Raw genomic sequence first — 144,179 nt, 5'->3', positions numbered from 1 at the left:
TATTTTTCTCCCATTGCTGCTGCCAGATCTGCTGAGTATTTAGAATAGTTTCTGGGCAGAATTTAGCCCTTGGATGGTGGGCGGGTCCCATTGGTTCGGCGGGTGGGCAGCTGACCCCGCCACTGAAACGGGGCCCGCCGCCATTTTAAGTGGGCGGGCCAATTAAGGCCCCGCCCAGTGGCATCCCCGACAGGAAGTGTTCTGCACTTCTTGTGAGGGGATGGGGGAGGGAATCCCCAGCTGTAAAAGTGCACTCTGAGTGCATGCACGTGAAAGAGCACACTGCTCCTGAGGCAAAGTCCCATCTCAGGGAGAACACTGACAATGTCACACGAGGTGGGACATGTTAATAAAAAACACATAAACTTTATTATTTTTGTACAAAATGGACATGAAACCTCATCCCGCCAGTGGATGAAGTTTCATGAATAATCTGCAGCTCGCCAGGGCTCCTGGTCTGCTCCCCAGCTTTAAGGTTGGCCGGGCAGGTCTTTAAGTACTTTAACTAGCCTGTCAATGGTCTCAATTGGCCATTGACAGGTCGACGGGTGGCCAGCTGATTTCGCTGTCCGCTCGCCTTCCTAAAAATTTAAATGGCCTGGGATGATGTCGGGGGTTCCTCCTGACATCATCCCACATCATTTACCCCTTGGCGACCAGGTCCCGGCCCCAAATCACCGAGGGGAAAATCCTGGCCTGTTTTTGTTTCAGATTTCCAGCATCTGCAGCATCTTGCTATTGCATTAGGGGTTTTACAATTGTCCGGGAGTTTCATGGTCACCTGTATTTTGATAGAGTCAACTGCTATACCAATGAGAGAAAGATTTCCATTTAACTAGCATTCCTTTTTACATCTTACATGATGTCTTATGACAAATTATATAAGACTAACAAAGAATCTTAACTAAGATGCTTATCTGTTATTTGTTTGCTTGATGTTGTGTCAATGATATACAGGACAACTGTTTTGTTAAACTGAATTCAAAACCTCAAATAGTGGGCTTTAACCCAAATTTTCTGGATTATTAGTTCAGAATTCTGGATTACTCATCCAGTGAAATAACCACCACAACACTGTGCCCTTATCTACAAGCTATTAAGACCCAGAGATAAAAACAAAAAACTGCGGATGCTGGAAATCCAAAACAAAAACAGAATTACCTGGAAAAACTCAGCAGGTCTGGCAGCATCGGTGGAGAAGAGAAGAGTTGACGTTTCGAGTCCTCATGACCCTTCAACAGAACTGGGTGAATCCAAGGAGAGGGGTGAAATATAAACTGGTTTAAGGTGGGTGGGGGGGTGGTTGGGTGGGGGGAGAGAAGTGGAGGTGGAGGTGTGGTTGTAGGGACAAGCAAGCAGTGATAGGAGCAGATAATCAAAAGATGTCACAGACAAGAGAATAAAAGAACACAGAGGTGTTGAAGTTGGTGATATTATCTAAACAAATGTGTTAATTAAGAATGGATGGTAGGGCACTCCCAGAGTTAATCACTCACTGGCTTGCCAAACTGTTAATTTCACCATGGCAGAGGGTGAAATTTGAATCCAGTAAAAATCTAGAATTAAAAGTCTAATGATGACCAAGAAACCATTGTCGATTGTTGTAAAAACCCATCTGGTTCACTAATGTCCTTTAGGGGAGGAAATCTGCCATTCTTATCTGGTTTGGCCCACATGTGAATCCAGACCCACAGCAATGTGATTGATTCTTAAATGCCCTCTGAGCAAGGGAAGTTAGGGATGGGCAATAAATGCTGGCCTAGCCAGCGATGCCCACATCCTAGCACAGCTTTAGGATGCCAATGGTCTGCTCGAGGATGGGTCATATCGACCTATGCGCTGCTGCGTTGTACCTTTCCTCTGAGGCACTCTGAAGAAAATGCATGGGTGTCATGAGGCACCCTTATCCCCAAGCAGCAAGCCCTGTAATCACTGAGGCCCTTTGAATATGTGAGGTACCTGGGACTGACTCAGGACGTATGAGTCATGGGAACAGCCAGGGTACCTGGCACAAATGTACATGATGTGCTGCTGATGATTGCACACCAGTTGAACATTCAGGGAGTGGAAGCCTTTCCTGTTAATGAACGTAAGCATCTCCTGCCATTGAGCTCTGAAGCAACATGTGTGCAATTAGTTGCACTCTAAACTCCACTGAAGCCTGAGATAGCTGCAAGCCCCAGAAACCTATCAGCCCGGCTAGCTTCATCTGGAAGAAATTTTCACTCGGCAGATGGGCACGCGCCCGACCCGCTCGAGCGTGAAATGACGCTCGTTGATGTTGGCCGAGAGTGCCGACATCAACGTGCAGTCGCATGATAGTTCAGTCGACGGGCGCACATCGGAGCTGGAGCGCACCCGCCGACAGTTAAAAGGCCTATTAAGGCTATTAAGTTATCAAAGAAATTAAAATTTTCACTGTCTGTCCAACCTAATGGTTGCTGGGCAGGCAAAAAGGCCAAGCGACCTTTGCGTTCTTTTGGAAACCTCATCGATGGGCAGGATGAGGTTTCCAAAAGCAAATAAAAATAAAATAAAAACTTTAATTTTTCATTAATAACATGTCTCTGCACATGAGGGGTCATGTTTTATTCATTTTTTTTTTATATATTTCTTCATCTCCCTGAGGCAGCTCTGTGCCTCAGGGTGATTATGCAGCGCTCACTCGCACGTGCGCAAAGTTCGTGCTCGGCCCGCTCATCCTCATCCCCCTCACACCGCATAGGCAGCGCTCAGCACTCAGCGCTGCCACTCGTGTTTCACACTGGGCAGGCCTTAATTGGTGCGGTGCCGATCACGGGCGGCAGTTGACTTCCCGACCGCCCCCACCCGCCCCCGCCGACCATCCCCACCAAGGGCAAAATTCTGCCTATTGAGTGTGAACTTCACATAATGATGAGCCTTACTATCGAGAGCATCTGTCACCTCCTTGATACATTTATGTGCTGAGGACTGTGAGATGCCGCAGCGGTCCCCTGTGGATCCCTGGAATGATCTGCAGGCAAAACAGTTGAGCACAGTGGTGATCTTCAGGGGCACTGGCAGGGTATGTTCTCGCAGTCCACGGGGCATTAGAACCCCCCGTAGAATGTGGTAGATATGATCCACCACATCTCTTGACAAGTGCAGACGGGTGCGGTATTGTCTTTCACTCATTTCCAGAGAGATGGTGGACCCTTGGCTCTGCGAGTCACCTCTGTGCAATGTGTCTAACCTCCTCATCCTCTGGGTCTTCCTGGGCATCCCCAGGGCCATCAGACTCCTCTCGGAGCTGGGCTAGGCGGCGCCGGGCTCTTCTCCTCCTCAATCAGATCTCTGCCATCAGAAAGGCGGCACTGAGCGCAGGCTCTATTATTCAATCCTCTTTCTCCCTGGGGACTGATCGATGCAACAGATGAATGAATACTTGGCAAAGACAGTGGACCTCCCATTCGCAAGCAGAAAGTCATTGTCATGCCCTAGGGTTTCATCTGCACCACTAGCTTTTCGCTGATATAGCCTTGTAGTTGAGGCGTAACTTCATAGATCTAGGTGACCAAGATGCCAACCCTGATACAGAGGTTGGAAGAGATTTGGGCGCATTCATGAAATGTGCCACCTTACCAAAGGCACTCCTTCAATCTCTGATCTGGTATGCTGATTCGGTCGGATTGAACTTTAGCAATGACTGGATGCCCTTTGGCCTATTATCTATGCCAATTGGCGAAAGCACATTACAGGCTTCCAGTGATGGTTTGGCAGTTATGCAGCAGCCGTTCTTCTTTAACAGATGACTGAATTTTCAATTCTCACATACCTTTTTGTTAATGCTCAAATGAAGCAACTGTATTGTGAAGCCAATGACCTTTGCAGCATCTTGTTAAAGCGCACCAAAAGGCAATGGCTCCAATTGCATCTTCTCAAGGTAGTCTTCCCCTTTTTACTCAGATCTGACTCTATTTCAATGTTGTGACTCTCTACAGGTGCCCCTGAAATCACCCCTTAGTCCAGCCATGGGCTCTTCCCACACTGCCTCCATCCCTTCCTGTGCAAATTCTTTCCAGCTTTGATTTCAAAATGTGCAACAACTTCAGGGTTTCAAGATGGTGGTGCTGAATTTTTTTATTTTGAGACCGGTTTCGACCATCTCCCCGTCAGTGTGTGGGTCCCTCTAATCTTCCTGGAACCTCATGAAGTGCACATAGACCTCCCTAAGGTTATTCTCCAGCCTCCCCCAGTAACCCTTGTTCCCATTGTAATTGTGGTGGACCTTCCTCCCGCTGAACCCATCACTGTTGATGTCCCCATGCCCCATGTGGACCTCACCCCTCCTCATCGCGAGGCTATGTGCACTGTTACGATTTCAGCTGATGTCAATACTGGACAAGTCTGAGCCCATAGTGAAAGCTGGGTTGGTAGATCCTAACTTTGTTTTGTTTTAGTAACTGTGGAGGTTAGTTATGAACACATTCCCAAGAGTCTGCCAGTGTACTTTTAACACAATGAATAAAACATTTATTAGACAAGATAAAGGAACTACATTACACCAGACAAAATGATTTAAACTCACTTTGTTCCACATATCCCAGCAATACCCTTACAGACACAAAACCAGACTGAAGATTTACCACTATCTCAACATTAAGGTTTTCTTCCAATGGATTTCTGAGCATTCACAAGATGCTTTCTCCCCAGAAGGTATATGTCCCTGAGACACCCAAAAACCAATATTACTTCAACTTTGGAGCAAACTCTTGAGTTCTTTAAACTCAGTCCCCCAGCAGCCTTGCAGGATTTCTTACTAGAGACCTTGGAACTTCTGCCTTTAGTTTTTAGTATACACATACACACTGAACTTCCCTTCTGTCTTTTCCTGTGTCCCTGTGTGTCCTTGGACTCCTGTCGCTAGGCAACAGCACAATGTTTTCTGCTTTACTTTTTTTTCTAAATTCACTAAACTACTAACCCCCTTGTAGCCCATCTCTTCACTTCAAGGGTTGTAAGACCTCATTAAAAATGCTTGTTATACAAACAGGATCTCCAACACTCCCCAGCACCAAGCTCACAAAAAAAATTCTAAATGAAACTAGAACCATGTTCCACCTTTCTCAACGCACAAATGAAAATACAAATATAAATTAAGCTTAAAGTTATACATTGTCCCTAATACCTCCCCACAGAAAAAAAATGCAAAGGTATCTTTAAGAGGCATTTTCATTTTTTGTTACAATCTCCTCTTATCACTATCTCTATTTTACTTATACATATTTTACTCTAGCAGTAACAATGTATTTACATCAAATATATAAGGGCTTTTCCAGATAAATCATATTCTACACAAGTTAATTTTGATCACGGCGTTCTTATTCCTCCATATTTGTTCTTGATTATGTCTCTTCCTGCTACATGAATGATTTACAAATTATGTGGTTGTAGCATTAAACTGCAATGAAATAGTCTCAGATTCTTGGTGTGAAACTTTGCTCAGAATGTTTGAGGATTATGGTTCATATAAATAACAGCCTTTGCAGATCCATTACAAAAACAGAATTACCTGGAAAAACTCAGCAGGTCTGGTAGCATCGGCAGAGAAAAAAAGAGTTGACGTTTCGAGTCCTCATGACCCTTCAACAGAACTGATTGAATATTAGAAGAGGGGTGAAATATAAGCTGGTTTAAGGTGGGGGGTTGGGGGGTGGGGGGAGAGAAGTCAGGGGGGGTGGTGTTGTTGTAGGGACAAGCAAGCAGTGATAGGAGCAGATAATCAAAAGATGTCACAGACAAAGGAACAAAGAGGTGTTGAAGGTGGTGATATTATCTAAACGAATGTGCTAATTAAGAATGGATGGCATGACACACAAGGTACAGTTCTAGTGGGGGTGGGGTGGAAAGGCTAGCAGGGCATACAAGATTTAAAAATGCGGTCTCCTCTACATTGGAGAGACCAAACGTAAACTGTGCGACCACTTTGCAGAACACCCGCGGTCTGTCCGCAAGAAAGACCCAAACCTCCCTGTCACTTGCCATTTTAACACTCCACCCTGCTCTCTTGCCCACATATCTGTCCTTGGCTTGCTGCATTGTTCCAGTGAAGCCCAACGCAAACTGGAGGAACAGCACCTCATCTTCCGACTAGGCACTTTACAGCCTTACAGACTGAATATTGAATTCAACAACTTTAGATATTGAACACCCTCCTCCATCCCACCCCCTTTCCGTTTCTTCCCCCTTCCTTTTGTTTTTTCCAATAATTTATATAGATTTTTCTTTTCCCACCTATTTCCATTATTTTTAAATCTATATCTATTATGCCCTGCTAGTCTTTCCACCCCACCCCCACTAGAGCTATACCTTGAGTGCCCTGCCATCCATTGTTAATTAGCACATTCGTTTAGATAATATCACCACCTTCAACACTTCTTTGTTCCTTTGTCTGTGATATCTTTTGATTATCTGCTCCTATCACTGCTTGCTTGTCCCTACAACCAAACCACCCCTCCCCACACCCCAACCTCCCACCTTAAACCAGCTTATATTTCACCCCTCTTCTAATATTCAATCAGTTCTGTTGAAGGATCATGAGGACTCAAAACGTCAACTCTTTTCTTCTCCGCCGATGCTGCCACACCTGCTGAGTTTTTCCAGGTAGTTCTGTTTTTGTTTTGGATTTCCAGCATCCGCAGTTTTTTGTTTTTTTTTCTGCAGATCCATTGTAGACTTTGAAATGTTGTAGAGGCAACAACAAACTCAAACTTTTTCCACACACGAGTATTTCTGCTGGCAAGAATTTAACTTTTGTGAAAAGTAACTCATTGGCCACTCAATCCCCATCTCACCCTCCTGTAATAAAATTGTATCAATAGCTACACCACTGAATCAACCGTCAGTTTAAATGGCTTACCATAATTTGATGCTGCTAAAACCGGTGTGGTAGTCAGTACAACTTTCAAGCTGTCAAAGGCATTGAAACTCCATGCCTTTCTTGAACAAGCTTGTCAGAGGAACCACTACAGTGCTGAAATTCAGAACACACTTTTGATAGAATCCGCTCATGCCACAAAATCTCTCTTTTTGTCTTCGGCATTGGAAAATCCATTTTGCTTCTCTAGGTGCTTGGCCTTGTCCCACAGTGTGGCCCAAATAAGGTACTTTCACTTTGGAAAATTCACTTTTTGCCAAGTTTATGACCAAATTGGCTCTTTTTAACTGATCAAATAATTCATTCAAGTGTTGTAAATGCTCCTGCCAGGTTTGAGCACAACCAAATCATCAACCTGTACAACACAGTTGCATAACCCTTCAATGAACTTGTTGACTAATCTTTGAAAAGTTGTTGATGCATTCTTCATTACAAAAGGCATGACTTTATGTTGATAAAGTCCTTAGGGGGTTACGAAAGCTGATATTTCTTTGGCAGTGTTGGTCAATGGAACTTGCCAATATCCCTTTAATAAATCAATTTTGTAATGAACCTTGTTTGTCCAATCTTCTCAATACAGTCTTCTAATCGCAGAATCTCTTATGAATCAGCCATTGTTACTGCATTGATTTTACGATAATCTATACATGGGGCAGCTCTTTCTGGTTGGCGAGGGGGGGCAGGGCCCACTTGCCGACACGTAAGATGACACGGGGTGACGTCGGGCGTGCATCCCAACATCTCCCCGCGCCATTTAGATTTTCAATTTGGCAGGCGCGCAGCCGAGCTGGCTGTGCTCCCGCCGACCCGTCAATGGCCCATTAAAAAAGTAATGGAGATGGTTAATGGACCTGCCCGTCCAACCTTAAGGTTGGCGGGCAGGCAATGAGCCCAGGCAGCCTTCCAAAAAAGCATGAAACCTCATCCACTGGCAGGATGAGATCTCATGAGAGATTTAAAAATTTCAGAATATTTTAAAATAAAAGTAATGGATATGCCCTAGCTCATGTAACAGTGTCACATGAGGGGACATATCAGGAAAATTTTGAATCAGAGCCTATGATAAAGAGAAACATTGTTCCTATAAAAAGTCCCATATAGTCAATGTGTACTCATACTCATTGCCTTCCTGGCCACTCCCAGATATGTAACGAAGCTGTTGCAGGTAATATTTGCATACAACTTCTCACTGAGTTTTCTATTTCTCCATCCACTCCCGGCCATCGGCCATCACATATAGTTACGTGCTATTGCCTTCATTTTGGAAATTCCAGGATGTGCACTGTGAAGTTCGGATGACAATGGCTTTCGTCTTTTGGAGGAACAATCACTTGAGCTCCCCACAATAAAATTCCTTCTTGGCTGGTTTTCTCATATCTTCTCTGGAAATAAGGCTTCATTTCATCGGATTCTTGTGTTTCTGACTAACCATCAAGAACTTGATTTCTCACTTTGGATAAGACTGGGTCTTGGTTCATCCAATCTTTGATTTGTTTAGCACATTTCGGTGATGAGTCCAGGAAGTTCAATAACAACACGTATTCCTGAGGAATTGGAACATCCTCATCTTTTACTTGCAAGGGTAAACGACTGAGTGCATCTGCATTTGCAACTTGACTTCCAGGAATCCTACGTTGCTAAGATCAATGCTCATCTTTGCACTCTAGCTGAGGCTATAGCGGGGATAGCCTTGTCTTCACCGAGTAGTCCTACTGGCTTGTGGTCCATCATGATAGTAAAATGTCGACCATGTATATATTGATGAAACTTCTCAACAACGAAAATGATTGACAGGCCTTCTTTTTCAATTTGTAAGTACTTTTTCTCTGCTGTACTGAGTGTCCTCAACACATATCCTATAGATCATTCTGATCCATCATCTATTCGATGGGAAAGCACTGCTCCCAATCCATAGAGTGATGTGCCACACATTAATGTCAACTCTTTCTTTGGGTCAAAATGTACGAGCAGTGTAAAAGATTGTAGCAACTTTTTAACTTTTGTGAAAGCTCCTTCTTGTGGTGTTTTCCATGATCATCTCAGGTTTTTCTTGAGCAAGTAGTACAGGGGTGCCAGTCCTGTTGACAAATTAGGCAAGAAGCGTCCATGGTAATTGATCATTTCCCAAGAATTATTTCAGTTCGGATGTATTCTTTGGTGCTGGGGCTTCTTTAATGGCTTTCATTTTTCCTCAACTGGATGTAGGCCTTGTGAATCTACATTGTGACCGAGTAAGTTACCTCTTTTGCCTGGAATGTGCACTTTTCCTTTTTCAATTGTACTCTAACCCACGGGAAATGTTTCAGAACATCTTCCAAGTTCATCAAATGTTCCTTCTCTGTGAGTCCAGTCATGAGAACATCATCCAAATAAACTACAACATGGGGCAATCCCTGCAGTAAACTTTCCATGGTTCTTTGGAATATGGCACAAGCAGAGGATACACCAAATGGTAAATGGGTGTATTGGTGCAATTCCTTATGTGTATTTATGGTGACAAGCTGCTGGGATGCCTGCTCTAATTCCAATTGCTGGTAGGCATGACACATATCTAGGCTTTACTACCTGCCAGTTTGGCATATAGGCCTTCTATTTTATATATGAGGTGTCTTCAGCTGCTTCATCAATGACCTTCTTTCCATCATAAGGTCAGAAGTGGGGATGTTCGCTGATGATTGAACAATATTCAGCACAATTCGTGACGCCACAGATACTGAAGCAGTCCATGTCCAAATGCAGCAAGACCTGGACAATATCCAGGCTTGGGCTGACAAGTAGCAAGTAACATTCACGCCATACAAGTGCCAGGCAATGACCATCTCCAACAGAAGAGATTCTATCCATCGTCCCTTGATGTTCAATGGCATTGCCATCACTTAGTTCCCCACTGTCAACATCCTACGGTTTACCATTGATCAGAAACTGAACTGGACTAGTCATATAAATACTGTGGCTACAAGAGCAGGTCAGAAGCTAGGAATCCTGTGACGAGTTACCCACCTCCTGACTCCCAAAAGCCTGTCCACCATCTACAAGACACAAGTCAGGAGTGTGATGGAATACTCCCCACTTGCCTGGATGATTGCAGGTCCCACAACACTGAAGGAGCTTGACACTGTCCAGGACAAAGCAGCCGCTTGATTGGCACCACATCCACAAACATTCACTCCCTCCACCACCAACACACAGTAGCAGCAGTTTGTACCATCCATAAGATGCACTGCAGGAATTCACCAAGCCTCCTTAGACAGCACCTTCCAAATCCACAACCACTACCATCTAGAAGGACAAGGGCAGCAGATAGATAGGAACACCTGGAAGTTCCCCTTCAAGTCACTCACCATCCTGACTTGGAAATATATCGCCGTTCCTTTACTGTCGCTGGGTCAAAGTCCTGAAACTCCCTTCCTAACAGCACTGTGGGTATACCTACACCACATGGACTGCAGCGGTTCAAGAAGGCAGCTCACCACCACCTTCTCAAGGGCAACTAGGGATGGGCAATAAATGCTGGTCCAGCCAGCAAAACCCACATGCCATGAATTAATTTTTTAAAAATTACCCTGGAAGTGCAAGGTATCTTAAAAATTTGGGCAACAGGGTGAAGCTAGTTGTTTCATGCTGCTACTGTGCAGCAGCAACATGAGTGGTATTCATCACTAACAGGAAGCTGCCGTCAAGCCAAAAAGACGTTCTGCCTATCACACAAATGAGTAATGTGGCATACGAATTTCAGTGCCAGTGTGATGCTAGGTATGTAGGCCGTACATCCCAAAGATTAGCGGATCATATCAAACAGCATGCCCCAGCTCCTGTTCGCAATGGACAAGGTCCAATTATACCCAACCAGCCTGTGCTTGCAAAACTCAAAATACAGTGTCCAGCGTTAGGTGTGATTCCGCGATTGGACAACATTTGTGAAACAATCCTCACTGTGCTAAAAATATACTAATACAAAGAGGAATCCTAAACACATTGTACAAGCCCTTTTACTTGTCACTTATGTTACTCTTACTCAAGTCCATTTGGATAATTACAGTCATCCATTATTATTGGCCTTGCTTCTATTTTTCCCTTTGGCAACGATAATGTACTCCCAATAGACTAACAGTTCCTTTTTGAATAGTACCACAGGATCTTTACATCCACTTCAGAGGATGGAGAGTCTTTGGTTTAACATGTTATCTGAAATACAGCAACGGCAACAATGCAACACTCCCTCAATACTGCACTAAAGTGGCAGCATGGATTATGTGGTCAAATCTTTAGAGTGGGGCTTCAAGTCCATAATGTTCTAATTTAGAGGTGAGTGTTCCCACTGACTTTCTGTATCAAATGCCAATAGCTCAAGCCTCGCGTTGTTTGGCTGTCTTATTCATTTTATTCCTGCCTTTTCTGATCTCTGTTATTTTTCTTCCCAGGTTATATAAGGTGCAATCTGGTATAACAAAAAGCTCTCTCTGCTCTGTGCCAACAATTAGTGTGAAGCAGCTCTGTACTGGACCACAGGGATAATTTCCCACTTTTCAAACCAGCAGTTCTGTATTTTATTTGAATGACTTTGCCAGCTCAGTACTAATTACTTCCAAAGAATTGTTTGGACATGGTCTCAAAATCTGAACAGAGACTATCAAAACAAATTTGTAGCCAGAGAAAACATTCCTTTTGTCAGCCCATGCAGAATTCAAACACAGGTCCCATAGATAAAATTGTGGTGTACTGATCCACTCGATCACTTAGTCCTTTGTGACACAGCAGATTAGAGCTTTGATGTTTGTGAAACAGTTACCCTCACTCTAAACTGGCATTTTAAATCCATGGTGTTTGATAGCTATAATGAAGGCAGTGTGTTCAACTTTAAAACTACATTTTATTTGATGCATTTATTAATTAGAATTACTCTTATGCTTTTTTTTTCATTTTTAAAGGTGTTGTTGGTCATACAGTTGCAGCAACATGGGAGTTGAAAAATATTGAGATGTCCTGCAGTACCAAACCTGCTGAGGACTATCAGAATTGTCAGGTATGAAAATATAATGTCTGTCATTGCTCTGTTTAGTAGTTGTAAAGGTACACTCATTATTCGGATGGCAGTATGGTGACCTATCCACGCAAAGGCTGCAGTAGCAGTGCCCCTGTGTGTCTGCAAGATGACAGGGAGGTAGAGCAAATTCTGCAGAGAGAGGTCGATCTGCCCACTGCCCTCTGCCCATTTAAATCTAATTCCTCCATGCACCCTGACAGTGATGGGATGCTGTCCAGCAGGCCAGCCAATGCATTCAATAGTCTGGTGAGCATTCTCATCAGTGCTCTCCTGCATGCTGACCCATTGAAATCATCATCTGAGTTCCCTGTGGTAAAATTCATCTGTGACCTTACACTCCAGTGAACTGGCACACAAACTATCAGTTTCCCCTGGCCTGGCAGTAGCCTACTCATGTGTGGTGACTGACAATGTGCAATCCCAACTTTGTATGAGCCTCCAAGATATGTCTAGTTCCAGTATCTGAGCTGGTACCAAGTGTCAGATCAAGTGAGCGGGCCTCTTTATCAATGTTGTGGTATTACTCACACTCCTCCTCCTGGGACTGCTGTGGCTGGGAAGGTGACAGATCTTGGATGTCTGAAAGCAGCAAATCAGAAAGGATCAGGTTAACATGAGGAAAGCGCCCCTTGATCATTATGCCCGGTAAGTTCAACTGGGAGTTGAGAAGAAGCATAACGCAGGAACTTACACGCATCCTCAATGTTCTCTACAATGCAAGATGCCATGGGCTCTGTTGCAGCCGGCTCCATGATATAGGGGCCTATCTACTTCATAGGGCACAGGAGATGCAGGCATCCTTGCCTTCCACGGTTCTGCTCTGCTCCTGATGGTTAGAGGTGACTTTGTCCTAGAATAGGGAAGGCAGAATGTCAGTGATAAGATTGCACTTTGGGTGATGTACCTTCCTCAGCTGAATAGCTAGAAGAATGTGGAAACATCAGGATAGGAGGCTAGGGTGGTATCACTGGAATGTGTATAAGGGTCAGTTGGATTGTTATATTGTAATATTATTTGCTTGTACAAGGGACACAGAAAGTTAAAATGCAGATACAGCAAGTAATTAGGATGGGAAATGACATGTCGGCCTTTATTGAAAGGGGCTCAGAGTACAGGAATAAAGAAGTCTTGCTACAATTCAACAGGTCTTTAGTGAGATCACATATGGAATACTGTGAATCAAGGAATTGTTACAGTGCAGAGGGAGGCTATTTAGCCCATCGCATCACATCTGAACGAGCAACAAGCAACTCGAGCAACACCGAGTAGCATTCCCCATCTTCTCCCTGTAACCCTGCACATTCTTCCTTAACACAAAAATAGGTGGGAAGGCAAGCAGTGAGGGTGACACAAAGAGTCCATAGAAGGATATAGACAGTTTGAGTGAGTGGGAAGAAACTTGGCAGACGCAATATAATGTAGGAAAATGTGAGGTTATGCACTTTGGCAGGATGAATAGAGGAGCTGAATATTATTTAAATGGAGAAAGACTGCAGAAAGTTGCAGCACAGAGGGATTTGGGAGTCCTTGTGCATGAATCCCAAAAAGCTAACATACAAGTTCAATAGGTAATAGGGAAATGGAATGTTGGCCTTTATTTCAAAGGGAATGGAGTATAAAAATAGGGATGTTTTGCTAAAACTATACAAGGCACGAGTTAGACCACACCTAGAATACTGTGAACAGTTTTGGTTCCCTTATCTAAGGAAGGATATACTGTCATTGGAGGCAGTCCAGAGAAGGGTCATTAGGTTGATCCTGGGGATGGAGGGATTTTCTTATGAGGAGAAGTTGAGTAGGTTGGGCCTGTACTCATTGGAGTTTAGAATAATGAGCGGTGACCTTATTGAAACATATAAGATTCTTAGGGGGCTTGATAGGTTAGATGCTGAGAGGTTGTTTCCCCTTGTGGGAGAGTCTAAGGCCAGAGGGTATAATCCCAGAGAAAGGGGGTCACCCATTTAAAACAGAGATGAGGAGGAATTTCTTCTCTCAGAGGGCAGTGAATGTGTGGAATTCTTTACCGCAGAGGGCTGTAGAGGCTGGGTCATTAAATATATTCAAGGCTGAGATAGATAGATTTTTAATCAGTTTCTTTTAGTAATTACTTTAAATCTATGCCCTCTTATTCTCAATCAACTGATCGTCCTCAACATCAACGCCAGACCCCATGAAGTCTCATGACATCAGGTCAAACATGAGCTGGGTAACTTCTTGCTGATTACCCCATCCCCACCCAACCCCTCAGCTGATGAATCAGTGCTCCTCCACTGATTGAACACCACTTGAACGAAGCACTGAGGGTGGCAAGAGCATGGAATGGGTACTCTAGGTGGGTACATCTCAATGTCCATCATCAAGAGTGGCTCGGTAGCACCACTACAGACTGAGCTGGCTGAGTCCTAAAGGTCATAGCTGCTAGGCTGGGTCTGCAGCAGGTGGTGAGGGAACCAACAAGAGGGAAAAACATACTTGACCCCATCCTCAAAACCTGCCTGCCGCAGATGCATCTGTCCATGACAGTGTCGGTAGGAGTGACCACTGCACAGTCATTGTGGAGACAAATTCCCACCTTCACATTGAGAATACCCTTCATCGTGTTGTATGGCACTACCACCGTGCTAATTGGGATAGATTTCGAACAGATCTAGCAACTCAAAACTGAGCATTAATGAGGCATTGGGCCATCAGCAGCAGCAGAATTGTACTCAAACACAATCTGTAACCTCATGGCCTGGCATCTCCCCCGCTCTACTATTACCTTGCAATGGAGGCAGTCCAGAGAAGGTTCACTAGGTTGATCCCAGGTATGGAGGGATTTTCTTAAGAGGTGAGGTTGAGTAGGTTGGGTCTATACTCACTGGAATTTAGAAGAATGAGAGGCAATTGTATTGAAACATATAAGATTCTTTGGGGGCTTGACAGGGTAGATGCTGAGAGGTTGTTTCCCCTTGTGGGAGAGTCTAGGACCAGAGGGCATAACCTCAGAGTAAGGGGGCATCCATTTAAAACAGAGACGAGGAGGAATTTCTTCTCTCAGAGGCTCGTCAATCTGTGGAATTGTTTACTGCAGCGGGCTGTAGAGGCTGAGTCGTTAAGTATATTCAAGGCTGAGATAGAAAGATTTTTAATCAGTAAGGGAATCAAAGCTTATAGGGAACAGGTAGGAAAGTGGATTTGAAGATTATCAGATCGGCCATGATCTCATTGAATGGTGGAGCAGACTCGATGGGCCAAATGGCCTACTTCTGCTTCTATGTCTTATGGTCTTCAAAGGGAAATCTCTTATTCTTAAACTGTGCCCCCTAATTCTGGTCTCCCCCACAAGTGGAGACATCCTCCTAGTACCCACCTTATGAAGTGCCCTTAGGATCGTATATGTTTTAATTAGTTCACCTCTCAGCCTTCTAATTGCCAATGATATTGGGCCCTACCTGTTCAACCTTTCTTCATAAGATAAGCCCTTCATCTCAGGAATGAGTTGAATGAACCTTCTCTGACCTGCTTCTCATGCAATTATATATTTGTTCTAATGAGATCAAAACTGTACATTGTATTCCAGATGTGGTCTCACCAAGGCTGTGTACACTGCAGTAAAACTTCCCTACCTTTATAATCAATTCCCTTTGCAATATATGCCAACATTCCATTTGCCTTCCTACTCACTTGCTGTACATACTGTTATGGTCCTGGACCAGATCGCTTGGGTTTCGGTATGACCCGATTATGGTCAAATAACTTTTTGTTTAAAGTAGACAAAGTTTGATATTCAAGACACCTGCTAAGAGGCTAAGAGAGTAAAGCCACAAGATTCCATGGCTTTTGAACAAACAAAAATAAACTTTACAATTCAGGGTCAGAAAGATAAAACAATTTACAATTTCTAGCTTATACTCTAACATCTGGGATTAATATGAGGTACAATCAAAATACTATGGATGTTGGAAATCTGAAACAAAAACAGAAAATACTGGAAAAACTCAGCAGGTCTGACAGCATCGCTGGAGAAGAAAAGCGTTGATGTTTCGAGTCCTCATGACCCTTCAACAGAACTGATTTTTCTTTACAATGAGAGGGGTGAAATATAAGCTGGTTTAAGGTGTTGGGGAGAGAAGTGGAGGGGGTTGTTGTTGTAGGGACAAGCAAGCAGATCATCAAAAGATGGCACAGACAAAGGAACAAAAGAACACAGAGGTGTTGAAGTTGATGATATTATCTAAACGAATGTGCTAATTAAGAATGGATGGTAGGGCACTCAAGGTGTAGCTCTAGTGGGGGTGGGGGGGGCATAAAAGATTTAAAAATAATGGAAATAGGTGGGAAAAGAAAAATCTATATAAATTATTGGAAAAAAAACAAAAGGAAGGGGGAAGAAACAGAAAGGGGGTGGGGATGGAGGAGGGAGCTCAAGACCTAAAGTTGTTGAATTCAATATTCAGTCCTGAAGGCTGTAAAGTACCTAGTCGGAAGATGAGGTGCTGTTCCTCCACTTTGCATTGGGCTTCACTGGAACAATGCAGCAAGCCAAGAACAGACATGTGGGCAAGAGAGCAGGGTGGAGTGTTAAAATGGCAAGCGACAGGGAGGTTTGGGTCATTCTTGCGGACAGACCGCAGGTGTTCTGCAAAGCGGTCGCCCAGTTTACGTTTGGTCTCTCCAATGTAGAGGAGACCACATTGGGAGCAACGAATACAGTAAACTAAGTTGGGGGAAATGCAAGTGAAATGTTGCTTCACTTGAAAGGAGTGTTTGGGCCCTTGGACGGTGAGGAGAGAGGAAGTGAAGGGGCAGGTGTTACATCTTTTGCGTGGGCATGGGGAGGTGCCATAGGTAGGGGTTGAGGAGTAGGGGGTGATGGAGGAGTGGACCAGGGTGTTCTGGAGGGAATAATCCCTATGGAATGCTGACAGAGGGGGAGAAGGGAAGATGTGTTTGGTGGGGGCATCATGCTGGAGTTGGCGGAAATGGCGGGAGGCTGGTGGGGTGATAAGTGAGGACAAGGGGGACCCTATCATGTTTCTGGGAGGGAAGAGAAGGTGTGAGAAAGGATGCACGAGAGATGGGCCGGACATGGTTGAGGGACCTGTCAACGACTATGGGTGGAAAACCTCGGTTAAGGAAGAATGAGGACATGTCAGAGGAACTGTTTATGAAGGTAGCATCATCGGAACAGATGCAACGGAGGTGAAGGAACTAAGAGAATGGGATGGAGTCCTTACAGGAAACGGGGTGTGAGGAGCTGTAGTCGAGGTAGCTGTGGGAGTCGGTAGGCTTGTAATGGATATTGGTGGACAGTCTATCACCAGAGATTGAGACAGAGAGGTCAAGGAAGGGAAGGGAAGTGTCAGAGATGGACCACGTGAAAATGATGGAGGGGTGGAGATTGGAAGCAAAATTAATAAATTTTTCCAAGTCCCGACGAGAGCATGAAGCAGCACCGAAGTAATCATCGATGTACCGGAGAAAGAGTTGTGGAAGGGGGCCGGAGTAGGTCTGGAACAAGGAATGTTCCACATACCCCATAAAGAGATAGGCATAGCTGGGGCCCATGTGGGTACCCATAGCCACACCTTTTATTTGGAGGAAGTGAGAGGAGTTGAAGGAGAAATTGTTCAGTGTGAGAACAAGTTCAGCCAGACAGAGGAGAGTAGTGGTGGATGGGGATTGTTCGGTTTTTTGTCCAATAATTTATATAGATTTTTCTTTTCCCACCTATTTCCATTATTTTTAAATCTTTTATGCCCCCCACCCCCACTAGAGCTGTACCTTGAGTGCCCTACCATCCATTTTTAATTAGCACATTTGTTTAGATAATATCATCAACTTCAACACCCCTGTGTTCTTTTGTTCCTTTGTCTGTGACTTCTTTTGATGATCTGCTCCTACCACTGCTTGCTTGTCCCTACAACAACACCCCCCCCCACTTCTCCCCCTCCGCCTACACACCTTAAACCAGCTTATATTTCACCCCTCTAATTGTAAAGAAAAATCAGTTCTGTTGAAGGGTCATGACGACTCGAAACGTCAACTCTTTCCTTCTCCGCCGATGCTGCCAGACCTGCTGAGTTTTTCCAGGTAATTCTGTTTTTGTTTTGGATTTCCAGCATCCGCAGTTTTTTGTTTTTATCTATGGGTAGTAACACGTCTAGTCTGGAATGTGTCCTTGCTTCCTTCCAAGTTTTTGCATCAATAAATCAAGTCAGATAACTCTTGGTAGCCCATCTTGAGCAGCCCATCAGTGTCCATTTTAAAAAGAAAAGTCAGTTCCAGCAGATTCCACATTGGTTACAGTTTGTTTTAAAAGTTGTGAACATGACATGCCTTTACTGGGCATGACACTACGAAAATGTATCACTTCAGGCTTCTTTACATTAAATTTAACCTGCCACCTGGCTGTCCACATCTTCTTGATGTTTTTCACTATCATCCATACAGTTCACAATACTTTTAAGTTTTGTGTCTTCTGCACAATTTTGAAATTGTGCTTTTAAGATGGAAGTGAATAAATACTTGAAGGACAAGAAGTTGCAGGGAGGGGGAGAGGATGAGGGTGAACAGCCAGAGGTTGTGGTCCATATCGATACCAATGGCATTGACAAAAAGAGGGACAAGATCCTGAAAGCAGGATATAGGGAACTAGGAAATAAATTAAAAAGCAGGACCTCAAAGGTAGTAATCTCAGGATTACTCCCAGTGCCACGTGCTAACAAGATCAGGAATAGGAGAACAGACTAGATGAATGTGTGGCTGGAGAGATGGTGTAGGGAGGAGGGATTTAGATTGCTGAGGCATTGGGAATTATTCCGGGGAAGATGGGACCTGTACAAGCTGAATGGGTTGCACCCCAGCAGGTCCAGGACCAATAACCCACAGGGGTATTTGCTAGTACTGTGGGGGAGTGTTTAAACTAGACTGGCAGGGGGATTGGAACGTGAATGGGGAGACACAAGAGAGGGAAACAAAGACACGAGTAAAGAAGGCTGAGAGGAGACTTCATAGAGGTTTACAAGATCCTGAGCAGTAAGGACAGGGTAAATAATGAGAAACTGTTCCCACTCAAGAGAACATCAAGAATTAGAGAGCACAGATTCAAAATAACTGGCAAACGGAGTAAATGCGATGCGAGGAAAGATTTTTTCACCTAGAGGGTGGTTGGAATCTGGAACGAACTTCCTGAGAGGGTGGTGGAGGCAAGTTTGATTGAGGTATTCAAAAGGGAATTGGATTGCTACCGGAAAAGAGAGAATGTACAAGGTTATGGGGATAAGGCAGGGAGGTGGGATTAGTTGAAATGGTCTTTCAGGGAGCCAGTGCAGACTGGCTGAATGGGCTGAATGGCCTCCTTCAGCACTGTAAAGATACTGTGATAGGAATGAAAGGCAAAAAAGTAGAAAGCTGTTGTGAGTGGTGGCCGAGTTGGTACTATTGATAGGGCTAATCCGCAGACATTTCTTGGGTGGAACCAGCAGCTTGAGTACTCAGTGACTACTAAATGTGTGCTTTTAACTCCAACTCTATCTCTATACTATAAATTACTGAGGTAATTCATACTACTCTCCTATTGGTTACTATAGATCATGTGATCTTCCTTAACACATTATTCTTAAAGATACATTACATACTAAATAAAACCATAATTACTACAAAAGCAAAAGTGGAAGGCAGAAGAAACAAGGGCTAGCAGCAAATAGGGCAATAGTACAAAAAACACATGTAAAAATGTTAAAAAGACAAGCCTAAAGGCACCGTATCTGAATGCACAGAGCATTCGCAATAAGGTAGATGAATTAGCAGCGCAAATAGATGTAAATGGGTACGATATGATTGCAATTACGAAGACATGGCTGTAGGTGACCAAGGCTGGGAGCTAAATATCCAAGGGTACTCAATATTTAGGAAGGACAGGCAAAAAGGAAAAGGAGATGGCATGGCATTGTTAGTGAAGGATGAAATCATTGTGATAGTGAGAGATGATATTGGCTCAGGAAATCTAGATGTAAAATCAGTCTAGGTGGAGCTAAGAAGCAACAAAGGGAATAAAATGTTAGTGGGAGTTGCCCATAGGTCTCCAAACAGTAGTGAAAAAGTAAGGGACAGCATTAAACAGGAAATTAGACATGCATGTAACAAGGGTGCTACAGTAATTATGGGTGACTTTAATTGACAAATGGACTGGGAAAATCAAATTAGCAATAATACTGTGGCGGATGAATTCTTGGAGTGTGTACGAGATGGTTTTGTACCTGGAATCTCTTTGTGGACGGCCCACCCCAGCCAGAGTGGGACATTGCAGGGCTCCAATGCCTCCTCATCCTGCTGCTGTCGAACAATCACATAAAGATGCTAGGCCTGTTTCCCCCCACCGCAACCTTGGCTAAATGCTGCCTACATCACACAATCTAATCTTTCATAGCAAGGAGGTGCAAGCACGTGGAGCGCAGAGGAGAGCAGATCGATCGGTGACAAATGCCACCTTGAAGCTCCCCTCCTAGCATCTCATCACCCTGACTTTGACATGTCATGGAGTTCCAGCACTGCGCCCAGGTGCAGCTCCTCCAGGTTGCCCCCAAAACAGTAACATGGGTCTCAGTGTTCCACATGCTGCAGGGGCAGAACCCATCTCTTCACCACCCTCTCAGGGTGACCTTGGCATGAGCATTATCTGCTGACCCACCCAGCAAAGGACACATGCTGTCAATGATTCAATGCAGTCACTACACTCAGACTTAGCGGGCGGGGCATCAGGGGGGAAAGCCGACCTGCTGGGTTAAGTGACCAATGCCAACATGATGCTCACCCTTCCTGAGCGCAACAGGTTGTTGAAGCACTTGCGGCACTGGATCCAGGTGCGCCGCACTAAGTCGCGGGAGCTCACCACCTCCACCACCTCCTCCAAGGCACATTTGGTCATGTGGGGGGACGTCCTCTTCCTGTCCTGGGGAACCAGGACCTCCTGCCGTGCTCCCGCCTCCTTGAGGAGGGCGGCAAGGCAATCGTCAGAAAAACGAGGGGCACAGTGCCCTCCTATCCTATCCTCCTGCCTGGCCTGCTCACCAGCAACGCTCTGGGCAGCCCTTCCACTGGCCATGATTTGCGGCCTTTGAAAGGCTGCAGCAGCTTTTTAAAACAGGCTATCGGACCCGGTGGTCATTGCAGTCCTGCTGCCCACCTGCCCACTCCCGCTGTTCTCAGGAGCCACGTTTCACCAGGCCCGCCCGCGTAAAATAGCTGCGCGGACCCGATCGCGGGCGGTGATCGGGTTCGCTCCCGCCTGTGCTTGCTTCTGCTCCACCCGCCCACCAGGCAGAGAATTCTGTCCTTTCTGTCGTTCCCCAATCTGCCTGACTTACAAATGGCCTCCTCTCTGTTTGACCTCTACTATACTGCCACTTTGTTTGGTTTCCCCGCTACCCTCTCTGACCTCTGCACTTCTTTAAAACTGACCTCTTGTGCATCTCCAATTTTAATGGCTCCACTATTGTATAGCACTTTTAACATAATAAAACATCCCAAGAGACTTCTGAGGAGCATTATCAAACCGAATCTGGCACTGAAACACATAAAGTGATAGAAAGGCACTAACCAAAAGCTTGGTCAAAGAGGTTTTAAGAAGTGTATTAAAGGAGAGAAGTAAAGATATTGAGAGGGTTAGGGAGGAAATTTCAGAGCTTAGGTAGCTGAAGGCATGGATATCCATGGTGGCACAGGATATATTTGGAGGAACGTAAGGTTTTAGCGATGGAGAAGGCTGCAGAGATGCCAGGAGGCATTTGAAAACAAGTATAAGAATTTTAAAATCAAGGCTGTGCCAGACAGGAGCTAAAGTGAGCACATGGGTGATGGATGAATGGGGCCTCGTGCCAATTAGAATACAAGTTACAGGGTTTTGTATGAGCTCAAATTTACAGAGGCTCAGAGTTAAGAACAATGGTTAGTAGACCAGTAATCCACAGGAAAACAAAAACAGAATTACCTGGAAAAACTTAGCAGGTCTGGCAGCATCGGCGGAGAAGAAAAGAGTTGACATTTCGAGTCGTCATGACCCTTCGACAGAGTCATGAGGACTTGAAATGTCAACTCTTTTCTTCTCCGCCGATGCTGCCAGACCTGCTGAGTTTTTCGAGGTAATTCTGTTTTTGTTTTGGATTTCCAGCATCCGCAGTTTTTTGTTTCTATCTCAGTAATCCAGAGGCCCAGCCTAATGATTAGGAGAAGTGAACTTACATCTTACCACAGCTGGAAAGCTGGGAAATTTGAATTCAGCTAATTAAGTAAATTTGGAATAAAAGCTAGTATCAGTAATGGTGAGCTTGAAATTACAGAATTGTCATTAAAAACCCATCTGGTTAACTGAAGTCTTTTACGGAAGGAAATCTACTGTCCTTAAAAACAAAAAAACTGCGGATGCTGGAAATCCAAAACAAAAACAGAATTACCTGGAAAAACTCAGCAGGTCTGGCAGCATCGGCGGAGAAGAAAAGAGTTGACATTTCGAGTCCTCATGACCCTTCGACAATCTACTGTCCTTACCTGATCTGGCATATAAGTGTTTCCACTGCAATGTGGTTGACTCTTAACTGCCCTCTGAAATGGCCAAGCAAATGACTCAATTGTATAGGGATGGCAGAAAGAGCTGGCCATGCCAGTAATACCTACATCAATCCTGTGGATGAATAAAGAAAAGGCTGCAAGGTGGGGTAGGTCAACCAGGAAAGCACTGGAATAGTCATGTCTAGAGGGAACAAAGGCATGGATAACAAAGACTAACATTTTAGTGGCTCATTCAAGATCATTTAGCTGAACCACTGATGAAATGCTCGGTGGCCAAATGACTCAATGAGCCTTTTTGGTTACAGCAATGCGAAATTAGGCAGCCAAAATAGGAAATTCTTAAAACTTATATCAATATATCTTTCTATAAGGCGGGCTGTCTTCTTTAAGCAACAAACAGATTCTTCTGAATATTTGGTTCATTAATATGACACTGTTAACATTTTTGAATATTTTAGGAAATTAGACAGGAGGTTCTGTTTAGATCAAAGGCAATTAGCGATGGGCAATAAATGCTGGCCCAGCCAGCGACGCCCACATCCCATGAAGGAATTTTTAAAAAATCAGGTCTGCCATTTGAACTAGGTCTCCTAGTTTAGTGTTGTAAAATTACAAGGTTTAACTCCAGACATAGAAGATTATTTTTTTAAAAATCTGTAACATTTTCATCTCAGCTTGCAAAGGATTGCGTAGACAAGGGGACATATCTCGGCTGTTCTTTGAAAACATTGAATATTCTTCAACGAGCCTGCAGGAATGATGTTTGCTGGTGAGTTTGCAAATTTCAATCAGGAGTGGCAAATGAACTGTATATACCTAATATCATAAATTTTAAAGATCCAATGGAAAAGAAGAAAGAACTTAATTTAGAATTGTTCCCTTCACAACCTCAGGACAAGCCCAAAATGCTACACAACAAATTAATTACTTTTGAAATGTAGCCACTGTCACAATGTAAGGAAACACATTATCCAAATTTGCACACAGTAAAGTTCCACAAACAGAATTGAGATGATTAACCAGATAATCTGGTGCAGTGATGTTAGTGAGGAGGAAATGTCGGCTAAGACACCAGACAGAGCTCCCTTACTTTTCTTCGAACAATGCCATGGGATCTTTTACTTCCACCTGAGAGGATAGATGGGTCTCAATTTAATGTCTTGGCTGAAAGAAAGCACTTTCTCCATACTGCTCAGGAGTCTCAGCCTCTATTTTGTGCTCAAGTCTCTGGAGTGGGCCTAAGAACCCACAACCCTCTGGTTTAGGGGCGAAAGTGCTTCGGCTTATCTAAGGGTAATGACACATAGTTGTATCACTAGTATCCTGGTCCAAAATGCTAATGACAATGTGTTCATATTAACAACTACAGACAATGTTGATATTAAGATATCTCATCATGAGCATATTGTACTTATTATTTAGAAACATGGTAAAGGGCCAAAACCCATAATGCAGAATACCTTCAAAGTTGAAATGAGTAAGGTTGAAACTAAGGTAAATCAAGGAATAATTATTTAGGGGATGCAAAGCTTGGATTTTAATAGAAGAAAAAATTAATAATGGAAGGAAATGCGTTGGAATACGAAGAGTTTCTGTTTGAGATCCTGTTTAACGAGTCACATTTTAAAATCAGTTGGGAACTTGTATGTCAGTTACAATTATTGTATAGCTCGTTTTGATACAGCAATTAATGCTGTAGTAATATAATTGTACAAAATTCAGCAGATTTCAAAATTCAGCAGGTTTCATTTCATCCGTAACATATTGATTAATTGATTCATGTAATATCAATGGGTTAATAAATAGATCAGGTTACGTAGAGGAATTTTAAACAACTGGGTAAACAAAATCCAGAGTCAGAATTCAATGAATAAATCTAAAGTAGTGAATTAATACGATCAGCTGTGGATAAATGCTACGATACTCTCTGTACACAGCACTTTTAGGAATGGGCAATAAATGTTGGCCATTCCAGCAAAGCCCAGCTCTCATGAATGAATTTTTAAAAATCATAGGACTTATGCTTTAATACTTTTGATTTGTTGTAGGGGTAATGACATTTGTCCAATGCATTTACTGTTGCTGAGACATTGTGCGGATGATGAAGCTGATGGACATTTAACTCCAATTTTGAAGAACTGTGTGCCAGGTAACTGCAAAACATAAGTAATAACTAGGAGAAGACCATTCTTCCAAACAAGCTCTTCCTGTGAAATACAATCTTGACTATGTAAATGGTATTCTCTCAATCAGGAGTCTCTCTCCTAGAGAAGTACTTGAAAAAAAAGCTACTCCCACTGACTATTGAGCCAGCAACTAAACCAAAAGGTGGAAAGAAGAGTTTAGATGAACTCATTTTACACAATTGGGTTGTTAGGATATGGAATACCTGAAAATAAACAGTGGTTCAGAATAGTTCAACAGTGAAAACAGAATTAATAATATCTTTTGAGATTGAGGTGGGTAAGTATTTGCAAAGGGAAAATAGAAGAGTATGGGTAAAAGGCAAGGAATTGTGACTAATGAATATCTCCTTCAAAGATGGCTCAAACTTCTGTGCTGTGAAATTATGGGTGGAATTTTCCCATTCCCGGGTTCCGTGGTGGGCGGGAGTGGAGAATCTAGCAGGAGGCAAAAAGTCGGAAACCTGCCAGCATAAAATTAGTTTGCAATTCTCCCAATGGCGGGTCAGGTGGCGAGAACGTTATTTGAGTTCATTACCATCTCACGAATGCTCATTAAAACAGCTGCTCGCCGGAATCACATGCTGCCTTCCAATCTTGCGTCACCAAGCAAGAAATCACGTTGGTCTGAATCTCATTTGAAAACGAGTGGCGTACACAGGTCAGTCCTCACTTCGCCCGTGACTTCAACGTGAGTGCAACACACATATCCTACCTGACACAGCGCCGTGCCAGTCTTCTTGTTTTGCCAGTGGAACACCACACTGCTGGGAGTGTAGAGTTGGTCTGCTCCTGGAGGCTGCCTCTGTAGTCACAAGGACACCACTGTGCAGTGATACTCAGGCAGGGCTCAACTTTCTGATACTGACCAGTATTGCGAGCAGGGGTGGGTGGTGGGGGTCAGCTCCCAGTGGGTGTCACCATTGTCCAGAAGGACACCACTGTGCAGCAATACTCATACAGGCCTGAACATTCATAAACCAACCTTTCGACCAGGGTGGGGGTGAAGGGGGAACACACAAGGGGCAATGGGGAAGGATGGTGTACTGCAGCTCCACGGAGGGTCAAGGGCTGTGTGCTCAATAGGAATAATGCACCTTGGTGTACAGGGCTGTCTCACAGTCATTTATCATGGGTTTGTCTGTCTCTGTACTGGGTGTTGATGGAATGGTGATGAGTATAGGAGGCATCTGCAGCCTGTATTTGGGAAATATGTGATAAAGACGAGGAGTATGTGAAGCTTTCTTTGTGGAGGAGGGGGGTCACCTCGATAGGTGACTGTGCACACGGCCTCTAGATGGAGAGGGCAGAGGTCCACATGGGGCATGTCAGTAGTGATGGGCTTCTGGGGGAGGGTAAGAATGTCGAGCGCAACAACTAGGGGATGCAGTATTATTGGGGGAGGCTGGAGAATAACAGGAGGGAGCTCTACCTTCATATCATGTGATTCCAGGTTGATTTCTGGGACATGGACATTGAGGGGGGGGAGTGTCGACCTTCATTTTGAAATGGTAGTGCAGAGCCACCACCTTGCTCTTTCGGAGTTATTGAGCAGTCATAAATCAAAAGTAGAGGTGATTCTGAGAGGGAGGGCTCTGAGGCTGTGTGGAAGGAGCGTACTGCTGGAGTAAGGGGCCCTTTCTGTGCACCCTCTAACCTTTTGATGCCACAGAGTAAACTGGAGTCTGATTAGAGAGAAAGGAGGAAGATCTCCTTGTGAAGAAAGCCACTGGAAGCCAATGCCTTTATCAGCACTGTAACAGGGATAATCACAAATCAACTGGTTAACATCCAGTAGCTGCACCTCAACATTAACACATAGGAATGTAAAATTTGGGAATGCAGGCAATTGTTAAGGAGGCACAGATGCAGAATATATGGCTTCCATCAATGGAGGCCAGTAATGAACTCTCCAGAATTGGCATTCAAAACAGGCCAAAGGGCACCCAGTCATTAATCATCAGCAACTTATTGGTGAGGCCAACTTTGGAGAATTGTGTGCAGTTCTGGTCGCCTAACTACAGGAAGGATATCAGTAAGATTGAGAGAGTGCAGAGAAGATTTACTAGGATGTTGCCGGGTCTTAAGGAGTTGAGTTACAGGGAAAGATTAAACAGGTTAGGACTTTATTCCTTGGAGCGTAGAAGAATGAGGGGAGATATGATAGAAGTTTACAAAATTATGAGGGGTATAGACAGAGTAAATGCGAGTAGGCTCTTTCCACTTAGATTAGGAGAAGTAAACACGAGAGGACATGGCTTTAGGGTGAAAGGGGAAAGATTTAGGGGGAACATTAGGGGGAACTTCTTCACTCAGACAGTGGTGAGAGTGTGGAACGAGCTACCATCTGACATGATAAATGTGGGCTCACTCTTAAGGTTTAAGAATAGTTTAGATAGATACATGGATGGGAGAGGTCTGGAGGGTTATGGACTAGGTGCAGGTCAATGGGACTAGCGGAATAATATTTTGGCACGGACTAGAAGGGCCGAATGGCCTGTTTTCTGTACTGTAGTGTTCTATGGTTCTATGGTTCTAATCAGTATGTCAGCACTGAACTAGGTTAGGGACTACATTTCATTGAAACCTTCTCATACCACTGTGGGATTCAGATGTTCTGTATCTGGGATGGCATCTTGGTCCCCTCAATGTGTGTGCTAGCGCCTCAGAGACAAAACTACATCAGTGACAAAGCAAGTAGGGCAGAAGCCACTGTAGGCATCTACCCGGCCATGTGGAAAATTGCCCAGGTATGTCCTGTACGCAAAAAGCAGAACAAATCCAACCCAGCCAATTACCATCCCATCAATCTATTCTTGATCATCAGTAAAGTAATGGAAGGAGTCATCAACAGTGCTATTAAGCATCACTTGCTTAGCAATAACCTGCTCACTGATGCCCAAACTCTGGGTTCCGGCAGGGCCACTCAGCTCCTGACCTCATTACAGCCTTGATTCAAACATGGACAAAAGAGCTGAACTCCCGAGGTGAGGTGAGAGTGACTGCCCTTGACATCAAGGCAGCATTTGACTGAGTGTGGCATCAAGGAGCCCTAGCAAAACTAGAGTAAATTGGAATCGGGGAAAACTCTCCACTGGTTGGTGTCATACCTAGCACAAAGGAAGATGGTTGTGATTGTTGAAGGTCTGTCATCTCAGCTCCATGACATCACTGCATCACTACCTTAGGGTAGTGTCCTCAGCCCAATCATTTTCAGCTGCTTCATCAATACTTCTTCTACTTCTGAGTATTCTACTATATAATGTGTATTTTCTTGTCTTGTTAGCCTTCCCCCAATGTATTACCTTGTTTTTAATTCACTCACAGGATGTAGGCTTTGCTGTCAAGGCCAGCATTTATTGTCCATCCCTAGTTGCCCTTGAGAGGGTGGTGGTGAGCTGCCTTCTTGAAGGAACTGTGTTATATTTCCAAGTCAGGATGGTGAGTGACTTGGAGAGGAACTTCCAGCGGTGGTGTTCCCATCTATCTGTGCCCTTGTCCTTCTAGATGGTAGAAGTTGTGGGTTTGGAAGGTGCTGTCTAAGGAGTCTTGGTGAATTCCTTCCAGTGCATCTTGTAAATGGTACACACTACTGCTACTGTGCATTGGTGGTGGAGGGAGTGAATGTTTGTAGATGTGTTGCCAATCAAGCAGGCTGCTTTGTCCTGGATGGTATCAAGCTTCCTGAGTGTTGTTGCAGCTGCACTCATGCAGGCAAGCGGGGAGTATTCCATCACACTCCTGACTTGTGTCTTGTAGATGGTGGACAGGCTTTGGGGAGTCAGGAGGTGAGTTACACATGACAGGATTACTAGCCTCTGACCTGCTCTTGTAGCCACAGTATTTATATGGCTAGTCCAGTTCAGTTTCTGGTCAATGGTAACCCTCAGGATGTTGATAGTGGGGGATTCAGTGATGGTAATCCTATTGCATGTCAAGAGGCGAAGGTTAGATTCTCTCTTGTGGGAGATGATCATTGCCTGACACTTGTGTGGTGCGAGTGTTACTTGCCACTTGTCAGCCCAAACCTGGATATCGTCCAAGTCCTGTTACCTTTGAACATGGACTGCTTCAGTATCTGAGGAGTCTTGAATGATGCTGAACATTGAACAATCATCAGTGAATATCCCCACTTCTGACCTTATGATGGAAAGAAGGTCATTGATGAAGCAACTGAAGATGGTTGGGTCGAGAACACTACCCTGAGGAACTCCTGCAGTGATGTCCTGGAGCCGTGACTTTTAACCTCCAACAATCACAACCATCTTTCTTTGTGCTGGTTATGACTCCAACCAATGGAGAGTTTTCCCCTTGACTCCCATCGACTCCAGGTTTGCTAAGGCTCCTTGATGCCACACTCGGTCAAATGCTGCCTTGATGTCAAGGGCAGTCACTCTCACCTAACCTCGGGAGTTCAGCTCTTTTGTCCATGTTTGCACCAAGGCTGTAATGAGGTCAAGAGCTGAGTGGCCCTGGAGGAACCAAAGCTGGGCATCAGTGAGCAGGTTATTGCTAAGCAAGTGATGCTTAATAGCACTGTTGATTGCCCCTTCCTTTATTTTACTGATGATCGAGAGTAGATTGATAGGGCGGTAATTGGCTGGGTTGGATTTGTCCTACTTTTTGTACACATGACATACCTGGGCAATTTTTTTTATTTGCACTTTTTTTTGACACTTTTCCAGGTTGAACTGCACTTGCTACTGTCCGCGCACCTGACTAGACCATTGATATCTTCCTGTAGTCTAGAGCTTTCTTCTTCATTATCAATCATATGGCCAATTTTAGTAACATCTCCAATTAAATGACTGAAACAATTGTTTTCAATCCCTCCCCTAAACTTTGCTCCTTAGCCACCAACTCCATCTGCCTCCCTGGTAACAGCCTGAGATTAAGCCACTCTGTTCACAACCTTGGTGTCACATATGATCCCGAGATGAGCTTCCGACCTCTATCTCTAAGACTGCCTATTTTCATCTCCATATCATCATTTGACTTCACCCCTTTTTCAGATCATCCGCTGCTGAAACTCTCATCCATGCATTCATAATCTCTAGACTCAACAATTCAAATGCACTCCGGGCTGATCTCTCACATTCTACCTTCCGTAAACTTGAGATCATCCAAAACTCTTTTGTCTGTGTCTTAACTTGCTTAACATGCAGCAAGTTCCATTCCCCGATCACCCTTGGCTCTCTGACCTTGGCTCCGGGTCAATTCTTAAGTTTAAAATTTTGATTTTATTTTCAAAATTCCTCCATGCCCTTTCCCCTCCCTATCACTGTAACCTCTTCCAAAAACACAACCCTCTGAGATATCGGGGCTCCTCTAATTCTGATCCCTTGTGCAATCTCAGTTATAGTTATTCTACCATTGGTAGTTGCTCCTTCAGTTTTCTAGTCTTCAGGCTCTGAGATTTCCTGTCCACGTCTTTCAGCTGCTCTTCCTACTTCTCTTCTTTAAGACACTTCATATAACCTTCCTCTTTGACCAAGCATTTGGTCATCTGACCTAAGATCTGTTTAAGTGGCTTGCTGTCACGCTTTGTTTAATAATCCTCCTGTGGGAGATTTTATTACATTAAAGGTGCTATACTAATATGAGTTGTTGTTGTCTACACACTTCTTAATCATACCAATATATTCAAGTCCAAATCATTAATATACGACACAAAAAGCAAGAGACCTAGTACTAAAAGGGAACCAGTGGATGTACTGTACTTAGATTTCCAGAAGGCATTTGATAAGCTGCCACATCAAAGGTTATTGTGGAAAATAAAAGCTCATGGTGTCGGGGGTAACACATTGACATGGATACAAGATTAGATAGCCAACAGGAAACAGAGAGTGGACATAAATGGGTCATTTTCTGAGTGACAAGTTGTAACAATGTAAACTGGTTAGTGAGCAGTTTATGTCAGTGAGCCCCTCTCAGGACTCCTGCACTACCCGCCTGTTTCTCTTGGGCTGCCTGGCGGTCACCCATTCCCTATCTGCCTGCTTGCTTCTAATTTGTGGTGTGACCACCTCTCTGAATGTGCTACCCACATAGATATCTGCCTCACGGATGCATCAGAGTGACTCCAGCTGCTGTTCAAGCTCTAAAACGTGGAACTCAAGCTTGTGCAGCCAATGATACTTCCTGCACATGGGCTCATCTGGGTCATGAGAAGTGTCCACGAATCCCCAATGTCACAGGACGGGCATTCTGCTTGGCTGAGCTGTCCTGCCATGCCTTAACCATAAACTTTTAAATCACTTTTTTACTTAAACTTTAGTTACTTTTACTTACTTTAAACTTACTCTTGTCCTATTAACTATAAACTGAAGATCAGTAGAAAGTAGAAATTCTTCGCCCTTACTCACAAATCAGCTCCCTCGCCTGTGCCTATAAATTCTTACTTTTCCTGTGCTTGTTTAGAAATTTACGTTTCTGTACTTGCCCTGTTTTAAATCTTCCGACTGTCTCTCCCCTCGCGCTGTTTTATCCCCTGAACTCTCGCTGTTTTATCCCCTGAACTCTCGCTGTTTTATCCCCTGAACTCTCTCTATTTTATATTCCGACCTCTCACCGTTTTACCTCCTGAACTCTCGCTCACCTCTCACTCGAAGTCTCGTTGTTTTAACCTCTCTCCCAAAGTCTCCCTATTTGTTTCAATCAAGTCACCTCTTACTCTTCTGAAGTCCAGTAGAGATGAACCTAGCCTGTTCAACCATTCCATGCGACCATGGCCCCATGATCTCTAGCCATTTGATACCAAGCCACATAACTAAATGTTAGAGCAGATGATCAAGAGCTTGGCCAAAGGTGTAGGTTTTAAGGAGCATCAAAAGGAAAAGGTTGTGGGAAGAATTCCAAAACTTAGGGACTTGGCAACTGTAGGTCTGACCACCAGTCATAGAGAAATTAAAATCAAGAAGCTCAAGAGGACAAGATTAGAGGAACTAAGTTATCTTGGGGGTTGTAGAGCTGGAGAAGATTGATGAGATATGGAGGCACGCAACCATGGGGAGGAATTTGAACTTGAGGCTTCCTTATGTCAGTGAGCATGAGGGTGATCTGTGAATGTAAACTAGAACATGGGCAGCAGATCTTTGGATGATCTCAGGTTTATGGAGGGTAGAATGTGAGAAGTTGCCCAGGAGTGCATTTGAATAATCAAGTCCAGAGGTAACAAAGGCATGAACAAGGGTCTTCAGATGAGAAGAAGCAGGGGTGATGTTACAGAATTGGACATAGGTGGCCTTAGTGCTGGTGCAGATAGCTCATCTCGGGGTCAAGTATGATACCAAGGCTGCGAGCAGTCTGGTTCATCCTCAGATAGTTGCTAACGAGAGGACTGGAGTCGTTGGTGGGGAGTAGAGTTTGTGGTGGGTCTTCCCAGTGTTTAGTTGGAAGAAATTTCTATTCATCCAGTAATGTATGTCAGGCAAGCAGTCTATCAATTCAGAGGTAGTGGAAAAGTTGAGCTAGGTGGTGGCACGATAGAGCTGGATGTCGTCGGCTTACAGCTGTGCTTTTGGATGAGGTATCCGAGAGGCAGCATAAGGTTGAGAAATAGGAAGGATCTGAAGCTAGATGCCAAGAGGACACCAGAGGTAACAGTGTCAGTGAGCAGAAGTTATTGCAGGCAAAATTCTGAGTACAATTAGATAGATAAGAATGAAACTAGGTGAGAGCACTGCCACCCAGCTGGACAATAATGGCGAGACGTTGGAGAAGGCTGAATGGCCCCTCCTGAAGTGAGGCACCCCCTCCTTAAGATCTGGTGGCCTCTGGACCAACCCCCTGCCCCCCACCCCCCTGACCTCTCCCCCAAGATCCCGATTGCATGCCCCCAGACCTTCCCTAACCTTCCCGCCCTGGGATCCTTTTAACTGACCTGGGCCTCCAGTGCCCAGACCTAGGCTCCACATCCTTCTGCATTTCTTCTCTTGTCGACCGCAGCACTGTCGCTGCAGGATCTGGAGAGCTGCTGGCCAGTAACTCTCTAAGGCAGGACTTCCTCCCTTAGAATGAGGGGCAGAAGTCCCATCTGCAGCCACTTATTGCTCATTCAAAAATGAAATGGCTGTGGGGCCATAAGTCAGCGGATTCAGATGGTGGGAAGTGAGATCCTGCCATCTGAAAAATTCAGGCCTCAGTGTGCAAACTGCCAGGTAAATCCTGGTGGTGAAGTCTGTGGCCTGGTGAGATGGGTCCTTCCTTCTTGGCCATCCTGTGCCCAAGAAGGGGCCTGTCGACAGCAAGAGAGAGATCCAAGAGAAGACACCCCCTCTGCCCTTTGCACTGCCCCACCCCCACCTCTATTCTCTGACTGGCACCGGCAATCCCACCCTACTCACTTGCAATCCAGGGCCCCAGCGACAACCTTCATCCTTGGGCCTCCTGTAGTGCCAACAGCGGCCACAGCTCCTGATGGTGCTGCCAGTACTGGAGAGATGCCAGCCTCCGATTGGCCAACAACTCTTGAAGGCGGGACAATTGTCCTTCAGAAGAAAGTTTGGTGGGAAATTGCTCTTGGTGGAGTTGGGAATGCTGGCTCTAGCCAACAGGTTGGCCATTAGGATTTAATTCCAACAGGGCTCCCAGAAATAACTGCAGCAGGGGTACCATTGAGTCTCCAGCCAGTGGGCAGCTCCACTGACAAAACCATTTTCGGAAATATAGTCAGATCCAATCTGGAGCACTATGTTCACTTTTGGGCACTGCACCTAAGGAAAGATATACTGGCCTTTGAAAGGCTGCGGCATAGATTTACTAATGTTTAGTGGATTAAATTATGAGGACAGATTTTATAAAATTGATTTGCATTGCTAGAAGTTAGAAAGTTGAAAGGGAAGTTATTTGAGCTTTTAAAACAGGTAGCAAAATCCAATAGGGTACGTGTAGGCCAGAATTTTCACGCTGGTGTGCGGGGACGGGCCCGACATGCCAACACGTAAAATCACACCTGGTGATGTCAGGCGTGCATCTCAACGTCACCACACATCATTCAGATTTTTCATTCGGCAGGCGTGTGGTGGAAGCGGCTGCACAATCGCCAAACTGTCGAAGGCCTGTTAAGGCCATTAAAAAAACCAATTAAACTAATTATCAACACTGCCCGTCCAACCTTAAGGTTAGCTGGCAGGTGAAAAGGGAGGGATGAGGTTTCCAGAAGGTTTCATTAAATAAATAATTTTTTTTTCGCAATTCATAAACATGTCCCAGCTCATGTGACACTGTCACATGAGAGAACATGTCTAAATAATTTTTATTATTCTTTATTTGAAACCTTCAATCTAAACTTAATCTCCCTGAGGCAGCTCCGTGCCTCAGGGAGATTGCTGCGTTCCTTTGCGCATGTGTGAAAAAGTGCAGGCCCCGAGTCTCCACCCTCCCACCCCCCCACCTGCACAGGTAGTCCTGAGTGCTACCGGCTGTGCGTTACGCTGGGCGGGCCTTAATTGGCTTACTTACTACTTATTACTTCAACTACTACTACTTATTAACCACTTACTACTTTAGTACCAATGCCAGCCTGTGCCCCAGCACCTGTCAAAATTACATAAATCCTCTCCTGTCCACAACACAGAGAAACCTTTTTTTTTGGGTGGGGGCATCTAGTGTAAGGCGGCTAAGTTTTAGAGTGAGAGCTAAGCCATGTTGAAGTGAAATGAGAAGTCCTTTTTCATGCAAATTTTTCTTGAAAATATGGAACTCTCTCCCCAAAAGCCTCTGAACACTGGGTGATTAAAATATTCAAGACGGAGATTGACAGATTTTTGTTAGCTGTGGTACTGATCAATTATGATCTAATTGAATGAAAGAACAGGCTCAATGGCCTAACTGAATGGCCTAATCATATTCCTATGGTTCCAACTAGATAAAGTTAATGAGGAATACAATTTCTCATTAAAGCTTGACTGCATAGACATCGGTTTGTAAAAGCCAACTTCAGTCTGATGTTAACAAACACTTTAATAAGAATAATTAATCTTGTTAGCCTTTTGGGTAGAGCTAAATGCTGCAAATTGGGCTATTGGTTTCTCAAGGAGGAGGATCTAGATTGACTGATGGGCTTCCCTCATCCTTACCTTTCTTTGTGATCTTTGAGGTTTTTGAGAAAGTGGACTTGTGTTGGGTTTGTGTTGATGGAAAGGGCTACCTGAAGTATCTCTTTGCTATTTAAATCTTCACATTCTTGTTTTTCTGTTTGCTTTTTAGAATGCCCTGACACTTACTACTTCAGTACCAACACCAGCCTGTGCCCCAGCACCTGTGAAAATCACCAGAACAAGGAGCAGTGCAAGGGGCCAAGTCTTTTGGGATGTGCTTGTCCTGACGGTAAGAATATCAAAATATAAGGGATACATTTTAAAGGCTTTTCTGCGCTTTGGAGTGTCACCAGATTGAGTGTGAGCCAGAATTAGTGAATGGGCTAATTGTTTCCACTATTTCTTCTCCAGCCAAAAGCCTACCAGTCAGGAATTAATATTGGGAAATCACAAATTTTGCAAGCCCATGGTTTTTCCAACCATTAACAATAATCAATAGAAGTGAGTGTAAATGTACAGTTCCTGATACGCACTCACAAAGGTTGGCAAGCCACAAGCACAAATATGTTTAGTGGTAGGAGCACAACAAAAGGCTTTAAAATGGTGGGGACTGGGTGCTTAATATTCAAGGATACAAAGGGTTAGGTTTTCATGAAAGAGACGGGTATCAGGAGTCTGGAAAGTTCCTGACTCTGCAAACCCGTCTCTGTTAAGGAGGCCCTACCAGCTATATTTTCATTCCAGGGAGGTGGAGGCAGGACAGACTCAGGCCCATCAGCAATGATGAGCGAATGACCAAACTGGCAGGCTGGAAGGCCCACCTCTGGTTACTGCGACATTTGCCCAGTTGTAATGATGAATGTCAGGCCCACAAGCCCTCACCCTCATTCACCCAATCGCCCCACATGGCCCTTCCATGCCCCGTCATACCTCCTCATTCCCCCTTATGCGCCCATATGTCCTCCATAGCTATTTACTCAGTATCCACTATGGACAGACCTCAGGGGCCATGTAATCACAATAGGAAGTCTTTGAAATTGATACAAAAAAAATTAAACTTCTAACAATTAAATATAGCTGACACTCTAAAATACTTCATACTGAAGGAAAATCGCTGAAAAAGACGTAAATTCCCTCAAGTGATCATTCAATTGTAAAACAAACATTTGTTAAGAATCACATTGTCAATCAAATTATGTATACAACTCCCTGCTGAGATTTGTGGTTCAAAGCTTTTGACAGTCAGCCAAGCATTCATAATGGGTTCAGCTGTAAAAACAAACCACCACAAGGGCCCTGCAAGATGGTTTGAATTGTCCACCCCCACAATGGAACATAAGAACTTATGAATCGGAGCAGGAGTAGACCACATGGCCCATCGAGCCTGCCCAGCCATTCAATGCAATCATGGCTGATCTTGGCCTTCAACACCATTTTCAACCCACTTCCCATATCCTTTAATTCCCGGAGAGACCAAAAATCTGTAACCCAGCCTTAAACATATTCAACGATGGAGAATCCACAACTCTCTGTTCCAAAGATTCACAAAGATTGAGTAAAGAAATTTCTCCTCATCTCAATCCTCAATGATTGGACTCTTATCCTGAGACTGTGCCCCCATGTTTTAGATTCCTTGACCAATGGAAACAATCTCTTATCATCTACCATATCAAGCCCCTTTATATTTTTATAGGTTTCAGTGACATTGACTCTCATTCTTCTATACTCAATGGAATGTAAGCCCAATTTATTCAGCTCCTCATCGTAGGCCAACCCTTTCATCACAGGGACCAATTTAGTGAACCCTTGCTGTATTACCTCCAATGCAAGTGTATCCTTTCTTAAATGTGGAGGCTTGGTCTTTAAATGTTTTCAAGGCTGAATTAGACAGATTTTTGATAGAGAAGGGAGTCATGAGTTATGGAGGACAGACTGGAAGATGGAGCTGAGACCACAACCAGATTAGCCATGATCATATTGAATAGTGGAGGAGGCTCAAAGGACCAAATGGCCTACTCATGTTCCTAAGTCTTATGTTCCTAAAACTCCATACGGTACTCCAGATGTGCTCTCACCAAAACCCTGTAAAACTATAGGAGGGCTTCTTTATTTTTGTACTCCAATCCCCTTACAATAAACACCAATATGCCATTTGTCTTCCTAATTGCTTGCTGCACCTGCATGCTAACTTTGTGCACTCCTTTTACCAGTGGACTCAAGTCTCTTTAAACATCAACATTTACAAGTTTCTCACCTTTTAAAAATATTCTGCTTTTTTATTCTCATGACCAAAGTAAATAACTTCACAATTTCCTATATTATTCTCTATCTGCCATCTTGTTGCCTGCTTATCTAACCTGTCTATATCACTGCAGCCTGTTATGACACAGCAGTTGGTAAAGGCTGAGTTGTTTAAATCCCAGAGGGAAACTTAAACAACTGTCATAACTTAAATTTTCAGTTGGTATGTTTGAGATGCAGCTCTGAATTCAGGAATAAAACCACTAAGCCTCGAGAGGTTTTTCATATAAAACTAAATTAAACATTTATTAATTTAACAACAATTGTAAAAACATACACATGTCTAAAAATTACCACCATAATAACGTTTAAACAAATCCCCAAATTAATCATTCCCAGGTAAATCTTCACCAAGGCAACAATAACCCATAGACTTAAACAGACACCAGATAAAGCACATTTGATGTTATGAATTCAAAATGAGGTTCCTTTCAATTTTCAGACACAGTCCTAGGCTTACAGGCTGGTTAGGTCTTAAATACCTCTGACTCAAACCTCCTTTCTGTTTATACCCAGCTTCCCAATTGAATGTAAATTTTCCGTTGTATCACTAGGTTTTTAAATTTTACCTCTCCTAACAATAATCCTTTCATTCCACCAATTTTATTAGTAATATAAACACATTACTTAGTGTCTTCCAGCTAGGTGCAAGATTTCACCCATTCTTCTGAATGGTTTGTTCAACAAATGCAAATGTACCCTTTAGCATCTATCCCTTATGTTTATCTAATTAACATCTCAAAACCACTATACATCAAAGCACCCAGACTAGCTGGCTTTAATCCAATTAAGCCACACACAAACACAGACACAGACCCCACTACAATTCCAATTTAAAAATAATTTCCAATCACATTATACACATTAATATCTCTTCATGATTAGCCTCTCTGTGTCCTCACAGCTTACCTTTCCACCTAGTTTGGTATCATCAGCAAATTTGGATACATTACTTTCTGTCTCTTCATCTAAGTCATTGATATTGATTGTAAATAGTTGAGGCCCCAGCACTGTTTTTTGCAGCACTCCACTATTCACTACCTCCCAACTTGAAAAAGCCCTGTTGTTCCCACTCTTTTCTATCCATTAACCAATCCTCTATACATGTTAATATATTACCCCCCAACTCCACATTAACCTATTAACCCTTTGTGAGGCACCTTATGAATGCTTTTTGGAAATCTTGGTATACTGCATCTATTGGTCCCCCTTTATCTTTTGTTAGTCACATCGTCAAAAAATGCTAATAAATTTGTGCAACAGGATTTCCCTTTAGTAAAACCATGTTGACTTGTTCTATTCGTACTATGCTTTTCTAAGTGAACTGTTAAGACTTCAGTGGTACAGAACTTGAGTATTGCTGGAAAAAAATACTTTTTTGTCAAAGCTTTTAGTCTTGTACTCAATGGGACAATTCACAAGAAATTACCAATGTCAGAGGAAACAACATGTTTATACTGTATGAGAGGAGAGTGTTGATTGGTTGGCAAGTAGCTTCTGATTGGTAGAGGTGTTGCCAAGAATAATGCACCAATTTATGGTTACTGACAGTTAACTGCCAAGCATTGTTTGAAATTTAAACAAGGCAGCTTGACTCTGATTGGTCAAGGCATTGCTCTGGGGATTGAACCAGTGAATGGGTGGTTCAAACAGAGATATATTTAAACAAAATAAATGTCTCTGTTTCAAGCAATAATGTTTCCTTAATAATAGATACTAGCTTTTTTTTTGCAACAACTAATGTTGAGCTAACTGGCTTGTAGTTCATTACTTACCCTCTCCCTCCCTTCTTGAAAAGTGGTATAACATTTGCCAACTTCCAATCTAGTACAACGATTCCTGAATCGAAGGAATTTTGAAAAATCATAGCTAACACACCCATTATATCTGCAGCTATCACTTTTAGAACTTTAGGGCCACCAGATCCCAGGGATTTTAGTCCCTTAGGTTTCTCCAATACTTTATCTCTACTTATTAATTGCCCTAATATTCTTGCTCTTTTTATCCCCTAAGTTCAGGTCTGTTCCTGATATGGAACTTGTATCTTCTACTGCAAAGATAAATACAAAAAATTTGTTCATGCCTCTGCATTTCCTATTTCCCATGATAATTTCTCCTGTCTCTGCTTCTAAAGGACCAACATTTATTTTAGCTACTCTCTTCCTTTTTCTGTACTTATAAAAGCTCTTACAATCTGTTTTTATATTTCTGGCTAGCTTAGTCTTGAATTTTATTTTTTCCCTTTTTTACCTACTTTTTGGTGGCCCTTTGCTGGTTTCTAAAACAGTCCCAATCCTCAGACTTGCTATTGTTTTTTTGCAAGATTATAAGCCATTTATTGTAATCTAATACAATCCTTAACACGGGTCCTTAATACGATTCAGGACAAAGTAGCCCATTGGTTGGCACCCCAAGCACTAACATCAACATTGACTTCCTGCATCACCAATGCACAGTGACAGTGTGCACCATCTACAAGATGCCCTGAAGCAACTCACCAAGGCTCCTTTGACATCACCTTTCAAACTTGCAACCACTACCACCTAGAAGGACAAGGGCAGCAGATTCACGGAAACACCACCACCTGGAAGTTTCTTTCCAAGCCACTCACCATCCTGACTTGGAAATATATCGCCGTTCCTTCATTGTCGCTGAGTCAAAATCCTGGAACTCCCTTCCTAACAGCATTGTGGGTGTACCACATGGACTGCAGCGGTTCAAGAACGTGGTTGATGAGGGGAATGCAATTGATGTTATTGACATGTATTTTAAGAGTTTGACCAAGTATCATCTAAAAAGCTGGATAAGAAAACTGAGGCTCATGAAATTGAAGGATTGGTGTCAGCTTGGAAAAAAAGTTGGCTTCAGGGTAGAAAATTGTGAGTCATGGTAAATGGTTGTTTTTCAGACAGGAGGATGTAGACAGCTGTTTTCTCCAAAGTTCAGTGCCGGGGCCACTGCAAATTTTCTTATGTGCATGAATGACTTGGATATTGGAGTAGAAAGTAAAATTTCAAAATTTGCTGATGATAACAAACTAGGAGCTGCAACAAACAGTGAGGATGATCAATGGCCAGTTGGCTGCAAGAATCCCCTTCTTGTAAGTTTGCGTTCAATATCTATTGAGCACAGATTCAAGAAGATTAGTCTCTTTTACAAATGCATAATTATCTCTGATTTGATTTAAAGTTGTCTAAATAGACTGGTTTATTGAAGATGGGATATCATCAATGGTACATAACTTAGCACAACTGAACTGTTTTTTCACACAAGATAAAGAGGTTTCAAGTGTTTGCAATTTCTGCTATTGATATTTTAAAGGGTCTGAATGATTGACACCTTTAAATTGACAATTTTTATGAATGAATGACTTCTTTTTATAGCTTTTTTAACATATTCCATTGTCACAATAGGGTTAATTGGCTCCATACAGAGTGTATAGTGCAAAGGAACTGAGCCCCTCCACCGCATCTATTCTGATGAAGCCACTTTCCAAAACAGCGCTTCTGACACATCTTCCTTCTTCCTTAGCTGGGATTGCCTACCCATGTGGTTGGCAGGGTCCTCAGCCGTGTCCAAACCATTTCCTACACCTATGCCCTCACACCTTCCCCTCCCTCCCAAAACCATGATTTGGTCCCCCTTGCCCTCACTTTTCACCCCACCAGCCTCCACATTCAAAGGATCATCCTCTGCCATTTCCGCCAACTCCAGCATGATGCCACTACCAAACACATCTTCCCCTCATCCTGCCTTCCAGCAACCTGTAGGGAACCATTCCCTCCGGGACACCCTGGTCCACTCCTCCATCATCCCCAACACCTCATCCCCCTCTCACGGCACCTTCCCATGCAATCACAGAAGGTGCAACACCTGCCCCTTTACCTCCTCCCTCCTCACCATCCAAGGGCCCAAACACTCCTTTCAGGTGAAGCAGAGCTTCACTTGCACCTCCTTCAATTTGGTCTACTGCATCCATTGCTCCAAATATACTCTCCTCTACACTGGGGAGACCAAACGCAGACTGGGTGACCATTTTGTGGAACACCTTCAGTCTGTTTGCAAGCATGACCTAGACCTTCCAGTCACTTGCCATTTCAACACTCCACCCTGCTCTCATGCCCACATGTCCATCCTTGGCCTGCTGCATTGTTCCAGTGAAGCCCAATGCAAACTGGAGGAACAGCACCTCATCTTCCGACTGAATATTGAGTTCAACTTCAGATCATGAACTTTCTCCTCCATCCTCACCCTCTTTCTCTAATCCTCTTAGTTCTACATTAATTTTTATTTTTATCCACTTATTTTTTATTTTTATTCATTTATCTGTGGTTTTATCCTCCTTTTCATCCCCCTCTTCTATCCCATTTTCTATTTGTTTTTCCCCATCACCATCCCTCCCCTGCACCCAATCCCCTACAGGGCCATCTGTTACTTGTTCCATGTTGTTCTTTCACACAATGCCAACCTTGTGCTGCTATTATCACATTCTGCTTTCTTACCTTTTTTGCCACTATCAGCAGCTTTTTTAGCCCCTTACCACTACCATTAACAATCCCTTTGCCCTTTGGTTCATGACATCTTTGTCAACCCCTCCTTTGTCCCCAACCATCGCTGGCCTCCTATCCAGCTTCATCTGCCCCTCCCCACCCCTTAAACAGTATAAATTTCATCAGATTTCCACTTCTCTTCAGCTCTGAAGAAGAGTCAAATGGACTTGAAATGGTAACTCTGTTTGTCTCTCCACAGATGCTGCTAGACCTGTTGAGTTTTTTTTCAGCACTTTCTGGTTTTGTTCCTTTCTTTATGGTGCAAGCCCAGTAGCAGACAATGTCCTTCTAAGGCAAGGGGGTGCAGGAGGCCACCCTGGACTTTGAGTCCATTATTAAAGCCTTTGATACTCATTTTAGCCCAAAGTAAAATTTAGTAATTGAGTGAGTATGTTTAACCAGCAGCTGCAAATATATGGAGAATTGATTGAATTATTTTTAACTAACCGATATTGCCCAGCTAGTTCTTGCAGATACAGGGCGTTGAAGGATGAGATAATCTGTGACCATATGATCGTGGGTGTCTGGGATGAAAAATTCTCCAATCTTCTGCAGACTAAGATGATCTCACTTTGGATCGAGCAGTCCAGTATGTGAGGCAGGCCGAGGTTAGAGCAATTAATCAGGCTACAATTTGAGGGTACTCTGAGGCTTCAGATGATTCTGTCTATTGGGTAGGCCCACAGGCAGTGACTCCACCCATAGGGAAGCCCACCAAACCAGGCAGAAGGGCAGCAAAATCAGTGCTGGCAGTGATTTTGAGATACTTACGTTGTGACATGAAAATCCCACGTAGACGCTAGGACTTCCCAGTAAGGATCACGGAATGCTTCCAATGCAGCAAAACTGGACATCTCAAGCGTTGCTGCAAATTCAATAATTTTATTGAATATTGAATTCAACAACTTTAGGTCGTGAGCTCCCTCCCCCATCCCCACCCCCTTTCTGCTTCCCCCTTCCTTTTCTTTTTTTCCAATAAATTATATAGATTTTCCTTTTCCCACCTATTTCCATTATAAAAAGAGAAAAAGAAAAAAAAAATATTTATTTTATTTTTTTTTTACATCTTTTATGCTCTCCCCACCCCCACTAGAGCTATACCTTGAGTGCCCTACCATCCATTCTTAATTAGCACATTCGTTTAGATAATATCACCAACTTTAACTTTAACACCTATGTGTTCTTTTGTATTATTGTTGTTGACATCTTTTAATGATCTGCTTCTATCACTGCTTGTTTGTCCCTACAACCACACCCCCACTCCACCTCTCTCTCTCTCTCTCTCTCCGCCCCCCACACACACACCTTAAATCAGCTTATATTTCAACTCTTTCTTGGACTCGAACTCAAGTTCTGTCGAAGGGTCATGAGGACTCGAAACGTCAACTCTTTTCTTCTCCGCCGATGCTGCCAGACCTGCTGAGTTTTTCCAGGTAATTCTGGCAATAATTTTAATCCAAGTTGAAGACAAGAAAGTATTTATGAAACACATTCTATTCAAGAAATGGAAAGTCAAGTAAAAGACAGTGTTACTTATTTCTTCGGGGAAGTTGATAATCTTAATCCAGATTATTGGTCAGTTACAGACCAAGTTTAAGGTTTCGATACTACTTTTAAAATTGGTATTGGAGCTGCTGTTAACAAATGATCTAGACTGGCTTCATCCATCAGACATTAAGTTACAAGGTCCAGGTGTCATAGATTTACCAGTCAAAAACAGGATTATTGCTCCTCTTAGCTATAAGGGGTGACAGATCATTGATTCTCTCTATGTTCTTCACAATCAGCACACATCCTTATTGAGTGGTGATGTTGACATGCTTCTAAGCATCCGAGAAAAACCAGATGATGCGCATCATGTGAACAACTCATTGTCTTTCATGCAAACATCTTCAGTCTTTTATTTAGAAACAGTGGAAATTCAGCCTTCAGAAGTTGAGGAAGTTTAACCACCAGCAGTAAATTCCTTTCTTTCACAGAGACACCATTCTTCAGTCCCAGCTGAAAGTCTTCTTCCCTTCAGAGCTGGAGATCAGCACAGAAGCTGCAGCAGAATCTTTAGCACTTCTGAAGCTGCAGAATCCTGTACAGCAATCTTATCCACAAGTTGATTGTCTACAGGATATTCCTCTCATTACAGAAGCAGGCTATCTTGTCTCCATATATTCAGCAATTCCTCCCATTGCCCAGAATGAAGCAACCTCACAGAGAGAAGTGTAGCTCTCTTACTGCTGGCTACAGAAAGTAGACAATCCTCCCAAAATATCATGGGAAATCATCTCTTCTTCTTTTCCTGACAGTCTGACAGGAAGTTTGTCATTTTTTTCCCTTCATCATCTAAGTTCATTGAAATCTCAGATTGTCAATCTTTTTTTCAGGCATCGATACAGCAGTGGATATTTTAGCTGTGACCGTCTTCCCTGGGGTTGAAGATCATTCCATTTCTGAAGCTCTCTCCCTGGGTGCTTCAAGGGAGCAAAAAGTTTCTCAGTATCCTGAGTTCTTCTCTTCTAGTCCCATAGGGTCCAAAGATCAATTCTCTTCAGTCTTCTTTATTAGCCTTTCATTGAAAAGTCTTTATTGTCCTTACAGTTCAGTCATCTTGCAACCTGCACTCTGTTTCCCAGCAATGCTGACAGCAATACTGACAAAGTGTTGTCCTATTCTGCAGATGATGATGTTCTACCAGATGCAGAAGAAAGCCTTTATGTCTCCAAGACGTCTTCCCTAAGGGCAGAGAATACTGAGGGAGATTGAATCCCTCGGGACTGTGACTTTGGGAGGGGAAGAATAGGAGTTGGAGTGGGTAGAATTAGTAGTTACATAAAGGGAGTTACAGGAATGCAATGTAAATAAAAGGCATAACTTTATGTTGTTGTTGAAAATAGGATAGTATTCTTGGGGGGAGATGTAGCCAAAAGGGTTAACAAATGAGATATGCTAATGTATGATGTAGATGCCATCAGTCATTAATGTGTTAGTCTCTCTCTTTCTCTCTAGAGAGAGAGAGAGAGAGAGAGGTTGGAATCAGACCAAGGAGCAATGTGCCTACTCTGTAACCTGTTTGGATGTAGTACGGATAAGCAAGTGTAAAGCAGATAGCAGAGTTTGTCTATAGTCTGTCTATTAACCAAGTTCCACGCCTACAGTCCAAGATGAATGATATATCTCAGACCACCAGATAGTGAGCATTACCTCTCATTTGGCTTTATGGTTACTTTCATGCGTGTTTAGTCTGCTGGCCTTCCAAGGTTTTCCTCCTCTCTTCAGCAAGATAACAGCAGGTCCCATCATACTTAGTCACACGCATTCTGCAGACAGCTCATGCCTCCTGGTTATGCTCAACGTTATTAATTGGGTACCAAGCTGGTCTCTGGCCCAATTAGGGCATTTGTATTTCAAAATACCGCTCATGACCAAATGAGTTCAAGTGCTGGTTTGGGACCCAGAAATTATCCAGATGTCCAGTTCCCAACTCCTCTTTGACACTATGACCCATTTAACTTACGTTGTGGTGTCTTTGATGAACGGACCACAGGAGACTTAGGTACAGGTTACGATTGTTTATTCAAGCAATTGCAAGGAGGGTACCATCTCAATGCAGTTTGAGATAGTACTTTGCTAAACTACAAGTATTTATCGGTCACATACAAGAACAATTTCCAGATTCCGATCTCGTCAACATGTAGGTTTACGTTAAACAGACAGGTCTCTGATGCAAAGGTACATGCATCATCTGACCCCACCTTCACCTGTCTTCCTATCTAAGCTGGGACCATCTGTCCTTCCCCTATCTGTTGAAGAGCACACTTAATGAGGATGTTATTGCCATCCTCTGACTCCAGCCTAACTCCCAGGACCTTGCTGGTGATTGCAAACCCTGAGGGTGTACAAAGTTCAGCATTCTCTCTGTCCCAGCCTGATCTTTAAATGTTAACTACCTAGCAATTGTGGTTTTGCATGCTGAGATATTTTAAGTCAAGTCCCTTGACCATTACTGTATTCCTTTATTTCCCCCTAACACTTAGATATTGTACCTGATTTTTCAGTGCTATTTAGGAGCAGATCATTGGGGATTTTCACGTATTTATCCTTCCAGATCCCTTTGCTCCTCTATAAAATTTAAATTTTTATCTTTCAAATAATGTGTAACCTCATCATTTTTCTAAACTAAATGTAATTCCTCACACTTATCTATGCTTAAATGCATTTACCACTTATATGGCCATTCGGCAAGTCTATACATATCTTGTAAAACTTGCTGCATTCCTCCTCAGTGTTGACTATCCCTCTCAATTTGGTGTCATTTGCAGATTAATAAATTGTGTTTTTCATTCTAAAGTTTAAATTATTAATTGGCTGCTAGAAATCCCACAGTAAGTTTGTTGGCAGCAGTACTCTGTTCCTTGGTTGATAACCACAAATCCAGTTTTTTTCTAAAGTAAAATGTATTTCTATAAGTCAATGAAGAAAGGCACATAGGAATTCACCAAGGCTCCTTAGACAGCACCTTCCAAACCCACAACCACTGCCATCTAGAAGGACAAGAGCAGCAGATAGATGGGAACACCCCCACCTGAAAGTTCCCCTCCAAGTCACTCACCATCCTGACTTGGAAATATATCACCGTTCCTTCATTGTCGCTGGGTCAAAATCCTGGAACTCCCTCCCTAACAGCACTGTGGGTGTACCTACAAGAAGGCAGCTCACCACCACCCTCTCAGGGGCAACTAGGGGTGGGCAATAAATGTTGACCCAGTAGCAAAGCCCACATGCCATGAAAGAATAAAAAAAAGTGAAAAGTGGTTAATAACCAAAATGAAAATTATTGTTTGCAGATATTAGCAGTAGCAATATGTTAGCCTGTCAAAGTAATTGCAAAAAATGCCCACACCTGTTAAGTTGAAAATCCTTTTGAATCCTGTCTATTGGTGAAGAGGGAACTACAAAGAGGGAAAGAAGTACAAGCATTTGAAACAGGAAGGCTGTGAGGCTAGTTTGGTCTGTTAGGTGGAGAACTATGGGTTTTCACTGAGATGAAGAGATTTGAATGCTGGAGCATAGCTAGAAGACATTGACTATGAGCAGCTCAGGGCTAAATTAAAAAGCAGAACCACAAAGGTAATAATCTCTGGATTAGTCATGTGTAAATTGGCGTAGGGTAAGGTTAGAGAGGTAAATGCATGGCTCAAAAATTGATGTGGAAGAAATGGGTTCCAATTCATGGAGCACTGGTACCAGTACCGGGGAAGGAGAGAGCTGTTCCATTGGGATGGGCTTCATTTGAACCATGCTGGGACCAATGTCCTGGCGAATCATATAACTAGGGTTGTAGACAGGACTTTAAACTAATTAGTGGGGCTGGGGGGTTGGGGGGGTATTCAATTGAAGGGAAGTTTAAAAAATCAAAAAGAAGTGAGAGAGCAGAGGTGCAGGATAGTGAAGAGGCAAACGATAATCAAAGTGTGACAGGAAGGGGCAGAAAATATAAGCAGAGGAGCACAGCACAAATTAGAATCAGAATGAGTAACAATGATAAAAAGTCAAAGCTTAAGGCTCTTTATCCGAATGTAGGCAGCATTTGTAACAAGATAGATGAGTTGACGGCATAAATAGAAATAAATGAATATGACTTGATAGCTATTACAGAGATGTGGTTGCAGGGTGACCAAGACTGGGAACTCAATATTCAAGGGTATTCGATGTTCAAGAAAAATAGGCAAAAAGGAAAAGGAAGCCTTGCCTTGTTCTTTTTCCAACTCAGGAACTCTTTCAGCTTCCTTTTGAAATCTTTCTGGCCAAGCAAGGTTAATTTCCCTCAACCAATTTTGACCTAGGAAGCTTGGTCCTCTACTTTGTAATGACATCATTGGTAGTTGTGCCAATTGGGGTCTATAATGAACAGTTAATCTGGTGATAGCTTTTACCTGGATTTCTTCACCTGTGTACATTTTCAACTTGGCAGATGTTTGTTCCAAATTTGATTATTGATCACCTTTTTAAATATCTAAAAGTGTGTTCTCCTATTACAGTAGCAGAAGCACCCATGTCTCCTTCTATTTTTAATAGTTTACCATTCATTTGGCTCTGTCTTCCTGACTTTCACATTGATTAATCAATAAATGTCAGAATTGGTTGTTTCTGGCTCTTCTACACTGTAGTCTTCACTGGACTTCGATTGTTGTCTGGAAGCCTGTTTAAATCTTGCTTTGCAATGTTTCAATATGTGTCCACTTCTGTGACAAAAGTAACACTCGACATTTTTAAATTGCCAGCCATTAGGAATACGATTGTTTCCATGTCGAAAAAAATTAATTTGCTGCTAAGCTGTTTCCTCTCAGTTTTCAGTTAGTGGGGGCTGTTTCCTGCTTCATAGCAGAGAGCCAGCTTTTTGCATCACTTTTGGCTGAGCTTCCTGCCCAGCTAGGCGAAAAGCACCATTTTGCACTCCTTAAATTGCTTGGTAAATCCCTTACTTTCCATCACAAGTGCTATTTCTAATACTTTCTTAAAATCAAGATTCACTTCAGCTAGCAATCTTCGCTAAGTAGCATCCTTCTGCACCCCACACATCAAACAATCCCTGAACATGTCTTTCAGGGTTTCACCAAAATCACAATATTCCATTAGTTGTTTTAATTTCACCACATTGGTAGCAATAGTCTCCCCCAGGGCTCTATTCCATAAATTGAACCTGAACCTCTGCATTGTGACTGAGAGCTTGGGTTGAAAACGTCCCATAATGAGGTCTCCTAATTCTCTGAAAGTCTTTGAATCTGGAGCAACTGGACACTGTCAAGTTTCGAATTAAACTGTAGGTCTTGCTCCCACAATTACTCAGGAGAATCACTCTCCTCTTCTCCTCCCCCGTGATTTTGTTGACTTGAAAGAAGAACGCAAGATGTTCTATATATTGAGACCAGTCATTTGTGGCTGGTTCAAAGGGATACATTCTGCCAAACTGAGGCATCTCAGATGAGTATATCTTCCTTTCTTTTTAATTTGATTAGATACTCACAATTACTGGGTGAGGTATGGCAATGGATTTGATATATCCTCATTGCCAGTTTGTTATAGAGTTGATTTTCCAGGCAACTTTTTTTGGTGGATACATTTAACTTTATTTGCAAGATGGCAGCAGCAACTATATGTGTTCATCAAACTCCATAACTAAAGAAGTTCTCTATCCTAGAGGTTCCCCGCGCTGCTAACCCATTGGTTTACGGAGATCATGTGATCCAACAGCACATGTTTATTCTTAAAGCTACAGTCCTACATTTATCAAAACTATAATTAATACATTGCTGCACCTTTTTTTGGTCTATTCATTTAAATGGATATAAATTTGTGGGGAACATAACCCTGATTTACTGACATTCCCTTCTGGGAAGAAATGTTATACCACTAAAATTTGTAAAATCAGCCTGACAGAATATGTAATATTCATGGCTTATGTGCCATGCACTAAGTGTTGCACACGCTCCAATAGCCATAGCAGGTTAGCTTGTTGAACAAATTGTATTATCATACTCATGTCTTCCATTTATGACTGTTTATGTTCAGGTCTTGTTTCGTACCATGGAAAGTGCATCCAACCTCAAGATTGTCCGTGTTCATACAAGGGGGAAGTATTTAAAAGCGGGCAGAGCATCCGGTTGTTTTGCCTTGATTGGTATGAATTTTGGCCATGTGATTTCAATTATTCTCCAGTTATATTGAATCGTTATTATTACAATACAGGAATAGACAATCATGTCAATATTAGGTATTTCTCTCCAAGTACAATAAGCGTCTAAACTTTTAGGTTTATTGGTTCACTAAAGTCCTTTAGGGAAGAAATCTGCCATCCTTACCTGGTCTGAACTACATGCGACTCCAGACCCACAGCAGTGTGGTTGACTCTTAAATGCCCTCTGAAATAGCAAGCCATTTGGTTGTATCAAACTGCTACGAAGCCTAAAAGGAATGAAACCAGATGGACCATCCAGCCCTATCAACCCTGAAAGGTCCTCCCTACATCTGGCGGCTTGGGTGGATGTCCCACAGACTAGGCAATTAACAGCCTGCTCATGGATTCATACATTACAAACAATGTCCCAGCCACCACCATCACCATCCCTGGGTATGTCCTGTCCCACCAACAGGACAGGCCCACCAGAATGAGAGCACAGTTGTACACTGTCATGAGGGAGTTGCCTTGGGAGCTTCCAATATCAACTCTGGAACCCATGAAGTCTCATGGCTTCAGATCAAATGTGGGCAAGGAAACCCACCTACTGTCTCCCCTTAGCTGATGAATCAGTGCTCCTCCATGTTGAACACCACTTGGAGAAAGCATTGAGGATGGCAAGGGCACAGAATGTACTCTAGGTGGGGGACTTCAATGTCCATCACCAAGAGTGGCTTGGTGGCAAAACTACTACTGACCAAGCTAGCTGAGTCCTAAAGAACATAACTGTTAGACTGTGTCTTTGGCAGGTGGTGAGGGAACCAACAACAGGGAAAAACCTACTTGACCTTGTCTTCATCAATGTACCTGTTGCAGATGCATCTGTCCTAGACAGAATTGGTAGGAATGATCATCGCACAGTCCTTTTGGGGACAAAGCCTCATCTTCACATTAAGGATACCCTCCATCATGTTGTGTGGCACCACCACTGTGCTAAATGGAATAGATTTCAAACAGATCTAGCAACACAAAATTGGGCATTCATGAGGTTCAGTGGGCCAAAAACAGCAGCAGAATTTTATACAACCACAATCTGTCACCTCATGGCCCAGCATATCCCCCACTCTACCATTACCATCAAGCCAGGGGATCAACCCTGATGCAATGAAAAGTGCAGGAGGGTATGCCAGGAGCAGCACCAGGCATACCTAAAAATGAGGTGCCAACCTGGTGAAGCCATAACACAGGGCTCCTTGCATGCCAAACAGCATTAGCAGCAAGTGATAGACAGGGCTAAGCGATCCTACACCAACGGATCAGATCTAAGCTCTGCAGAACTGACACATCCAGTCATGAATGAACAACTAACTGGAGGAGGAGGCTCAACAAATATCTCCATCCTCAATGAATGGAGAGCCCAGCATCTCAGTGCAAAAGATAAGGCTGAAGCATTTGCTACAATCTTCAGCCAGAAGTGCTGAGTGAATAAGCCATCTTGGCTTCCTCCTGAGGTCCCCAGCATCACAGATGCCAGTCTTCAGACAATTCGATTCACTGCACATGATATAAAGAAAGGTCACGACCCTGACAATATTCCAGCAACAGTACTGAGGACTCGTGCTCCAGAACTTGCTGTGCCCCTAGCCAAGCTGTCCCAGTACAGCTACAACACTGGCATCTTCCCGGTAATGTGGAAAATTGCCCAGGTATGTTCTGTACATAAACGGAAGGAAAAATCTAACCCAACTAATTACTGCCCCATCAGTCTACTCTCAATCATCAGCAATATGATGAAAGGTGTTGTCAACTATCAAGTGCTGTCAAGCAGCACTTACTCAGCAATAACCTGCTCACTGATGCTCAGGTTGGGTTCCACCACGGTCACTCAGCTTCTGACCTCATTATAACTTTGGTTTAAACATGGACAAAAGAGCTGAACTGCAGAGGTGAGGTAAGAGTGACTACCCTTGATATCAAGGCAGATTTGACTCAGTGTAGCATCAAAGAGCCCTAGCAAAACTGGAGTCAATGGGAATCAGGGGGAAAATTTACCACTAGCACAGAGGAAGATGGTTGTGGTTGTTGGAGGTCAATCATCTCAGTTCCAGGATATCACCGTAGGAGTTCCTCACGGTTGCATCCTAGGCCCACCTATCTTCAGCCGTTTCTTCAATGACTTTCCCTCCATCATAAGGTCAGAAGTGAGGAAGTTCACTGATGATTGCACAATGTTCGGCACCATTCGTGACTCCTCAGGTACTGAAGCAGTCCATGTTCAAATGCAGCAAGGTCTGGACAACATCCAGGCTTGGTCTGATAAATAGCATAACATATGTGCCATACAAATGCCAGACAATGGCCACTTCCAACAAGACAGAATCTAACCACCTCCCCTTGACATTTAATGGCATTACAATCACTGAATCTCCCATCATCAATACCCAGGGGGTTACCATTGACCAGAACCTAAACTGGACTAGCCATATGAATACTGTGGCTACAAGAGGCTGGGAATTCTGCAGAGAGGAACTCACATTCTTTCTCCCTGAAGTCTGTCCTCTGTCTACAATGCACAAGTCAGGAATGTGATGGAATATTCTCCACTTGCCCGGATGAATGCAGCTCCAACAACACTCAAGAAGCTTGACACCATCCAGGACAAAACAGCCCGTCCACTACCTTCAACAGTAACTCCATCCACCACTGATGGATAGTAGCAGCAGTGTGTGCAATCTACAAGATGCACTGCCTCAACTCACCAAGGCTCCTTTGACAATACCTTCCAAACACACAACTCCTATCAAAACAAAACAGAATTACCTGGAAAACCTCAGCAGGTCTGGCAGCATTGGCAGAGAAGAAAAGAGTTGACGTTTCGAGTCCTCATGACCCTTCAACAGAACTAGGTGAATCCAAGGAAGGGGTGAAATATAAGCTGGTTTAAGGTGTGTGGGGAGGGGGGTGTGGGTTTGGGTGGGGGGAGAGAAGTGGAGGGGGGTGGTGTGGTTGTAGGGACAAACAAGCAGTGATAGAAGCAGATCATCAAAAGATGTCACAGACAACAGAACAAAAGAACACATAGGTGTTGAAGTTGGTGATATCTAAATGAATAATTAAGAATGGATGGTAGGTGCCCTACCATCCATTCTTAATTAGCACATTTGTTTAGATAATATCACCAACTTCAACACCTATGTGTTCTTTTGTTCTTTTGTCTGTGACATCTTTTGATGATCTGCTTCTATCACTGATTGTTTGTCCCTACAACCACACCACCCCCCTCCACTTCTCTCCCCCCACCCAAACCCACCCCCCCCTCCCCACACACCTTAAACCAGCTTATATTTCACCCCTTCCTTGGATTCACCTAGTTCTGTTGAAGGGTCATGAGGACTCGAAACGTCAACTCTTTTCTTCTCTGCCGATGCTGCCAGACCTGCTGAGGTTTTCCAGGTAATTCTGTTTTGTTTTGGATTTCCAGCATTCGCAGTTCTTTTGTTTTTAACACAACTCCTACCATGTAGGACAAGGCAGATGCATGTGAACACCTCCGCTTCCAAGTTCCCCTCCAAGTCACACACCAACCTGACTTGGAAATATATCTCTGTTCCTTCACTTTTGCTGGGTCTAAATCCTGGAACTGCCTGCCTAACAGCACTGTGGGTTTACCTACACCACAGGGACTGCAGTGATTGGAGGAGGCAGCTCACCACCACCTCCACAAGGACAACAAGGAATAGGCAATAAACGTTGGCTTAGCCAGTGACGCCTACATCCTGTGAATGAATAATAAAAAAAACACAGAAAACAAAACACCAGCAAGAGAATTTAAACATCAAGACAGTGCAGTATTTAATTAGAGGCTTAGAATGAAACAATGCAGCATACTGGCATATTCCTTTTTCTGACATGGTGCTCTTGTGTTGATTTTTTTATTGCAGCAAATGCCAAGGTGGACAGATGGATTGTAATGACTTGAAATGCCCAGGTAGGATTATGCCATCTACAAACCTGTGATGCAGAAAGGAGTATATTATTTAGAACTTTTTAAAGGTGTAATTGATTGGAAAGTAGAGGGAAAGCAGAAGTGTATAAGGATTTTCAGATGATATTTGATAAGGTGGCCTAATCAAAAGAATCAAAACAAAGATGACTGCCCACATAGAGTCTAAATTCTGATGTAATTCCAATTCCTCTTTGATTTCCCTTTTTATTTCTGGTTGGTGGGGCCATGTACTGCTTCTCTCAACCCACCAACAGGATGGGGGGACCTCCCGGGCACTGCTGCCAGCAGTCCGGAACATCTCTGTGTTTTAAACATTCTGCTATAACAGTGGTGATCCAAAATTGGGATGAACATGGAAACTAAGAGCAGGAGTAGGCCATTCAGCCCTTCAAGCCTGGATTAGAACTGAAGGAATTCTGTTCTCAGGACTTTAAAGCCGGTCAAGTAGGGGGTACTGGTGGCTAGAAATGGGAGGCAGGCGAAGGGTGGAATCGGGGTAGGGTGGAGCGGAGGCTGGAAACAGGAAGCAGGCAAAGGTTGGAAGGGAGGGGTAATCGTCCAGGGAAGGCGGGGTGGGGAGAGAGTGTCAGGGAAGAGGGAGGTTGGATGGTGGGAGGGATTGTCCAGGGAAGGGAGTGGGGGGTGTGGAGACACTCTAGGGAAGGGGGCGGGGGGAGAAAAAGAGTGGCCGGATAAGTCGGGGGGAGGGTCATGTCAGGGGAAGGGGTGGAAGACTGTCCAGGAAAGGGGAGGTAGACTGTCCAGATACCTGGGCACAGGTGGAGGACTGTCTGGGAAGCGGGGAGACTGTCCCTGGGAGGAGGCCAGGGCGGAGGCAGCAATGGAATAAGCAATAGACAAAGCGGGTCCAAGAGGTCAAGGCAGGTGGTGTTGACGGTACGGTCCTGGGGATTGAACTGAGGATACTGGGCAGAGGAGGGAATAAGCACAGTCAGAGGGGGGAGTGGGTTATGGTAAGGTGGCAGGTGTAGGGTGATAGTATGATTGGTAAAGGTTTCATTGGTGTTGGGGGGCAGTTGGTGTCAGGGAGGTGGACTACACAGGTGGCTCAGGTAATGGGAAGGGTCAGGGTGGGCATGGGGACGGTAAAGGTTGTTAGCTCTGAGGGGAGGGAAGGAATGTGACCGTGGATTGTAATAAGGTAACGGGGGCGGGGGGAAGGTCAAGGGTGACAGAGGGGAGAGGAATGGTGATATTGGATGGGTGAAGGATGATGTGGGGAAGTTGGTGGGTGACAGAGGGAGGGTAGAAAGTGGTGGAGCAAGTTTGACAGGTGACGTGCACCATTTTAAAAAAATATGACCTGGATAACGCAGACATTAGTCAGTAAGTGTGATTCCTTGAAGTGGGAGGAGGCTCTTTTCAGGTGGGTACTGTTCAAGATCAGCATAATTGACCAACTAAAGGGACACCCTAATAATCAGGAGGCAACTGGATTTCAACCATGCACAGATGTGTTCTCCCTTCTATGGTTAAACCCACAAGGCATCAGGCTTGTTCCAACTTGGGTCTCATAACTTCGAGATCCCAGCAAGGTGTAGAGCTGCCATTCATTTTGTGCCATTTGCCATCGGCTGCTGTCAGAGGATGAAGGGAGGGAAGGAGGTGGATGCTGGTGGACGACAGCAAACCTGCGACTCTAAACCTTCCTTCTCCAGGTGAATAGTCATCGCTGACAAGGGCTCATTTGGTTAGTCTTTCTATGATATCAAGGTAATGGTCTCACTATACAGTCTTAAGGGTAGTGGAGGCAAGTGAAATAGTGTCAGAGGGAGACTTCTTGCACATGGCTGTCCTCACCCTGGTCAAAGAGCAATGGCTCGATGTGCAACCATGTATGAATGGGAGGAACATCATCTCTGGTCTTCAAGGATGTCCTTCACCTGAAAGGGGTGGGGTAGGGATGCCATGTCTAGACAGAGGATAGGCACAGGGCTTAACACAGGCTTGCTGCCTCTGAGATGGAGGCAAAACTTTAAAGAATATGCTCACTAATATTATGACTTGAATGAATTCACAGATCCACTAGATGGTGCAGGCTCCAGGCAACTCTGCCTTTGTATTGACTCTCAACCAAATGAGGAGATGCAGGGGCCTGTTACAGGTTGGTACAGGGTCAGGAGGAGCAATGCCCTGAGCAACAAGAGACACCGAGGCCTCAGGAAGATCAGGATGCTGACGAGTAGGGTCCACTGCACAGCGAGCATTGGCCGAACCAAGGGGCTTTATTGCAGGCAGTGCAGTTACATACAGATGAGCGAAAGGCAATGTTGGAGGTGGCTGCGGTGTCCCGGAATGTGGTTTCTTACATCTGCCAGGTTCTCCACAATAACCTGTGGCCGCAAGGACTTGGAAGGAATCCCATGCTGGTGGCATTGAATGTCACTACCACCCTAAGCTTCTTCGCCAGTGGCTCCTTCCAGGGCTCCACCGAGGACTTGTGCAGCATTTCCCAGTCAGTGTAAGGCAAGTCACATGGGAGATGACAGATGCCCTGTTCAAGAGGGCGCACAAATTTGTCCAACTCTGTCTGGATCCCAAAAGCCAGGTTGCAAGAGCATTGGGATTTGCAGAAATCTCAAGTTTTCCATAATGTAGGACGCTATTAGCTGTACACCTGTGGCCTTGAGAACTCCCTGGCAACAGCTAGTCACATTCATCAATAGAATATGGTTCCACTCTTTGAACGTGCAGCTCATATGTGATCACAGAAGACAAATCCTACCTGTTTGTGCTCAGTTCCCAGGGAGCTGTTATGGGGCCTACATTCTGACCACTCTCAGGTGCCACAGGTTTTTGAAGGACCTCAGCGATTGCAGAGCTGACTCTTCAGGGACATGGGATACCCCAGAAGACCTGGCTGACAGAGTGCTGCTGAGGAGAGCAACAATGATGCACATGACCCCACCCCATGCTTGAGCAGATGATAGATATCCTAAAGATGAGATTCAGATGTTTGGACCAGGCAGCCTGAGCTCTCCAATACTCACCACAGAAAGTGTCTTGGAACATCATTGTCTGCTGTGCCCTGCTCTTTGCGCTACAAAGGGGGCATGTCTTACCTGAAGGAGACATAGAGGACTGTGATGTCACCTGCGACAAGAAGACAGTGAAGGGGATGCAGCTGACGAGGGCCAGGCTGTTGCTGACCCACATGCAGAGGCCATAGCAGGGCTGTGACACAGCAAACAGTCCTGTGACAAGCTGATAGCTACCAGATTCCAGGCAGAGTAAGCTGCCAATACATTTCTTTAACATTTTGGTTTTCTATCCTCTGCTGGCTGGAAGGGCCCCAGCTCCTTTATGGTTACAGATAACATACTTTGCCCTAATGTACCTTGATTTATGAGAGCTGAATTAAATTGCTAGTTACAGTCTGCCCTGTTGGTGGTTTGCATGTGCCAAACTATGTGGAAATGCAGAGCCCTGCTGCTAAACAGCACTCCGTTCTCCTGTGACCGCAGGAATCTGTAAGTGGGATTGCCATTTTACACATGCCTCTACAAAGCCCTTGTCCTTGGCAACTTGGAAGCGATCTCAAATCTAACCTCAGTAGAGATGCACTCGTGTCACCCTCACACTGCTCCCAAAGAGGAAGGGGAGGCAGTGGTCGACCTGGCAGAGGGCACTTGTAGGCAGCGTCAGCTAGATGGGTTCACAAGGAGGAGCAGCATGAGAACACCATTTGGTCCCTCCATGCAGCTTGATCAGGGACGATCATGTTCCTGCCACCCACCCCTCCCCCCCCCACCCCCACCCGCCAATCGCCACTAAACCCATATCCCTTGACATTTTTATCATGTTGAGAAGTTTCCCTGTAACTTTGGAGTCCAGTCACTGAGAGTACTTCACCTGCGCTATGGGTTGTTGAGGTGCAACCACACCAGACCCTCCAATGCTGAGACCCCTAGAAGTCTCAGTCCTGGATGGCCTTAGCATTAGTACGAGACTGTGCTATGTCATTGTGGACACCCCAGTCAAGGTAAAGTTCTTTCCTGCATGGACTCTGCAGAGGCCTGTTAGAGCTGATGCTTTTTTAAGAAATTCATTCATGGGACGCCGTCATTGCTGGCTAGGCCAGCATTTGTTGCCCAAGCCTAATTGCCCTCAAGCAGGGGCATAGATTTAAGGTAAGGGGAGATTTAGAGGGGATGTGAGGGTGGTGGGAATCTGGAACTCACTGGCTGAAAGGGTGGTAGAGGCAGATACCCTCCTAACATTTAAGAAGTATTTGGATGTGCACTTGTGATGCCATGGCATACAAGTCTATGGGCCTAGTGCTGGAAAATGGGATTAGAATAGTTAGGTACTTGTTTGACCGGTGCAGACCCGATGGGCTGAAGGGCCTTTTTTCTGTGCTGTAGACATCTATGACTCTATGACTCTATTGAATGTCCAGAATTCCACCTCCAGTCTGGGAGCACTTGCACTTGTTCTGGGCTTTCTTGTCTTGCAGAAAGACAGAAGGATTGATTGTCATCCCAATAGTTGCATGAGCAGTTCAGGAGCATACTGGCAGCTGCTGAGCCCTCCCCAGTGTAATATATCTGTATCTGGCATAGCAAAGGTTAATGTGGGACTGGGAACAGTACTGCCCACAGTATGATGTAAAGAGGCACATGACCTGAGAATAGGATCAGCTGTGGGCTGGACAGAGACCTGTGTAGAAGCAAGCATGAAGTTAGCTCATTACTATGTACAAATGTACAGGGTATAGTACAAGCTATCTGTTATCAATAAATAGTCCATTATCAACCATACAAGACTCAGAATCTCTTCATGAGCCCTACTGAATGTACAACGTACAGCATGGTGACAGCGAGTGGAGAAACCCAGAACCTCAGAAGCTGGAGCAGAAATTCAAATATTGGAAAACTAAAGGTAGCAGCATTCTGAACTGATTGAAAGTACCTGAAGCAAAGGCACAGAGGGAGATCACCTGGAAGAAGCTCCATTGCAGAATTGGAAGCAGAAAAGTCAAAGAAAAGCTCTACCGTGCAGCCAAGGACTCCACAAAAATCTTGTGGAGCTCAATTGTGAATGCAGTCAAAGGACCTAGCAGGGATGAGCATTAAATTCAGTTCTCAGCCAGGACTAACTTAACAAGGTTCAGTGCTGTAAAAACGCCAGAAAAGCCAGTTTCCGAAATCTCTGCGGCTAGTTAGGTTCAGAGTCAGCACCATACCACATGGTGGCTGAGTTCATTGCAAGAAAAAGAAAAGCAGAAGATTTAAAAATCTCAATCAAAGCCAGGAATAGATTGTAAAATACCTGAAAATCCTCCAATAGCATAGCAATGGCCCAGAATAGTTGTCTGAGTAAATTGCTGCACAAAGCTAAAGACGAAAAGATGTCCAGACTGCCATCAGCGCAGGAGCCTGCCAAAACACGACAAGCATGGAAAGATCCTTCAAAAAAGCAGCTACTGCAGCGCCACATTTAAAACCTGCATGCTGTTTAAAGCTGTACTCACCTGAACTTTAAAGCAACTATGGACAACAAATCAACATTACCAGACCAATAGACGGATTTTCAGAAAAGATTTTTGATACACTAGATAAAAAGCCAGAAACTGAATATGAGCATTCAGGTCTGAAACTGTGAGGCAAGGAATCAATTGATGGTTCTGGGGCCAGTACATATTTTGATCTAAGAAGCAACACAACACATGCCTGGAGAACTGGGACTCCTTTATAAATGAATTAAACATTCTGCTGTGATTATGGTGACAGAACTTAAGAGACAGATTTAGGAGTGGCTGAATACCTTTTCAGACATACTACAAGCCAAGGAAGATCTGAAGATAACTGAACATCAACATACAACATCCAGTAAGTGATAGCTGAAACTCGAAGTGGCTGGATTCGGTGCAAGAGTGCTGGCAAAGGAAGCTGTGCAGTAGTCAGTAGAAGTGCTGGTGGAATGAGAGATCATTCAACTGGTGTGGACACTAATTTCCATGGAAGGCCCTTTTCCTGGATGAAATGGAGGAGGAGAGACATCACTGGGGCAGGGGTAGTCTGTTCTGTGACATCCTGGATGAGCAAACCAGATCCTAGCTTGCACAAGTGAGTGACTGTCTGGGATAGGGGGGACCTGACCCCATGAGGACGGTGGGAAGGGCTTCCTGGCATCAATATAAGCATGTAAACAGGTCAAGGCAAGATTGAATGAAACTTCAGGGAATTCTGGCAGGTAATAGTTGATTGAGGTTTCAGTTCTGATGGACTCAGGTTCGGTAATGGAAGGGTCACATGGGGATAAAGGTTGTTTCTGATGTGACCTAAGAAGCAAACACAATTTTGACAGGTGAGCACCATTTTAAAAAAAAAGTGAACATTAGTCTTAAATTCCAGGCTCTTTTCAGGTGGGTACTTTCAAGATCAGCATAATTGACCAACTAAAGCCTAATAATCAGGAGGCAACTGGATTTCAACCATGATGTGTTCTCCCTTCTATGGTTACCCACAAGGAGGCTTGTTGAACTTGGGTCCATAAATCCCACAAGGTGTAGAGCCACATTTTGTGCCAAGTCAGAGGATGGGGAGGGAAGGAGGGGGCTGGTGTGACCTTCCTTCTAGGTGAATAGTCATCGAACTCAGGGTAGTGGAGGAGTGAAATAGTGTCAGATTGGCTGTTGGTAGGCAAGATGTGCTGGGAGGACAAGGATCACCTGCCATTCTAGACAGCACATAACACACTGAGATGGAGGAAGAATATGCCTAAGAATGACTAGATGGTCTCCAGGCAACTGCCTTTGTATTGACTCTAACCTGCAACATAGGGTCAACAATGCCCTGATAACAAGAGACACCACCTCAGGAAGATCAGATGAAGTGTCCATGCAAGCGAGCAGAACCAGATTGCAGGCAGTGCAGACATACTGCAATGTTATGTATTGGTTTCTTACATCTGAGGACAAGGACTTGGAAGGAATCCCATGCTGGTGGCATTGAATGTACTACCACCCAGCTTCTTCGCCATTCCACCGGTGCAGCATTTCCAGTGTTTCACATGACTGGTTGCACAAAGTGTCTGGATCCAAAAGCCATGCAAGAGCATTGGGATTTGCAGAAATCTCAAGCCTAGGACGCATACACCTGTGGCCTGAGTGGCAGCTCACATTCATCTTACCTTTGAACTGCTCATATGTGATGCCCAGTTCCCATGAGCCTACATTTGACCACTCTTGCCACAGGTTTCAGAATTGCAGAGCTGTCAGGGACATGGGATACCTGGCTGACAGAGTGCTGCAGGAGAGCAATGATGCACATGACCCCACCCCACTTGAGCTGATATCCTAAAGATGAGATTCAGATGTTTGGACCAGGCAGCCTGAGCTCTCCATACTCACCACAGAAAGTGTCTTGGAACATCATTGTCTGCTGTGCCCTGCTCTTTGCGCTCATGTCTTACCCATCTGTGATGTCACCTGCGACGACAGTGAAGGGGATGCAGCTGCTGTTGCTGACCCACATCTAGCAGGGCTGTTCCTGTGACAAGCTGATAGCTACCAGATTCCAGGCAGAGTAAGCTGCCAATACATTTCTTTAACATTTTGGTTTTCTATCCTCTGCTGGCTGGAAGGGCCCCAGCTCCTTTATGGTTACAGATAACATACTTTGCCCTAATGTACCTTGATTTATGAGAGCTGAATTAAATTGCTAGTTACAGTCTGCCCTGTTGGTGGTTTGCATGTGCCAAACTATGTGGAAATGCAGAGCCCTGCTGCTAAACAGCACTCCGTTCTCCTGTGACCGCAGGAATCTGTAAGTGGGATTGCCATTTTACACATGCCTCTACAAAGCCCTTGTCCTTGGCAACTTGGAAGCGATCTCAAATCTAACCTCAGTAGAGATGCACTCGTGTCACCCTCACACTGCTCCCAAAGAGGAAGGGGAGGCAGTGGTCGACCTGGCAGAGGGCACTTGTAGGCAGCGTCAGCTAGATGGGTTCACAAGGAGGAGCAGCATGAGAACACCATTTGGTCCCTCCATGCAGCTTGATCAGGGACGATCATGTTCCTGCCACCCACCCCTCCCCCCCCCCACCCCCACCCGCCAATCGCCACTAAACCCATATCCCTTGACATTTTTATCATGTTGAGAAGTTTCCCTGTAACTTTGGAGTCCAGTCACTGAGAGTACTTCACCTGCGCTATGGGTTGTTGAGGTGCAACCACACCAGACCCTCCAATGCTGAGACCCCTAGAAGTCTCAGTCCTGGATGGCCTTAGCATTAGTACGAGACTGTGCTATGTCATTGTGGACACCCCAGTCAAGGTAAAGTTCTTTCCTGCATGGACTCTGCAGAGGCCTGTTAGAGCTGATGCTTTTTTAAGAAATTCATTCATGGGACGCCGTCATTGCTGGCTAGGCCAGCATTTGTTGCCCAAGCCTAATTGCCCTCAAGCAGGGGCATAGATTTAAGGTAAGGGGAGATTTAGAGGGGATGTGAGGGTGGTGGGAATCTGGAACTCACTGGCTGAAAGGGTGGTAGAGGCAGATACCCTCCTAACATTTAAGAAGTATTTGGATGTGCACTTGTGATGCCATGGCATACAAGTCTATGGGCCTAGTGCTGGAAAATGGGATTAGAATAGTTAGGTACTTGTTTGACCGGTGCAGACCCGATGGGCTGAAGGGCCTTTTTTCTGTGCTGTAGACATCTATGACTCTATGACTCTATTGAATGTCCAGAATTCCACCTCCAGTCTGGGAGCACTTGCACTTGTTCTGGGCTTTCTTGTCTTGCAGAAAGACAGAAGGATTGATTGTCATCCCAATAGTTGCATGAGCAGTTCAGGAGCATACTGGCAGCTGCTGAGCCCTCCCCAGTGTAATATATCTGTATCTGGCATAGCAAAGGTTAATGTGGGACTGGGAACAGTACTGCCCACAGTATGATGTAAAGAGGCACATGACCTGAGAATAGGATCAGCTGTGGGCTGGACAGAGACCTGTGTAGAAGCAAGCATGAAGTTAGCTCATTACTATGTACAAATGTACAGGGTATAGTACAAGCTATCTGTTATCAATAAATAGTCCATTATCAACCATACAAGACTCAGAATCTCTTCATGAGCCCTACTGAATGTACAACGTACAGCATGGTGACAGCGAGTGGAGAAACCCAGAACCTCAGAAGCTGGAGCAGAAATTCAAATATTGGAAAACTAAAGGTAGCAGCATTCTGAACTGATTGAAAGTACCTGAAGCAAAGGCACAGAGGGAGATCACCTGGAAGAAGCTCCATTGCAGAATTGGAAGCAGAAAAGTCAAAGAAAAGCTCTACCGTGCAGCCAAGGACTCCACAAAAATCTTGTGGAGCTCAATTGTGAATGCAGTCAAAGGACCTAGCAGGGATGAGCATTAAATTCAGTTCTCAGCCAGGACTAACTTAACAAGGTTCAGTGCTGTAAAAACGCCAGAAAAGCCAGTTTCCGAAATCTCTGCGGCTAGTTAGGTTCAGAGTCAGCACCATACCACATGGTGGCTGAGTTCATTGCAAGAAAAAGAAAAGCAGAAGATTTAAAAATCTCAATCAAAGCCAGGAATAGATTGTAAAATACCTGAAAATCCTCCAATAGCATAGCAATGGCCCAGAATAGTTGTCTGAGTAAATTGCTGCACAAAGCTAAAGACGAAAAGATGTCCAGACTGCCATCAGCGCAGGAGCCTGCCAAAACACGACAAGCATGGAAAGATCCTTCAAAAAAGCAGCTACTGCAGCGCCACATTTAAAACCTGCATGCTGTTTAAAGCTGTACTCACCTGAACTTTAAAGCAACTATGGACAACAAATCAACATTACCAGACCAATTTGGACTGATCCAAGGGCCAGACGAAACACAAGATAGGGAACTTTGGCAGAAAAGATTTTTAAGATACATGATAGCTTCAGGATTAGATAAAAAGCCAGAAACTGAATAAATGAGCATATTACTTTATTCAGTAGGTCTGATGGTCAGTGATATTATTGTGAGGCAAGGAATAAACAAATTCTCAGGTAAATTGATGAAGTTCTGATATCATTCAATACATATTTTGATCTAAGAAGCAACACAATTTTAGAGAAAGTGAAATTCAACAAATATGTCCGACAGCCTGGAGAACTGGTTGACTCCTTTATAAATGAATTAAACAGATTAGCTGAAGGCTGTGATTATGGTGACTTTACGTCAGAACTCATAAGAGACAGATTTGTTGTAGGAGTGGCTGACAATACCTTTTCAGACATACTACAAGCCAAGGAAGATCTGACTCTAGATAACTGAACATACAACATACAACATCCAGTAAGTGATCAAGAAGCAGATTCCTGAAACTGATATTAGACTGAGACAATGAAGTGGCTGGCACACATTCGGTGCAGATGTTTCATGCTGGTGAGTGCTGCAATGCAAACTCCTGCCTGACATCCCTGTGCACTCACACACTTAGACTGCCTGATGCCCTTATGAGAGTTAGTTTGTAGTCAGTAGACAGTGCAGTTAACCTGGTGGAATGCAGCAGATCATTCACCCTCTTCCCGCGCTGCTGGGCGTCTCTGCACTGGACTATGTGGACACTAATTTCCACTGAGACCCCTGCCCATGCTGCAGTGGTCAGATGGAAGGCCCTCCTGCTGCTACCCCAGGGAAACAGCACCTCCCACCTTTCCTGGATGAAATGGAGGAGACTTTCCAGAGAGACATCACTGGGCCGCAGGGCCACATGCTGTCTGTGTTTCTGTGACATCCTGGATGAGCAAACCAGAGCTCCTAGCTTGCAGTAAGTGAGTGACTGTCTGGCTGTCCTTTAAATAGGGGGCCTGGACCTTTGACCCCATGAGGTAACGGTGGGAAGGGCAACTTCCTGGCATCAGATTCACCATACTCTGCATAGAATCATAATGAGCTAAACAGGACAAGGTCACATACATTCAGCCGTCCCGCCCTCCAGAGGAAATCACTGACTTCCACTCCTGTGACCGAATTTAGACTTCACAATAGAAGATTCTGCCCAATTATTCTATTCTATAACATTTTTCTTTTAAAAGGTGGACTTGTATATTTCCAGGAACTCTTGTTTCATTTCATATTATCAGTGTTTGCTTTAGCAAAACTAGTCGGTATGATATCAGTGACCATGTATTTGTTGTCTCTCCACTCAGTGATTTGTTCGGTCAGTGGAAGTCAGTACATCACGACCTTTGATGGGACTCGTTATTATTTCAGTGGAGGATGCATTAATACCTTAGTGACAACTGACTTGTTCACTGTCTCCCTTGGCACAAACACGTGTGAAGAGGTAAGAACAGTGACTTTGCTGATAATTAAATTCTGCAAGGATAAAGCAATAGGAAAATGGTGTGTTGATCCCATTTCATAGTTCCTGATCTTAGTTCTCTCTGTAAAATGGACACAAGAATTTTTAGGAGCAGAGAAAGGCTAAACAAAGAGGCTAAAAGAGGTTAAGCAAGCCCATCCATTTAAAGAGATCAACTCTTCCTATCTATCTTCCCCTAAATCTTTGGTCTTAAGAAATACATTCAGTTGTTCCTTGAACCCACTTTTTTTTTCATGGCATATCTGTGTCACTTGGAAGGCCAGCATTTATTGCCCATCCCTAATTGCCCTTGAGAAGTATTCCTGATAGCTCTTAGGAAGACAGCACTACCTTTTCTTAAAATTTATTCATAGGATGTAAACTTCTCATCCCTAATTACCCTTTAGAAGGTGGTGGTGAGCTGCCTTCTTGAACCGCTGCAGTCCATGTGGTGTAGGTACACCCACAGCGCTGTTAGGGAGGGAGTTCCAGGATTATGACCCAGCGACAGTGAAGGAACGGTGATATATTTCCAAGTCAGGATGGTGAGTGACTTGGAGGGGAAATTCCAGGTGGTGGTGTTCCCATCTATCTGCTGCCCTTATCCTTCTAGATGATAATGGTCATTGGTTTGGAAGATGCTGCCTAAAGAGGCTTGGTGAATCCCTGCAGTGCATCTTGTTGATAGTACACACACTGCTGCTACTGTGGTTGGTGGTGGAGGGAGTAAATGTTTGTGGATGGGGTGCCAATCAAGTGGGCTGCTTTGTCCTGGATGGTGTCAAGCTTCTTGCATGTTGTTGGAGCTGCACTCATTCAGTGGAGCGAATGTTACTTGCCACTTGTCAGCCCAAGCCTGCATATTGTCCAGGCCTTGCTACATTTCGACATGGACTGCTTCAGTATCTGAGGAGTCATGAATGGTGTTGAGCATTGTGCAATCATCAGTGATTATCCCCACTTATGACCTTATGATAGGAGGAAGGTCATTGATGAAGCAACTGATGATGGTTGGGCCTAAAGCACTACGCTGTGGAACTCCTGCAGTGATGAACTGGAACTGAGATGACTGACCTCCAACAGCCACAACCATATTCCTTTGTGCTAGGTATGACTCTAACCAGCAGAGAGTTTCTACCTGATTCCCATTGATTCCAGTTTTGCTAGGGCTCCTTGATGCCACACTCGGTCAAATGCTGCCTTGATATCAAGGGCAGTCACTCTCACCTCACCTTGGGAGTTCAGCTCTTTCATCCATGTTTGAACCAAGGCTATAATGAGGTCAGGAGCTGAATGGCCCTGGCAGAACCCAAACTGAGTGTCAGAGAGCAGGTTATTGCTAAGCAAATGCCACATGATAGTACTGTTGATGACCCCTTCCATTACTTTACTGATGATCAAGAGTAGACTGATGGGGCAGTAATTGGTTGGGGTGGATTTGGCTTTTTGTGTACGGGACATTCCTGGGAATTCTGGGTAGATGCCAGTGTTGTAGCTATACTGGAACAGCTTGGCTAGGGGGGCAGCAAGGTCTGGGGCACAAGTCCTCAATACTACTGCCGGAATATAGTTGGAGCCCAAAACCTTTGCAGTATCTCCACATTGGTATTCCCATATTGTGGTATAACATACCTTCCAATTTATTAAAATGCCTAAGTTGCACCTGCAAGCACAAAACCATCTAGTGTCTGTCCTCCCCATCCCCCACCAGCCACCTTCCCCCAGCACTGAAAGGGACTATACTTTTGCATGAACATTACAACTTAAATAGACATTTCCCAGGGACAAAAGTCAGGTTAAGGCTACCCCAAATTTGAGGGAAGGGAGAAAATTGCCAAGAAATGAGTTAAACTCATCTGTATTACCTCAGGTGTCATTTATCTGTGCTTCTTCCTTAATTACACTTGCTTGTCTTGATTCATTATGCTAATTCATTGTTAGGCTAATCTACAATGCTTGAGGAGGAAACAATGTTGTTTGATAGTTTGGCCAATACTTTGCTCCTCTGTTCCAGCATTTGACTGCACTTTGCACTACATTTGCCATCCATAGTAGGGCCTGTCTGTTGTGTCTTTCAGAATGGGAGAGCTGTTACACATCTGGCCCCATGGTATTTTGGTGGAGAATTGCCTGGTTTCAATGCTCAGGCAAACCTGATTAATTGAGGGCAATGCCCTCCTGCAACCTTTCGTCCTTCTGCACAGCCAACAACTGATTCACCACTGAGGGATTTTGTTGTGATAGGACTTATTGATTGGTAATTCTTGCTCACCATGTCACAGCGTGCTGTAAAGTATGTAGACTCATCCCATCTACTTTGCCCCTCCTGACGCACCCACTGTAGTCCATGGCTGCTTCCTTGTCAGAAGAGATTCTGCCTATTTTACAATAGCCTTAATGTCTGGATGCTGTTCCTGCTATTTGCCACACACTGATGTGGTTGGTAGTAGCAGCTCACCCCAATATTTGGTGCTACCTGATGCTTGCCTCCCAGCACATGGCAAAATACTTGTTCCTGTGACATGTGGTTAGGTCTGGAATTAAAGTATATTGCACCTAGATGGAACTGGGAAGCCAAGTTGAAAGGCTAAATTGTAGGACCAAGTTTGAAAGAAATGAAGAAGAAAATGGTCAGCCAGGTAATAGTGATTAAATGTCACCATGTTTAGATTTTTAAAAACTTGAAGATTGGAGAAGAAAGTTCGAGGAAGATAATGCATTCCATGTCATTGAAAAGGATGATAGGTTCGAAATGTTGTAATGAGTCTTTAATTGGACACGTTGATAAACAGGAATAGGCATGTGTAGGATGGCATATTTGGAGAACAAGGCAGGAAACTTAAGAAAAGTTTGGCGTGGATATAGCAGTTCCAGGGAAAATGGTAGATGTATCAATGTCCGAGCAGTAGGAGGCATGGTTCTTAATGAATATTTTGCCCTTGTCTTCAAAAAAGTGAAGAACAAATCTGACCTTGTAATTGAGGAGGAATGTGAAATATTAGTTGAGGTAAACAGTAAGAGATATTAAGATGTTTAACATCGTTCAAAGTGGATAAGTCACTTGGCCCAGCTGAAATTTATCCCAGGCTTCCAAAAGAAGCAAGAGAAGAAATAGTGGAGGCACCACAATAATTTTCCCATACTCTCTGGTTACTGGCTGGAGGACTGCTAATGTTGTAACATTGTTAAAATGAGAGGAAGGGACAGCCTGAGCAATAACAGGCCAGACAGCCTAGCTCCGATAGTGGGAAAATTATTGGAAAAAGTTCTGAAAGCCAGTGTCATTTTTTTTTAGAAAGGCAGGGATTAATCAAGAAATCAGCATGGATTAGTTAAGAACAGTCAGTGTGGATTAGTTAAGGGAAGGTCATGTCTAACTAACTTGATTTAATTTTTTGGAATCACAACGAGGGGGGTCACTGAAGACAGTGCATTTGGTTTAGTCTACATGAATTTCAGGAAGGAATTTGACAAGATCCCACGAATACCATAGAGTGCAAGAAGATAATAATGGGCAGGTGGTTGGAACAGTGGCAGATAGAGTTCAGCTCAGAGAAGTGTGAGATAATGCATTTGGGGAAGGTAAGGCAATGGAATGAGCAATAAATGGTAGATACTGAGGTATGGAGAAATGCATGTTCACAGGTCCCTGAAAGTGGCTGGACAGGTAGATAAATTGGTCAAGAAGGCATATGGGATATTTGCCAAGGCATTGGGTATAAGAGCTGGGAGGTAATGCTGGAATTGTATAAAACACTGGTTAGACCACAGGTGGAGTACTGCGTGTACATAACTCTCAAAAAGACATGATTGCACTATGGAGGGTACAGAGGAGATACAGAAAGATGTTGCCTGGACTGGAGAATTTTAGTTATGAAGAAAGTTTAGATAGGCTAAGATTGCTTTACCTTTGGAAATGAAGAGGCTGAGAAGAGATCTAACTGGAATGTATAAAATTATGAGAAGTCTAGGTAGAGTGGATAGCAAGGTCCTATTCCCCTTAGTTGCAGGGCATAGATTTAGGGTAAGAGGTTGGAGGTTTAGAAGGGACTCAAGGGGAACTTTTTCATTTAGAGAATGGCGGTGATAAACTGGAACTCACGGCCTGAAAGGGCGTTAGAGACAAAAACCTTCATCACATTTTAAAAAGTATTTGAATATGTAGTTGAAATGCCAAAATCTGGAGAATAGGCTGGATGGCTACTTAACAAAAACAGAATTACCTGGAAAAACTCAGCAGGTCTGGCAGCATCGGCAGAGAACAAAAGAGTTGACGTTTTGAGTCCTCATGACCCTTCGACAGAACTTGAGTTCGAGTCCCAAGAAAGAGTTGAAATATAAGCTGGTTTAAGGTGTGTGTGTGGGGGGCGGAGAGATAGAGAGAGAGAGAGAGGTGGAGGGGGGGGGTGTGGTTGTAGGGACAAACAAGCAGTGATAGAAGCAGATCATCAAAAGATATCAACAACAATAGTACAATAGAACACATAGGTGTTAAAGTTAAAGTTGGTGATATTATCTAAACGAATGTGCTAATTAAGAATGGATGGTAGGGCACTCAAGGTATAGCTCTAGTGGGGTTTTTTTTTAATTTTTTTTTTATAATGGAAATAGGTGGGAAAAGGAAAATCTTTATAATTTATTGGAAAAAAAAAGGAAGGGGGAAACAGAAAGGGGGTGGGGATGGGGGAGGGAGCTCACGACCTAAAGTTGTTGAATTCAATATTCAGTCCGGAAGGCTGTAAAGTCCCTAGTCGGAAGATGAGGTGTTGTTCCTCCAGTTTGCGTTGGGCTTCACTGGAACAATGCAGCAAGCCAAGGACAGACATGTGGGCAAGAGAGCAGGGTGGAGTGTTAAAATGGCAAGCGACAGGGAGGTTTGGGTCATTCTTGCGGACAGACCGAAGGTGTTCTGCAAAGCGGTCGCCCAGTTTACGTTTGGGCTGTCCAATGTAGAGGAGACCACATTGGGAGCAACGAATGCAGTAGACTAAGTTGGGGGAAATGCAAGTGAAATGCTGCTTCACTTGAAAGGAGTGTTTGGGTCCTTGGACGGTGAGGAGAGAGGAAGTGAAGGGGCAGGTGTTGCATCTTTTGCGTGGGCATGGGGTGGTGCCATAGGGCGGGGTTGAGGAGTAGGGGGTGATGGAGGAGTGGACCAGGGTGTCCCGGAGGGAGCGATCCCTACGGAATGCCGATAAGGGGGGTGAAGGGAAGATGTGTTTGGTGGTGGCATCATGCTGGAGTTGGCGGAAATGGCGGAGGATGATCCTTTGAATGCGGAGGCTGGTGGGGTGATAAGTGAGGACAAGGGGGACCCTATCATGTTTCTGGGAGGGAGGAGAAGGCGTGAGGGCGGATGCGCGGGAGATGGGCCGGACACGGTTGAGGGCCCTGTCAACGACCGTGGGTGGAAAACCTCGGTTAAGGAAGAAGGAGGACATGTCAGAGGAACTGTTTTTGAATGTAGCATCATCGGAACAGATGCGACGGAGGCGAAGGAACTGAGAGAATGGGATAGAGTCCTTACAGGAAGCGGGGTGTGAGGAGCTGTAGTCGAGATAGCTGTGGGAGTCGGTGGGTTTGTAATGGATATTGGTGGACAGTCTATCACTAGAGATTGAGACAGAGAGGTCAAGGAAGGGAAGGGAAGTGTCAGAGATGGACCACGTGAAAATGATGGAGGGGTGGAGATTGGAAGCAAAATTAATAAATTTTTCCAAGTCCCGACGAGAGCATGAAGCGGCACCGAAGTAATCATCGATGTACCAGAGAAAGAGTTGTGGCTACTTGTTGGCTGGCAGAGACATAATGGGCCAATTGACCTCCTTCCATATCACAAATTTTCTCTAGTTTTGTGGCTGGATTTTATGGCCACAAATCAGGTGTGCCCTAATTTTTCTACATTTCAATGATTCTACTGCCACAGATCAGTAGCTGAACCCAGTTAACACTTTGCTAATCTGGTTTTCTGTTTTATTTAGGCTGACAATGGTAACTGTATTGAATATGTCACTCTGACAGTCAAGGCAATTGGAATATCAATAACGCTTACTAAAACTGGCCGTGCCTTTCTTGGAAAAAATGAAACTGAACTTCCCTTTGTCTATGGGTCAGGTAAGCCCCACTGCTTCAGAGTTCAGGCTGTGTGTTTTTATGTTTCTTTGTTTACCTGAACCTATTTATCTCTCTTAGTACCTCTCTTGGTCTGGCACAAGGCCCATTTGATGCAGGAATGTGCTCTTGAAGCAAGGTTGAATTCTTTCTGATTTTCTTGTTACACTGCTAGAAGGGTACAGTAATGAAAAGTAAACTTTTAATGAAGAGGTCTGAATGAATGATCTAGGAATCAGTGTTCAAATCCAACTGCAGCAACTGGTGAATTTAAATTCAGGTAAATAAATAAGATATGGGATTTTTAAAAAACTGGAATAAGTAATGGTGACCATGAAACTACAAGATGGTTGAAGGCATCTGCTTACAACATTTTCCCTTTTGAGTCAGAAAGTGGGAGGTGGGCCATTTCCTGATTTGTTCCTGAGTTATGAAGGTCAGCCCCTTTACATTAACTTTTCATCTTCCAGAGTTGGGGTTGAGCTGGAGTTGAAGCCTCCAAGGCCACAATGGAGGTGGGTGGATGCTAATGCAGGAAGGTTAGAAGGCTGCCTCTATTTACTGGAACATCTCTACATGGTTGTTAGGCTTCCCAGCCCTCACCAACCCATTTCATCTCCATGTCCCCCATGAATCCTTCAAACCCTTTATGCTTGCCATGCACCCAGGACCTGAAGGCCTATGTCCCAGGACTCTAAAAGTGATAGATGCAGAGATATTGGGTGCACTGGCAATAATTTTCCAAAATCCCCTAGATTCTAGAACAGTCCCAGCAGATTGGAAGCTAGCAAAAGTAACATTGCAATTGAAGAAAGCAGAAAGAGAGAGGAAATAGACCAGTTAGCCTGACATCAGTCATTGGGAAAGTGCTGGAGCCTATTATTAAAGAAGTTTTAACAATACACTTAGAAAATCATAGTAGGATCAGATGAAGTCAATATGATTTTAAAAAAGGGAAATAGTGTTTGACAAATTTATTACCTTGACGATAGAAATAGTAGGGTAGATAAAGGGAAAGGTGTAGTGTACCTGGATTTCAAAAAGACATTCGATAAGGTGAAGATGAAAAGTTAATAGGTAAGATAAGGTCTCATGAAGCTGGGGTAATATACTGGCATGGATACAGGGTTGTTTACTGGAGAGGATGCAAAGAGTAGGCATAAATGGTTTACGTTGTAAGGGTGGCCGAGTTGCTACTATTGTTGATAGAGTTGATCTGCAGATATTTCTTGGGTGGAAACGTTGGGGTGTGTGTCCTGACGCCACGGCATTGGGGTGTGCGCACCTGCCGAACTGTCAAAGGCCTATTAAGGCCATTTAAATATCAATTCAAACGATAAATTGAGTTGCCCGTCCAACCTTAAGGTTGACAGGCAGGCGAAAAGCCCAGGTGGCCTTCGCATTTTACATGGAACCTCATCCACGGGTGGGATGAGGTTTCATGAAGGGTTTATAAATTAAATACATTTTTTCATTAATATTCCTTGACATGTTCCAGCTCATGTGACATTGAGGGACATGTCTTAAAATATTTTCTTTTCTTTATTTAAACTTTTAAACCTTAACCGAATCTCCCTGAGGCACAGAGTTCTGTGTTCTTTTGCACACACATGCGAATGAGCGCAGGCCCCAACTCAGGGAATTCCCCCCACCCGCACAGGGAGTGCACAGTGCTCTGGGCACACATCACACTGGACGGGCTTTAATTGGCCCACCCACGTAAAATGGTGGCGCGCACCTGATTGGGTTCGCGCCCGCCACCCGCACAACCCCCCTCCCAACGGGGGGAAATTTCTGCCCATTAAGTTTATTTATAATATACTCAGCAGCAACTGCACGTGTGCTTTCAACTCCAACTCTATCTCTACACTGACTGCTGAGATAGCCCATGCTACTCTCTTATTGGTTACTACAGATCATGTGATCTTCCCTAAAAGTATTATTCCTGAAGCTACATTGCACACTAAATAATAATTACTGCAGTTTGTTTTCAGGTTGACAGGCTGTGATCAGTAGAGTGCCACAAGGATCAGTGCTGGGGCATCAGCTATATACAGTCTACATTGATGACTTAGAAAGTAATGTATTTAAGTTGTAAAATTGATGTTCAGATAGACTTGGGTGTGCTTGTACAAGGAACTGCGAATGTTACTTGCCACTTGTCAGCCCAAGCCTGGATATTGTCCAGGTCTTGCTGCATTTGGACATGGACTGCTTCACTGTCTGAGGAGTCGTGAATGGTGCTGAACATTGTGCAATTATCAGCGAACATCCCCACTTCTGGCCTTATGATGGAAGGAGGGTCATTGATGAAGCAGCTGAAGATGGTCACTACCCTGAGGAACTCCTGCAATGATGTCCTGGAACTGAAATGACTGACCTCCAACAACCACAACCATCTTCCTTTGTGCTAGGCATGACTCCAACCAATGGAGAGTTTTCCCCCTGATTCCCATTGATTCCAGTTTAGCTCGGGCTCCTTAATTCCACACTCGGTCAAATGTGACCTTGATGTCTCACTTCACCTCGGGAGTTCAGCTCTTTGTCCATGTTTGAACCAAGGCTGTAATGAGGCCAGGAGCTGAGTGGTCCTGGCAAAACCCAAACTGGGTATCAGTGAGCAGGTTATTGCAAAGCAAGTGCTGCTTGATAGCACTGTTGATGACCCCTTCCATTACTTTACTGATGATGGAGAGTAGACTGATGAGGCCAGGTTCGATTTGTCCTGCTTTTTGTGTACAGGTCATACCTGGGCAATTTTCCACATAGCTAGGTAGATGCCAGTTTTGTAGCTGAACTGGAACAGCTTGGCTAGGGGCACAGCAAGTTCTGGAGCACAAGTCATTTGTACTATTACCAGAATATTGTCAGGGCCCATAGCCTTCGCACTATCCAGTATCTTCAGCCGTTTTTTGATATCACTTGGAGTGAATTAAATTGGCTGACGACTGGCATCTGTGATGCTGGGGACCTCCAGTGGAGGCTGAGATGGATCATCCACTCGGCACTTCTGTCTGAAGATTGTAGCAAATGCTTCAGTCTTATCTTTTGCACTGATGTGCTGGGCTCCACCATCATTGAGCATGGGGATATTTGTGGAGACTCCTCCTCCTCCAGTGTGTTGTTTAGTTGTCCACCACCATTCACGACTGGTGGCAGGACTAGAGAGGACTAGAGAGCTTAGATCCATTGGTTGTGGGATCGCTTAGCTCTGTCTATCACTTCCTGCTTATTCTGTTTGGCACACAAGTAATCCAGTGTTATAGCTTCACCAGGTTGGCACCTCATTTTTAGTATACCTGATGCTGCTCCTGGCATGCCCTCCTGCACCCTTCATTAAACCAGGGTTGGTTCCCTGGCTTGATGGTAATGGTAGAGTGGGGGATATGCCGGGCCATGAGGTTACAGATTGTGTTCGAGTACAATTCTGCTGCTGCTGATGGCCCACAGCGCCTCATGGATGCCCAGCCTTGAATTGCTGGATCTGTTTGAAATCTACCCCATTTTGCACGGTGATGGTGCCACAAAACACGATAGAGGGACTTCGTCTCCACAATGACTGTGCGGTGGTCACTCCTACCGATACTGTCATGGACAGATGCATCTGCAGCAGGCAGGTTGGTGAGGATGAGGTCAAGAATGTTTTTCCCTCTTGTTGCTTCCCTCACCACCTGCTGCAGACCCAGGCTAGCAGCTATGTCCTTTAGGACTCAGCCAACTCAGTCAGTAGTGGTCTTACTGTGCCACTCTTGGTGATAGACATTGAAGTCCCCCATCCAGAGCACATTCTGTGCCCTTGCCACCCTCAGTGCTTCCTCCAAGTGGTGTTCAAAATCAAGGAGCTCTCATTCATCAGCTGAGGGAGAGCGGTACGTGGTAATGAGCAGGAGGTTTCCTTGCCCATGTTTGACCTGATGTCATGAGACTTCATGGGGTCCAGAGTCAATGTTGAGGACTCCCAGGGCAACTTCCTTATTACTGTACACCACTGTGCCCTCGGTCTGGTGGCTCTCTCCTGCCGGTGGGACAGGACATACCCAGGGATTGTGATGGTGGTCCAAAACAAAAACAGAAATACCTGGAAAAACTCAGCAGGACTGGCAGCATCGGTGGAGAAGAACAAAGTTGATGTTTCGAGTCCTCATGACCCTTCAACAAAACTAAGTAAAAATAGGAGAGGGGTGAAATATAAGCTGGTTTAAGGTGAGGGGGGAGGTTGTAGGGACAAGCAAGCAGTGATGGGAGCAGATAACCAAAAGATGTCAGACAAAAGAACAAAGAGCTGTTGAAGGTGGTGAAATTATCTAAAAGAATGTGCTAATTAAGAATGGATAGCAGGACGCGCAAGGTACAGTTAGCTCTAGTGGGAGTGGGGAGAAATAAGACTAAAAGGGCATAAAAGGTATAGATTTAAAAATAATGGAAATAGGTGGGATAAGAAAAATCTATATAAATTATTGGAAAGAACAAAAGGGAGGGGGAAGAAACAGAAAGGGGGTGGGGATGGAGGAGTGAGTTCAATATCTAAAGTTGTTGAATTCAATATTCAGTCCGGAAGGCTGTAAAGTGCCTAGTCGGAAGATGAGGTGTTGTTCCTCCAGTTTGCGTTGAACTTCACTGGAACAATGCAGCAAGCCAAGGACAGACATGTGGGCAAGAGAGCAGGGTGGAGTGTTAAAATGGCAAGCGACAGGGAGGTTTGGATCATTCTTGCGGACAGACCGAAGGTGTTCTGCAAAGCGGTCGCCTAGCCTGCGTTTGGTCTCTCCAATGTAGAAGAGACCGCATTGGGAGCAATGAATGCAATAGACTAAGTTGGGGGAAATGCAGGTGAAATGCTGCTTCACTTGAAAGGAGTGTTTGGCCCCTTGGACAGTGAGGAGAGAGGAAGTGAAGGGGCAGGTGTTGCATATTTTGCATATGCATGGGGAGGTGCCGTAGGTGGGGGGTTGAGGAGTAGGGGTTGATGGAGGAGTGGACCAGGGTGTGCCGGAGGGAACGATCCCTACGGAATGCCGCCAGGTGGGGTGAAGGGAAGATGTGTTTGGTGGTGACATCATGCTGGAGTTGGCGGAAATGGCAGAGAATGATCCTTTGAATGCGGAGGCTGGTGGGGTGATAAATGAGGACAAGGAGGACCCTATCATGTTTCTGGGAGGGAGGAGAAGGTGTGAGGGAGGATGTGCGGGATATGGGTCGGATACGATTGAGGGCCCTGTCAACGACCGTGGGTGGAAAACTTTGCTTAAGGAAGAAGGAGGACATGTCAGAGGAACTGTTTTTGAAGGTGGCATCATCAGAACAGATGCAATGGAGGTGAAGGAACTGAGAGAATGGGATAGAGTCCTTACAGGAAGCGGGGTGTGAGGAGCTGTAGTCGAGGTAGCTGTGGGAGTCGGTAGGTTTGTAATGGATATTGGTGGACAGTCTATCTCCAGAAATTGAGACAGAGAGGTCAAGGAAGGGAAGGGAAGTGTCAGAGATGGACCAAGTGAAAATGATGGAGGGGTGGAGATTGGAAGCAAAATTAATAAATTTTTCCAGGTCCCAACGAGAGCATGAAGCAGCACCGAAGTAATCATCGATGTAGCGGAGAAAGAGTTGTGGGAAGGGGCCGGAGTAGGATTGGAACAAGGAATGTTCCACATTCCCCATAAAGAGACAGGCATAGCTGGGGCCCATGCGGGTACCCATAGCCACACCTTTTATTTGGAGGAAGTGAGAGGAGTTGAAGGAGAAATTGTTCAGTGTGAGAACAAGTTCAGCCAGACGGAGGAGAGTAGTGGTGGATGGGGATTGTTCGGGCCTCTGTTCGAGGAAGAAGCTGAGAGCCCTCAGACCATCCTGGTGGGGGATGGAGGTGTAGAGGGATTGGACGTCCATGGTGAAGAGGAGGCGGTTGGGGCCAGGGAACTGGAAATTGTTGATGTGATGTAAGGTGTCAGAGGAATCACGGATGTAGTTGGGAAGGGACTGGACAAGGGGAGAGAGAAGGGAGTCAAGATAATGAGAAATGAGTTCCGTGGGGCAGGAACAGGCTGACACGATCAGTCTGCGGAGACAGTCCTGTTTGTCGATTTTTGATAGGAGGTAGAAGCGGGCCGTCCGAGGTTGGGCGACTATCGGTTGGAAGCTGTGGGAGGAAGATCTCCAGAGGAGATGAGGTCAGTGACAGCCCTGGACACAATGGCTTGATGTTCAGTGGTGGGGTCCTGGTCTAGGGGGAGGTAGGAGGAAGAGTCTGAGAGTTGACGCTCAGCCTCTGCGAGGTAGAGGTCAGTGCGCCAGACAACAACAGCACCATGGCTGGTGAATACACGGCTGGGGCTGGGATTGGAAGATGGGGTGGGGACGGAGGGACAGGCAAGGGTGGAGGGTCCTAGATGGGTGTTGGTGTCGATGAGTTGTTGGAGCTTGCGCTCCTTAGCACTTGAGAGAAAGAGAAAAAGTTTCTTGTTGAGGCGTCGGATGAGCCGAAGGATAAAATGAAACTGGGGGCACGTTCAGCTTTGAGAAAGGGTACGGCGGTGCTGCTGGAGGGAGAGGTCGAGTGTGTTCATATGGCAGCGCATGGCACTGAGTGTGGATCTCAGAATGTGACGGGAACAGCAGTCCGAGAAACGTTTTATGTCCCGGAGATACCTGTAATCCTGGGTGGGTTCAAAACATGAGGGATGGAATTTCAGTTGAAATCCACGTGGGGTAATTCGGAGATGGAGACAGTCACTGAGAAAGGAGATATGGCTGTGAAAGCGGGTTTTAGTAAACACCTTGTCAAACACCAGGAGAGAAATGGAAAGAAATGAAGGTGAACAAGGCAAGAGAGAGATTCGAAAATCCTGATGGAGAGTAGGACAGAACTTCTTCAAGGTAGGCATTTCTTAAAGAGAAGTGGCAGTCAATTAAACACAGAGATAAAAACAAAAAACCGCCGACGCTGGAAATCCAAAACAAAAACAGAATTACCTAGAAAATCTCAGTGTCTGGGACATTATCTGTAAGGTATGATTCCGTGAGGATGACTATGTCAGGTTGTTGCTTGACTAGTCTGTGAGACAGCTCTCCCAACTTTGGCATGACCCCTCCGATGTTAGTAAGGTGGGCTTTGCAGGGTCGACAGGGCTGAGCTTGCCGTTGTCGTTTCCAGTGCCTAGATTGATGCCGGGTGGTCTGTCCACTTTCATTCCTTTCTTGTGACTTTGTATTGGTTGGTTACAACCAAGTGGCTTGCTAGGCCATTTCAGAGTGCATGTAAGAGTGGAGTCACATGTAGGCCAGACCAGGTAAGGATGGCAGATTTTCTTCCCTCAGAACATTAGTGAACCAGTTGGGTTTTTTTTTATTACAGTCAGTAATGGTTTCATGGTCGTCATCATCAGGCTTTTAATTCTAGATTTTTATTGAGTTCAGATTTCACCATATCTGCTGTGGTGGGATTCAAACCCAGGTCCCCCGAGCATTACCCTGAGTTTTTGGATTACTAGTCCAGCGACAATACCACCACACCATCACCTCCCCTCTCTTGGCAGTGGATCACTCAGCTTGAAGAATGCAGTTAGCTGCAAGAATTAATATGAATTGTAGATGTCCTCTGATTCTTGAGCCTTCCACTAACCAGTGCAGTTTTTCCCTATCTATTTTGTCCAGTAGTAATCTGGATTAAGATATGGCAGAGCAGGTTTTATGTCTGGACATAGGTAAAGCTAAGGATCAAGTTCTACTGAGGGAGTTTGAGGAGCTAGATTCTAAATTAATAAACAGAGCCTGAAGGGTAATCTCTGACTTACTACCCAAGTTATGCACAAATTGGCATTAGGTCTTGCCAAATCTAATTGCGAAGGCTCACTGTTTCACCTGTTTTACTTATTCCAAACACATTCACCTCTTTCACAACAAAACAGAAAAACCTGGAAAAACTCAGCAGGTCTGGCAGCATCGGCGGAGAAGAGTACAGTTGACGTTTCGAGTCCTCATGACCCTTCAACAGACATCAACTGTACTCTTCTCCGCCGATGCTGCCAAACCTGCTGAGTTTTTCCAGGTATTTCTGTTTCTGTTTTTGTTTTGGATTTCCAGCACCTGCAGTTCTTTGTTTTTACATTCACCTCTTTCTTTGTTGGCTATACACTAAACATGAGCGGTTTTTTTGTCACATATGCAAGCATTTGCAAAACCAACATCTCCTTTCAGGATTTCTTTCTCACTTCTCGTTCTACACACTTGACTTTCCATTCCTCAGAACCTCATCCTGATTCCATTGTGTTTCTTCCCCAGTTCCTCGCATCTACACTGTATGTGACTGCGCTTAACATCTCTACTTTCTTTTTCAAGACCACCCACTTACTTTTGCTCTGTCGTTCTGAAGGACAAAACAATGAATAATGATAGGTGAAGATCACGATCAAGACAGGAATAGGAAACCTCAAGCCCTCATCCAAATGGAGTAGGATCCCTGCAGATTAATGGTTTGGCTAAAGTTATGAGCATTAGAAAAGATGAGGTTGGTGGCTTAGCTGAAGTAAACATTGTGGGTTATAAACTGGTCTGCATCCATTTTTCAGCATGGGGCTTGCAATTTATGACCTGCGTATGCCTGATCTCATTGAGGCAGGTAGCATACAAACTTGGTGATGCCTCCTCATTTACCTGATTGTAGCATTGGTCCAAGCATTGCTGAATGCTTAGGCATTTAGCATGGGGGTGTGTAGCATTTAGCATGGGGGTGTGTAGCATTTAGCATGGGGGTGTGTAGCATGTGTAGATATCTCATGGTGCAGCCAACCTGCTCCTCTTAAAGGCAGTCTCCTCTTAAAAGGGAGCTGCTGCTGGCTGCATGCAAGAGATGCACAGATGGAGTCCCAGGACAGGGCTCCTAGTTTCATGAATGCTGCGCTGGGAGCTTTTGTGGTCAAGGTGGACAGGAGGGGGGAGGTGAAATTTCCACAAGTGCCAGAAGGTTTTCAAGCCAAACCCTCAGAAGGAAATGGAAACGGGCTGCCAGGGAAGTGAACACAAGGAGTCTGGCCCAAGGACCTGGCAGCACGCTAAAAAAATGTTTAATGGTCTTACACGAGTAGTCAAGATCTGTGAATGCATCTTCAAAGGACCTCAGACTCACCACACACCAAATGACTCAGGCTGCTCAAATCACTGCATGCTCTCCATTCACCAAACAGCTATTGACAGTCAGGAGGTGAGGTACTTGCTGCAGAATTCCTAGCCTCTGATCTATTTTTGTAGCCACAGTATTTATGTTGGTTGCCCCCAGGAGGTTGCCCCCAGAATTCAGTGATGGTAATGCCATTCAATGTCACAGGGAGATGGTTAGATTCTCTCCTGCTTTCAGATGGGGTTTTCTGCTCCCTCGCACTGGCCAGATCTTCCGGTCCCACCAAAGTCTACAGACATTTGAAAGGCTGAACTCATCCGCTGCAGAGAAACCTGCCATGGCTGGGCTTGAAAGTCACTTGCCGCTTACTAGTCCAAGCCTGAACATTGTCTAGGTGTTATGACACAGCTTTTGATAAAGGCTGAGTTATTTAAAATCCCAGAGGGAAAATTTAAACAAATGTCATAACCTAAATTTTCAATTGGTATGTTTGAGATTCAACTCTGAATTCAGGAATAAAACCCACCAAGCCTCAAGAGGTTTTTTATATAAATTAAATTAAACATTTATTAATTTAACAACAAATTTAAACACATACACGTCTACAAATTACTTCCATAATAAACAAATACCCAAATTAATCTTCACCAAGGCAAAAATAACCCATAATCAGAAACCAGGCAAAGCACATTTTACCTTACAAATTCAAAATGATGTTCTTTTCAATTTGGTTCCTTCATACAGTGTGGGGGTTACAGGCTTAGATCTTACATGCCCCTGACTTACACACAAAACTCTTCTGTATATATCTAGCCTTCCCTTTGAATGTAAATTCTCATTGTATCACCAGGCCCTTTGAACTCCATCTCTCTTAACAATTAAACCCCTTTCATAGTTCCAATTGTATTAATAATATTGGTGTCTCCTCGCTAGATGCAAGGTTTCACCCCCAGTCTTTGAATGGTTTATTCAACAGAATGCAAATGTACCCTCTACCTTACTGTTTATATCTCAAAACTACTATACATCAAAGCAGCCAAACTAACTGGCTTTAATCCTATTAAGGCACACACACTTACAACTACAGACACAGGCCCTACTCCAGCTCTAATTTAAAATAATTTCCAATAACATTATATACATTAATATCTTCATGACACTAGGTCTTGCTGCATATGAACATGGACTTTTTCCAATAACTGAGGGGTTACGGATGGAACTGCAGACTGCAATCATGATCTTTTTTCCAGTAATAAAATCTAAATTGTTATAGGAAATAATTTAAAATACATCACTTTTGTTCCAGACGGTACTTGCAAATTAGCCTAGGACTTAAATGAAATTAAGAATGCTGAAAACACACAATAAGGCAGATTTTCAATTTGCCCAGGAGGTGTGAAATTGGCATTGCAGGAACCTTCTGTTTTTGTAGCGTCTGCAATGAATGGCTGACCTGCAACACTTGTTTTATACTTAGCAAGTTGATAATCCAAAATAAAAACAAAAAACTACAGATGCTGGAAATCCAAAACAAAAATAAAAATACCTGGAAAAAATCAGCAGGTCTGGCAGCATTTGCGAAGAGGAACACAGTTAATGTTTCGAGTCCATATGACTCTTCAACAGAACTAAGGAAAAATTGAAAAGAGATGAAATATAAGCTGGTTTAAGGGGTGGGCGGGTAGAGCTGGATAGAGGGTCAGTGATAGGTGGAGATAACCAAAAGATGTCATAGACAAAAGGACAAAGAGGTGTTGAAGGTGGTGATATTATCTAAGGAATGTGCTAATTAAGGGTAGAAAGGATGAGCAAGGTACAGATAGCCCTAGTGGGGCTGGGGTGGGGGGAAGGGATAGAAATAGGCTCAAAGGTAGAGATAAAATAATGGATGGAAATACATTTAAAAATAATGAAAATAGGTGGGAAAAGAAAAATCTATATAAATTATTGGAAAAAAACAGGGGGATCGGAAAGGTGGGGGGGGGGGATGGAGGGGAAAGTTCATGATCTAAAATTGTTGAACTCAATATTCAGTCCAGAAGGCTGTAAAGTGCCTAGTCAGAAGATGAGGTGCTGTTCCTCCAGTTTGTGTTGAGCTTCACTGGAACAATGCAGCAGGCCAAGGACGGACATGTGGGCATGAGAGCAGGGTGGTATGTTGAAATGGCAAGCGACAGGGAGGTCTGGGTCATGCTTGCGGACAGACCGAAGGTGTTCTGCAAAGCGGTCACCCAGTCTGTGTCTGGTCTCTCCAATGTAGAGGAAACCGCATTGGGAGCAACGAATGCAGTAGACTAAACTGAGGGAAGTGCAAGTGAAATGCTGCTTCACTTGAAAGGAGTGTTTGAGCCCTTGGACGGTGAGGAGGGGGGAAGTAAAGGAGCAGGTGTTGCACCTTCTACGGTTGCATGGGAAAGTGCTGTGGGTGGGGGTTGAGGTGTAGGGGGTGATGGAGGAATGGACCAGGAACTATCCCTGCGGAATGCCACTGGGGGGTGAAGGGAAGATGTGTTTGGTGGTGGCATCATGCTGGATTTGGCGGAAATGGCGGAGGATGATCCTTTGAATGCGGAGGCTGGTGGGGTGATAAGTGAGGACAAGGGGGACCCTATCATGGTTCTGGGAGGCAGAGGAAGGTGTGAGGGCGGATGCGTGGGAAATGGGCCGGACATGGTTGAGGGCCCTGTCAACCACTATGGGTAGAAAACCTTGGTTAAGGAAGAAGGAAGGCATGTCAGAGGAACTGTTTTTGATGCGACGGAGGCAAAGGAACTGAGAGAATGGGATGGAGTCCTTACAGGAAGCGGAGTGTGAGGAGCTGTAGTCAAGGTAGCTGTGGGAGTCGGTAAGCTTGTAATGGATATTGGTGGACAGTCTATCACCAGAAATTGAGACAGAGAGGTCAAGGAAGGGAAGGGAAGTTTCAGAGATGGACCATGTGAAAATAATGGAGGGGTGGAAATTGGAAGCAAAATTAATAAATTTTTCCAGGTCCAGACGAGAGCATGAAGCAGCGCTGAAGCAATCATCGATGTACCGGAGAAAGAGTTGTGGGAGGGGCCTGGAGTAGGACTGGAACAAGGAATGTTCCACATACCCCATAAAGAGGCAGGCATAACTGGGACCCTTGCACCAGTTGATAAACTACTTTAGTAGGCCTGAGAGTCCTCCAAACAATAAATTACAGGTCAACTACTTCCTGCCTCTTAAGCAATAATGTTGAACATCTGCAGTAATTAAGATTGCTTGGAAGATAGAACATAATGGCTTAAAAATGTAATAATAGCTTAAAGGGGAAAATTAAGAACTTCTAGGAGCAGGAAACAGTCAACAAGTCTGTCAAATGCCCCATGCTACCAAATATCTCAGTCCATTCTCCCACCAGAAAATGTTCTAATTGTCTCCTGAGCCTATTTATGCAGCCTACTGCAGGCTTTTTCCTTGATAACTCAAATGAATGAAGAAATTCCACCTGGCTCTCTTTTTTACTCATAGCTTCTCAATCTTCTTTAGCCACTACCTTGAGTGTTCATCTGGCGTCCTCGATATTCCTGGAGATAATGAGTATGACCGGTGTTCACATCCAGTATGATTTCAAGGGAGGTAGAATCTACATGATTCTCCAGCCAAATATGGTGATAGAAACCCGGGGGCTCTGTGGAACATACAATAGGAATCAATTGGATGATTTCATGTAAGTAAATATTTTTCTGCTTCTAGATGTCTTTACTGTGCAGTTTTTGGCCCAGGAGGAAGAGTATTTCCTCCAGCCCTAGCAAATAAACCTATAAACCACCACCACAACCACCCCCAGCCCTCCACACAACATCAACTGCCCTGAAATCTGTCCAATCCTTGCCTCCACGATCCCTCCTCAACCACCCTTCCGCCATGATCACCAATCCTGCCCATCACTGATCATTCACATTCACCGAACTCCCACCAAATCATACCCTACCCACTGCCTCCTGGATCTGTCCACTCCCATCTCCATGATCTTCTCCTAATTCCCCACCAACAATCATTAACCCCCTGATTTACTGACCAACCCCATGGTTATTGATCTTCCATTGTCACCAATCCGCCATCGGGTCCCGATTCCCCTGTGACAACAGATCCACCCTGTCATCACCAACCTCTCCAACCACAGATCCACCCTGTCATCACCAACCCCTCCAACCACAGATCCACCCTGTCATCACCAACCCCTCCAACCACAGTCTACCCTGTCATCACCAACCCCTCCAACCACAGATCCACCCTGTCATCACCAACCCCTCAAACCACAGATCCACCCTGTCATCACCAACCCCTCCAACCACAGATCCACCCTGTCATCAACAACCCCTCCAACCACAGATCCACCCTGTCATCACCAACCCCTCCAACCACAGTCTACCCTGTCATCACCAACCCCTCCAACCACAGATCCACCCTGTCATCACCAACCCCTCCAACCACAGATCCACCCTGTCATCAACAACCCCTCCAACCACAGATCCACCCTGTCATCACCAACCCCTCCAATCACAGTCTACCCTGTCATCACCAACCCCTCCAACCACAGATCCACCCTGTCATCACCAACCCCTCCAACCACAGTCTACCCTGTCATCACCAACCCCTCCAACCACAGATCCACCCTGTCATCACCAACCCCTCCAACCACAGATCCACCCTGTCATCACCAACCCCTCCAACCACAGAGTCCACCCTGTCATCACCAACCCCTCCAACCACAGATCCACCCTGTCATCACCAACCCCTCCAACCACAGATCCTCCCTGTCATCACCAACCCATCCAACCACAGATCCACCCTGTCATCACCAACCCCTCCAACCACAGATCCGCCCTGTCATCACCAACCCCTCCAACCACAGATCCACCCTGTCATCAACAACCCCTCCAACCAGAGATCCACCCTGTCATCACCAACCCCTCCAACCACAGATCCACCCTGTCATCACCAACCCCTCCAACCACAGATCCACCCTGTCATCACCAACCCCTCCAACCACAGATCCACCCTGTCATCACCAACCCCTCCAACCACAGATCCACCCTGTCATCAACAACCCCTCCAACCACAGATCCACCCTGTCATCAACAACCCCTCCAACCACAGTCTACCCTGTCATCAACAACCCCTCCAACCACAGATCCACCCTGTCATCACCAACCCCTCCAACCACAGGTCCACCCTGTCATCACCAACCCCTCCAACCACAGTCTACCCTGTCATCACCAACCCCTCCAACCACAGATCCACCCTGTCATCACCAACCCCTCCAACCACAGATCCACCCTGTCATCAACAACCCCTCCAACCACAGATCCACCCTGTCATCACCAACCCCTCCAACCACAGATCCACCCTGTCATCACCAACCCCTCCAACCACAGATCCACCCTGTCATCACCAACCCCTCCAACCACAGATCCACCCTGTCATCACCAACCCCTCCAACCACAGTCTACCCTGTCATCACAACCCCTCCAACCACAGATCCACCCTGTCATCACCAACCCCTCCAACCACAGATCCACCCTGTCATCACCAACCCCTCCAACCACAGTCCACCCTGTCATCACCAACCCCTCCAACCACAGATCCACCCTGTCATCACCAACCCCTCCAACCACAGATCCACCCTGTCATCACCAACCCCTCCAACCACAGATCCACCCTGTCATCACCAACCCCTCCAACCACAGATCCACCCTGTCATCACCAACCCCTCCAACCACAGATCTACCCTGTCATCACCAACCCCTCCAACCACAGATCCACCCTGTCATCACCAACCCCTCCAACCACAGATCCACCCTGTCATCACCAACCCCTCCAACCACAGATCCACCCTGTCATCACCAACCCCTCCAACCACAGATCCACCCTGTCATCACCAACCCCTCCAACCACAGATCCACCCTGTCATCACCAACCCCTCCAACCACAGATCCACCCTGTCATCACCAACCCCTCCAACCACAGATCCACCCTGTCATCACCAACCCCTCCAACCACAGATCCACCCTGTCATCACCAACCCCTCCAACCACAGATCCACCCTGTCATCACCAACCCCTCCAACCACAGATCCTACCCTGTCATCACCAACCCCTCCAACCACAGATCCACCCTGTCATCACCAACCCCTCCAACCACAGATCTACCCTGTCATCACCAACCCCTCCAACCACAGATCCACCCTGTCATCACCAACCCCTCCAACCACAGATCCACCCTGTCATCACCAACCCCTCCAACCACAGATCCACCCTGTCATCACCAACCCCTCCAACCACAGATCCACCCTGTCATCACCAACCCCTCCAACCACAGATCCACCCTGTCATCACCAACCCCTCCAACCACAGATCCTACCCTGTCATCACCAACCCCTCCAACCACAGATCCACCCTGTCATCACCAACCCCTCCAACCACAGATCCACCCTGTCATCACCAACCCCTCCAACCACAGATCCACCCTGTCATCACCAACCCCTCCAACCACAGATCCACCCTGTCATCACCAACCCCTCCAACCACAGATCCACCCTGTCATCACCAACCCCTCCAACCACAGATCCACCCTGTCATCACCAACCCCTCCAACCACAGATCCACCCTGTCATCACCAACCCCTCCAACCACAGATCCACCCTGTCATCACCAACCCCTCCAACCACAGATCCACCCTGTCATCACCAACCCCTCCAACCACAGATCCACCCTGTCATCACCAACCCCTCCAACCACAGATCCACCCTGTCATCACCAACCCCTCCAACCACAGATCCACCCTGTCATCACCAACCCCTCCAACCACAGATCCTACCCTGTCATCACCAACCCCTCCAACCACAGATCCACCCTGTCATCACCAACCCCTCCAACCACAGATCCACCCTGTCATCACCAACCCCTCCAACCACAGATCCACCCTGTCATCACCAACCCCTCCAACCACAGATCCACCCTGTCATCACCAACCCCTCCAACCACAGATCCACCCTGTCATCACCAACCCCTCCAACCACAGATCCACCCTGTCATCACCAACCCCTCCAACCACAGATCCACCCTGTCATCACCAACCCCTCCAACCACAGATCCACCCTGTCATCACCAACCCCTCCAACCACAGTCTACCCTGTCATCACCAACCCCTCCAACCACAGATCCACCCTGTCATCACCAACCCCTCCAACCACAGATCCACCCTGTCATCACCAACCCCTCCAACCACAGATCCACCCTGTCATCACCAACCCCTCCAACCACAGATCCACCCTGTCATCACCAACCCCTCCAACCACAGATCCACCCTGTCATCACCAACCCCTCCAACCACAGATCCACCCTGTCATCACCAACCCCTCCAACCACAGATCCACCCTGTCATCACCAACCCCTCCAACCACAGATCCACCCTGTCATCACCAACCCCTCCAACCACAGATCCACCCTGTCATCACCAACCCCTCCAACCACAGATCCACCCTGTCATCACCAACCCCTCCAACCACAGATCCACCCTGTCATCACCAACCCCTCCAACCACAGATCCACCCTGTCATCACCAACCCCTCCAACCACAGATCCACCCTGTCATCACCAACCCCTCCAACCACAGATCCACCCTGTCATCACCAACCCCTCCAACCACAGATCCACCCTGTCATCAACAACCCCTCCAACCACAGATCCACCCTGTCATCACCAACCCCTCCAACCACAGATCCACCCTGTCATCACCAACCCCTCCAACCACAGATCCACCCTGTCATCACCAACCCCTCCAACCACAGATCCACCCTGTCATCACCAACCCCTCCAACCACAGATCCACCCTGTCATCACCAACCCCTCCAACCACAGATCCACCCTGTCATCACCAACCCCTCCAACCACAGATCCACCCTGTCATCACCAACCCCTCCAACCACAGATCCACCCTGTCATCACCAACCCCTCCAACCACAGATCCACCCTGTCATCACCAACCCCTCCAACCACAGATCCACCCTGTCATCACCAACCCCTCCAACCACAGATCCACCCTGTCATCACCAACCCCTCCAACCACAGATCCACCCTGTCATCACCAACCCCTCCAACCACAGATCCACCCTGTCATCACCAACCCCTCCAACCACAGATCCACCCTGTCATCACCAACCCCTCCAACCACAGATCCACCCTGTCATCACCAACCCCTCCAACCACAGATCCACCCTGTCATCACCAACCCCTCCAACCACAGATCCACCCTGTCATCACCAACCCCTCCAACCACAGATCCACCCTGTCATCACCAACCCCTCCAACCACAGATCCACCCTGTCATCACCAACCCCTCCAACCACAGATCCACCCTGTCATCACCAACCCCTCCAACCACAGATCCACCCTGTCATCACCAACCCCTCCAACCACAGATCCACCCTGTCATCACCAACCCCTCCAACCACAGATCCACCCTGTCATCACCAACCCCTCCAACCACAGATCCACCCTGTCATCACCAACCCCTCCAACCACAGATCCACCCTGTCATCACCAACCCCTCCAACCACAGATCCACCCTGTCATCACCAACCCCTCCAACCACAGATCCACCCTGTCATCACCAACCCCTCCAACCACAGATCCACCCTGTCATCACCAACCCCTCCAACCACAGATCCACCCTGTCATCACCAACCCCTCCAACCACAGATCCACCCTGTCATCACCAACCCCTCCAACCACAGATCCACCCTGTCATCACCAACCCCTCCAACCACAGATCCACCCTGTCATCACCAACCCCTCCAACCACAGATCTACCCTGTCATCACCAACCCCTCCAACCACAGATCCACCCTGTCATCACCAACCCCTCCAACCACAGATCCACCCTGTCATCACCAACCCCTCCAACCACAGATCCACCCTGTCATCACCAACCCCTCCAACCACAGATCCACCCTGTCATCACCAACCCCTCCAACCACAGTCTACCCTGTCATCACCAACCCCTCCAACCACAGATCCACCCTGTCATCACCAACCCCTCCAACCACAGATCCACCCTGTCATCACCAACCCCTCCAACCACAGATCCACCCTGTCATCACCAACCCCTCCAACCACAGATCCACCCTGTCATCACCAACCCCTCCAACCACAGATCCACCCTGTCATCACCAACCCCTCCAACCACAGATCCACCCTGTCATCACCAACCCCTCCAACCACAGATCCACCCTGTCATCACCAACCCCTCCAACCACAGATCCACCCTGTCATCACCAACCCCTCCAACCACAGTCTACCCTGTCATCACCAACCCCTCCAACCACAGATCCACCCTGTCATCACCAACCCCTCCAACCACAGATCCACCCTGTCATCACCAACCCCTCCAACCACAGTCTACCCTGTCATCACCAACCCCTCCAACCACAGATCCACCCTGTCATCACCAACCCCTCCAACCACAGATCCACCCTGTCATCACCAACCCCTCCAACCACAGATCCACCCTGTCATCACCAACCCCTCCAACCACAGATCCACCCTGTCATCACCAACCCCTCCAACCACAGATCCACCCTGTCATCACCAACCCCTCCAACCACAGATCCACCCTGTCATCACCAACCCCTCCAACCACAGATCCACCCTGTCATCACCAACCCCTCCAACCACAGATCCACCCTGTCATCACCAACCCCTCCAACCACAGATCCACCCTGTCATCACCAACCCCTCCAACCACAGATCCACCCTGTCATCACCAACCCCTCCAACCACAGTCTACCCTGTCATCACCAACCCCTCCAACCACAGATCCACCCTGTCATCACCAACCCCTCCAACCACAGATCCACCCTGTCATCACCAACCCCTCCAACCACAGATCCACCCTGTCATCACCAACCCCTCCAACCACAGATCCACCCTGTCATCACCAACCCCTCCAACCACAGATCCACCCTGTCATCACCAACCCCTCCAACCACAGATCCACCCTGTCATCACCAACCCCTCCAACCACAGATCCACCCTGTCATCACCAACCCCTCCAACCACAGATCCACCCTGTCATCACCAACCCCTCCAACCACAGATCCACCCTGTCATCACCAACCCCTCCAACCACAGATCCACCCTGTCATCACCAACCCCTCCAACCACAGATCCACCCTGTCATCACCAACCCCTCCAACCACAGATCCACCCTGTCATCACCAACCCCTCCAACCACAGATCCACCCTGTCATCACCAACCCCTCCAACCACAGATCTACCCTGTCATCACCAACCCCTCCAACCACAGATCCACCCTGTCATCACCAACCCCTCCAACCACAGATCCACCCTGTCATCACCAACCCCTCCAACCACAGATCCACCCTGTCATCACCAACCCCTCCAACCACAGATCTACCCTGTCATCACCAACCCCTCCAACCACAGATCCACCCTGTCATCACCAACCCCTCCAACCACAGATCTACCCTGTCATCACCAACCCCTCCAACCACAGATCCACCCTGTCATCACCAACCCCTCCAACCACAGATCCACCCTGTCATCACCAACCCCTCCAACCACAGATCCACCCTGTCATCACCAACCCCTCCAACCACAGATCCACCCTGTCATCACCAACCCCTCCAACCACAGTCTACCCTGTCATCACCAACCCCTCCAACCACAGATCCACCCTGTCATCACCAACCCCTCCAACCACAGATCCACCCTGTCATCACCAACCCCACCAACCACAGATCTACCCTGTCATCACCAACCCCTCCAACCACAGATCCACCCTGTCATCACCAACCCCTCCAACCACAGATCCACCCTGTCATCACCAACCCCTCCAACCACAGATCCACCCTGTCATCACCAACCCCTCCAACCACAGATCCACCCTGTCATCACCAACCCCTCCAACCACAGATCCACCCTGTCATCACCAACCCCTCCAACCACAGATCCACCCTGTCATCACCAACCCCTCCAACCACAGATCCACCCTGTCATCACCAACCCCTCCAACCACAGATCCACCCTGTCATCACCAACCCCTCCAACCACAGATCCACCCTGTCATCACCAACCCCTCCAACCACAGTCTACCCTGTCATCACCAACCCCTCCAACCACAGATCCACCCTGTCATCACCAACCCCTCCAACCACAGATCCACCCTGTCATCACCAACCCCTCCAACCACAGATCCACCCTGTCATCACCAACCCCTCCAACCACAGATCCACCCTGTCATCACCAACCCCTCCAACCACAGATCCACCCTGTCATCACCAACCCCTCCAACCACAGATCCACCCTGTCATCACCAACCCCTCCAACCACAGATCCACCCTGTCATCACCAACCCCTCCAACCACAGATCCACCCTGTCATCACCAACCCCTCCAACCACAGATCCACCCTGTCATCACCAACCCCTCCAACCACAGATCCACCCTGTCATCACCAACCCCTCCAACCACAGATCCACCCTGTCATCACCAACCCCTCCAACCACAGATCCACCCTGTCATCACCAACCCCTCCAACCACAGATCCACCCTGTCATCACCAACCCCTCCAACCACAGATCCACCCTGTCATCACCAACCCCTCCAACCACAGATCCACCCTGTCATCACCAACCCCTCCAACCACAGATCCACCCTGTCATCACCAACCCCTCCAACCACAGATCCACCCTGTCATCACCAACCCCTCCAACCACAGATCCACCCTGTCATCACCAACCCCTCCAACCACAGATCCACCCTGTCATCACCAACCCCTCCAACCACAGATCCACCCTGTCATCACCAACCCCTCCAACCACAGATCCACCCTGTCATCACCAACCCCTCCAACCACAGATCCACCCTGTCATCACCAACCCCTCCAACCACAGATCCACCCTGTCATCACCAACCCCTCCAACCACAGATCCACCCTGTCATCACCAACCCCTCCAACCACAGATCCACCCTGTCATCACCAACCCCTCCAACCACAGATCCACCCTGTCATCACCAACCCCTCCAACCACAGATCCACCCTGTCATCACCAACCCCTCCAACCACAGATCCACCCTGTCATCACCAACCCCTCCAACCACAGATCCACCCTGTCATCACCAACCCCTCCAACCACAGATCCACCCTGTCATCACCAACCCCTCCAACCACAGATCCACCCTGTCATCACCAACCCCTCCAACCACAGATCCACCCTGTCATCACCAACCCCTCCAACCACAGATCCACCCTGTCATCACCAACCCCTCCAACCACAGATCCACCCTGTCATCACCAACCCCTCCAACCACAGATCCACCCTGTCATCACCAACCCCTCCAACCACAGATCCACCCTGTCATCACCAACCCCTCCAACCACAGATCCACCCTGTCATCACCAACCCCTCCAACCACAGATCCACCCTGTCATCACCAACCCCTCCAACCACAGATCCACCCTGTCATCACCAACCCCTCCAACCACAGATCCACCCTGTCATCACCAACCCCTCCAACCACAGATCCACCCTGTCATCACCAACCCCTCCAACCACAGATCCACCCTGTCATCACCAACCCCTCCAACCACAGATCCACCCTGTCATCACCAACCCCTCCAACCACAGATCCACCCTGTCATCACCAACCCCTCCAACCACAGATCCACCCTGTCATCACCAACCCCTCCAACCACAGATCCACCCTGTCATCACCAACCCCTCCAACCACAGATCCACCCTGTCATCACCAACCCCTCCAACCACAGATCCACCCTGTCATCACCAACCCCTCCAACCACAGATCCACCCTGTCATCACCAACCCCTCCAACCACAGATCCACCCTGTCATCACCAACCCCTCCAACCACAGATCCACCCTGTCATCACCAACCCCTCCAACCACAGATCCACCCTGTCATCACCAACCCCTCCAACCACAGATCCACCCTGTCATCACCAACCCCTCCAACCACAGATCCACCCTGTCATCACCAACCCCTCCAACCACAGATCCACCCTGTCATCACCAACCCCTCCAACCACAGATCCACCCTGTCATCACCAACCCCTCCAACCACAGATCCACCCTGTCATCACCAACCCCTCCAACCACAGATCCACCCTGTCATCACCAACCCCTCCAACCACAGATCCACCCTGTCATCACCAACCCCTCCAACCACAGATCCACCCTGTCATCACCAACCCCTCCAACCACAGATCCACCCTGTCATCACCAACCCCTCCAACCACAGATCCACCCTGTCATCACCAACCCCTCCAACCACAGATCCACCCTGTCATCACCAACCCCTCCAACCACAGATCCACCCTGTCATCACCAACCCCTCCAACCACAGATCCACCCTGTCATCACCAACCCCTCCAACCACAGATCCACCCTGTCATCACCAACCCCTCCAACCACAGATCCACCCTGTCATCACCAACCCCTCCAACCACAGATCCACCCTGTCATCACCAACCCCTCCAACCACAGATCCACCCTGTCATCACCAACCCCTCCAACCACAGATCCACCCTGTCATCACCAACCCCTCCAACCACAGATCCACCCTGTCATCACCAACCCCTCCAACCACAGATCCACCCTGTCATCACCAACCCCTCCAACCACAGATCCACCCTGTCATCACCAACCCCTCCAACCACAGATCCACCCTGTCATCACCAACCCCTCCAACCACAGATCCACCCTGTCATCACCAACCCCTCCAACCACAGATCCACCCTGTCATCACCAACCCCTCCAACCACAGATCCACCCTGTCATCACCAACCCCTCCAACCACAGATCCACCCTGTCATCACCAACCCCTCCAACCACAGATCCACCCTGTCATCACCAACCCCTCCAACCACAGATCCACCCTGTCATCACCAACCCCTCCAACCACAGATCCACCCTGTCATCACCAACCCCTCCAACCACAGATCCACCCTGTCATCACCAACCCCTCCAACCACAGATCCACCCTGTCATCACCAACCCCTCCAACCACAGATCCACCCTGTCATCACCAACCCCTCCAACCACAGATCCACCCTGTCATCACCAACCCCTCCAACCACAGATCCACCCTGTCATCACCAACCCCTCCAACCACAGATCCACCCTGTCATCACCAACCCCTCCAACCACAGATCCACCCTGTCATCACCAACCCCTCCAACCACAGATCCACCCTGTCATCACCAACCCCTCCAACCACAGATCCACCCTGTCATCACCAACCCCTCCAACCACAGATCCACCCTGTCATCACCAACCCCTCCAACCACAGATCCACCCTGTCATCACCAACCCCTCCAACCACAGATCCACCCTGTCATCACCAACCCCTCCAACCACAGATCCACCCTGTCATCACCAACCCCTCCAACCACAGATCCACCCTGTCATCACCAACCCCTCCAACCACAGATCCACCCTGTCATCACCAACCCCTCCAACCACAGATCCACCCTGTCATCACCAACCCCTCCAACCACAGATCCACCCTGTCATCACCAACCCCTCCAACCACAGATCCACCCTGTCATCACCAACCCCTCCAACCACAGATCCACCCTGTCATCACCAACCCCTCCAACCACAGATCCACCCTGTCATCACCAACCCCTCCAACCACAGATCCACCCTGTCATCACCAACCCCTCCAACCACAGATCCACCCTGTCATCACCAACCCCTCCAACCACAGATCCACCCTGTCATCACCAACCCCTCCAACCACAGATCCACCCTGTCATCACCAACCCCTCCAACCACAGATCCACCCTGTCATCACCAACCCCTCCAACCACAGATCCACCCTGTCATCACCAACCCCTCCAACCACAGATCCACCCTGTCATCACCAACCCCTCCAACCACAGATCCACCCTGTCATCACCAACCCCTCCAACCACAGATCCACCCTGTCATCACCAACCCCTCCAACCACAGATCCACCCTGTCATCACCAACCCCTCCAACCACAGATCCACCCTGTCATCACCAACCCCTCCAACCACAGATCCACCCTGTCATCACCAACCCCTCCAACCACAGATCCACCCTGTCATCACCAACCCCTCCAACCACAGATCCACCCTGTCATCACCAACCCCTCCAACCACAGATCCACCCTGTCATCACCAACCCCTCCAACCACAGATCCACCCTGTCATCACCAACCCCTCCAACCACAGATCCACCCTGTCATCACCAACCCCTCCAACCACAGATCCACCCTGTCATCACCAACCCCTCCAACCACAGATCCACCCTGTCATCACCAACCCCTCCAACCACAGATCCACCCTGTCATCACCAACCCCTCCAACCACAGATCCACCCTGTCATCACCAACCCCTCCAACCACAGATCCACCCTGTCATCACCAACCCCTCCAACCACAGATCCACCCTGTCATCACCAACCCCTCCAACCACAGATCCACCCTGTCATCACCAACCCCTCCAACCACAGATCCACCCTGTCATCACCAACCCCTCCAACCACAGATCCACCCTGTCATCACCAACCCCTCCAACCACAGATCCACCCTGTCATCACCAACCCCTCCAACCACAGATCCACCCTGTCATCACCAACCCCTCCAACCACAGATCCACCCTGTCATCACCAACCCCTCCAACCACAGATCCACCCTGTCATCACCAACCCCTCCAACCACAGATCCACCCTGTCATCACCAACCCCTCCAACCACAGATCCACCCTGTCATCACCAACCCCTCCAACCACAGATCCACCCTGTCATCACCAACCCCTCCAACCACAGATCCACCCTGTCATCACCAACCCCTCCAACCACAGATCCACCCTGTCATCACCAACCCCTCCAACCACAGATCCACCCTGTCATCACCAACCCCTCCAACCACAGATCCACCCTGTCATCACCAACCCCTCCAACCACAGATCCACCCTGTCATCACCAACCCCTCCAACCACAGATCCACCCTGTCATCACCAACCCCTCCAACCACAGATCCACCCTGTCATCACCAACCCCTCCAACCACAGATCCACCCTGTCATCACCAACCCCTCCAACCACAGATCCACCCTGTCATCACCAACCCCTCCAACCACAGATCCACCCTGTCATCACCAACCCCTCCAACCACAGATCCACCCTGTCATCACCAACCCCTCCAACCACAGATCCACCCTGTCATCACCAACCCCTCCAACCACAGATCCACCCTGTCATCACCAACCCCTCCAACCACAGATCCACCCTGTCATCACCAACCCCTCCAACCACAGATCCACCCTGTCATCACCAACCCCTCCAACCACAGATCCACCCTGTCATCACCAACCCCTCCAACCACAGATCCACCCTGTCATCACCAACCCCTCCAACCACAGATCCACCCTGTCATCACCAACCCCTCCAACCACAGATCCACCCTGTCATCACCAACCCCTCCAACCACAGATCCACCCTGTCATCACCAACCCCTCCAACCACAGATCCACCCTGTCATCACCAACCCCTCCAACCACAGATCCACCCTGTCATCACCAACCCCTCCAACCACAGATCCACCCTGTCATCACCAACCCCTCCAACCACAGATCCACCCTGTCATCACCAACCCCTCCAACCACAGATCCACCCTGTCATCACCAACCCCTCCAACCACAGATCCACCCTGTCATCACCAACCCCTCCAACCACAGATCCACCCTGTCATCACCAACCCCTCCAACCACAGATCCACCCTGTCATCACCAACCCCTCCAACCACAGATCCACCCTGTCATCACCAACCCCTCCAACCACAGATCCACCCTGTCATCACCAACCCCTCCAACCACAGATCCACCCTGTCATCACCAACCCCTCCAACCACAGATCCACCCTGTCATCACCAACCCCTCCAACCACAGATCCACCCTGTCATCACCAACCCCTCCAACCACAGATCCACCCTGTCATCACCAACCCCTCCAACCACAGATCCACCCTGTCATCACCAACCCCTCCAACCACAGATCCACCCTGTCATCACCAACCCCTCCAACCACAGATCCACCCTGTCATCACCAACCCCTCCAACCACAGATCCACCCTGTCATCACCAACCCCTCCAACCACAGATCCACCCTGTCATCACCAACCCCTCCAACCACAGATCCACCCTGTCATCACCAACCCCTCCAACCACAGATCCACCCTGTCATCACCAACCCCTCCAACCACAGATCCACCCTGTCATCACCAACCCCTCCAACCACAGATCCACCCTGTCATCACCAACCCCTCCAACCACAGATCCACCCTGTCATCACCAACCCCTCCAACCACAGATCCACCCTGTCATCACCAACCCCTCCAACCACAGATCCACCCTGTCATCACCAACCCCTCCAACCACAGATCCACCCTGTCATCACCAACCCCTCCAACCACAGATCCACCCTGTCATCACCAACCCCTCCAACCACAGATCCACCCTGTCATCACCAACCCCTCCAACCACAGATCCACCCTGTCATCACCAACCCCTCCAACCACAGATCCACCCTGTCATCACCAACCCCTCCAACCACAGATCCACCCTGTCATCACCAACCCCTCCAACCACAGATCCACCCTGTCATCACCAACCCCTCCAACCACAGATCCACCCTGTCATCACCAACCCCTCCAACCACAGATCCACCCTGTCATCACCAACCCCTCCAACCACAGATCCACCCTGTCATCACCAACCCCTCCAACCACAGATCCACCCTGTCATCACCAACCCCTCCAACCACAGATCCACCCTGTCATCACCAACCCCTCCAACCACAGATCCACCCTGTCATCACCAACCCCTCCAACCACAGATCCACCCTGTCATCACCAACCCCTCCAACCACAGATCCACCCTGTCATCACCAACCCCTCCAACCACAGATCCACCCTGTCATCACCAACCCCTCCAACCACAGATCCACCCTGTCATCACCAACCCCTCCAACCACAGATCCACCCTGTCATCACCAACCCCTCCAACCACAGATCCACCCTGTCATCACCAACCCCTCCAACCACAGATCCACCCTGTCATCACCAACCCCTCCAACCACAGATCCACCCTGTCATCACCAACCCCTCCAACCACAGATCCACCCTGTCATCACCAACCCCTCCAACCACAGATCCACCCTGTCATCACCAACCCCTCCAACCACAGATCCACCCTGTCATCACCAACCCCTCCAACCACAGATCCACCCTGTCATCACCAACCCCTCCAACCACAGATCCACCCTGTCATCACCAACCCCTCCAACCACAGATCCACCCTGTCATCACCAACCCCTCCAACCACAGATCCACCCTGTCATCACCAACCCCTCCAACCACAGATCCACCCTGTCATCACCAACCCCTCCAACCACAGATCCACCCTGTCATCACCAACCCCTCCAACCACAGATCCACCCTGTCATCACCAACCCCTCCAACCACAGATCCACCCTGTCATCACCAACCCCTCCAACCACAGATCCACCCTGTCATCACCAACCCCTCCAACCACAGATCCACCCTGTCATCACCAACCCCTCCAACCACAGATCCACCCTGTCATCACCAACCCCTCCAACCACAGATCCACCCTGTCATCACCAACCCCTCCAACCACAGATCCACCCTGTCATCACCAACCCCTCCAACCACAGATCCACCCTGTCATCACCAACCCCTCCAACCACAGATCCACCCTGTCATCACCAACCCCTCCAACCACAGATCCACCCTGTCATCACCAACCCCTCCAACCACAGATCCACCCTGTCATCACCAACCCCTCCAACCACAGATCCACCCTGTCATCACCAACCCCTCCAACCACAGATCCACCCTGTCATCACCAACCCCTCCAACCACAGATCCACCCTGTCATCACCAACCCCTCCAACCACAGATCCACCCTGTCATCACCAACCCCTCCAACCACAGATCCACCCTGTCATCACCAACCCCTCCAACCACAGATCCACCCTGTCATCACCAACCCCTCCAACCACAGATCCACCCTGTCATCACCAACCCCTCCAACCACAGATCCACCCTGTCATCACCAACCCCTCCAACCACAGATCCACCCTGTCATCACCAACCCCTCCAACCACAGATCCACCCTGTCATCACCAACCCCTCCAACCACAGATCCACCCTGTCATCACCAACCCCTCCAACCACAGATCCACCCTGTCATCACCAACCCCTCCAACCACAGATCCACCCTGTCATCACCAACCCCTCCAACCACAGATCCACCCTGTCATCACCAACCCCTCCAACCACAGATCCACCCTGTCATCACCAACCCCTCCAACCACAGATCCACCCTGTCATCACCAACCCCTCCAACCACAGATCCACCCTGTCATCACCAACCCCTCCAACCACAGATCCACCCTGTCATCACCAACCCCTCCAACCACAGATCCACCCTGTCATCACCAACCCCTCCAACCACAGATCCACCCTGTCATCACCAACCCCTCCAACCACAGATCCACCCTGTCATCACCAACCCCTCCAACCACAGATCCACCCTGTCATCACCAACCCCTCCAACCACAGATCCACCCTGTCATCACCAACCCCTCCAACCACAGATCCACCCTGTCATCACCAACCCCTCCAACCACAGATCCACCCTGTCATCACCAACCCCTCCAACCACAGATCCACCCTGTCATCACCAACCCCTCCAACCACAGATCCACCCTGTCATCACCAACCCCTCCAACCACAGATCCACCCTGTCATCACCAACCCCTCCAACCACAGATCCACCCTGTCATCACCAACCCCTCCAACCACAGATCCACCCTGTCATCACCAACCCCTCCAACCACAGATCCACCCTGTCATCACCAACCCCTCCAACCACAGATCCACCCTGTCATCACCAACCCCTCCAACCACAGATCCACCCTGTCATCACCAACCCCTCCAACCACAGATCCACCCTGTCATCACCAACCCCTCCAACCACAGATCCACCCTGTCATCACCAACCCCTCCAACCACAGATCCACCCTGTCATCACCAACCCCTCCAACCACAGATCCACCCTGTCATCACCAACCCCTCCAACCACAGATCCACCCTGTCATCACCAACCCCTCCAACCACAGATCCACCCTGTCATCACCAACCCCTCCAACCACAGATCCACCCTGTCATCACCAACCCCTCCAACCACAGATCCACCCTGTCATCACCAACCCCTCCAACCACAGATCCACCCTGTCATCACCAACCCCTCCAACCACAGATCCACCCTGTCATCACCAACCCCTCCAACCACAGATCCACCCTGTCATCACCAACCCCTCCAACCACAGATCCACCCTGTCATCACCAACCCCTCCAACCACAGATCCACCCTGTCATCACCAACCCCTCCAACCACAGATCCACCCTGTCATCACCAACCCCTCCAACCACAGATCCACCCTGTCATCACCAACCCCTCCAACCACAGATCCACCCTGTCATCACCAACCCCTCCAACCACAGATCCACCCTGTCATCACCAACCCCTCCAACCACAGATCCACCCTGTCATCACCAACCCCTCCAACCACAGATCCACCCTGTCATCACCAACCCCTCCAACCACAGATCCACCCTGTCATCACCAACCCCTCCAACCACAGATCCACCCTGTCATCACCAACCCCTCCAACCACAGATCCACCCTGTCATCACCAACCCCTCCAACCACAGATCCACCCTGTCATCACCAACCCCTCCAACCACAGATCCACCCTGTCATCACCAACCCCTCCAACCACAGATCCACCCTGTCATCACCAACCCCTCCAACCACAGATCCACCCTGTCATCACCAACCCCTCCAACCACAGATCCACCCTGTCATCACCAACCCCTCCAACCACAGATCCACCCTGTCATCACCAACCCCTCCAACCACAGATCCACCCTGTCATCACCAACCCCTCCAACCACAGATCCACCCTGTCATCACCAACCCCTCCAACCACAGATCCACCCTGTCATCACCAACCCCTCCAACCACAGATCCACCCTGTCATCACCAACCCCTCCAACCACAGATCCACCCTGTCATCACCAACCCCTCCAACCACAGATCCACCCTGTCATCACCAACCCCTCCAACCACAGATCCACCCTGTCATCACCAACCCCTCCAACCACAGATCCACCCTGTCATCACCAACCCCTCCAACCACAGATCCACCCTGTCATCACCAACCCCTCCAACCACAGATCCACCCTGTCATCACCAACCCCTCCAACCACAGATCCACCCTGTCATCACCAACCCCTCCAACCACAGATCCACCCTGTCATCACCAACCCCTCCAACCACAGATCCACCCTGTCATCACCAACCCCTCCAACCACAGATCCACCCTGTCATCACCAACCCCTCCAACCACAGATCCACCCTGTCATCACCAACCCCTCCAACCACAGATCCACCCTGTCATCACCAACCCCTCCAACCACAGATCCACCCTGTCATCACCAACCCCTCCAACCACAGATCCACCCTGTCATCACCAACCCCTCCAACCACAGATCCACCCTGTCATCACCAACCCCTCCAACCACAGATCCACCCTGTCATCACCAACCCCTCCAACCACAGATCCACCCTGTCATCACCAACCCCTCCAACCACAGATCCACCCTGTCATCACCAACCCCTCCAACCACAGATCCACCCTGTCATCACCAACCCCTCCAACCACAGATCCACCCTGTCATCACCAACCCCTCCAACCACAGATCCACCCTGTCATCACCAACCCCTCCAACCACAGATCCACCCTGTCATCACCAACCCCTCCAACCACAGATCCACCCTGTCATCACCAACCCCTCCAACCACAGATCCACCCTGTCATCACCAACCCCTCCAACCACAGATCCACCCTGTCATCACCAACCCCTCCAACCACAGATCCACCCTGTCATCACCAACCCCTCCAACCACAGATCCACCCTGTCATCACCAACCCCTCCAACCACAGATCCACCCTGTCATCACCAACCCCTCCAACCACAGATCCACCCTGTCATCACCAACCCCTCCAACCACAGATCCACCCTGTCATCACCAACCCCTCCAACCACAGATCCACCCTGTCATCACCAACCCCTCCAACCACAGATCCACCCTGTCATCACCAACCCCTCCAACCACAGATCCACCCTGTCATCACCAACCCCTCCAACCACAGATCCACCCTGTCATCACCAACCCCTCCAACCACAGATCCACCCTGTCATCACCAACCCCTCCAACCACAGATCCACCCTGTCATCACCAACCCCTCCAACCACAGATCCACCCTGTCATCACCAACCCCTCCAACCACAGATCCACCCTGTCATCACCAACCCCTCCAACCACAGATCCACCCTGTCATCACCAACCCCTCCAACCACAGATCCACCCTGTCATCACCAACCCCTCCAACCACAGATCCACCCTGTCATCACCAACCCCTCCAACCACAGATCCACCCTGTCATCACCAACCCCTCCAACCACAGATCCACCCTGTCATCACCAACCCCTCCAACCACAGATCCACCCTGTCATCACCAACCCCTCCAACCACAGATCCACCCTGTCATCACCAACCCCTCCAACCACAGATCCACCCTGTCATCACCAACCCCTCCAACCACAGATCCACCCTGTCATCACCAACCCCTCCAACCACAGATCCACCCTGTCATCACCAACCCCTCCAACCACAGATCCACCCTGTCATCACCAACCCCTCCAACCACAGATCCACCCTGTCATCACCAACCCCTCCAACCACAGATCCACCCTGTCATCACCAACCCCTCCAACCACAGATCCACCCTGTCATCACCAACCCCTCCAACCACAGATCCACCCTGTCATCACCAACCCCTCCAACCACAGATCCACCCTGTCATCACCAACCCCTCCAACCACAGATCCACCCTGTCATCACCAACCCCTCCAACCACAGATCCACCCTGTCATCACCAACCCCTCCAACCACAGATCCACCCTGTCATCACCAACCCCTCCAACCACAGATCCACCCTGTCATCACCAACCCCTCCAACCACAGATCCACCCTGTCATCACCAACCCCTCCAACCACAGATCCACCCTGTCATCACCAACCCCTCCAACCACAGATCCACCCTGTCATCACCAACCCCTCCAACCACAGATCCACCCTGTCATCACCAACCCCTCCAACCACAGATCCACCCTGTCATCACCAACCCCTCCAACCACAGATCCACCCTGTCATCACCAACCCCTCCAACCACAGATCCACCCTGTCATCACCAACCCCTCCAACCACAGATCCACCCTGTCATCACCAACCCCTCCAACCACAGATCCACCCTGTCATCACCAACCCCTCCAACCACAGATCCACCCTGTCATCACCAACCCCTCCAACCACAGATCCACCCTGTCATCACCAACCCCTCCAACCACAGATCCACCCTGTCATCACCAACCCCTCCAACCACAGATCCACCCTGTCATCACCAACCCCTCCAACCACAGATCCACCCTGTCATCACCAACCCCTCCAACCACAGATCCACCCTGTCATCACCAACCCCTCCAACCACAGATCCACCCTGTCATCACCAACCCCTCCAACCACAGATCCACCCTGTCATCACCAACCCCTCCAACCACAGATCCACCCTGTCATCACCAACCCCTCCAACCACAGATCCACCCTGTCATCACCAACCCCTCCAACCACAGATCCACCCTGTCATCACCAACCCCTCCAACCACAGATCCACCCTGTCATCACCAACCCCTCCAACCACAGATCCACCCTGTCATCACCAACCCCTCCAACCACAGATCCACCCTGTCATCACCAACCCCTCCAACCACAGATCCACCCTGTCATCACCAACCCCTCCAACCACAGATCCACCCTGTCATCACCAACCCCTCCAACCACAGATCCACCCTGTCATCACCAACCCCTCCAACCACAGATCCACCCTGTCATCACCAACCCCTCCAACCACAGATCCACCCTGTCATCACCAACCCCTCCAACCACAGATCCACCCTGTCATCACCAACCCCTCCAACCACAGATCCACCCTGTCATCACCAACCCCTCCAACCACAGATCCACCCTGTCATCACCAACCCCTCCAACCACAGATCCACCCTGTCATCACCAACCCCTCCAACCACAGATCCACCCTGTCATCACCAACCCCTCCAACCACAGATCCACCCTGTCATCACCAACCCCTCCAACCACAGATCCACCCTGTCATCACCAACCCCTCCAACCACAGATCCACCCTGTCATCACCAACCCCTCCAACCACAGATCCACCCTGTCATCACCAACCCCTCCAACCACAGATCCACCCTGTCATCACCAACCCCTCCAACCACAGATCCACCCTGTCATCACCAACCCCTCCAACCACAGATCCACCCTGTCATCACCAACCCCTCCAACCACAGATCCACCCTGTCATCACCAACCCCTCCAACCACAGATCCACCCTGTCATCACCAACCCCTCCAACCACAGATCCACCCTGTCATCACCAACCCCTCCAACCACAGATCCACCCTGTCATCACCAACCCCTCCAACCACAGATCCACCCTGTCATCACCAACCCCTCCAACCACAGATCCACCCTGTCATCACCAACCCCTCCAACCACAGATCCACCCTGTCATCACCAACCCCTCCAACCACAGATCCACCCTGTCATCACCAACCCCTCCAACCACAGATCCACCCTGTCATCACCAACCCCTCCAACCACAGATCCACCCTGTCATCACCAACCCCTCCAACCACAGATCCACCCTGTCATCACCAACCCCTCCAACCACAGATCCACCCTGTCATCACCAACCCCTCCAACCACAGATCCACCCTGTCATCACCAACCCCTCCAACCACAGATCCACCCTGTCATCACCAACCCCTCCAACCACAGATCCACCCTGTCATCACCAACCCCTCCAACCACAGATCCACCCTGTCATCACCAACCCCTCCAACCACAGATCCACCCTGTCATCACCAACCCCTCCAACCACAGATCCACCCTGTCATCACCAACCCCTCCAACCACAGATCCACCCTGTCATCACCAACCCCTCCAACCACAGATCCACCCTGTCATCACCAACCCCTCCAACCACAGATCCACCCTGTCATCACCAACCCCTCCAACCACAGATCCACCCTGTCATCACCAACCCCTCCAACCACAGATCCACCCTGTCATCACCAACCCCTCCAACCACAGATCCACCCTGTCATCACCAACCCCTCCAACCACAGATCCACCCTGTCATCACCAACCCCTCCAACCACAGATCCACCCTGTCATCACCAACCCCTCCAACCACAGATCCACCCTGTCATCACCAACCCCTCCAACCACAGATCCACCCTGTCATCACCAACCCCTCCAACCACAGATCCACCCTGTCATCACCAACCCCTCCAACCACAGATCCACCCTGTCATCACCAACCCCTCCAACCACAGATCCACCCTGTCATCACCAACCCCTCCAACCACAGATCCACCCTGTCATCACCAACCCCTCCAACCACAGATCCACCCTGTCATCACCAACCCCTCCAACCACAGATCCACCCTGTCATCACCAACCCCTCCAACCACAGATCCACCCTGTCATCACCAACCCCTCCAACCACAGATCCACCCTGTCATCACCAACCCCTCCAACCACAGATCCACCCTGTCATCACCAACCCCTCCAACCACAGATCCACCCTGTCATCACCAACCCCTCCAACCACAGATCCACCCTGTCATCACCAACCCCTCCAACCACAGATCCACCCTGTCATCACCAACCCCTCCAACCACAGATCCACCCTGTCATCACCAACCCCTCCAACCACAGATCCACCCTGTCATCACCAACCCCTCCAACCACAGATCCACCCTGTCATCACCAACCCCTCCAACCACAGATCCACCCTGTCATCACCAACCCCTCCAACCACAGATCCACCCTGTCATCACCAACCCCTCCAACCACAGATCCACCCTGTCATCACCAACCCCTCCAACCACAGATCCACCCTGTCATCACCAACCCCTCCAACCACAGATCCACCCTGTCATCACCAACCCCTCCAACCACAGATCCACCCTGTCATCACCAACCCCTCCAACCACAGATCCACCCTGTCATCACCAACCCCTCCAACCACAGATCCACCCTGTCATCACCAACCCCTCCAACCACAGATCCACCCTGTCATCACCAACCCCTCCAACCACAGATCCACCCTGTCATCACCAACCCCTCCAACCACAGATCCACCCTGTCATCACCAACCCCTCCAACCACAGATCCACCCTGTCATCACCAACCCCTCCAACCACAGATCCACCCTGTCATCACCAACCCCTCCAACCACAGATCCACCCTGTCATCACCAACCCCTCCAACCACAGATCCACCCTGTCATCACCAACCCCTCCAACCACAGATCCACCCTGTCATCACCAACCCCTCCAACCACAGATCCACCCTGTCATCACCAACCCCTCCAACCACAGATCCACCCTGTCATCACCAACCCCTCCAACCACAGATCCACCCTGTCATCACCAACCCCTCCAACCACAGATCCACCCTGTCATCACCAACCCCTCCAACCACAGATCCACCCTGTCATCACCAACCCCTCCAACCACAGATCCACCCTGTCATCACCAACCCCTCCAACCACAGATCCACCCTGTCATCACCAACCCCTCCAACCACAGATCCACCCTGTCATCACCAACCCCTCCAACCACAGATCCACCCTGTCATCACCAACCCCTCCAACCACAGATCCACCCTGTCATCACCAACCCCTCCAACCACAGATCCACCCTGTCATCACCAACCCCTCCAACCACAGATCCACCCTGTCATCACCAACCCCTCCAACCACAGATCCACCCTGTCATCACCAACCCCTCCAACCACAGATCCACCCTGTCATCACCAACCCCTCCAACCACAGATCCACCCTGTCATCACCAACCCCTCCAACCACAGATCCACCCTGTCATCACCAACCCCTCCAACCACAGATCCACCCTGTCATCACCAACCCCTCCAACCACAGATCCACCCTGTCATCACCAACCCCTCCAACCACAGATCCACCCTGTCATCACCAACCCCTCCAACCACAGATCCACCCTGTCATCACCAACCCCTCCAACCACAGATCCACCCTGTCATCACCAACCCCTCCAACCACAGATCCACCCTGTCATCACCAACCCCTCCAACCACAGATCCACCCTGTCATCACCAACCCCTCCAACCACAGATCCACCCTGTCATCACCAACCCCTCCAACCACAGATCCACCCTGTCATCACCAACCCCTCCAACCACAGATCCACCCTGTCATCACCAACCCCTCCAACCACAGATCCACCCTGTCATCACCAACCCCTCCAACCACAGATCCACCCTGTCATCACCAACCCCTCCAACCACAGATCCACCCTGTCATCACCAACCCCTCCAACCACAGATCCACCCTGTCATCACCAACCCCTCCAACCACAGATCCACCCTGTCATCACCAACCCCTCCAACCACAGATCCACCCTGTCATCACCAACCCCTCCAACCACAGATCCACCCTGTCATCACCAACCCCTCCAACCACAGATCCACCCTGTCATCACCAACCCCTCCAACCACAGATCCACCCTGTCATCACCAACCCCTCCAACCACAGATCCACCCTGTCATCACCAACCCCTCCAACCACAGATCCACCCTGTCATCACCAACCCCTCCAACCACAGATCCACCCTGTCATCACCAACCCCTCCAACCACAGATCCACCCTGTCATCACCAACCCCTCCAACCACAGATCCACCCTGTCATCACCAACCCCTCCAACCACAGATCCACCCTGTCATCACCAACCCCTCCAACCACAGATCCACCCTGTCATCACCAACCCCTCCAACCACAGATCCACCCTGTCATCACCAACCCCTCCAACCACAGATCCACCCTGTCATCACCAACCCCTCCAACCACAGATCCACCCTGTCATCACCAACCCCTCCAACCACAGATCCACCCTGTCATCACCAACCCCTCCAACCACAGATCCACCCTGTCATCACCAACCCCTCCAACCACAGATCCACCCTGTCATCACCAACCCCTCCAACCACAGATCCACCCTGTCATCACCAACCCCTCCAACCACAGATCCACCCTGTCATCACCAACCCCTCCAACCACAGATCCACCCTGTCATCACCAACCCCTCCAACCACAGATCCACCCTGTCATCACCAACCCCTCCAACCACAGATCCACCCTGTCATCACCAACCCCTCCAACCACAGATCCACCCTGTCATCACCAACCCCTCCAACCACAGATCCACCCTGTCATCACCAACCCCTCCAACCACAGATCCACCCTGTCATCACCAACCCCTCCAACCACAGATCCACCCTGTCATCACCAACCCCTCCAACCACAGATCCACCCTGTCATCACCAACCCCTCCAACCACAGATCCACCCTGTCATCACCAACCCCTCCAACCACAGATCCACCCTGTCATCACCAACCCCTCCAACCACAGATCCACCCTGTCATCACCAACCCCTCCAACCACAGATCCACCCTGTCATCACCAACCCCTCCAACCACAGATCCACCCTGTCATCACCAACCCCTCCAACCACAGATCCACCCTGTCATCACCAACCCCTCCAACCACAGATCCACCCTGTCATCACCAACCCCTCCAACCACAGATCCACCCTGTCATCACCAACCCCTCCAACCACAGATCCACCCTGTCATCACCAACCCCTCCAACCACAGATCCACCCTGTCATCACCAACCCCTCCAACCACAGATCCACCCTGTCATCACCAACCCCTCCAACCACAGATCCACCCTGTCATCACCAACCCCTCCAACCACAGATCCACCCTGTCATCACCAACCCCTCCAACCACAGATCCACCCTGTCATCACCAACCCCTCCAACCACAGATCCACCCTGTCATCACCAACCCCTCCAACCACAGATCCACCCTGTCATCACCAACCCCTCCAACCACAGATCCACCCTGTCATCACCAACCCCTCCAACCACAGATCCACCCTGTCATCACCAACCCCTCCAACCACAGATCCACCCTGTCATCACCAACCCCTCCAACCACAGATCCACCCTGTCATCACCAACCCCTCCAACCACAGATCCACCCTGTCATCACCAACCCCTCCAACCACAGATCCACCCTGTCATCACCAACCCCTCCAACCACAGATCCACCCTGTCATCACCAACCCCTCCAACCACAGATCCACCCTGTCATCACCAACCCCTCCAACCACAGATCCACCCTGTCATCACCAACCCCTCCAACCACAGATCCACCCTGTCATCACCAACCCCTCCAACCACAGATCCACCCTGTCATCACCAACCCCTCCAACCACAGATCCACCCTGTCATCACCAACCCCTCCAACCACAGATCCACCCTGTCATCACCAACCCCTCCAACCACAGATCCACCCTGTCATCACCAACCCCTCCAACCACAGATCCACCCTGTCATCACCAACCCCTCCAACCACAGATCCACCCTGTCATCACCAACCCCTCCAACCACAGATCCACCCTGTCATCACCAACCCCTCCAACCACAGATCCACCCTGTCATCACCAACCCCTCCAACCACAGATCCACCCTGTCATCACCAACCCCTCCAACCACAGATCCACCCTGTCATCACCAACCCCTCCAACCACAGATCCACCCTGTCATCACCAACCCCTCCAACCACAGATCCACCCTGTCATCACCAACCCCTCCAACCACAGATCCACCCTGTCATCACCAACCCCTCCAACCACAGATCCACCCTGTCATCACCAACCCCTCCAACCACAGATCCACCCTGTCATCACCAACCCCTCCAACCACAGATCCACCCTGTCATCACCAACCCCTCCAACCACAGATCCACCCTGTCATCACCAACCCCTCCAACCACAGATCCACCCTGTCATCACCAACCCCTCCAACCACAGATCCACCCTGTCATCACCAACCCCTCCAACCACAGATCCACCCTGTCATCACCAACCCCTCCAACCACAGATCCACCCTGTCATCACCAACCCCTCCAACCACAGATCCACCCTGTCATCACCAACCCCTCCAACCACAGATCCACCCTGTCATCACCAACCCCTCCAACCACAGATCCACCCTGTCATCACCAACCCCTCCAACCACAGATCCACCCTGTCATCACCAACCCCTCCAACCACAGATCCACCCTGTCATCACCAACCCCTCCAACCACAGATCCACCCTGTCATCACCAACCCCTCCAACCACAGATCCACCCTGTCATCACCAACCCCTCCAACCACAGATCCACCCTGTCATCACCAACCCCTCCAACCACAGATCCACCCTGTCATCACCAACCCCTCCAACCACAGATCCACCCTGTCATCACCAACCCCTCCAACCACAGATCCACCCTGTCATCACCAACCCCTCCAACCACAGATCCACCCTGTCATCACCAACCCCTCCAACCACAGATCCACCCTGTCATCACCAACCCCTCCAACCACAGATCCACCCTGTCATCACCAACCCCTCCAACCACAGATCCACCCTGTCATCACCAACCCCTCCAACCACAGATCCACCCTGTCATCACCAACCCCTCCAACCACAGATCCACCCTGTCATCACCAACCCCTCCAACCACAGATCCACCCTGTCATCACCAACCCCTCCAACCACAGATCCACCCTGTCATCACCAACCCCTCCAACCACAGATCCACCCTGTCATCACCAACCCCTCCAACCACAGATCCACCCTGTCATCACCAACCCCTCCAACCACAGATCCACCCTGTCATCACCAACCCCTCCAACCACAGATCCACCCTGTCATCACCAACCCCTCCAACCACAGATCCACCCTGTCATCACCAACCCCTCCAACCACAGATCCACCCTGTCATCACCAACCCCTCCAACCACAGATCCACCCTGTCATCACCAACCCCTCCAACCACAGATCCACCCTGTCATCACCAACCCCTCCAACCACAGATCCACCCTGTCATCACCAACCCCTCCAACCACAGATCCACCCTGTCATCACCAACCCCTCCAACCACAGATCCACCCTGTCATCACCAACCCCTCCAACCACAGATCCACCCTGTCATCACCAACCCCTCCAACCACAGATCCACCCTGTCATCACCAACCCCTCCAACCACAGATCCACCCTGTCATCACCAACCCCTCCAACCACAGATCCACCCTGTCATCACCAACCCCTCCAACCACAGATCCACCCTGTCATCACCAACCCCTCCAACCACAGATCCACCCTGTCATCACCAACCCCTCCAACCACAGATCCACCCTGTCATCACCAACCCCTCCAACCACAGATCCACCCTGTCATCACCAACCCCTCCAACCACAGATCCACCCTGTCATCACCAACCCCTCCAACCACAGATCCACCCTGTCATCACCAACCCCTCCAACCACAGATCCACCCTGTCATCACCAACCCCTCCAACCACAGATCCACCCTGTCATCACCAACCCCTCCAACCACAGATCCACCCTGTCATCACCAACCCCTCCAACCACAGATCCACCCTGTCATCACCAACCCCTCCAACCACAGATCCACCCTGTCATCACCAACCCCTCCAACCACAGATCCACCCTGTCATCACCAACCCCTCCAACCACAGATCCACCCTGTCATCACCAACCCCTCCAACCACAGATCCACCCTGTCATCACCAACCCCTCCAACCACAGATCCACCCTGTCATCACCAACCCCTCCAACCACAGATCCACCCTGTCATCACCAACCCCTCCAACCACAGATCCACCCTGTCATCACCAACCCCTCCAACCACAGATCCACCCTGTCATCACCAACCCCTCCAACCACAGATCCACCCTGTCATCACCAACCCCTCCAACCACAGATCCACCCTGTCATCACCAACCCCTCCAACCACAGATCCACCCTGTCATCACCAACCCCTCCAACCACAGATCCACCCTGTCATCACCAACCCCTCCAACCACAGATCCACCCTGTCATCACCAACCCCTCCAACCACAGATCCACCCTGTCATCACCAACCCCTCCAACCACAGATCCACCCTGTCATCACCAACCCCTCCAACCACAGATCCACCCTGTCATCACCAACCCCTCCAACCACAGATCCACCCTGTCATCACCAACCCCTCCAACCACAGATCCACCCTGTCATCACCAACCCCTCCAACCACAGATCCACCCTGTCATCACCAACCCCTCCAACCACAGATCCACCCTGTCATCACCAACCCCTCCAACCACAGATCCACCCTGTCATCACCAACCCCTCCAACCACAGATCCACCCTGTCATCACCAACCCCTCCAACCACAGATCCACCCTGTCATCACCAACCCCTCCAACCACAGATCCACCCTGTCATCACCAACCCCTCCAACCACAGATCCACCCTGTCATCACCAACCCCTCCAACCACAGATCCACCCTGTCATCACCAACCCCTCCAACCACAGATCCACCCTGTCATCACCAACCCCTCCAACCACAGATCCACCCTGTCATCACCAACCCCTCCAACCACAGATCCACCCTGTCATCACCAACCCCTCCAACCACAGATCCACCCTGTCATCACCAACCCCTCCAACCACAGATCCACCCTGTCATCACCAACCCCTCCAACCACAGATCCACCCTGTCATCACCAACCCCTCCAACCACAGATCCACCCTGTCATCACCAACCCCTCCAACCACAGATCCACCCTGTCATCACCAACCCCTCCAACCACAGATCCACCCTGTCATCACCAACCCCTCCAACCACAGATCCACCCTGTCATCACCAACCCCTCCAACCACAGATCCACCCTGTCATCACCAACCCCTCCAACCACAGATCCACCCTGTCATCACCAACCCCTCCAACCACAGATCCACCCTGTCATCACCAACCCCTCCAACCACAGTCCTACCCTGTCATCACCAACCCCTCCAACCACAGTCCACCCTGTCATCACCAACCCCTCCAACCACAGATCCACCCTGTCATCACCAACCTCTCCAACCACAGATCCACCCTGTCATCACCAACCCCTCCAACCACAGATCCACCCTGTCATCACCAACCCCTCCAACCACAGATCCACCCTGTCATCACCAACCCCTCCAACCACAGATCCACCCTGTCATCACCAACCCCTCCAACCACAGATCCACCCTGTCATCACCAACCCCTCCAACCACAGATCCACCCTGTCATCACCAACCCCTCCAACCACAGATCCACCCTGTCATCACCAACCCCTCCAACCACAGATCCACCCTGTCATCACCAACCCCTCCAACCACAGATCCACCCTGTCATCACCAACCCCTCCAACCACAGATCCACCCTGTCATCACCAACCCCTCCAACCACAGATCCACCCTGTCATCACCAACCCCTCCAACCACAGATCCACCCTGTCATCACCAACCCCTCCAACCACAGATCCACCCTGTCATCACCAACCCCTCCAACCACAGATCCACCCTGTCATCACCAACCCCTCCAACCACAGATCCACCCTGTCATCACCAACCCCTCCAACCACAGATCCACCCTGTCATCACCAACCCCTCCAACCACAGATCCACCCTGTCATCACCAACCCCTCCAACCACAGATCCACCCTGTCATCACCAACCCCTCCAACCACAGATCCACCCTGTCATCACCAACCCCTCCAACCACAGATCCACCCTGTCATCACCAACCCCTCCAACCACAGATCCACCCTGTCATCACCAACCCCTCCAACCACAGATCCACCCTGTCATCACCAACCCCTCCAACCACAGATCCACCCTGTCATCACCAACCCCTCCAACCACAGATCCACCCTGTCATCACCAACCCCTCCAACCACAGATCCACCCTGTCATCACCAACCCCTCCAACCACAGATCCACCCTGTCATCACCAACCCCTCCAACCACAGATCCACCCTGTCATCACCAACCCCTCCAACCACAGATCCACCCTGTCATCACCAACCCCTCCAACCACAGATCCACCCTGTCATCACCAACCCCTCCAACCACAGATCCACCCTGTCATCACCAACCCCTCCAACCACAGATCCACCCTGTCATCACCAACCCCTCCAACCACAGATCCACCCTGTCATCACCAACCCCTCCAACCACAGATCCACCCTGTCATCACCAACCCCTCCAACCACAGATCCACCCTGTCATCACCAACCCCTCCAACCACAGATCCACCCTGTCATCACCAACCCCTCCAACCACAGATCCACCCTGTCATCACCAACCCCTCCAACCACAGATCCACCCTGTCATCACCAACCCCTCCAACCACAGATCCACCCTGTCATCACCAACCCCTCCAACCACAGATCCACCCTGTCATCACCAACCCCTCCAACCACAGATCCACCCTGTCATCACCAACCCCTCCAACCACAGATCCACCCTGTCATCACCAACCCCTCCAACCACAGATCCACCCTGTCATCACCAACCCCTCCAACCACAGATCCACCCTGTCATCACCAACCCCTCCAACCACAGATCCACCCTGTCATCACCAACCCCTCCAACCACAGATCCACCCTGTCATCACCAACCCCTCCAACCACAGATCCACCCTGTCATCACCAACCCCTCCAACCACAGATCCACCCTGTCATCACCAACCCCTCCAACCACAGATCCTACCCTGTCATCACCAACCCCTCCAACCACAGATCCACCCTGTCATCACCAACCCCTCCAACCACAGATCCACCCTGTCATCACCAACCCCTCCAACCACAGATCCACCCTGTCATCACCAACCCCTCCAACCACAGATCCACCCTGTCATCACCAACCCCTCCAACCACAGATCCACCCTGTCATCACCAACCCCTCCAACCACAGATCCACCCTGTCATCACCAACCCCTCCAACCACAGATCCACCCTGTCATCACCAACCCCTCCAACCACAGATCCACCCTGTCATCACCAACCCCTCCAACCACAGATCCACCCTGTCATCACCAACCCCTCCAACCACAGATCCACCCTGTCATCACCAACCCCTCCAACCACAGATCCACCCTGTCATCACCAACCCCTCCAACCACAGATCCACCCTGTCATCACCAACCCCTCCAACCACAGATCCACCCTGTCATCACCAACCCCTCCAACCACAGATCCACCCTGTCATCACCAACCCCTCCAACCACAGATCCACCCTGTCATCACCAACCCCTCCAACCACAGATCCACCCTGTCATCACCAACCCCTCCAACCACAGATCCACCCTGTCATCACCAACCCCTCCAACCACAGATCCACCCTGTCATCACCAACCCCTCCAACCACAGATCCACCCTGTCATCACCAACCCCTCCAACCACAGATCCACCCTGTCATCACCAACCCCTCCAACCACAGATCCACCCTGTCATCACCAACCCCTCCAACCACAGATCCACCCTGTCATCACCAACCCCTCCAACCACAGATCCACCCTGTCATCACCAACCCCTCCAACCACAGATCCACCCTGTCATCACCAACCCCTCCAACCACAGATCCACCCTGTCATCACCAACCCCTCCAACCACAGATCCACCCTGTCATCACCAACCCCTCCAACCACAGATCCACCCTGTCATCACCAACCCCTCCAACCACAGATCCACCCTGTCATCACCAACCCCTCCAACCACAGATCCACCCTGTCATCACCAACCCCTCCAACCACAGATCCACCCTGTCATCACCAACCCCTCCAACCACAGATCCACCCTGTCATCACCAACCCCTCCAACCACAGATCCACCCTGTCATCACCAACCCCTCCAACCACAGATCCACCCTGTCATCACCAACCCCTCCAACCACAGATCCACCCTGTCATCACCAACCCCTCCAACCACAGATCCACCCTGTCATCACCAACCCCTCCAACCACAGATCCACCCTGTCATCACCAACCCCTCCAACCACAGATCCACCCTGTCATCACCAACCCCTCCAACCACAGATCCACCCTGTCATCACCAACCCCTCCAACCACAGATCCACCCTGTCATCACCAACCCCTCCAACCACAGATCCACCCTGTCATCACCAACCCCTCCAACCACAGATCCACCCTGTCATCACCAACCCCTCCAACCACAGATCCACCCTGTCATCACCAACCCCTCCAACCACAGATCCACCCTGTCATCACCAACCCCTCCAACCACAGATCCACCCTGTCATCACCAACCCCTCCAACCACAGATCCACCCTGTCATCACCAACCCCTCCAACCACAGATCCACCCTGTCATCACCAACCCCTCCAACCACAGATCCACCCTGTCATCACCAACCCCTCCAACCACAGATCCACCCTGTCATCACCAACCCCTCCAACCACAGATCCACCCTGTCATCACCAACCCCTCCAACCACAGATCCACCCTGTCATCACCAACCCCTCCAACCACAGATCCACCCTGTCATCACCAACCCCTCCAACCACAGATCCACCCTGTCATCACCAACCCCTCCAACCACAGATCCACCCTGTCATCACCAACCCCTCCAACCACAGATCCACCCTGTCATCACCAACCCCTCCAACCACAGATCCACCCTGTCATCACCAACCCCTCCAACCACAGATCCACCCTGTCATCACCAACCCCTCCAACCACAGATCCACCCTGTCATCACCAACCCCTCCAACCACAGATCCACCCTGTCATCACCAACCCCTCCAACCACAGATCCACCCTGTCATCACCAACCCCTCCAACCACAGATCCACCCTGTCATCACCAACCCCTCCAACCACAGATCCACCCTGTCATCACCAACCCCTCCAACCACAGATCCACCCTGTCATCACCAACCCCTCCAACCACAGATCCACCCTGTCATCACCAACCCCTCCAACCACAGATCCACCCTGTCATCACCAACCCCTCCAACCACAGATCCACCCTGTCATCACCAACCCCTCCAACCACAGATCCACCCTGTCATCACCAACCCCTCCAACCACAGATCCACCCTGTCATCACCAACCCCTCCAACCACAGATCCACCCTGTCATCACCAACCCCTCCAACCACAGATCCACCCTGTCATCACCAACCCCTCCAACCACAGATCCACCCTGTCATCACCAACCCCTCCAACCACAGATCCACCCTGTCATCACCAACCCCTCCAACCACAGATCCACCCTGTCATCACCAACCCCTCCAACCACAGATCCACCCTGTCATCACCAACCCCTCCAACCACAGATCCACCCTGTCATCACCAACCCCTCCAACCACAGATCCACCCTGTCATCACCAACCCCTCCAACCACAGATCCACCCTGTCATCACCAACCCCTCCAACCACAGATCCACCCTGTCATCACCAACCCCTCCAACCACAGATCCACCCTGTCATCACCAACCCCTCCAACCACAGATCCACCCTGTCATCACCAACCCCTCCAACCACAGATCCACCCTGTCATCACCAACCCCTCCAACCACAGATCCACCCTGTCATCACCAACCCCTCCAACCACAGATCCACCCTGTCATCACCAACCCCTCCAACCACAGATCCACCCTGTCATCACCAACCCCTCCAACCACAGATCCACCCTGTCATCACCAACCCCTCCAACCACAGATCCACCCTGTCATCACCAACCCCTCCAACCACAGATCCACCCTGTCATCACCAACCCCTCCAACCACAGATCCACCCTGTCATCACCAACCCCTCCAACCACAGATCCACCCTGTCATCACCAACCCCTCCAACCACAGATCCACCCTGTCATCACCAACCCCTCCAACCACAGATCCACCCTGTCATCACCAACCCCTCCAACCACAGATCCACCCTGTCATCACCAACCCCTCCAACCACAGATCCACCCTGTCATCACCAACCCCTCCAACCACAGATCCACCCTGTCATCACCAACCCCTCCAACCACAGATCCACCCTGTCATCACCAACCCCTCCAACCACAGATCCACCCTGTCATCACCAACCCCTCCAACCACAGATCCACCCTGTCATCACCAACCCCTCCAACCACAGATCCACCCTGTCATCACCAACCCCTCCAACCACAGATCCACCCTGTCATCACCAACCCCTCCAACCACAGATCCACCCTGTCATCACCAACCCCTCCAACCACAGATCCACCCTGTCATCACCAACCCCTCCAACCACAGATCCACCCTGTCATCACCAACCCCTCCAACCACAGATCCACCCTGTCATCACCAACCCCTCCAACCACAGATCCACCCTGTCATCACCAACCCCTCCAACCACAGATCCACCCTGTCATCACCAACCCCTCCAACCACAGATCCACCCTGTCATCACCAACCCCTCCAACCACAGATCCACCCTGTCATCACCAACCCCTCCAACCACAGATCCACCCTGTCATCACCAACCCCTCCAACCACAGATCCACCCTGTCATCACCAACCCCTCCAACCACAGATCCACCCTGTCATCACCAACCCCTCCAACCACAGATCCACCCTGTCATCACCAACCCCTCCAACCACAGATCCACCCTGTCATCACCAACCCCTCCAACCACAGATCCACCCTGTCATCACCAACCCCTCCAACCACAGATCCACCCTGTCATCACCAACCCCTCCAACCACAGATCCACCCTGTCATCACCAACCCCTCCAACCACAGATCCACCCTGTCATCACCAACCCCTCCAACCACAGATCCACCCTGTCATCACCAACCCCTCCAACCACAGATCCACCCTGTCATCACCAACCCCTCCAACCACAGTCTACCCTGTCATCACCAACCCCTCCAACCACAGATCCACCCTGTCATCACCAACCCCTCCAACCACAGATCCACCCTGTCATCACCAACCCCTCCAACCACAGATCCACCCTGTCATCACCAACCCCTCCAACCACAGTCTACCCTGTCATCACCAACCCCTCCAACCACAGATCCACCCTGTCATCACCAACCCCTCCAACCACAGATCCACCCTGTCATCACCAACCCCTCCAACCACAGATCCACCCTGTCATCACCAACCCCTCCAACCACAGATCCACCCTGTCATCACCAACCCCTCCAACCACAGATCCACCCTGTCATCACCAACCCCTCCAACCACAGATCCACCCTGTCATCACCAACCCCTCCAACCACAGATCCACCCTGTCATCAACAACCCCTCCAACCACAGTCTACCCTGTCATCACCAACCCCTCCAACCACAGATCCACCCTGTCATCACCAACCCCTCCAACCACAGATCCACCCTGTCATCACCAACCCCTCCAACCACAGATCCACCCTGTCATCACCAACCCCTCCAACCACAGATCCACCCTGTCATCACCAACCCCTCCAACCACAGATCCACCCTGTCATCACCAACCCCTCCAACCACAGATCCACCCTGTCATCACCAACCCCTCCAACCACAGATCCACTCTGTCATCACCAACCCCTCCAACCACAGATCCACCCTGTCATCACCAACCCCTCCAACCACAGTCTACCCTGTCATCACCAACCCCTCCAACCACAGTCTACCCTGTCATCACCAACCCCTCCAACCACAGATCCACCCTGTCATCACCAACCCCTCCAACCACAGATCCACCCTGTCATCACCAACCCCTCCAACCACAGATCCACCCTGTCATCACCAACCCCTCCAACCACAGATCCACCCTGTCATCACCAACCCCTCCAACCACAGATCCACCCTGTCATCACCAACCCCTCCAACCACAGATCCACCCTGTCATCACCAACCCCTCCAACCACAGATCCACCCTGTCATCACCAACCCCTCCAACCACAGATCCACCCTGTCATCACCAACCCCTCCAACCACAGATCCACCCTGTCATCACCAACCCCTCCAACCACAGATCCACCCTGTCATCACCAACCCCTCCAACCACAGATCCACCCTGTCATCACCAACCCCTCCAACCACAGATCCACCCTGTCATCACCAACCCCTCCAACCACAGATCCACCCTGTCATCACCAACCCCTCCAACCACAGATCCACCCTGTCATCACCAACCCCTCCAACCACAGATCCACCCTGTCATCACCAACCCCTCCAACCACAGATCCACCCTGTCATCACCAACCCCTCCAACCACAGATCCACCCTGTCATCACCAACCCCTCCAACCACAGATCCACCCTGTCATCACCAACCCCTCCAACCACAGATCCACCCTGTCATCACCAACCCCTCCAACCACAGATCCACCCTGTCATCACCAACCCCTCCAACCACAGATCCACCCTGTCATCACCAACCCCACCAACCACAGTCTACCCTGTCATCACCAACCCCTCCAACCACAGATCCACCCTGTCATCACCAACCCCTCCAACCACAGATCCACCCTGTCATCACCAACCCCTCCAACCACAGATCCACCCTGTCATCACCAACCCCTCCAACCACAGATCCACCCTGTCATCACCAACCCCTCCAACCACAGATCCACCCTGTCATCACCAACCCCTCCAACCACAGATCCACCCTGTCATCACCAACCCCTCCAACCACAGATCCACCCTGTCATCACCAACCCCTCCAACCACAGATCCACCCTGTCATCACCAACCCCTCCAACCACAGATCCACCCTGTCATCACCAACCCCTCCAACCACAGATCCACCCTGTCATCACCAACCCCTCCAACCACAGTCTACCCTGTCATCACCAACCCCTCCAACCACAGATCCACCCTGTCATCACCAACCCCTCCAACCACAGATCCACCCTGTCATCACCAACCCCTCCAACCACAGATCCACCCTGTCATCACCAACCCCTCCAACCACAGATCCACCCTGTCATCACCAACCCCTCCAACCACAGTCTACCCTGTCATCACCAACCCCTCCAACCACAGATCCACCCTGTCATCACCAACCCCTCCAACCACAGAACCACCCTGTCATCACCAACCCCTCCAACCACAGATCCACCCTGTCATCACCAACCCCTCCAACCACAGATCCACCCTGTCATCACCAACCCCTCCAACCACAGATCCACCCTGTCATCACCAACCCCTCCAACCACAGATCCACCCTGTCATCACCAACCCCTCCAACCACAGATCCACCCTGTCATCACCAACCCCTCCAACCACAGATCCACCCTGTCATCACCAACCCCACCAACCACAGTCTACCCTGTCATCACCAACCCCTCCAACCACAGATCCACCCTGTCATCACCAACCCCTCCAACCACAGATCCACCCTGTCATCACCAACCCCTCCAACCACAGATCCACCCTGTCATCACCAACCCCTCCAACCACAGATCCACCCTGTCATCACCAACCCCTCCAACCACAGATCCACCCTGTCATCACCAACCCCTCCAACCACAGATCCACCCTGTCATCACCAACCCCTCCAACCACAGATCCACCCTGTCATCACCAACCCCTCCAACCACAGATCCACCCTGTCATCACCAACCCCTCCAACCACAGATCCACCCTGTCATCACCAACCCCTCCAACCACAGTCTACCCTGTCATCACCAACCCCTCCAACCACAGTCTACCCTGTCATCACCAACCCCTCCAACCACAGATCCACCCTGTCATCACCAACCCCTCCAACCACAGATCCACCCTGTCATCACCAACCCCTCCAACCACAGATCCACCCTGTCATCACCAACCCCTCCAACCACAGATCCACCCTGTCATCACCAACCCCTCCAACCACAGATCCACCCTGTCATCACCAACCCCTCCAACCACAGATCCACCCTGTCATCACCAACCCCTCCAACCACAGATCCACCCTGTCATCACCAACCCCTCCAACCACAGATCCACCCTGTCATCACCAACCCCTCCAACCACAGATCCACCCTGTCATCACCAACCCCTCCAACCACAGATCCACCCTGTCATCACCAACCCCTCCAACCACAGATCCACCCTGTCATCACCAACCCCTCCAACCACAGATCCACCCTGTCATCACCAACCCCTCCAACCACAGATCCACCCTGTCATCACCAACCCCTCCAACCACAGATCCACCCTGTCATCACCAACCCCTCCAACCACAGATCCACCCTGTCATCACCAACCCCTCCAACCACAGATCCACCCTGTCATCACCAACCCCTCCAACCACAGATCCACCCTGTCATCACCAACCCCTCCAACCACAGATCCACCCTGTCATCACCAACCCCTCCAACCACAGATCCACCCTGTCATCACCAACCCCTCCAACCACAGATCCACCCTGTCATCACCAACCCCTCCAACCACAGATCCACCCTGTCATCACCAACCCCTCCAACCACAGATCCACCCTGTCATCACCAACCCCTCCAACCACAGATCCACCCTGTCATCACCAACCCCTCCAACCACAGATCCACCCTGTCATCACCAACCCCTCCAACCACAGATCCACCCTGTCATCACCAACCCCTCCAACCACAGATCCACCCTGTCATCACCAACCCCTCCAACCACAGATCCACCCTGTCATCACCAACCCCTCCAACCACAGATCCACCCTGTCATCACCAACCCCTCCAACCACAGATCCACCCTGTCATCACCAACCCCTCCAACCACAGATCCACCCTGTCATCACCAACCCCTCCAACCACAGATCCACCCTGTCATCACCAACCCCTCCAACCACAGATCCACCCTGTCATCACCAACCCCTCCAACCACAGATCCACCCTGTCATCACCAACCCCTCCAACCACAGATCCACCCTGTCATCACCAACCCCTCCAACCACAGATCCACCCTGTCATCACCAACCCCTCCAACCACAGATCCACCCTGTCATCACCAACCCCTCCAACCACAGATCCACCCTGTCATCACCAACCCCTCCAACCACAGATCCACCCTGTCATCACCAACCCCTCCAACCACAGATCCACCCTGTCATCACCAACCCCTCCAACCACAGATCCACCCTGTCATCACCAACCCCTCCAACCACAGATCCACCCTGTCATCACCAACCCCTCCAACCACAGATCCACCCTGTCATCACCAACCCCTCCAACCACAGATCCACCCTGTCATCACCAACCCCTCCAACCACAGATCCACCCTGTCATCACCAACCCCTCCAACCACAGATCCACCCTGTCATCACCAACCCCTCCAACCACAGATCCACCCTGTCATCACCAACCCCTCCAACCACAGATCCACCCTGTCATCACCAACCCCTCCAACCACAGATCCACCCTGTCATCACCAACCCCTCCAACCACAGATCCACCCTGTCATCACCAACCCCTCCAACCACAGATCCACCCTGTCATCACCAACCCCTCCAACCACAGATCCACCCTGTCATCACCAACCCCTCCAACCACAGATCCACCCTGTCATCACCAACCCCTCCAACCACAGATCCACCCTGTCATCACCAACCCCTCCAACCACAGATCCACCCTGTCATCACCAACCCCTCCAACCACAGATCCACCCTGTCATCACCAACCCCTCCAACCACAGATCCACCCTGTCATCACCAACCCCTCCAACCACAGATCCACCCTGTCATCACCAACCCCTCCAACCACAGATCCACCCTGTCATCACCAACCCCTCCAACCACAGATCCACCCTGTCATCACCAACCCCTCCAACCACAGATCCACCCTGTCATCACCAACCCCTCCAACCACAGTCTACCCTGTCATCACCAACCCCTCCAACCACAGATCCACCCTGTCATCACCAACCCCTCCAACCACAGATCCACCCTGTCATCACCAACCCCTCCAACCACAGATCCACCCTGTCATCACCAACCCCTCCAACCACAGTCTACCCTGTCATCACCAACCCCTCCAACCACAGATCCACCCTGTCATCACCAACCCCTCCAACCACAGATCCACCCTGTCATCACCAACCCCTCCAACCACAGATCCACCCTGTCATCACCAACCCCTCCAACCACAGATCCACCCTGTCATCACCAACCCCTCCAACCACAGATCCACCCTGTCATCACCAACCCCTCCAACCACAGATCCACCCTGTCATCACCAACCCCTCCAACCACAGATCCACCCTGTCATCACCAACCCCTCCAACCACAGATCCACCCTGTCATCACCAACCCCTCCAACCACAGATCCACCCTGTCATCACCAACCCCTCCAACCACAGATCCACCCTGTCATCACCAACCCCTCCAACCACAGATCCACCCTGTCATCACCAACCCCTCCAACCACAGATCCACCCTGTCATCACCAACCCCTCCAACCACAGATCCACCCTGTCATCACCAACCCCTCCAACCACAGATCCACCCTGTCATCACCAACCCCTCCAACCACAGTCTACCCTGTCATCACCAACCCCTCCAACCACAGATCCACCCTGTCATCACCAACCCCTCCAACCACAGATCCACCCTGTCATCACCAACCCCTCCAACCACAGATCCACCCTGTCATCACCAACCCCTCCAACCACAGTCTACCCTGTCATCACCAACCCCTCCAACCACAGATCCACCCTGTCATCACCAACCCCTCCAACCACAGATCCACCCTGTCATCACCAACCCCTCCAACCACAGATCCACCCTGTCATCACCAACCCCTCCAACCACAGATCCACCCTGTCATCACCAACCCCTCCAACCACAGATCCACCCTGTCATCACCAACCCCTCCAACCACAGATCCACCCTGTCATCACCAACCCCTCCAACCACAGATCCACCCTGTCATCACCAACCCCTCCAACCACAGATCCACCCTGTCATCACCAACCCCTCCAACCACAGATCCACCCTGTCATCACCAACCCCTCCAACCACAGATCCACCCTGTCATCACCAACCCCTCCAACCACAGTCTACCCTGTCATCACCAACCCCTCCAACCACAGATCCACCCTGTCATCACCAACCCCTCCAACCACAGATCCACCCTGTCATCACCAACCCCTCCAACCACAGTCTACCCTGTCATCACCAACCCCTCCAACCACAGATCCACCCTGTCATCACCAACCCCTCCAACCACAGATCCACCCTGTCATCACCAACCCCTCCAACCACAGATCCACCCTGTCATCACCAACCCCTCCAACCACAGTCTACCCTGTCATCACCAACCCCTCCAACCACAGTCTACCCTGTCATCACCAACCCCTCCAACCACAGATCCACCCTGTCATCACCAACCCCTCCAACCACAGATCCACCCTGTCATCACCAACCCCTCCAACCACAGTCTACCCTGTCATCACCAACCCCTCCAACCACAGATCCACCCTGTCATCACCAACCCCTCCAACCACAGATCCACCCTGTCATCACCAACCCCTCCAACCACAGTCTACCCTGTCATCACCAACCCCTCCAACCACAGTCTACCCTGTCATCACCAACCCCTCCAACCACAGATCCACCCTGTCATCACCAACCCCTCCAACCACAGATCCACCCTGTCATCACCAACCCCTCCAACCACAGATCCACCCTGTCATCACCAACCCCTCCAACCACAGATCCACCCTGTCATCACCAACCCCTCCAACCACAGATCCACCCTGTCATCACCAACCCCTCCAACCACAGTCTACCCTGTCATCACCAACCCCTCCAACCACAGATCCACCCTGTCATCACCAACCCCTCCAACCACAGATCCACCCTGTCATCACCAACCCCTCCAACCACAGTCTACCCTGTCATCACCAACCCCTCCAACCACAGATCCACCCTGTCATCACCAACCCCTCCAACCACAGATCCACCCTGTCATCACCAACCCCTCCAACCACAGATCCACCCTGTCATCAACAACCCCTCCAACCACAGTCTACCCTGTCATCACCAACCCCTCCAACCACAGATCCACCCTGTCATCACCAACCCCTCCAACCACAGATCCACCCTGTCATCACCAACCCCTCCAACCACAGTCTACCCTGTCATCACCAACCCCTCCAACCACAGATCCACCCTGTCATCACCAACCCCTCCAACCACAGATCCACCCTGTCATCACCAACCCCTCCAACCACAGATCCACCCTGTCATCACCAACCCCTCCAACCACAGATCCACCCTGTCATCACCAACCCCTCCAACCACAGATCCACCCTGTCATCACCAACCCCTCCAACCACAGATCCACCCTGTCATCACCAACCCCTCCAACCACAGATCCACCCTGTCATCACCAACCCCTCCAACCACAGTCTACCCTGTCATCACCAACCCCTCCAACCACAGATCCACCCTGTCATCACCAACCCCTCCAACCACAGATCCACCCTGTCATCACCAACCCCTCCAACCACAGTCTACCCTGTCATCACCAACCCCTCCAACCACAGTCTACCCTGTCATCACCAACCCCTCCAACCACAGATCCACCCTGTCATCACCAACCCCTCCAACCACAGATCCACCCTGTCATCACCAACCCCTCCAACCACAGTCTACCCTGTCATCACCAACCCCTCCAACCACAGATCCACCCTGTCATCACCAACCCCTCCAACCACAGTCTACCCTGTCATCACCAACCCCTCCAACCACAGATCCACCCTGTCATCACCAACCCCTCCAACCACAGATCCACCCTGTCATCACCAACCCCTCCAACCACAGATCCACCCTGTCATCACCAACCCCTCCAACCACAGATCCACCCTGTCATCACCAACCCCTCCAACCACAGTCTACCCTGTCATCACCAACCCCTCCAACCACAGATCCACCCTGTCATCACCAACCCCTCCAACCACAGTCTACCCTGTCATCACCAACCCCTCCAACCACAGTCTACCCAAGTGCCACCCCCACCATCTCTCCCTCCCACACCATTAACCTTCAGATGTGGCATACGGCACAGTCTTTGTCACCGAACAGGCAGCCGGGTTTGTCAATCAGGCTGGCTAGCAGGCATGGTTGCAGCTTCATGCCTTTTGAGAAATTATGTCCTCCCATAGCTTCTCCCCCAGGCTCCAAAATGACCCTCCTCTAAATGGGGGCCATAGGTTCAGGGAGAGATCATTCAGCCCCCAGAGCCTGTGCCAACATTGGGATCATGAATGTATAATACCAGACAGGATTAAAAGGCTAACTTTTATACAGGTTGTACTGCACATGTTCATTTCAGTGACATCAGAAAATTTCTTTGTATTTGATGAAAACTACTTTCATTGGACCTACTTGTGCTCATTTTGCCTGCATGGCCACTTTCATCAATATCAACACTACTGGTCCACTAAAGAGCTACCTACCCTATTGGTCTCCTACCCAATTAAGTCATTTACATTTGAAAATTACGTGAATGATGCAGTTCAGACGTTGGTTCAAGACCTGGAATACATTCTGGTGTCAGGTTCTTGAACATTCTTTGAAAACCCGGCCCAATGTTTCAGATCAATGACCTCATTCAAAACTTTGTTACTGCCCAGTGCCTGAACAGCCAGGAACCAGAAAGCTTGACCACCTCAATAGAAGCTGTTGTTGTAGAGTTTAGTGCTGCATCTGGCGGTAGAGCACACATGTTACCATTTTTTATGCTGAATCCAGCACATCTGGAGGCAGTAGTTCCATACTGGTTGCATAAGCATACTACAATATTTTGCCATTGACAGCAGTGTAATAACGTAAGCAGAACATTGCAGAAAAACATTACAAGAATCGTTCCAGGGATGAGGGACTTCAGTTACTTGGATAAATTGGAGAAGCTGGTGGAATGTTGAGAGATTTTATAAAAGTGCTCAAAATCATGAGGAGTCTGAATGGAGTAGATAAAGATAAACTATTACTATTGGTGGAAGCGTTGACGATCAGCAGTCACTGATTTAAGGTGGATGGCAAAAGAACCAAAGGTGACATGAGGAAAAGCTTGCTCACACAGAAAGTGATCAAGATCTGGAATGAACTGCTGAAAAGGTGGTGGGGGCAGGTTCAATCATAGTTCTCAAAAGGCAATTAGGTTATTATCTGAAGGGAAACAATTTACAAGACAAAAGGGGAAAGAGCTATGGGAGTGGCACTGAGTTGCTCTTGCAGAGAGCTACCATGAATATGAAGGACTGAATGTAGCCTCCTTTGCTATGATGATTGCACACAAGCTATACAACAGAAATATCCCTATTTGAAGAGTTTCTTCCCCTCCTGGCCTATAATTTTTATTTTTTTATTTTTACATTTATAGGGCTTCTTCAGCTGTACCATTGTTACAACTGGTTGGGCAGTGAAACCCATCTGGTTCACTAATGTCCTTTAGGGGAGGAAATCTGTCATCCTTACCTCCTCTGGCCTGCATGTGACTCCAGATCCATAGCAGTTGACTTTTAACTGCCCTCTCAGCAGTTAAATCTGTCCTTGAATTCAGTGGCAATTAGGAATGGGCAACAAATGCTGGCTTTACCAGTGATACCCACATCCAATAAATAATTTTAAAAAATGTGGCCCTATCTATGTTGGACATCTTAGAAATGGTGGTGTCTGGAATGTTGGCATTAGTAGGGCGGAAAATCTCCTGACCCATTTTGAAGTTGTTGTTGCCTTATTAATGCTAATTTGGCCAAGCTAACAAGAGTTGTGTTGTTGACTGAGAGCATGATTACTCTTGGCTAAGAATTTTCACATTTAAAGAATATTCCGTTCTATGAAACTCTAAAGACAGAATAACTTTAGAATCATTTTTTTTCAAAAGGAATGCATTTTGGAAGAGGAGAGATTAAGAAACGCAGTAGTCAGTTTAATGTACAAATCAAAGACGATATTATTCCTTGCTTTAAATCAGTAACTTAGTTTATCTTTATTTATTATATAGGTCCTCAAGTAACCAGATTGAATCTGTTCCGATGGCCTTTGTGAACTCCTGGAAAGGAAGTACAGAGTGTGCTGATTCACCTTTGTTTCCAGTGCATAAACCTTGTAACGTTAACCATCAAAAAGGTAAAGATTGGTTAGAATGTTTTACTCTAAGTTGAGGAGAGCACTCAGTGGATGAAATCTTCATGGTCTTATCAAGACAGCTCTGAAGGCTGGGTCACATTGGCAATGCAATGGCCAATTGAGTGGTCACGTATGGACAGATTGGCGACACTGCCAGGATCTTACCTCCTCCAAGCTAAGGCTGAATCCCAGAAGCTGGCAGGGCGTCGCCTTCCAGCAACTGGCCAAGGGACCAGCGAGGCCTCAGTTATTGTTTTCCCTCCATGCAACGGCCATTTGAGTGGCCACACTCATTTTGAAGTGTTTTAATGTCTTCAGAGGGCACCTCCAACTTGAGGCACCACAGCTGTCTCCCTCCTATATTAGGAGTATCCACCTCTCTTAGTGGAGCTGTCAGGTGCCCAGAACCGCAGGCAGTCCCATTGGCCTGCCTGCCAACCCTAATTGGACAGGGCTCTCAGATTGGCTCTTAATTAGCTGCCTCCAGGAGAATTGTGCAGCTGGGCATGACTCAGAGACTATTGGGTTTGGGACCTGCATTTATCCCTAATAGGAGAATTTTTCAAATATGATAAGATCCCACCCATTATTTCTCAAGTGGACATGAACACAAATGTTGTATCAAAATATTTAAGATTTCGAAGTATAATAACGGCATGCTATGTTTGGGTGTAATATGCTAATCTCATATGGTAATTTGAGTATCTGCACCATTTCTCCATTACCTGCTGAGTTCTTAATTTCAGCCATGTACTTACTTGGAAGCATTATGCACAGTGCAATTATCTCCATTAAGGAATGGACGATCAGAAACACAGTTACTGCTGGACTTGCTGTTCTGAATTTATCAGCCAACATGTGCAGAGGAGCATTAATGGCATTGGCAGATGTAAATTCACTCACATTCTGGTTCATCAATGATGTACGGCGAAGAAAAAGAAATAAACTTTTAAAAATCCTAATTATTTTAGCAGGAGCAAACTAACAATGAGACACAAATTATCATTGAAGTTTCATATGTCAAAGGAATGCTGATAGGAAGCCATCGCACTACAAAAAGTTTGGTCTTCTGGAATTTTGATGTTCAAATTAAAGACAGTTACTACAAAAGTGGGTTATAGCTCATGAGATTTCCATGGAATAGAAATTCATGGGTGACAGTTTTGTCCCTTGTAACTGTGAGCCATGGTGTGCAATGGCTTTCAACATGTTATGCATTCTGAAGTCAGTGCATGGACAGTAAACCACACTTATGCTTTTGTTCTTTGTTATAGAATCATATGCAACAGAGAAATGCAGCATCATCAGAAGTAAAATATTTAAGAATTGTCATTTCATCAGTCCAGAACCATTCTATGATCAGTGCAGACGTGATGTTTGCAGCTGTTCAGACTCTGAAACCTGCCTGTGCACAGCTCTAGCTCACTATGCTCATGTGTGTCTCCTGCATGGAGCCTTTATTGACTTCCGAGTTGCAATTCCTGAATGCAGTAAGTATGTTCTCTGACTGTTGCCATGATATTGTTTGTGATGATCCGTATAGCATGAATGAACAAACCCACAAATAATAATCTAGCTTGTTTCCCTTTGAAGTTTTCTTTCTATAGCAGCTGTGGAATGGGCTGTTTAAGTTTAATAATTAAACTATTAATGATAATGTTTACAGCTTTATCTCTCTTCAATCATATTTTAATGGTAGATGGATGGCACTTTATTTTCTTGATAATAATCTACAGACCCCTGAAGTATTCTAGCAATCTGTGTAGATCGAAGCAATGGGCAATATATGCTAGCAATCAATTGTTAGCAATGCTCACATCCTGAGAATGAATAGTTTAAAAAAAAATCTTTATTCCTATTTTTTGTTAATTTAGTTTTATTGGTTTCATCAAAAGAGTAAAAAAAACTTGCTTGTTTTTCTGCAACAAACTAGCAAACAATCCTGAAATTTTCCAGCTGGTTAAAATACTAAAAACAAGACACTGGCTAATTAGTGGTTTAACTGGGTAACCTCACTGTCCAATCTGATCGCTCTAAGAACCCTGGAATGGGAAGGACAGGTTCAGCAGTTTTTATTCCTGAATTTAATGTTAAGATTGCAGGAAGGCTATCTGACAGTTTACCAGTGTTTTTAGTTGCGTTGATGGCAATTATGTTGGCTTTAGAGTGGGTGGTGAAAGTAAAGCCATTGAAAGTCATCATTTGTTCAGGTTCGTCATCAGCAATGGTCTCTATCCAATCTTGTTTTTCTGAATTCAGACAGGATTTTATATTTGAAATGTTTCAGTTATTCTGTAACATGCAACAGTTAGGTATTGTGGTGTGTTTTTTTTATGGATGTCAGCACATAAAGGTGAGGAGTAGGGAGTGAGTGAGGTAGCAGATTCGTTGGCTAAAAGTTCTATAAATCACTTGATTCTATATACTGAGATTTCATTAGGGAAGACAGAAACTAAATCTATTATTAAACAACAACAAAAGTGGGATATGGATGAGAAAGAAAACATTTATATCAGATTCAAAACAATGTGAAGTTAGCTAGTAAATTCACTGGAAAGTGTAGAAGGGATGAGGAGTGATTATCTGTGATTATGAGTAGGATTAAGACTGGGCACTGTGGGTTTAATAAACTTCTGTGTTTAATAGGGAAACATGTCGATGGTTTGTATCAGGAGTGTGGGGAAGGATTCCTGCAATCAGTGGAGCACGTTTTACACACTGTATTAAGTTTGCAGCTGAAAGGGGAACTATGCAGTCTAATTTACAACAGAAGGGTATATAGTGTGATACGGTGGCTAGTATTTTAGAAGTTAGATTTGGGTATTGGGATATTTATAAAGTCGTGTTGCTTTTTTATACTTCACAGGATCAGTGGGTAGAATTTAGTTCTTTTCTTTGCATTGCACTTCTTCCTCCAATACAGTAGGGAGCAGTAATAGACCAAAGAGGTGTGAATTTGCCAGAAACCATAAAGAGAAGAAAGAAGCTTTCATTGTTCTGTGCTGTTAGCTGATCTCAGCTGGAGAAGTAAATGGAATGTCACATTTGGTCTCAGTATCCTTGAACTAATGGAGGGGTCCTGCTCCTGATCACTATCCAGAAACTTATGGGTGCATGTGATTGTTGGGTGAGAATGGAATTAGGGTTATCCAGAATCTCCACAATTAAGTAGTCTGCTCGCACTCACTATTTAGGCTCAGACATGAATAATAGGCATAAAAACAAAAAACTGCGGATGCTGGAAATCCAAAACAAAAACAGAATTACCTGGAAAAACTCAGCAGGTCTGGCAGCATCGGCGGAGAAGAAAAGAGTTGACGTTTCGAGTCCTCATGACCCTTCAACAGAACTAGGCCTAGTTCTGTTGAAGGGTCATGAGGACTCGAAACGTCAACTCTTTTCTTCTCCGCCGATGCTGCCAGACCTGCTAAGTTTTTTCCAGGTAATGAATAATAGGCACTTGATTTATTACTGATATTTTGCCGCTGCCCATGAACTGTTTCCAATAAGAATCTGTGCTGTGATCCCATATATGACTATTCACTGTTGTCGTTTTGTGAAGATAGGAGGTTGAGAGCATAGATCTAGATTTGAACTATCCCACTATGCTTAAGCAATAATTATCTTGCCTCTTTAGTTCCATGTAAATGCTCCATCAAAGTGTCTAAAAATCGCATATCATTAGAGTTAGGAAATTATTTTAACTGTATGATAACCTTGACTTATTTTAACAGGATTTAAAAGGGTGCCACTTTATAGTTACACTTGACTTGTGGTGTCAGTTTTTGACCTTTCAGTGCACTTCTTTAAAAAGCATTTTGATGACTTGGATGACTCAGTAACCACTCAAGACAGTTCCAGGGCACTGCTAATAATTTTAATTCTAATCTGCCTGTTCCTGCCCCAAGGAACTCATTTCTTGCTATCTTGACTCCATTCTCTCTCCCGTTGTCCTGTCTCTTCCAACCTATATCCGCGATTCCTCTAACACCCTACATCATATCAACAATTTCCAGTTCTCTGGCCCCAATCGCCTCCTCTTCACCATGGATGTCCAATCCCTCTAGACCTCCATCCCCCACCGGGATGGTTTGAGGGCTCTCAGCTTCTTCCTCGAACAGAGGTCCAAACAATCCCCATCCATCACTACTCTCCTCCATCTGGTTGAACTTGTTCTCTCACTGAACAATTTCTCCTTAAACTCCTCTCACTTCCTCCAAATAAAAGGTGTGGCTATGAGTACCCACATAGGTCCTAGTTATGTCTGTCTCTTTACGGGGTATGTGGAACATTCCTTGTTCCAGTCCTACTCCAGCCCCCTCCCACAACTCTTTCTCCGGTACATCGATGACTGCTTCGGCGCTGCTTCATGCTCCATCTCTGACACTTCCCTTCCCTTTCTTGACCTCTCTGTCTCAATTTCTGGTGATAGACTGTCCACCAATATTCATTACAAGCCTACCGACTCCCACAGCTACCGTGACAACAGCTCCTCACACCCCGCTTCCTGTAAGGACTCCATCCCATTCTCTCAGTTCCTTCGCCTCCGTCGCATCTGTTCTGATGATGTCACTCTCCAAAACAATTCCTCTGACATGTCTTCCTTCTTCCTTAACCGAGGTTTTCCACCCACGGTGGTTGACAGGGCCCTCAACCATGTCCGGCCCATCTCCCACGCATCCACCCTCACACCTTCCTCTCCTTCCCAGAAACATGATAATGTCCCCCTTATCCTCACTTATCACCCCACCAGCCTCCGCATTCAAAGGATCATCCTTCGCCATTTCCGCCAACTCCAACCTGATGCCACCACCAAACACATCATCCCTTCACTCCCCGGCGGCATTCCGCAGGGATCGTTCCCTCCGGGACACCCTGGTCCACTCCTCCATCATCCCCTGCACCTCAACCCCCTCCCATGGTACCTTCCCATGCAACCGCAGAAGATGAAACACCTGCCCCTTTACTGCCCCTCTCCTCACCGTCCAAGGGCTCAAACATTCCTTTCAAGTGAAGCAGCATTTCACTTGCACTTCCCTCAATTTAGTCTACTGCATTTGCTGTTCCCAATGCGGTTTCCTCTACATTGGAGAGACCAAACGCAGACTGGGTGACCGCATTGCAGAACACCTTCGGTCTGTCTGCTAGCATGACCCAGACCTCCCTGTCGCTTGCCATTTCAACACTCCACCCTGCTCTCATGCCCACATGTCCGTTCTTGGCCTGCTGCAATGTTCCAGTGAAGCTCAACACAAACTAGAGGAACAGCACCTCATCTTCCGACTAGGCACTTTACAGCCTTCCGGACTGAATATTGAGTTCAACAACTTTAGATCATAAACTTTCCCCTTCATCCCCGCCCTCTTTCCGATCCCCCTTCTTCCAATAATTTAAATAGATTTTTCTTTTCCCACCTATTTCCATTATTTTTAAATGTATTTCCATCCATTGTTTTATCTCCACCTTTTAGCCTATTTCGATCCCTTCCCCCCACCCCAGCCCCACTAGGGCTATCTGTCACTTGCTCGTCCTGCTTTCTACCCTTAATGTCACCATTTGCACATTTCTTAGTTAATTTCACCACCATTAACACCTCTTTGTCCTTTTGTCTATGACATCTTTTGGTTATCTTCACCTATCACTGGCCCTCTATCCAGCTCTACCTGTCCCACCACCAACCACCACCACCGCTGCCCCCCCTCCACCCGCCCCTCCTTAAACCAGTTTATATTTCACCTCTTTTATTTTTTTCCTTATTTCTGATGAAGAGTCATTCGGACTCGAAACATTAACTGTGTTCCTCTCTGCAGATGCTGTCAGACCTGTTGAGGTTCCACGTATTTTTGTTTTTGTTTTGGATTTCCAGCATCCGCAAATTTTTGCTTTTATCACTGCTAATAATTGATCAGCCACTGATAGGGCCTGGAGAGCTGGACCTGTAACTGCAGATTTAGATTCCCACGTCAGTCACAGCGTGAGGGGTCCTAGGTGAACAAGCATGGAAGATTTATAACTGCTGGATGCTAGTGAGTGGTTCACTTTTAGCAAACTCTATTTGTTTTCTCCCTACTTTTCCCTTTTTGCTGCCTGAGCCAAATAAACTTTACAAAGAAGCATGCAAGGCCAGCCAGGCCTCAACATTTCCTCGGTCCTTACGGGAGATATCTGGCCCTCACTCAGCATGTCTCTTGCAATTACATAGGATTTTTTGGCACATAAACAGGCATTTGGCCCAACCAGTCCCTACCAACACTTATACTCCACTCCTCCATCTCTTCTCACTTAAATTTACCATCGTATCACAACTTTCCTATTCCCTTCTCATATGCTTATCTAGCTTCCACCATTTGCAGCTAAAAATCTGTTATGTCCCACTTCTCTATTGTGTTCAAAGGATGAAATGGCCTACATCTGTACTTATTTCCATGTTGTTCCTATGTGCCAGTGCTTCAATGTACATCAATAACACTCTTCCCCTTGTCATTACTCAAAGTTCCCTTGCAACTTTTTCAAAAGCTCAGGAATGCATGTGTAGTGTGGTGGGGGTTTAACAGAATAGTTATGGTAATAAGTGATGTGGACCAAGAGGTAACAGTGACATCAGCAGTCATGTGCTAAAGACTCTGTACAGCAGATAGAGCAGGCAGTGCTCATGAGAGATGTGCACACCTAGGTCATTATGTATATATTGTACATAATGTAAATAGAACATTGATTGAAGTGACTACTCAAGTCAGGCTACACTCTATGTAGATAAGATACATCACGCTGACAGTTTATGAAACAATACGCAACTTCATAAATTTCATTAGCCAGGTGCCTGATATGCACAAAAGTCCATGATTAGCAATCTTCCAACAAAACTCAGAAGAAATTCACACTAGGGCAGTTTCTGCTTTGTGTAATAAGAAGAAATCCTTGTCTCTACAGGGACATACCCTACTTACTCCTTTTATGCTTTTGAGACAGTATAAATCCTAAAGTTTAAGATTTCTACTTGAGCTTTAGCTTTCTAAAACTGCACAGCACACCAATATTCAGCATTTATAATTTCCCATGCCTGTTCATGCCAGGACCTCCCACCATCTCTCCCCCTCCTTCTGATTAAGCATATGGTCCTGTAGGAAATAATCCAAATTCCCAGTTCTCCAGGCCTTGTTAATGGCTGGCTAATTATTAGCAGTGTCATGCAACTGGCTTGAGTGGACTAGTGAGTAACCCATAAAAGGTCGACAGTTCAAATTTCTGTTTCCAGATGTGCCATCTTGAAGATAATTAGGCCACAAAAACTTGCTATCTTCATTCCAAGTAGGTAACTGGGATAGATTGTAAAGTAAGTAATTATGGTAGGAGCATTCTCACCCCAATGATGAAGACTACCAATGATTGTATCACAGTCTATTTCGGATTTGGAATGTTCCAAACTCATTGAAAAAGAGGAAATATTTATGAATATTGTGCAAGAGAGCAGCAAAGTTGCAAAGAGTAAGGGACATAATGAGGTAAGTTAAGAAATAGGCAATTCAAGATTATAAACGCACTGCATTCCATAAGGGAAGAATAAAGATTCCCATAGTCTGAGCACTTCAAAGAAAGGATGAGGCTGAATCGGCACAATGAATGGGGGTAAAATCCCAATATTGCTTGACTAATGAGGTGTTTTCAGTTCAATTTACATGAACAGGACTCAGAAAAATTGTCAATCTTGTGACTAATTCCTCTTTCCTTTCTTTCCCATCTGTCTTACAGCAATGAATTGCACTGGGAATATGGTGTATACTTTAACCAACCATGCATGCAAAAGAAACTGTTACTACCTCAGTACAGGAAGTAGCTGTCTCAAACTTCCATCATCAGGCCACTTGGAAGGATGCAACTGTCCTGAGAACATGTACTTCAATCCACACATTAAAAACTGTGTTGCCAACATGTAAGAAAACTTTCATACCTCCATAAAGAATCAAAGCCTCAGAGAAATCAGTGTTTGGTACTTTGGTCCTAAGCATTTCTGATCCACACATTCTTTACACGTGGCTTTCTCTTGATTTGTAAATTAGTTGTGTGTCAAAATAAGGCACATCAATGTTGAAGAAGAGAAAAACATATAATTTATCAACTTGGGGATAGTATGGGAAAACACTGATGAGGAACAAGAACTCAAGAAATAGGAGCAGAATTATACGATATGGCTCTTCCAGCTGTCCTGCCCATCAATATGATCGGAGCTGATCTTGGGCTTCAACTCCATTTTCCTACCTTCTCACCATGAGAGGCCAAAAATCTGTTAATCCCAGCCTTAAATGTATTCAACGATGGCGCACCCACAACCCTCTTGGGTAGAGAATTCCAAAGATTCACAGCCCTTTGAGTGAAGTGATTTCTCCTCATCTCAGTCCTAAATGATTGGCCTGAGACTGTGTCCCCGTGTTTTAGATTCCCCAGCTAGCAGAGACAATCCCTAAGATCAACCCTATCAAACCCCCTCAGAATTTTGTAAGTTTCAATGTGTTGGAAGATCAGTGATAATCGACTTGAATGGCGGAGCAGGCTTGATGGACCAAATGGCCTACTCCTCCTCCTGTTTCCTGTGTGCCTATGTTGTCAATAGTTTCAAGGTTCTCAAAATCAAATGCAACTAATGTTTGGTACACAGTAAACCTCCCTTCTCCTACTGTTTGCAACTTTGCTGCTCTCTTGCACAATCGTCATAATATTTCATCTTTTGCAATGAGTTTAGAACATTCTGAATAATAAAATACACTTGGCATAGTCAATGGCAGGCTTCGTCATTAGGGTGAGAATGCTGTTGCCATGTTTAGAAACTCAATTTCCAAATTTGCAGATGACACCACATTGGAGGGATGGTTAACACTAAGGAGAACTGTAACAAATTAATAAACTTGCAGAATGGGCAAATAATTGGCAAATGAAATTCAACTCAGATAAATGGAAGGAGTAAATTTTGGGAGGATGAATAGAGAGGTCACTTATTACTTGGAGTTGCAAGCCTAAGTGGGGTAGAGGAACAAAGAGATCTCAGAGTGCAATTACACCAATTATTATAAGATGCACCACAGGTTAGCAAGGCCACAAAAAGAAGCAAACCAAGCACTAAGCTTTATTTCCAGAGGAATAGAATTAAAAAGTAGGGAACTTAAGCTAAACCTGCATCGAAACATGATGAAACCACACTTAGAGTACAGTGTGCAGTTCTAGTCATCATTTTAAGAAGAATATAGAGGCAGTGAGAGTGCAGAGAATGCAGAAAAGATTTACAAGGATGATGCCAGAAAGGCATGGGTGTACATATCAGAAAAGGGTTGACAGGATGGGTCCCTTTAGACCCTAAGACCATAAGACATAGGAGCAGAAGTAGGCCATTCGGCCCATCAAGTCTGCTCCACCATTCAATGAGATCAAAGAGGGCATGGGAGGAGGCGGCAGCTCGGGTGAGCAGCCACAACACGGTGCGGCGCACCTGGGTGCAGTGCCGGAAAAGGTTTTATGACCTGCTGCACTCAGGAAGGGTGAGTACCCTGTTGGCATGGGTCAGTGTGTTCAATTATTTTGGGATGGCTGTACCCCTGTGGAACTCAGGGGTGTTAGAGTCTGAACGCCAACTGTCAATCACACCGGAGCTGGCCAAGGGGCTGAGCCTGGTAGCTTTGACTGAGTGCCTTTCAGCTTGAGGGGCACGACTCGGATGTGCCCTCTGAGGTGTTCCTCAGCTGGGGTTGGCCAGGCTGCAATGGTGCTGCCAGTAGAGAGAGGATGAATCAATGCTCTCCTGTCTTTTTAGGAGTAGACATCCCATAACAATGTCAAGAGGATGCAGACTGGAGGAAGACCCCTGCACCCCCTCATCCCCTCCTGCTATGAGCAGGAGGCCTTGGAGCTTGAAAGGCGCCATGCACCTCGATCAAGCAGCCATGGAGAGGCTGGGTTGTCAGACAAAGGTAAGAGTGCAATGCACAGAGATGAGAGTTTTGACTTATACCCTTCTAGTGCAGTCTCTTCATTGATGTCAGCGTCGAACCTGGAGTCCCCAGTGACCATTGGAAGATGATGGCACCATGATGCAGATCTCCATTGTCTCACCAGGGTGCCTGGCATGCATAGTGACAGTGTGACAACTTTAACTAATGACATGTCCTTGCTCTCCCTTTTAGTTTCACCAGCAGGCATTCACTCTCTGGACACTGAAGGGCCACCCCTGACCCTGGAGGACCACCATGCACCCCAAGTGCCTGCATCACACCCGTTCTCTGAAGCAGGCCCCAGTGCAGATTCCAGCACCTCAGTGAGCATTAATTCAGCAGGTACTCGATGCACATTAATGAGGGCACTTCACACACACTTGAGGTGCAGGTGGAGGCAGACAGTTTCCAGAGCACCGGCAGTCGGAGGACTGCTGGAGGCGAGGACGATGCTTCATCGAAGGCTGATGGGCCTCTGGAGTTGTCCATTAGGCGGCAGATGCTGGACATCCAATGGGGTGCGTGGGAGGATTCAGCGGAGATCCGAGAGGGTATGCATGCCATGTTCTCCATTGTGGAAGAGTCCGTGCAGAGCATGAGCAATGCGTTAACGCTCATGGCTGAGCGCAATGCCTCCTTCTTTGAGAGAGTGGCGACTCTCATAGTGTGGCTGCTCCGGGAACAGAATCAGGGCTTCCTGGGGCTGCGTTCAGACCTGCAATCCCAAAGATAGACACTGACCTCAGCTGGTCAGTGTCCGTGTGTGAGATGGATGGGGCACCCAGTATCCCAGCTAGGTGCCCGTGCATCAATGTTCAACAGGGAGGTCCAGAGCGACCTCATGTTGGCGCATGAGCTGCTTGTCGTCTCTGCAGGCTCCTCTCAGGGCACTCTGCATGATGGCAGCATCTCCTCTGTCCCTCTGCCATCTGATAAGACTGCGATGACTGGAGAGATGCCAGCTGTGGCACCAGCCACTCCCTCCCTGGTAGGGCCAGCACGGGGCTCCACTGGCCAGAGGACAGCCACCAAGGTCATTAAGGCCAACCAGACAGCAGAGTCAACAGGTTGTTTCCAATGCTGGTGCCAGAGGGGGGAGCACCAAGACTTAGCACCCATACCATAAGTTTAAAGCAGCTTATGCACATGAGGGACTAGTCATGGCTGATCTTTTGTTCCCCCATTTTGTTTTTTTTAATGGTATGACTACCAACACTGGTTTTTTTCTGTTCAAGACTAGGTGAGTTCCAACATACAATTATATTTGTTTTTGTGTTATTGATCTGAGTATGCTTCATTTGGTTTGTAGGTTCAGGGTAGGCCAGAATGTAATGCTGGACTTGGGTGGCTTGAACCTTTATTGCACAGGCACTGAGTGTATCCTGAGGGTTAAGGAAAGGGTAATTTCTGCGATCCAGGATAGAGACAACAGCCCTGGCATGAGGTGGTAGTTCTTATTTGGCAGCCTAACTGAAGGAGCGTTGGATCAAGGTGTCCCTGGTGTCCCTGCTTCCCTGGAGGTTACCAAGGTCTGTCTCCACACCCTCAGCATTCTCCTCACTGTGCTGCTCTTCTGACTCATTGCTGGATTCATCCTCTGTAGACTGTGGAGCTGCGTTAAGATCCTGTTCCTCCAGTGAGTCCCCCCTTGCCAGTGCCAGATTGTGGAGAGTGCAGCATGCAACCACTATCAGTGATACCCGCTCTGGGGGGTGTTGTAGGGATTTCCCTGTAAGGTCCAGACATCGGAAACGCATCTTGAGAAGGCCTACGATTCTCTCGACCACCGCCCTTGTGGAGGCATGACTCCTATTGTACCGCTGCTCTGTCTCTGTGTGATGGAAAGGCGTCATGAGCCACTTTTTCAAGGGATAGCCCTTGTCACCCAGCAGCCATCCATCCAGCCGGGCTGGAGCACTGAAGAGCCCCGGCACCTGGGAGTGTCTGAGGATGTAGGCGTCGTGGGAGCTGCCTGGGTACTTTGCACAGACTTGTAGAATCTGCATCCTGTGGTCACACACTATCTGCACATTCATGGAGTGGAAGCCCTTCCTGTTGACGAAGGCACCCGGCTGACCTGCTGGTGACTTGATGGCCACATGTGCGCAGTCGATAGCACCCTGGACACGGGGGAACCCAGCAATCGGAGCAAAGCCTCTGGCTCGCTCAGCCTGGCTGGACTCATCAGTACAGAAATGAATAAATGTCATTACTGCCTGAACAGAACTTCTGTCACCAGCTTGACACAACTGTGGACAGCTGGTTGGGAGACTCTGCGCAGAATCCCACTGAGCCCTGGAAAGAGCAGGAGAAATTGAGGACCACTGTGACCTTCAGAGTCACTGGCATGGGGTGTCCACCCACACAGTCGGAGCCGAACTCAGGCCTGATCAGCTGGCAAATGGAGAGGCGGAGCCTCCTTCAGCACTGCACTTCAGACATATTGAGGTAGCTGCATCACCGCCTGTAAACCCTGGCAGCAGGATAGTGGCATCTTCTGCAGCCCCTTCCACCTTGGACTACCTGCTGGCCCTGCGCCCCTTGTGCCTGCGCCTCTCCTCCCACAGGTCCCTCCCCTGGAAGCTGCATTGAGACACCTGACCTCCTCTTCCTTCTGCCCCTCTCTTCCTCCTCAGAGGAAGTGCCTCCAGCAGAGACCACAATCCCCGTCACTGAGATAAGGGAAGGCTGTCTGATACTTGGAAGGGTCCACATGGTCCAAATCCTCAGGGGGCCTGGAAGACACCAATAAGCCCAGAAATGAAGCCTGGAAATGCTAAGAATGAAGCCCCGATCAGAGAATAAGCTTCAAAACTCCTCACCACTCACACTGGCAATGCTGCTGACTCTTCTTATCCCGCCCGTGGATGAGGTTCTGCAACTTGTGGGCTGCCCGTTTTGCCCATGTGATGAGCGAAAACTTGCAGGGGCAACGTTAAATCCCCATCAAATGGGTTGTTAAGGGTTTTATCTGGCCTGTTAATTAATGCTGGGCGTGGCTCTGACACTTGCGCACGCCTGCTAAGCCAAATGTTTCGTGAGTGCGCAATGACATCAGGACACTCGGCCGACGTCATCGCGCATCATTTTACGCTTGAGTGGGTCAGGTGCACGCCCACCTGCTCAGCAAAAAATCCTGCCTTATGTGTTTCAATAAGGTCGCCTCTCCTTCATCTAAACTCCAGTGTGTACAGGCTCAACCTACTCAACCTCTCCTCATAACAAAATCCCTCCATCCCCGGGATCAACCTAGTCAACCCTCTCTGGACTGCCTCCAATGCCAGCATATCTTTCCTTAGATAAGGGGACCAAAACGATTCAGTATTCTAGGTGTGGTCTAACTGGTGCCTTGTATAGTTTTAGCAAGACTTCCCGATTTTTGCATTCCATTCCCTTTGAAATAAAGGCCAACATTCCATTTGCCTTCCCTATTACCTGTTGAACTTCTATGCTAGCTTTTTGTGATTCATGCACAAGGACCCCCAAATCCCTCTGTGCTGCAGCTTTCTGCAGTCTTTCTCCATTTAAGTAATCTTCAGCTCCTCTATTCTTCCTGCCAAAGCGCATAACCTCACATTTTCCCACATGATATTCCATCTGCCAAGTTTTTGCCCACTCACTTAACCTGTCTATATTCATCTGTAGACACCTTGTGTCATCCTCACCATTTGCCTTCCCACCTATTTTTGTGTCATCTGCAATCTTGGCAATAGCACATTCATTTCCCTCATCTAAGTCATGAATATATATATTGTAAATAATTGTGGCCCCAGCACTGATCCTTGGTGCTGTCCACTAGTTACAGGTTGCCATCCTGAAAATGCCCCCCTTATCCCCACTCTGTGTCTCCTATTAGTTAGCCAATCCTCTATCCATGCTAATAGACTACCCACAACACCATGGGCTCTTATCTTATTAAGTAACTTTATGTGCCGTACCTTATCGAACACCCTTTGGAAATCCAAATATATTACACCCGCTGATTCCCCTTTATCTATCCTGCTTGTTACCTCCTCAAAGAATTGTAATAAATTTGTCAGACATGATTTCCCCTTCATGAAGCCATGCTGACTCTGCTTGATTAGATTATATATTTCTAAATGCTCCGCTATTACATCCTTTATAATAGACTCTAACATTTTTCCAATGACAGATGTTAAGCTAACTGGCCAATAGTCACCTTTTTTTGTCTCCCTCCCTTTTTGAATAAGGGTGTTACATTGGCAGTTTTCAAATTGTCTGGGACTTTTCCAGAATCTGAGAATTCTTGGAAGATTACTACCAGTGCATCCACTATAACTGCAGCTATTTCCTTTAATATCCTAGGATGTAACCCATCAGGTCCAGGGGACTTATTGGCCTTTTAGCCCCATTAATTTCCCTAGTACTTTTTTTCTAATGATAGTTATTGTATTTATTTCCTACCCACTTTTGCTCCTTGATTATTTAGTATATTTGGAATGCTATTAGTGTCTTCTACCGTGAAGACTGATGCAAAGTAATTTATTTAATTACTCTGCCATTTCCTGATTCCCCATTATTATTTCCCAGCCTCATTCTCTAAGGGGCCTATGTTCACATTAGCCTCTCTCTTCCTTTTTATATACTTAAAGAAGCTCCTACTGTCTGTTTTTATATTCTGTGCTAGTTTACCCTCAAAGTTTATTTTCTCCCTTTTTATTATTTTTTGGTCATCAAAGCCATGGTGTGCTCCTCATGCTCCATGTGGGGAGCCAGGAACATTTCCAGTGCCCGGGACCAGCATGTGTGCCCAGCTGCAGCTCCTGGAAGCTCAGGTTTCAGAGCTGGAATGGCGGCTGGGGACATTGTGGAGCATCTGCGAGTCTGAGAGCATCGAGGATAGCACGCTTAGAGAGGTGGTCACACCACAGATGAAGGGACTTGAGGAAGGAAAGGAATAGGTGACCACCAGGCAGTCCAAGAGAAACAAGCAGGTAGTTCAGGAGTCCCCTGGGGTCCCGCTCGCAAATCGGTATTCCGTTTTGGAGGCTGATGAGGGCATTGGTTCCTCCAGGGACTGTGGACAGAGCCAAACTTCTGGCACCATAAGCAGCCTGTCTGT

The 144,179-nt window shown here is 48.1% G+C and overlaps 1 protein-coding gene across 1 annotated transcript; it reads left to right on the top strand.

Moving 5' to 3' along the window:
• The first annotated feature begins 55,530 nt into the window (after positions 1-55,530).
• Positions 55,531-137,055, top strand: LOC121276825 (otogelin-like protein). Its single transcript, XM_041185368.1, has 8 exons — positions 55,531-55,724; positions 58,750-58,853; positions 64,418-64,554; positions 70,554-70,686; positions 83,306-83,486; positions 128,995-129,119; positions 130,394-130,609; positions 136,869-137,055. Exons 1-8 carry the CDS (start codon positions 55,531-55,533, stop codon positions 137,051-137,053), a joined length of 1,275 nt encoding a protein of 424 aa, XP_041041302.1. The 3' UTR covers positions 137,054-137,055.
• Positions 137,056-144,179: the final 7,124 nt, after the last annotated feature.

This window comes from Carcharodon carcharias, chromosome 4 (assembly GCF_017639515.1).
Source record: "Carcharodon carcharias isolate sCarCar2 chromosome 4, sCarCar2.pri, whole genome shotgun sequence".
NCBI lineage: Eukaryota > Metazoa > Chordata > Chondrichthyes > Lamniformes > Lamnidae > Carcharodon > Carcharodon carcharias.
Note: the sequence above shows the minus strand (reverse complement) of the source record. Positions and strands in the feature narration are given on the sequence as shown.

What these genes read in the sequence shown, in the direction of transcription:
- LOC121276825 (XM_041185368.1), top strand. Translation starts at nt 55,531, where the DNA reads ATGTTGGAGGTGGCTGCGGTGTCCCGGAATGTGGTTTCTTACATCTGC. An exon ending in TGCAGCATTTCCCAGTCAGT is followed by an intron (nt 55,725 to 58,749) that starts GTAAGGCAAGTC and finishes TGAACTTTAAAG; the next exon opens with CAACTATGGACAACAAATCA. An exon ending in AGTTGCAATTCCTGAATGCA is followed by an intron (nt 130,610 to 136,868) that starts GTAAGTATGTTC and finishes TCTGTCTTACAG; the next exon opens with CAATGAATTGCACTGGGAAT.